The sequence below is a fragment of the Cryptomeria japonica genome, chromosome 10, assembly GCF_030272615.1.
Source record: "Cryptomeria japonica chromosome 10, Sugi_1.0, whole genome shotgun sequence".
NCBI lineage: Eukaryota > Viridiplantae > Streptophyta > Pinopsida > Cupressales > Cupressaceae > Cryptomeria > Cryptomeria japonica.
In genome coordinates, this window is record NC_081414.1 from 779,245,330 (window position 1) to 779,389,508 (window position 144,179).

At 35.5% G+C, this 144,179-nt stretch overlaps 1 protein-coding gene across 1 annotated transcript; it reads right to left on the bottom strand.

The window, feature by feature from the left end:
- Positions 1-93,938: 93,938 nt before the first annotated feature.
- Positions 93,939-95,776, bottom strand: LOC131034930 (G-type lectin S-receptor-like serine/threonine-protein kinase At2g19130). The gene is made up of 2 exons (XM_059212813.1): positions 94,049-95,776; positions 93,939-93,971 (listed from the first exon to the last, which is right to left on the bottom strand). Exons 1-2 carry the CDS (start codon positions 95,774-95,776, stop codon positions 93,939-93,941), a joined length of 1,761 nt encoding a protein of 586 aa, XP_059068796.1.
- Positions 95,777-144,179: the final 48,403 nt, after the last annotated feature.

Genomic DNA, 144,179 nt, shown 5'->3' on the forward strand with positions numbered 1-144,179 from the left:
TAGAGCACACTACTCAACACAAAGGAGTCTCACTGACTATGGTTACTTTGAATAACAAAACATAAAAATGAACTCATTTAATGTATCTGCTATGCCTGATTGAGTTCTAGTTCAAGCTCTGATGTTTCGATTATGAAAAAACCCTAAACCCTTACCGAAACAACCTCTTACATAAATGTCCTCATATACATGATCTTCACATTTACTCATAACATCAATATTCCTATCATTACAATCATTTACCATCATATTCATCCTATCATAAAATGATCTAATCAACTGACCTATATACCCTTACAATCCTTCATGACTCATGTCGTCTTACATAGATAATTACAAAATGAATATATATTTTGGCTCATTACGTATATACATACATATCAAAATGAATTGTTGATTGGCAGTTCTTCCAATGATATTGGCCTCCTATATCGGTACCCTATTTGCAAGTCATGTCAGCCTTCAATGCCGGTACCCATAGAATCCTTCCTACCAGGAAGATACCTATCGGTGCCAGTGTCTGCTGGTGAATAACCAAACTAAAGAATGAAGATGGAACATGTTTCCATCAATGGCAACATATGAAACCAATCAAATGAGTGTCAATTTCTAACAATCTCCCCCTTTGGCATTGATGGCAACACTCATGTGATAAATGATAATGGTTTCTATATGTCGGTTTCACCTTGAGGCTACTCCCCCTGAGTTGAATATCCATCTGTGATCATGATCTGCACAAATACTTCATATCCCCTTATGTCAAGGATATATTTTTCACCTATACCTCCCCCTTTTACATCAATTCAAAAAAAAAAACTGAAAACCAGGACAAAGAATGAAATTCTATACAAAGAATGTGTCCCAAAACACCTCACCAGAGTTGAATATACTTGAAAATTTCTATATAGGCTTTCTCCAAAAGCTCTAGATAAGTGTCCCGACTAGATTTGAATGTGTTGGATATGAATACAAGTCCATTAAGCATGTGAGCATTGTTGGCCATTTGGAGGAATTGATTATGTGTTGCATTGATGTTTTGTCATTGATGTCAACACTAGCTATTTTGGATTCTTTACCGACACCCTTCTAGTCTTGATAGGATGTGTGGTTTCTAGTTGCTTTGGATCTGGCATGATCTAGTATACTTCAGTATGATTTGGTTAAGGAATTGGCTTATTCATGCTACTCATGTTCATATTCAGTTAGCTAGTTTTGATCTGGTAATTGGATGCTATCATGTTTGCTTGGAAGCTTGGTTTGTGCTTTCGGTCAGGGTTTCACTGGTAGAGGTTTATTGAAGATCTTTAATGATATGCATAAGTGGTGTTGGTGTAACTTCTAGTATGGATTCGAGAAGCTGATGGTGATCATGTTTGAGACTTGGCAGATTGGGATCATTGCTTTAGCGTGTGGACCTATATTGGTTCTTGGTTGATCTAGGTTATGGACCAGCTTAATGTTGTTGGAATACAATAAATCCAAGAACACTGAGAGGGGGGGGGGTGTGAATGAGTGTTCTATCAGTAATACAAGATTTTTATTTTTTATAACATATACATATAAATCGGTAAATGAATAAAACATATAACATGAAGTAAATAAACCAGCCACATGAATGAACACTATAACACACACTGAATTTATACATGGAAAACCTCAAAGAGGAAAAACCACGGTGGGATTTGTGACCCATAATATCAATTCACTAGCCATATGAAAGATATTACATAGCATGGGGACCTACACATGTAGAAAGGCACACTACTCAACACAAAATAATCTCACTGACTACAAGCTTCTACTGAGATAAAACAATAATGGTGAACTCACAAAATGCATCTACAATGCAAAAAAGAGTTCCAGTTATAGTTCTGTTATGTACCAGTTCATAAACCTTGAACCCTTCTACCAGTATCTCCTTTCCTCCAAGAATGCTTTACAAACCATCCACTGATCATGATATTACTTTCCCATACAAATAACCTACATACATATCCTTCGCATCACTTTTATCTTCTACCTTATCATGTTTCAAAATGACCTAATAGACTGACTTATATACCCTTTATAAACAATATGCCTTATGTCGGCTTACAATATAAAAGATATTCAATGTTGGCCCTATACAATAATTACAAAATGATTTTACAAATAAAACCTTTCGGATCCTAGACTGATGTTGGCTTTACTGAAGTGTTGGATGTTGGTGTTGGTGATGACCCTGATTACTCCAATGTCGGTATCTTCCGGTGTATGCCTCCAAATGATGGTATTTGCTGGTATATGCCTTTTCGAGAATCTTGTTTCCATCAATGACAAAATATAAATCCAATGAGTGTCAATTGCCAATAATCTCCCCTTTGGCATTCATGGCAACACAAATGTGAAAAATGGATCCCCTGCCAGGTCAACTAAAACATGCTCCCCCTGAGCTGATTGACTTTGTCTGCAATATACTCTCTATCTGATCTCCTCCCCCTAGGATTATATACATATATATATATTTTTCACATAATATACACTCCCCCTTTGGCATCAATGCCAAAGATAGGTGAAAGAATTGAAAGAATTATTACAAATTACTTTACTGAGGCTTGAGCAATTTCAACATTTCTGGGTAAGATTTCTCTAGCAAATCTATATAGGTATCCGAGCTGGTTTTGAATGTTTCAGATATGGATACAAGTCCACTCTGTAAATGTACAAGTGTTTCTTTTTCAGTGACTTCTGCCGGTGTGGGATTTGCAAGCAATCCATACATTCCCTCTTATGTACACCAAGTGAATCCAATCTTGGACTCACCAAACCTCTAAGACTTCTTGCTCTCCAAATAATCTTGTCTCTTTCCTTTGCAAAAGAAAAAATTTGGTTCTCCAAAGTCAAAATTTGTCCATCAATAGATGTTGTAAGTGAAGTTAGTCCATCAAAAGAATTAGCAATATTAGCAATCTGTTCATGTAACTCCTTTATCCTCTTATGTACATTTGTTGTAAGAATTTCTATATTACAACAGACCTTGTAGATGTTAGTATAATGTTTCAAAGAATTTTCAATAAGTATAAGTTTCTCTTCAACCTTCCTCTTCTCTATCTCAATAATCTAGTCAAAAGCTACTTTCTTGGCTAGAGTAAATCTTTCAAGTGATTTCCTACTAGAAATATTCTGTAATGGTTGAAAGTTTTAAGAGATGTGCTCTATCAATGTCTTAAGCTTGCCGGAAGGGCTTGCTTCATTTTCAATCATACAATCAGGAATCAATCTATGCAAAATTGTTATTGACTGGTCTATTATTCCTTTGTCTACAGATCCTTCCTACATTAGCTTTTGAGTAACCATCATCATTAGCTCTGTGGGACTCATCTTTGTGATTGATTTCATCTCAACTTGAGAAGTGTCAATTGCCAAAAGTTTTGCAGGGGAATCAACTATCGGTATGGTATTGGGTGTCTTATTAGTCTTATTTTCCTTATCCTCTCTTGGTGTATCCCTTTTCTCATCCTCTTTTGCACTGGTGGCTTCGCCACTTGGTGTAGTATTTATTACTGTCGGTGGAGTATTATCCACAATATTATCAGTATACTGTTCATTACCTATATTACCTTTCTCAGACTATACAAATGTTGTCTCTGCTGGTTTAGTCTGCACACTCTCATCAATTTTAGGATTATCTACCCATTCATTCAAAATTTTATCTGAACTTCCCAAAATTCATTTCCCTTTAGATCTGTCCAGAATGGTGGGAGTTGTTTCCTTAGCAAATTGTTCTTGAGAATTAAGGAAATCAAGATTCTTTTGGAAGAATTTAGCCCAACCATCTCTAGTCTCATTTATTATTTCATTGACTCTACCCATCATTAAGCTTATTTGTTGGGGTTTGCTGCTAAAGATTGTTCTATTTGCAACTTCTATACATATTTTCATTTCCTCATTATTTAGAGAACCACACATGCTCAAAAGTTCAACTTTTTTAATCTCTATGTCCCTCCTAATTGCATCTAATCTCCTTGCATCTAACTTATTATACAATGATAAAGGAATTTCTTTCAAAATCTTTACCAAAGCCTTCTTATATATGTCTAAATGTAGCAAAATTGCTTCTTCCATTTTATTTTGCTCATTATCATCTAAATCTTCATAGAAATTTCACACATTCTTCAATATTCCATATTTAGTTACCTCATCTATCAATTATACACAAGTCATTGGGGGGATGATGGTAACATTACCAGATTCAATTGCTTCATCTATCAGACTCTTTTCCTTCTTGTTGGGGGTTGTAGGAGCGGATGGAGTAGGCTACCTCTTCTAAGTAGGTTTCCTTGCTGGAGGTGTGGATTTTGTTGTTACCTTTCTTACTAGCTTCCTCCTTGTTTCCACCTTCTCTTCTACCAGAGGCTTGTCAGGTTTCTTCCTATGTACCCTTCTGAATGCAAGAGGTTGATTATCCTCTGGATCAGAATTATAAGTGATAGAAGAAATGAAAGTATTAGGCCTCTTTACCTCAAGAGCACTAGCCGTTGCTGGTTGATCTACCAGTTTAGATCAAAAACCTAGTTCTGTATCTATCTTGTGAATTACATTTTTAACAAATGTAGATATTTTGTCTATTTCATTTTCCCTCCTTTTCTTGTTGAAACCAATTTTAACCTCAAGATCCTTCTCCTCTGCAGTGCCAAAGTGTTTAGCCTTATCATCCAAAGGAGCATCAATCAACATTTTAGCATATAGTTCCAAGATGATGACATCAACTTCATACCCCAATGCAGTGGCCCATATTTTTCTAGGTTCCACTGCTTCCATCATTATCTCATCTATTTTTACCATGAAGCAGATCTTAGTGGAGTATTTCTCCATAATATGTTTAAAGATTCTCTCCCTAAATCTCAAGTTCTCTTGAAAATTTTTAAACTAGCCCCAAAGCTTCTCATCCCTGTTATTTCCAAGACTAGTGATTGCATATTTGATCTGCATACCTACCAGTATGTCATAAGCCCAACATTTCTTTCCCCAACATGGTAGCTCATTCATGAAATACAACATCAAGTAGACAATAAGATTTCCAAATTGGAATATTCATTTCTTAACACCTTTGATCTTTCCAAGATTTAACATTAATTCACTTCTTAACCATTCATGCAAGTCATACTTTCCATTATTCTTTATCATTTGGTATGCGGCATGGATACAGGAACTAGCAATAGAGTTTAATTGACTTGATTGAGTTACCTTGTAGCTGATGATCATGCTGGCAGATTTCACATCTGTATCTTTGATGGTGCTAATCCTCATTGATCTTCCATCATGGGTTGCACTGGTGAGCTTCTCAACCATAGTGTTGGATATCTTATTTTCTCTTCCCTGTCCAACTTTGGGTAAGTTGGTGACCACTTGAACTGCTTCTTTGGTGATCATGTGAGGCCAGTCCAGCTAGATGAATTCATTATGGACCCTGCTCAGAACACATCTAATTACTTCCTCCTTGAATTCTGTATGTACAAGATTCTCATTAACCCTAGGTCTTCAATGATTTGATATTCTGGCTTGATTGTTTCAGAGCTACCTAGTATCACAAATTGATACATTCCCTTGATTTCCTCAGTGCCTAAATCTTCCAAGGTGCATTGAATATAGGCCCTAACATCTTCCACATAAACTACACCATTAGGAACCCTTGAAAATGCACAAGTAGAGTCTTCCTTCATTACAATTTGGGGAACTTCCTTGAAAATAGGTTTAAGCCTATCCTTAACCTCAATAATAGTGGGATTCACAATGAAAGTAGGAGCAGATGATGATTTCGATGCCATTTCAAATAAATATCTAGATAACAGTCATCGGTTGAAAGATCTTGATTACTTCTCAGATAACTGTTGGAAATCCTTTGGAATGCCTTTGCTCACTCTTGATAACCTATGATTAGCCTTTGCTTCACTCTGGTTTTCTCAAGTGTTGGGTGAGTGAAAATGAGTCCATTTTCCCTTTTTATCAATGAGTAAACCCTAATTCATCACTGTTATAAATGCTTAGCAGTGCGCCCTACCGGATGTCGGTTTCACATTTTTATGCGGGATAAACCTCCATCAATGATCAATATCACTCTCTAGATCTCTTTCCAGATCTCTTCCATAGAATATGCAAGATTTACAATGAATTTTCCCACCCCTAAGGTGTATGCCTCAGTTACCAGTTGAATTTTCTACCGGTGTAGGAATGCTTTGTTCTACCTATGGAGTTAATGGTGCAATTACTAGTGTAGTTGCATCTCCACTTGGTTATTCAGACTTTCTAACCCATATCTTGGTGTGATCTTGTTGTATTTCATCTACCTTCTTCTTTTCTTTCTCATTTGCTTTATCATTGCTAATCGGTTTAGTCTTGCTTTTGCAGTACTTAGCAATATGACCTATTTTGTTGAATTCATAACATGTAACATTATTCTTTTGAATTGCTTTGAAATATCCGATGTCATTCATGACCTACATTGATTATCCAAATGTACAAACTTTCCACATGCATGACATTTAATATTCATTCTACAATCTTCTGACGTATGACCATATTTCTTGCAATTTGTGCATTGACCGAGAACTGAATTGTAGTTTTGATTTTCTTTATTTCTACATTGTCTAGCCATATGCCCAAATTTATTACAAACAAAGAATCTACCATTGAATTTGTAAGCATTAGATTGCCTTACCAGTTTCCTCTGGTCTAATGAGGTTTGTATACCGGTTGTCTGATCTTCATTAGTAGTACTGGAGCTTTCACCTTGTACAAATTTAAGTCCTTTAGAATCTTCACTCTGCCTTTGTCTTTTCAATAAATCATCCAACTGTGTAGCACTAATCCTGAATTTTTCTTTATACTCACTTGCAATAGTCAGATCATCTCTCAGAGTCATTATTTGTCTCTCTAGCTCTTGTTCATTATTCTGGGATTGTACCAAATCAGTTCTCAACAAATTATTTTCATGAGCCAATCTACCACATTCTTCAAATTTGTTCTTCAGAGATATAGCATGATTTTCTTCCTTCTTCTTTATCTCATCAATATCTTTTGACATCCTCATAGTCAAGTCTTGCATTTCATTTTTCATGAGCATGTTTGCTTGACTCAGTTTCTGACATAGTTCCTTAAGTGCATTTTTCTCTTCATCATCCTGGTTTTGCAAAATTTCCTTCCTCCTAGCTTGAGCTTATGATAACCTTTCTTGCAGAACAAGAATTAATTCATTAGCATAATTCAATTCATCTTGCAGCTTTAAGTTCTTCAACCTTTCAGTATCATAATCCTCAAGTGCCATCTCAAGTTGCTTCTCCATAGCCATGTTCAATGATTTTGGTTTCAGGATCTTTCTCAAGATGTTAAACTTCCTCTAAGGTACCAGGCTCTGATACCAATTGTTGGAATACAATGAATCCAAGAACACTAAGAGGGGGGGGGTGAATTAGTGTTCTTCCGGTAATAAAAGATTTTAACTTTTTATAACATACACATATAAACTGGTAAATGAAGAAACATATAACATGAAGTAAATAAACCAGCCACATGAATGAACACCATTACACATTGAATTTATACAGGGAAAACCTCAAAGAGGAAAAACCATAGTGAGATTTGGGACCCACGATATCAATTCACTGGCTATATGAAAGATATTACATAGCATGGGAGCCTGCACATGCAGGAAGGCACACTGCTCAACACAAAAGAGTCTCACTAACTACAAGCTTCTGCTGAGATAAAACAATAATGGTAAACTCACAAAATGCATCTGCAATGCTAAAAAGAGTTCCAGTTATAGTTTTGTTTTGTATCGGTTCATAAACCCTTATCCCTTCTACTAGTATCTCCTCTCCTCAGAGAATTCTTTACAAACCATCTACTAATCATGATATTGTTAGGTCCTAGAGACAACTGAGAGGTGGGGGGGGGGTTTGAATCAATTGTCCAATAAATTCAACCAAAATTAACTTAACCGAAACTTAATGCTTAATGCCGGTAAACCAAATTTTATGTTAGTAGATAGTTTTATTAGTTAATTGCAATACCGGTAAAGATTAATGCATGAAAAAGAAAGACAATAACATCCACAACACATAACACAAATATTTGTACGTGGAAACCCTGTAAGGGGTAAAACCATGGTGAGAAGCTTTACCCACAATCAAATGACCCTACTGCAAATAGTATGTGTGTACAATATGGAGTCTGCACATGCGAAAAGGCTAGCTGCCTAGAGTGCACTTCTCAATCACAAAATGGGAGTCACACTAACTACAATTGGATGGTTAAACCCAATGATAATGTACTGCATAAAATAACATCTTCATATGTTGGATTCAGTATCGATTTAGCTCTGATTGCCTTCACAAAAACCTTCCTTCAATCTTCAAATGATGTTTGTGTGTATAGCTCTGATTATTTTCGCATATACCTTATTACAATCCCTTTTCTTTTTCACATATTAATCTCATAAATGAGATCTTACATTTATACCATAACCTAAGACCAATTGAATAGGTCGGCTCACTAAGAATATTACAATAAAATCAATTAGAAATAAATCATTATGCGATGCATCATGTCGGCTCAATGCATTTACAATAATAATAAATCATCTCCATAAAGTGTCGTGCTGGTCTGGAATAGATATGCTTGCCAGTGCATAACCTGGACCTATTTACTGGTAACAACAAATATACAAACCCGAATAGACCAATAACCAAATCGCCAAAACCAAGTGATCGAATAATGTCTTTGACATAACCAAGTAGTCTCCAAGTCATTCCAAGTGCCAATGAACAATATAACCTATTGGTGAACCAAATACTGGTGACTGTGCATAAGTCACTGACTTATCAGTGAACATAACCAAAGATCTCCAAGTGTTGATAAGGTTGACAAGTGTTTACAAGTGTTGACATCAATGACAAAACCATATCAACATATCCAAAATACCAACAATCTCCCCCTTTGGCATTGATGGCAACACAAGATGGAAAAACCATCAAATTGTCAAAATAGAAATGCCAAAATCTAAAAACCAACAATCTCCCAAAGAGATCATTTACCAGAAATCAAAATCAAAATAGAGATACAGAGAGTAATCAATCTCCCCTCCAAGGGATAATGTGTTTTTCCATATCAATCTCTCCCCCTTTGACATCAAATGCCGAAGCAATACAAAAACCAGATTCAAATACAAAATACCAACTTTGTCATGCCCAAAATTTAGGGCAAAAACGGAACAAATTTTTTTTTAAAACATACTAAATTAATTTACAAGTTCACTCTCGCGACAAGCGTTAATGAAATTTCCATTATTAAATTCGAGCTAATTCTGAAGCGAACTAAGCATCGATAAATTTTAATTTTAATTGCGGAAAACCTACTGGTTTAATTCTATCTCCAAGAGTTACCTAGTCTTTAGGTTTATTAAATTAATCAAGCTAAAGGATATAGGAGAGAAAAATTAATTTATTCTCCAATATGACTATACAGTCTAATCAACCATTTATAAATTTCTCTCTATTAATTATTCCAAATTATAACTAGACTTATATAAATATATATATATATATATATATATATATATATATATATATTTGCATATACATATATATATATATTTATAATTAAATACTTATCCAAAATTATGATCAAAATTCATATATATACATATTTATATTTTACATAAATGTTAAATATTTTAATTCTAAATTCAAAAGCCATTTTAACTTCCTAAATACTATTCCCTATTTTTTTTTCAACCCTAATTAGGGTTCTATTTACTCACATATATAATATCTAATCTAATTAACTTATTATTTTTAAATCCAATCTGCCCTAGCCCCACCCGGGCTAGGGTTTACCCCATATTTTAACAGTCCAAATTCTTGCAGGGCCGAAGACCCCAAAGGCGGCCATGAATTTCTTTATTGCAGGTTATGGAGGAAGGGAGGCGGGCTTGGCCGCGCGCCACTGTGTGAGCTCACAGTGGGCGCCGCGGCACCACTGTGTGCCCACACAGTGGGCACCGCTAGTGGCTCCCCACTGTGTGGCCACACAGTGGGAGCCGAAAGCGGCTCCACTATGTGTGCACACAGTGGGAGCCGAAAGCGGCTCCACTATGTGTGCACACAGTGGGCGCCTCGCGGCCCTCCACTGTGCGTACACACAGTGGAGTCCGCGAGGACCCAATTACATTTTTTTTAAAATTTATTTTTTTAAAAAAATACATAATATATAAAAATATATATATATATATATAAATTTATATATATATATATATATATTTATATTTAAATAAATTTATATCCACAGTTACAAATGGTGAGAATATTTCAATATGAATTATATATTTTTTTTTTTAAAAAAGAGGTTTACATGCAATTTTTTTTTTTTTAAACTATTATAATAAAGGGAAAAAACATTAAGTTTAATCATATATATATATATCTATATCTATATCTATATCTATATCTATCTATATATATATATATATATATATATATATATATATATATATATATATATATATATTTAAATACATCTATAAAATAGCTTTTTTTAAATCAATGCTAACTGAAATACAATTTAAAATACTTTTAAAAAGATACAATATACTTTTCTAGAATAAAAGGAATTTTTCATTGATTTTTCTCCTCTAATCAAATATTTACATAAAACTACTTTTTTCATTTAAAATACTTAAAATGTTTCAACATCAATAAACTTCTATTTGCCACAAGTGAAATATAGATAAAATCTAAAAGAAAATAATTCTCTTTCTTTTTTTTTTTATAATTCAAAGAAGCTTTTGCATGCAACACAAATTAACTTTTCTTTTTCTAAAAATCAAAAGTAGAAATAACAAGCTTTTCTTTTTTTTTATTACATCTCTAAGATATTCTACCAAATTTTCAGGATGTTTCTCTGAATAGTCACAACAATAAAACTTCAAGTCTACTTTCACAAATTACAACTTGCTTCTCTTTTCTATGAATGAGGCATATTTCTATAACAATTTTAAACAAACATCTGCAACTGAATTTAAGAATCTTCAATAATAATCTTCAGTGTTTTTTTCATGGTTCCTATTCTCTTTCCTCTGAATTTCCTACATAATAGAAAACACAAATATGACCACGGAGTGCTCACCTCCCAGCCTAGGCTAACTGGTAGCCACCCTCGAGCTCGGAGAACCAATTCCTAGACGGGTAACAAACAGGCAAACACATAGAAAGCAATGCATACAGATCCTTTTCAGACACATTCCCAACTTGGCTTTCACAGCACCACACTTTGGTGATGAACATTTTCAAAGGGTGGTAGTGGACCAATACCCTGAGGAGAACTGCAAGAATGAAATAAACAAGAAGCCACCTCATGGCACAATAAAAATATCAAGAATTCTCAACCCCTTATTCCTTATGCCCCCCAAAGGCATTCTAGCCTTATATCCCTCCTTATGACCCCCATTGCACAAACAGGCCATGCAGCAAGGGTCACACATAGATCCCTTGTGATCGCTCTCAAAAGAGAGTCTCTCACTCGAGGGCTGTCACTTCTACCACCCTCAAGATCCTCTTCTCTCCCAAGAGTAAGAGATCTTGAGAAAACTCCCAAAACACAACATATCATAAAGTAAAAATACCAAGAGATTTTCAAACATAAACTTTCAAGAATACAGATTTCTTACACCAACAAACTTCCAGACATAAACAAGAAGAAGACATTAAAAGTAAAAATTGAAACCAACCTTAATCTGCCCAAAGGTTATTATGGTATTTGATGAAGAACTGCCCAATCCACAAATCTTTTTCCTTCTACCCTTATTCAATTTCTCTATTCCATAACATTATTCTCTTTCCAAATTTTCTTCTGTCTCCAAAAATGGAGAGTGGGTGATTACCCTGCTATTCCCAAAAATCTTCCTTAAGAAGCTCACTCTCTGAGTTCTCACAGGATTCTAAAAAAAAAACAAAAAAAAGAAAGAAAGCAAAAATGCAAAAAGACTCCCCTTCCAAAAGGAAAAATCTTGATTTGATTTAACTTCAATTTTCAATTTTCGCTCAACTCAAAAAAGCCAATTTTTAAAGCGTTAAAAAGATCATTATAAAGTAGAAACTTGCCTAAAATTACCCCTAACCCCTAGGTATACCTTATGGGCTTTAGGAAACCCTATTAAACTACCCCTAGGTGTTCATTTAACCCATTTTAAACCCCTCTGAAGTTTATTTTCGGGTCAAACATAAGTTGACCACTCCAAATATTATATTCCAAAAGTATTTATGACAACACATTAATTTATTTAAGAAAACTAAAATTAAACACTTTCCCACCAAGAGACAAAATAAAACATTTAAATTAAATACACACGTGTCAAGTGACACAAATAAAACACTTTTACAAAAATAAAACATGAAATTGTCTCTTGAGGTTTTTACACATTAAAATTTAATTAACACTTAACACTCATGCAACATATACTGTTACGAATAAAATACAACACAAACGGGGTGTTGTCTCTCCAAATAGACAAACCCTGGCTTTACGAACATAAATAGGTCTAGGTTTGATTCTCTGTAATTTTCCATGGTCACATGGTAAATTTCCTGCGCATCTCAATTTACACATTAGTACTTCCAAATATCCATATATAATATAATTCAATAATATAACAATACACATCATTACTTGCATACAATTTTCATCTACACAGATTGAATACATCTTTTATCAAGAAAATTCACATAAGCAATTTCATCCCAATTCACATAAACTAAACATACATCATAGTTCTATATTCAGAGTAAAGTCCTGCAAATTCAATAATGACATCTATCATTGCAATTTCATTCTATCTAATAATCATGTAGTGTTCAATCTCATAAAGCATGTAAGTAAATCATCAAATCATAGCAATGTTATCCAAATCCTGAAATCATATAAGTTCTAAGTCTCAAAATGCATCAAAATAAAGTATCCATAATAGTCTAAAATATAAAATCCACTGAATGTCAGACTGAGTTGAGGTGAGGCCTCACAAACTTATTACAACATACCAACTACTCCCCTTGAGAAGTAGCTCTCCTCATCAAAGCCGGAATAAAATATTTCTCTGTTAATTCTATCGGTTGATGACAAACATCAATTGTCTAAGTTTCTACCAGTGGGGGTAGGACTCCAATCTACTCTCTGAGATATTCAAAAGTCTTCTTAGGCAAAGGCTTTGTAAAATTATCTGCAATCTTCTCTTTACTATTCATATTAACCAATTTCACTTCTTTTGCTTCAACATTCTCTTTTAGAAAATTGAATTTGATAGAAACATGTTTAGTCATAGAGTTAAATATCGGGTTCTTTGATATATCAATTGCTGCCATATTATCACAGTAAATAGTTATAGGTTCCTTGCATTTTACCTTTATGTCCTTCAACATTTGTTTGATCCATAATACTTGTGTACAATTAGTTGCTGCTGCAACATATTCTGATTCTATTGTTGATAGTGATGTATAGCTTTGTTTCTTGCTCAACCATGAAACTAGTCTGCTACCATGAAAAAATATTCTGCCAGTTGTTCTTTTTCTATCATCTACATCTCCTACCCAGTTAGCATCTGTGTATGCACATAAATCAAAATTGTCATCTCTAGGATACCATAAACCAAGATTTGTAGTGCCTTGTAGGTACTGGAAAATGCTTTTCACTACCGATTCATGATTTTCTATAGGATTACTCTGAAATATTGAAATAATACATACTGCATTCATAATATTAGGTCTTGTTTGTGTCAAATATAGTAAACCTCCTATCATAGACTTGTATCTAGTTAGATTAACAGGTGTTGGTTCATCCTTCAAAGATAATTTATCAGTTGTAGTCATAGGTGTGCTTACTAGTCAGTTTAGAGTTTTGCATGCCAAATTTCTTTAGTAATTCATTCAAGTACTTAGATTGACATAGGAATATACCTTTATCAGTTTGTGAAATCTTCAATCCTAAAAATAATTTTATCTCCCAAATCATAGACATTTCAAATTCTTGTTGCATTTTGTTAGAAATGTCCTTACACAATCCATCTCCTCCTCCAAAGATTATATCATCAACAAAAACTTCAATAACCCAGATGTCATCATTAGTCACTTTGTAGTATAGATTGTTGTCAACATTACCTTTAGTGTATCCAAGCTTCAAAAGATATTTGTCCAATCTAGCATACCAAGCTCTAGGAGCTTGTTTTAGTCCATATAAAGCTTTCCTTAACTTGAAAAACCATGTCTTTGTTATCTGTCAAAGAAAATACATCAGGTTGTTCAATATAAACTTCTTCTTCAAGATCTCCATTCAGAAAAACACGTTTAACATCCATTTGATATACTTTATAGTTATTGTGTGCTGCAAAAGCCAATAAAAGTCTAACTGCCTCAATTCTAGCTACTGGTGCAAAGTTTTCATTGTAATCAATTCCTTCTTTATGTGAATATCCATTACACACTAATCTTGCTTTGTTTTTTATTACCTTGCCATCTTCATTAAGTTTATTTTTGAAAACCCATTTAGTTCCAATTACATTTTTGTCTTTAGGCCGGGGAACTAATGACCAAGTGTTATTCCTTTCAATTTGTTCCAATTCATCTTCCATAGCTTTAATCCAATATTTATCTTCACATGCCTCATTAATTGATGTAGGTTCAATTTGAGAAATAAGACATACCTCTTCATTTGCCAATCTCCCTCTAGTCATAACTTCTTGAAATTTGTTTCCAATTACCTGACTTTCAGAGTGATTTAATCTTACATACTGAGGTGTTTTTACTTGTTGTTGTTCTTCAATAACTGTTGAACCCTTAGATGATGCCAGTGTAACTCGATCAACATTCTGTACTAGTGTACTCATAGTAGGTTCATTTGTGATTATCTCTATTGCCGGTTCAAAGTCCATGTACCTTGAATTTCCTCTAAACTATTCATCAATCTTCACATTTGCACTCTCAACAATTTTCTGCAATCTCTTGTTAAAACATCTATATGCCTTTCTCTTAGATGAATAACCAAAAAATATTCCATCATCACTTCTAGGATTAAATTGTCCAATATACTCATCTCTTCTAATTTAACATTTACTTCCAAATATTCTAAAATATTTAAGAGTAGGAGTATTACCAAACCATAGTTCATGAGGGGTCTTACTGGTTTCACCTTTGATGTGAACTTTGTTGAATGTATAAACTGATGCATTCATCGATTCTCTCCAGTATATATGAGGTAGATTTTCTTCTGATATCATACTTCTGGTTGCATCCAAGATAGTTATGTTTTTCCTTTCAACAAATCCATTCTGTTGTGGTGTCCGGGGTGTTGATAACTATCTTCTGATTCCATTTACTTCATAGAATGTATTAAATTCTTTAGATGTGAATTCACCTCCTTGATTTGATCTCAAACATTTGATTTTCTTGCTGGGTTCATTTTCTACCATTACTTTGATTAGTTTGAATTTCCCTAATGCTTCAGATTTCTCCCTGAGAAAAGTAACCCAACACATTCTAGAATAGTCATCAATGATTACCATAAAATACCTATCTCCTTGTATACTTCTAGTTCTTGCTAGACCACATAAATTAGTATGAATTAAATCAAGAACATTGTTAGATTTCTCTGGAATACTTTTGAATGTTTCTCTAACTTGCTTTCCAAATTGACATTCCTTACATACTGAATTGTGAGGTTTAACAATCTTAGGTAAATCTCTTATTGCCTTGTACTTATTTTCACAATGCAATCAAAATTTACATGACAAAGTCTCTTATGCCATAACCAACTTTCATCAATATGTGCAATCAAACATGCTTTCTCATTGTTGTTCAAATGAAAGATATTACCTCTAGTCTGATTATCGGTTGCAATTTCCAAACTAGTTCTATTTAAGATTTTCCATTTACCATTCTTGAATTGTAACTGAAATCCTTTCTCAACTAATTGACCAACACTCAAAAGATTATGCTTCAAACCTTCAACATAGTAAACATTATCAGTATTATTCTTACCATCAAAAGATATAGTTTCTTTACCTTTGATCATACAAGATTTATCATCTCCAAATCTCACTAGACCTCCATTGTATTCCTGAAAGGTTAAGAATTTACTCTTATCACCAGTCATGTGATGTGAACATCCTGAATCAATAATCCATTCATCCTTATCTTCAACTTTAGCTGCCAGGGCCTGCTCTATCGGTTAAATAGTAGGTGTTGATTGATCCTCTGTTATAGCAACAAAAGCCCATCCATTGTCTATCGAATCCTCATTAGAATCATCAATGACTCATTCATCAGCATAATAACAAGATTTTTCTCTATTCTTTTTGAATTTGTATCTCTGATAATTAGGGTTAGGCTTATATGTTCTTTTAGCTTATTCTCTTAATCTTGGATGTCTATCAAGACATCTAGAAGCCATATGACCAATCTTATTACAATTAAAACATTTAAATGGTGCTTTACCTTCATACTTACTTCCAACTGGACCTTTAGGCATTTTCCTTGCAAATAGTGCTTCAAGCTCTTCCAGTTCTTCATTCTCCTTCCTGATATCTTCAAGTTATTTGGCATAGAAGGCTTTCCAATTAGATTTCTCAGATGATGATGATGATGCTGCAGATGATGATTATGCTTTGAAAGCTAGATCTTTCTTAATAGTGGCAATAGGACCAAATTCCTCAAGTTCAAAAGCTGAAAGTTTTCCAACCAAGGTGTCTTTAGATACTGATCCATTAGGCATTCTTCTTAATTCATTTATAGCAGTAACATTCATTTTATATGCCAGTGTAAATGCTCTTAAAACATTAGAAACAATCTCATCTTCACTTAATGTTCCTCCACAAAATTGTATACCCAAAACAATTTCATTTACTATTTCCATAAAAGTAGAAATTCTTTCATCTTCCATTTTTAGATTTTCATACCTGACCCAGAAGCATTCAAGTTTTGCAATTTTGACTGTGGAATCTCCTTCATTCAATGTTTCTAGTTTGTCCCAAATAGATTTAGTAGTAGATCTATCTGACAATCCCATGACTTGCTGATCTGATAATGTGCTCAAAAGTGCTTCTCTTGCTTTGCAATCATTTTCCTCATCTTTAGCCCAGTTAGGTGGATTAGGTTGACCTTGAGTAAGAGCAGTATAACCATTATTTGTAAAATCCCATATGTCCTTTCCAATGCAATTCAAATGTGTCTCCATCCTGATCTTCCATATGCCATTGTTAGTTCCATCAAGTTTCGGACTGTCCTTGTTGAAATAGTTAGAAGACATTGGAACTCCTCAAGCTGTTAAACTTCTGCAAAAAGAGGACTAAGCTCTGATACCAATTGTTAAGTCCCAGAGACAACTGAGAGGGGGGGTGAATCAATTGTCCAATAAATTCACCCAAAATTAACTTAACCAAAACTTAATGCGTAATGTTGGTAAACCAAACTTTATGTTGGTCGATAATTTTATCAGTTAATTGCAGTACCGATAAAGATTAATGCATGAAACAAAAAGATAATAACATCCATAACACATAACACAAATATTTGTACATGGAAACCCTGTAAGGAGAAAAACAATGGTGGGAAGCCTTACCCACAATCAAATGATACTACTACAGATGGTATGTGTGTACAATATGGTGTCTGCACATGCAGAAAGGCCAACTACCTAGAGCTCACTGCCCAATCACAAAATGGGAGTCACACTAACTGCAATTGGATGGTTAAATCCAATGATAATCTACTACATAAAATAGCATCTTCATATGTTGGATTCAGTACCGGTTTAGCTCTTATTGCCTTCACAAAAACCTTCCTTCAATATTCAAATGATGTATGCATGTATGGCTCTGATTAATTATGCATATACCTTATTATAATCCTTTTTCTTTTTCGCATATCAATCTCATAAATGAGATCTTACATTTATACCATAACCTAAGACCAATTGAATAGGTCGGCTCACTAAGAATATTACAATAAAATCAATTAGAAATAAATCATTATGCAATGCATCATGTTGGCTCAATGCATTTACAATAATAATAAATCATCTCCATAACATGTTGTGCTGGTCTAGAATAGATATGCTTGCCGGTGCATAACTTGGACCAATTTGTCAGTAACAACAAATATGCAAACTCGAATAGACCAATAACCAAATTGCTAAAACCAAGTGATTGAATAATGTCTTCGACATAACCAAGTAGTCTCCAAGTTATTTCAAGTGTTGGTGAACAATATAACCTGCCAGTGAACATAACCAAAGATCTCCAAGTGCTGATAAGGTTGACAAGTGTTGACAAGTGTTGACATAAATGACAAAACCATATCAACATATCCAAAATACCAATAGATATTACTTTCCCATACAAATGACCTACATACATATCGTTCACATCACTTTTTTCTTCTAACTTATCATGTTTCAAAATGACCTAATAGACTGACTTATATACCCTTTACAAACATTATGCCTTATGTAGGCTTACAATACAAAAGATATTCAATGTCAGCCCTATACAATAATTACAAAAGGATTTTACAAATAAAACCTTTCAGATCCCAGACTGATGTCAGCTTCACTAAAGTGTTGGATGCCGATGTTGGTGCCGATGATGACCTTGATTACTCCAATGTCGATATCTACTGATGTATACCTCCAAATGCTGATATCTATCAGTAAATGCCTTCTAGATAATCTTGTTGCCATAAATGACAACATATGAATCCAATGAGTGTTAATTGTTAAGAAATGTAACATGTGGATTGGACCTCTTGATGTGTTTTTGGGATGTCTTATGGGTTGGATATTATTTCTTTAGCCTAATGCTGACATGTTTTGTAATTATGCAATTGGTTTATTGTCTGGTGGCTAACCTATTTTTTTATGGTCAAGGGTTTGTATATATATGATATAAGATCTCATTGTAGATCATATCAGGATATAGGAAAGGGATATGTATATGTAATGTGTAAATAATTTAATATCATTTAGGAAGAAGATTTGGGTGATCATTGGAGATCAAGTTGGGTTTATGTAAGAGGATTTAGTCCTCCAGTATTGAGCTTAACCAAAACTATTCTCAGAAACAGGAGATTCTATCTTTGCAATTCATTCATTCTTCTGAATTGTAGTATGGATTTGTATGTAATCAGTGAGACTCCTTTTGTGATGAGCAGTGCGCTCTAGGCTATTGGCCTTCTTGCAAGTGCAAGCCCCTCAATTGTAATTCACATACTTACTGCAGAAGTATTATCTGACTGTGGGTAGGCTTTCCACCATGGTTTTTCCCTTTACTGGGTTTTCCACATATAAATCTTGGTGTCATGTCGATGGTATTTATTCTTTGATTATTGTTTATGCTTAATTGGTTTATTTGTGATTCTGGTATTTGGTTTAAGCATTTTGGTATTAATGTTTTGGGTTCCGGTATTAAAGTTTTAAATGATTAAGGTTCTAGTAATCTATGATAACTGATTCACCCCCCCTCTCAGTTGTCTTCTGATTATTTGAACTATCTAACAATTGGTATTAGAGCTTTGGTCCTCTCTACAGTAAGCTTAACCGCTTGATGAAGATCCTATGGCATCTAATAGTTCAAGTTCATTTAGGTCATCTGGAGCTACCTTTCAAAGAGATATTCCTCGACTTGATGGAACAAATTATACAATATGGAAGATTCATATGGCAACGTATCTGAGATGTCTTGGCAAGGAGATTTGGGATATCACATAGAATGGTGTTACACCTCATAATCCAACATCTGGTAATCCTCCTCCAAAAAACTTGGATAACGAGCTTGAAAATGATTGTAGAGAAAGAGAAGCTCTCTTGTGTGCACTTTCTGATCAGCAAATAATGGGATTAACTGACAAATCATATGAAAAGGCTATATGGGATAAGTTGGAGACTCTTAATGAAGGTGATCATACTAAAAATTGCTAAACTTGATGGTTACCGAGTGAGATATGAAAACATGAGGATGTAAGAAGATGAAAGGATTACTTCATTCATGGAAAGGGTAAATGAGATTGTTATGGGAATTCAATGTTGTGGTAGAACTTTGAGTGAAGATGAAATTGTTTCTAAAGTTCTGAGAGCCCTACCACTAGCTTACAAGATGAAGGCCACTGCAATTAATGAATTGAGAATAATGGCTAATACTTTTGTCAACAGAGATACCTTGGTTGGAAATTATCTACTTTTGAGCTTGAAGAATTTGTACCTTCTGGAGCTATGAAGTTTGAACCTACTTTTCATGCATCTTCATCATCAACCAGTAAGAAAGATTGAAAAGCTTTATATAAAAAGGATTTGGATGATATGAAGAGAGAAGATTACGAGTTTGAGCAACTTGAGGCTCTATTTGCTAGAAGAGTACCTAAAGGACCGATAGGAAGTAAGTATGAAGGAAAAGAACCTTTTAAATGTTTTGCATGTAATAAGATTGATTATTTTGCATCTAGATGTCCTGAAGGGAATTCAAGACTTGAAGAGAGAGTTAGAAGATCTATTAAGCCTAACCTTGGATATCAGAACAAGTACAAGTACAGGAAAAACAAAGACAAATCATGCTACATAGCGGATGAGGAAGGTGTGACTAACTTTGATGATGAACCACCAAAAGACTCTACTAGTGGTTCTGACAATGGAAAGGAATGGGTCTTCTTGGCTATCAAGGAAGATGTTCCTACACTGGAAGAGAAGGAACTTGCTGCTAAAATTCAAGACAAGGATGAATGGGTAATTGATAGTGGATGTTCACATCATATGACTGGAGATAAAAGGAAGTTTCTACCTTTTCAAGAATTTGATGGCGGTCTGGCTAGATTTGGAGATGACAAAGCATGTATGATAAAAGAGAAAGGAACTATATCATTGGATGGTAAGAACAATACTGATAATGTTTATTTTGTTGAAGGTTTGAAGAATAATATTTTGAGTGTAGGACAATTGGTGGACAAGGGATTTCAATTACAATTCAAGGATGGAAAATGCAAAATCATTAATAGATCTGGTTTGGAGATTGCAACCGGTACACATACAAAAGGTATTATATTTCATTTGAATTTTGGTGAGAAGACATCTTTGATTGCACAAATTGATGAGAGTTGGCTATGGCATAAAAGGCTATGTCATGTGAATTTTGATTGCATTGTAAAGACTAGTTCAATTAAGGCAGAAAGAGATATACCTAATATTGTGAAGCCCTATAATCTGGTATGTAAAGAATGTCAAATGGGTAAACAGGTCAGGACCTCTTTTAGGAGTATACAAGATAAATCTAATGATGTTCTTGATCGTATTCATATTGATTTGTGTGGCCCTGTTAGAGTTAAATGTTTTCAAGGTGATATATATTTCATGCTAATCATTGATGATTATTCTAGAATGATGTGGGTTACTTTTCTAAGGGAGAAATTTGAGGCTTTTGAAAAGTTTAAAATATTTAAGGATAAAGTGGAAATTAAGACATGATTGAAGATTAAAGGTTTGAGGTCAGCTCATGGTGGAGAATTCAAATCCGGTGAGTTTAATAAGTTTTGTGAGAAGCATGGTATTAGAAGACAATTTTTTGCTCCCCTGACACCTCAGCATAATGGAGTTGTGGGAAGGAAGAACATAACTATCTTGGATGCTGCTAGAACAATGATGATGGAAGCTAGTCTACCTCATATCTACTGGAGAGAAGAAATGAGCACAATGGTTTATACATTCAATAGAGTACATATAAAAGGAGAAACCGGTAAGAGACCTTATAAATTATGGTTTGGCAATACACCTATAGTTAAGTATTTTATAATCTTTGGTAGTAAATGTTATATCAGGAGATATAGTATCATTAGAAAATTTGATTCTAGATATGATAAGGAATATTTCTTTGTTATTCTAATGAAAGAAAAGCATATACATGTTATAACAAGAGATTGCAAAGAATTGTGGAGAGTGCTAATGTCAAGGTGGATGAGCTTAATAGAGGTCAAATCAGAGTTTATGAGAAAGAAGTGGCAGGGGAAATGATTATATATGAACTGGTAGCACCTTTATTAGAATAGAGTGTTGAACCAGTTACTCTAGTAGTATTGGAAAATTCAATAGTAACCGAAGAATCGGGAAGCAGAACAGAGAGTCAGAAGACTCCTAGGTATGTGAGATTGAATCATTCAGAAGATCAGATCATTAGGGATAAGAACAATGGAGTGATGACAAGAAGAAGACTGACAACTAATGAGGTATGTTTAATTTCTCAAGTTGAACCGGTATCAATAATTGAAGCATGTAAAGATGAATGTTGGTTGAAAGATATGGAAGAAGAATTAGATCAAATTGAGAAGAATAACACATGGACTTTAGTTCCCTAGCCTAAAAATAAGAATGTTATTGGAACTAAATGGGTTTTTAGGAATAAATTGAATGAGGATGGACAATTTGTAAGGAATAAGGCTAGATTGGTTTGTAAAGGATATTCTCAAAAGGAAGGAATTGATTATGGTGAAACTTTTGCACCTATAGCTAGGATTAAAGTTATAAGATTATTTCTTGCCTATGCTGCCCATAAAAACTACTATGTTTATTAGATGGATGTCAAGTGTGCATTTTTGAATGGGGATCTTGATGAGGAAGTTTATATTGAGCAACCTGATGGTTTTTCAATTTCAGATGAAAAAAACATGGTTTGCAGGTTAAGGAAAGCTTTATATGGATTGAAATAAGAACCTAGATCTCGGTATGCAAGGTTGGATAAATATCTTTTGAAGCTTGGTTTTACTAAGGGTAATGCTACCAATAATTTATATTATAAGATCACTGATGATGATATACTGATTATTGAAGTATTTGTTGATGACATCATTTTTGGAGGTGAAGATAAGTTGTGCATAGAATTTTCTTAAAATATGGAGAAGGAATTTGAAATGTCTATGATTGGGGAAATGAAATTTTTCTTAGGTTTGCAGATTACTTAGACTGACAAAGGTATTTTCATCTGTCAAACTAAGTATGCTAGGGAATTGCTGAAGAAATTTGGTATGAGAGATTTTAAACTAGTAAGTACTCCTATGGTTACAAGTGAGAAATTGACAAGGAAAGATGTTTCTGCATCGATAAATCCTACAAGATACAAATCTATGATTGGAGGTCTACTTTATTTGACTTGGACTAGGCCTAACATAATGAATGTTGTTTGTATTGCATCTAGATATCAGAGTGATCCTAGAGAAAATAATGAGTGTGGTGAAAAGGATTTTTAGATACTTGCAAGGTACATCAGAATATGGTTTCTGATACCCTAAGGATGATGACTTTACTTTATGTGCATATACAGATGCTGATTGGGCTGGAGATGTTGATGACTAGAAAAGTACTTCTAGTGGAGCTTTCTTTTTGGAAAGAAGTTGGTTTCATGGATCAGCATGAAGCAATCATGTACCTCTTTATCTAATGTTGAAGCATAGTATATTGTTTCTGCTACTAATTCTACACATGTTCTATGCATGAAGAAATGTTGAAGGATATCAAAGTGCATTGCACTAGACTGATTGTTATTCACTATGATAACTCTGCTGCTATTGACATATCAAAGAATCTGGCATTTCACTCTAAGACAAAGAAAATATCTATCAAGTTTAACTCTGGGAAGGAGAAAGTGGAAGAAAATGAAGTCAGATTGGTTTATGTGAACACTAAAGCGAAGATTGTAAATATTTTCACTAAACCTTGCGTAAAGAATCATTTGAGTACCTGATAGATAGGTTAGGGGTTTCTACCCCTCCGACAGAGAACTGATTGATTTTATTTGGCATCAGCGCGGTATACATTATCCGAGATATCATTCATTCTGGTATTGTTGTGGGGATGATATTGCTTGTTGGTATTTTGGTATGGTTTCATCATTGATGTCAACACCTATCAACACTTATCAACTCTAGCACTTTGGAGGATTGGAAAACATTCACTGGCAACCAAGTGACTTTATGCACACTCACTAGTATCTGGTACACAGGTAGGATATATTGTTCACCAACACTTGGAATGACATGGAAAACATCTGGTTATATTGAAGACATCGTTTGGACACTTTGTCTTGGAGATTTGTTCAATAGCATATTCATATTTGCATATTTGTTGTTACCGACAAATAGGTCAAGGTTATGCACCAGCAGGATTATTAGCGCGACACGCTTTGGAGATGATTTTGTCATTATTGTAAATGCATTAAGCCAACATGTTGAATCGGATATTGCATCAGTTATTGATTTATTTGTAATTGTTTTATTGTAATATTTTTTAGAGCCGACCTACTAAAATTGGTCTTAGGTTATGGTATATATGTAAGATCTTATTTATAAGATCGATATGCGATTGCGATAAGGATTTGTAAGAAGGTATATGCGAGATTAAGCAAAGATATACACATAGACATCATTTGAAGGTTTAGCAAGGCTTTTGTAAAGACAATCAGAACTACACCACTACTGAATACAGCATATGAAGATGCTATTTTTAGTAGTACATTCCTTGGATTTAACCATCCAATTGTAGTCAGTGTGACTCCTATTTATGTTTGAGCAGTGAGCTCTAGGTGCTTGGCCTTTTTACATGTGCAGACCCCATTTGTATACACATACTATCTGCAGTAGTATCATCTGATTGTGGGTAAGGTTTCCCACCGTGGTTTTTCCCCTTACAAGGTTTCCACGTACAAATATTGGTGTTATGTATTGTGGATGTTATTGTCTTTTTATTTCATGCATTAATATTTACCGGTACTGCAATTAGCTGATAAAATGTCTATCGGCATAAAGTTTGGTTTAGCGGTATTAAGAATTAAGGTTGGTTAAGTTGTTTTGGTTTGAATTTATTTGATAACTGATTCACCCCCACCCCCTCTCAATTGTCTCTGGGACCTAACAATTGGTATCAGAGCTTAATCCTCTTTTTGCAGAAGTTTAACAGCTTGAGGACATCTGGGAAGTTACAAAGAATGGCTATACTGCTCCTACTCAAGGTCAGCCTAATCCTCCTAACTTGGCTAAAGATGAAGAAAATGATTGCAAAGAAAGAGAAGCACTTTTGAGTGCATTATCAGATCAGCAAATCAAGGGATTATCAGATAGCTCTACTGCTAAAGCTATTTGGGATCATTTGGAAACATTGAATGAAGGAGATTCCACAATCAAAATTGCAAAACTTGAAAGCTTCTGGGTCAGGTATGAAAATCTAAAAATGGAAGAAGATGAAAGGATTTCTGCTTTTATGGAAAGAGTAAATGAAATTGTCTTGGGTATTAAATGTTGTGGAGGAACCTTAAGTGAAGATGAAATTGTTTCAAAAATTTTAAGAGGATTGCCACTGGCATATAAAATGAAAGTTACTACTATAAATGAGTTAAGAACAATGCCCAATACATCAGTAACTAGGGATACATTGATTGGAAAACTTTCAGCTTTTGAAATTGAAGAATTTGGTCTTGTTGCTACTATAAAGACAGATTTATCTTTTAAGGCATCAACATCATCTGCACCATCTTTTAACAAATATGATTGGAAAGCCTTTTATGCAAGAGAACTTGAGGAGAATAGGAGAGGAAATGAAGAACTTGGAGAACTTGAAGCACTATTTGCAAGGAAAATGCCTAAAGGGCCAGTTGGAAGTAAGTATGAAGGTAAAGCACCCTTTCAATGTTTTAACTATAATAAGATTGGTCATATGGCTTCAAGATGCCCTGATAGACATGGTAGAATAAGAGAAGAAGCTAGAAGAACATACAAGCCTAACCCTGAATATCAGAGATACAGATTTAAGAAGAATAAAGATAAATCTTGTTATCTTGTTGATGAAGGAGTCACTGATGATTCTGATGAAGATCCGACAGACAATGGATGGGTTTTTGTTCCTATAACAGAAGATCAACTGAGACCTATTGTTCAACCGATAGAGCAGACCCTGGCAGCTAAAGTTGAAGTTAAGGATGAATGGATCATTGATTCAGGATGTTCACATCATATGACTAGTGATAAAGGTAAATTCTTGAACTTTCAGGAATATAATGGAGGTCTAGTAAGATTTGGAGATGATAAATCTTGTTTGTTCAAAAGAAAAGGTACTATATCTCTTGATGGTAAGCATAATACTAACAATGTTTACTATGTAGAAGGTTTAAAGCACAATCTTTTGAGTGTTGGCAATTGGTTGAAAAAGGATTTCAGTTACAATTCAAGAATGAAAAATACAAAATTATGAACAGAACTGGCTTGGAAATTGCAACTAGTAATCAAACTAGAGGAAATATCTTTCATCTAAATAACAGTGAAAAGACATGCTTGATTGCACATATTGATGAAAGTTGGCTATGGCATAAGAGACTCTGTCATGTAAATTTTGATTGCATGGTAAAAATCAGTACTACTAAAGCAGTTAGAGATTTACCTAAGATTGTTAAGCCTCACAATTCGGTATGTAAGGAATGTCAATTTGGAAAACAAGTTAGAGCATCTATTAAAAGTATTCCATAAAAATCCAATAATTCTCTTAACTTAATTTATACTAATTTATGTGGTCTAGCTAGAACCAAAAGCTTACAAGGTGATAGATATTTTATGCTAATTATTGATGACTATTCTAGAATGTGTTGGGTTACTTTTCTTAGAGAAAAATTAGAAGCACTTGGGAAGTTCAAACTATTCAAAGCAATGGTAGAAAATGAAACCAGCAAGAAAATCAAATGTTTGAGATCAGATCAAGGAGGTGAATTCACATCTAAGGAATTTAATACATTCTGTGAAGTGAATGGAATCAGAAGACATTTATCAGCACCCTAGACACCATAGCAGAATGGAGTTGTAGAAAGTAAAAACAGAACTATCTTTGATGTAGCTAGAAGTATGTTATCTGAAGCAAATCTACCACATGTATATTGGAGAGAGATAGTAAGCACAATGGTCTATACATTCAACAAAGTTCACATCAAAGGTGAAACCAGTAAGACCCCTCATGAACTATGGTTTGGTATTACCCCCACTCTTAAATATTTTAGAATATTTGGAAGTAAATTCTATATTAGAAGAGATGAGTATATTGGAAAATTTGATCCTAGAAGTGATGGAGGAATATTTCTTGGTTATTCATCTAAGAGAAAGGCATATAGATGTTTTAACAAAAGATTGCAGAAATTTGTTGAAAGTACAAATGTGAAAATTGATGAACAGTTTAGAGAAACTTCAAGGTATATAGACTCTGAACTGGCAACAAAGATACTCACAAATGAATCTACATTAAATCCACCAGTACAAAATGAAGATCCAGTTACATCGAAATCATTTGAGAATTCCACTGTAACTGAGTAAGTGCAGCAAATGAAGACACCTCGGTATGTAAGATTGAACCACTCTGAAAATCAGATAATTGGGAACAAGTATCAAGGAGTTAGGACAAGAGGAAGACTGGAAAATGAAGAGGTGTGTCTTCTTTCTCAAATTGAACCATCATCAATTAATGAGGCATGTGAGGATAAACACTAGATTAAAGCTATGGAAGAAGAACTAGAACAAATTGAGAAGAACAACACATGGACATTAGTTCCCTGACCTAAAGACAAAAATGTGATTGGAACAAAATGGGTATTCAAAAACAAACTTAATGAAGATGGTAAGGTAATCAGAAATAAAGAAAGACTAGTGTGAGAGGGATATTCTCTGAAAGAGTGAATTAATTATAATGAAACCTTTGCACCGGTAGCTAGAATTAAGGCAGTCAGATTATTCTTGGCTTTTGCAGCACACAAGAACTACAAAGTACATCAAATGGATATTAAATGTGTATTTTTGAATGGAGATCTTGAAGAAGAATTTTACATTGAGAAACCTTATGGATTTTCTTTAACAAATAATAAAGATATGGTTTGCAGGTTAAGGAAAGCTTTGTATGGGTTGAAGCAAGCTCCAAGAGCTTTGTATGCTATATTGGATAAATATCTTTTGAAAATTGGTTTTTCTAAAGGTAATGCTGACAACAACTTATACTATAAAGTAACTAATGATGACATCTTGGTTATAGAAGTTTTTGTTGATGATATAATCTTTGGAGGAGAAGATGGATTATGTAAAGACTTTTCTATTGAAATGCAGCATGAATTTGAAATGTCTATGATTAGAGAGATAAAATTCATTTTAGGATTGCAGATTTCATAGACTGATAAAGGTATATTCTTGAGTCAATCTAAGTACTTAAAAGAGTTACTAAAGAAATTTGGGATGGAAAACTCTAAACAGGTAAGCACACCTATGACTACAAATGACAAATTATCACTAAGGGATGAATCTACACCTGTTAATCTCATTAGATACAAATCTATGATAGGAGGCCTACTATATTTGACACAAACAAGACCTGATATAATGAATGCAATATGTATTGTTTCAAGATTTCAGAGTAATCCTAGAGAAAATCATGAATCAGTAGTAAAAAGGATTTTCCGGTACTTACAAGGCACTAAAAATCTTGGTTAATGGTATCCTAGAGATGAAAACTTTGAATTATGTGCCTACACAGATGCAAATTGGGCAGGAGATGTGGATGACAGAAAAAGCACCACTGGTGGAGCATTTTTTCTTGAAAGCAGATTAATTTCTTGGTTGAGTAAGAAACAAAGTTGTACATCATTATCAATAGCAAAATCAGAATATGTTGTACCAACAACTAACTGTACATAGGTATTATGGCTTAAGCAAATTGTTGAAGGACACAAAGGTAAAATGCAAGGAACCTATAACTATCTATTGTGACAACACTACAAAAATTGATATATCTAAGAATCCGGTACTACATTCTAAAACTAAACATGTCTCTATCAAATTGAATTTTTTGAAAGAGAATGTTGAAGCAAAAGAAGTAAAACTAGTTTATGTGAATACTAAAGAGCAGATTGCAGATATTTTCAATAAGCCTTTGCCTAAGGAGACTTTTGAATATCTCAGAGACCAGTTTGGGGTCATAACCCCACCGGTAGAGACTTATACAGTTGATGTTTGTCATCAACCGGTAAAACTAACCGAGAAATATTTTACTCTGACTTTGAAGTGGAGAGCTACTTCTCAGGGGGAGTAGTTGGCATACTAAATTGGTTGGTATTTTGTATTTCAACCTAGCTTTTGTATTGGCTTTGGCATTTGCTATCAAAGTGGGAGAGATTGATATGGAAAAACAAAAGGAAAACACATGTTACTCCCAGGGGGAGAGATTGTTACTTTGGGAGAGATTGATTACTCTCTGTATTTGAATTTTGATTTCTGGTTATGATCTCTTTTGGGATATTAATGGTTTATTGGTTTTTGGCATTTCTATTTTGGCACTTTGATGGTTTTTCCATCTTGTGTTGCCATCAATGCCAAAGGGGGAGATTATTGGTATTTTGGTATGGTTTTTTCATTTATGTCAACACCTATCAACACTTATCAACTCTAGCACTTTGGAGGATTGGCAAATGTTCATCGGCAAGCAAGTGACTTTATGCACAGTTACCGTTATTTGGTACACAGACAGGATATATTGTTCACCAAAACTTGGAATGACATGGAAAACATTTGGTTATATCGAAGACATCGTTTGGACACTTTGTCTTGGAGATTTGTTCATTGGCATATTCATATTTGCATATTTGTTGTTATCGACAAATAGTTCCAGGTTATGCACTGATAGGATTATCAACATGACACGCTTTGGAGATGATTTTATCGTTATTGTAAATGCATTAAGCTGACATATTGAATTGGATATTGCATTGGTTATTGATTTACTTGTAATTGTTTTATTGTAATATCTTTTAGAGTTGACCTACTAAAATTGGTCTTAGGTTATGGTCTATAAGTAAGATCTTATTTATAAGATCGATATGCAATTGGGATAAGGATTTGTAAGAAGGTATATGCGAGATTAAGTAGAGCTATACACGCAAACATCATTTGAAGGTGAAGCAAGGTTTTTGTAAAGACAATCAGAACTACACCAGTACTAAATCCAACATATGAAGATGTTATTTTTAGCAGTACATTCTTATTGGATTTAACCATCCAATTGTATTTAGTGTGACTCCTATTTGTGTTTGAGTAGTGAGCTCTAGGTTCTTGGCCTTTCTGCATGTGCAGACCCCATTTGTATACACATACTATCTAGAGTAGTATCATCTGATTGTGGGAAAGGTTTCCCACCGTGGTTTTTCCTATTATAGGGTTTCCACGTACAAATATTGGTGTTATGTATTGTGGATGTTATTGTCTTTCTGTTTCATTCATTAATCTTTACCAGTACTACAATTAACTGATAAATTGTCAACCGACATAAAGTTTGGTTTAGCGGTATTAAGCATTAAGGTTGGTTAAGTTGTTTTGGTTTGAATTTATTTGACAACTGATTCACCCCCCCCCACCTCTCAGTTGTCTCCGAGACCTAACATTGCTCAGGGGGAGTATTTAGCCTTGTGTTTCAGTGGTTTATGTTTTTGTTTAGATAATTTTGTTAGATTTCTGGCATTGATGTTAAAGGGGATAGATATTGATGTGAAAAAATAAGGAGTTGTATACATTAGGGGGAGAGATATTGTTAGACAGTTCAAAAAACTAAAAGACTGTTGGTATTATGGATGTGTTGCACTAGTTTTGTCATTGATGTCAACACTTGTCAACACTTGAGAACACTTGTCAACACTTGGAGATCTTTGTTTATGTTAAGAGGCATGTTTAGTGACTTATGCATAGTCACTAATATCTGGTTCACCGACAAGTTATATTGTTCACCGGCATTGAGGATGATCTGTTATCATCTAGAGATTACTTGGTTATGTCGAAGACATTGCTTGGACACTTGATTTTGGTGATTTGATTATTGGTACAATTGAGTTTGTATATTTGTTGTTACCGACAAATAGTTCTAGATTATGGATCGACAAGCATGATCTATTCCAGATCAGCATGGCATGTTATGAAGATAATTTGTTATTATTGTAAATACATTGAGCCGACATCATGCATCGCATATTTATTCATTTGTAATTGATTTAGTTATAACATTCTTTGTAAGCTAGCCTACACATTTGGTCTTAAGTTCTAGTATATATGTAAGATCTCATTTGTGACATTATGTAGAGGAGTTTGAAAAGTATTGTAATAAGGTATATGTGAATATAAGCAGAGCTATACATGCAGACATCATTTGAAGATTCAAGGAAGGTTTTTGGAGAAGGCAAATCAAAGCTTAACCGGTACTGAATCTAACATATGAAGATGCTATTTTGAGTAGTACATTATCATTGGATTTAACCATCTAATTGTAGTCAGTGTGACTCCCATTTTGTGATTAAGTGGTGAGCTCTAGGTAGTTGGCCTTTCTGCATGTGCAGACCCCATTTGTACACACATACTATCTATAATAGTATCATCTGATTGTGGGTAAGGTTTCCCACCATGGGTTTTCCCCTTATAGTGTTTCCACGTACAAATAACTGTGTTATGTGTTGTGTATGTTATTTGTCTTTCTATTTCATGCATTAAACTTTACCGGTACTATTATTAACTACTAAACTGTCTATCGACATTAAAGTTTGGTTTACTGGTATTATGCACTAAGTTTGGATAACTTTGTTTTGGGTTTGAAATTAATAGACAACTGATTCACCCTCCCCTCTTAGTTGCCTCCAAGACCTAATAATTGGTATCAGATCTAAGTCATCTTTTTGTAGAAGTTTAACAACTTGAGGAGATTCTATGGCAGCTAATTATTTCAGGAAGGATAGTCTGAAGCTTGATGGAACCATGGTATATGGAAGATCAGAATGGAGACACATCTGAATTGCATTGGAAAGGACATATGGGATGATACGAAGAATGCCTATGTTGCTCCTACTCAAGGTCAACCTAATCCACCAACCTTGGCTAAAGATGAAGAAAATGATTGCAAAGCAAGAGAAGCACTTTTGGGTGCATTATCAGATCAACAAATCATGGGAATATCACCGATCTACTACTAAAGTGATTTGCGATAAATTGGAGACATTGATTGAAGGTGATGCCACTATCAAAATTGCAAAACTAGAATTCTTTCGGGTCAGGTATGAAAATCTGAAAATGGAGGAATATGAAAGGATTTCTGCTTTTATGGAAAGAGTTAATGAAATTTTTTTGGGTATAAAATGTTGTGGAGGATCCTTAAGTGAATATGAAATTGTTTCTAAAGTTTCAAGAGCATTTCCACCGGCATATAAAATGAAAGTAATTTCTATTAATGAATTGAGAACAATGCCTAATGCATCAATATCTAGAGATACTTTGGTTGGAAAACTTTCAGCTTTCGAACTTGAGGAATTTGGTCCTATTGCTACAATTAAGACAGATTTGGCTTTCAAACCTTCATCATTTGCATCATCATCATCATTAGAGAAATCTAATTGGAAAGCACTCTATGCTAGAGAACTTGAAGAAATAAGAAGAGAGAATGAAGAACTTGAAGAGCTTGAAGCACTATTTGCAAGGAAAATGCGTAAAGGTCCAGTTGGAAGTAAGTATGAAGGTAAAGCACCATTTAAATGTTTTAACTGCAATAAAATTGGTCATATGACATCTAGGTGTCCTAATAGACATGCAAGATTAAAAGAAGAAGCTAAAAGAACATTTTAGCCTAACCTTGAATATTAGAGATACAGATTTTAAAAGAATAGAGACAAATCATGTTACGATGTTGATGAAGGATTTATTGATGATTCTAATGAGGAACTGATGGACAATGGATGGGGTTTTGTTGCAATAATAGAAGATCAACCAACACCTCCTGTTCAACCGGTAGAGTAGGCCCTGATAGCTAGAATTGAAGAAAAGGATGAATAGATCTTTGATTCCAGATGTTCACATCATATGACTGGTGATAAGAGTAAATTCTTAACCTTTTAGGAATACAATGGAGGTCTAGTAAGATTTGGAGATGACAAAGCTTGTTTGATTAGAGGGAAAGGGATAATATCTTTTGATGGTAAGCACAATACTGATAATGTTTATTATGTTGAAGGTTTAAAGAATAATATTTTGAGTGTTGGTCAATTAGTTGAAAAGGGATTTCAGTTACAATTCAAGAATGGTGAATGGAAAATCATGAATAGAACTGGTTTGGAAATTGCAACCAGTAATCAGACTAGAGGTAATATCTTTCATTTGAATAACAATGAGAAGACATGCTTGATTGCACATATTGATGAAAGTTAGTTATGTCATAAGAGACTTAGTCATGTAAATTTTGATTGCACTATGAAAATGAGTACAACTAAAGCATTAAGGGATTTACCTAAGATTGTTAAACCTCACAATCCGGTATGTAAGGAATGTCAATTTGGAAAGCAAGTTAGATAAACTTTTAAGAGTATTCCAGAGAAATCTAATAATTTTATTGACCTAATTCATACTGATTTATGTGGTCCAACAAGAACTAGAAGTTTACAAGCAGATAGATATTTTATGCTAATCATTGATGATTATTCTAGAATGTGTTGGGTTACTTTTCTTAGGGATAAATCATAAGCTTTTGGGAAATTTAAACTATTCAAGGTGATGGTAGAGAATGGAAATAATAATAAAATCAAATGTTTGAGATTAGATCAAGGAGGTGAATTCACATCTAAGGAGTTTAATACATTCTATAAAGTGAATGGAATCAGAAGACAATTATCAGCACCTCAGACACCCCACCAAAATGGAGTTGTGGAAAGGAAGAATAAAACCATTTTGGATGCAGCTAGAAGCATCATATCAGAAGAAAACCTACCTCATTAGTATTGGGGAGAAGAAATCAATACAACTATTTACACATTCAGCAGAGTTCATGTCAAAGGTGAAACCGGTAAGACCCCTCATGAACTATGGTTTGGTAATACTCCTACTCTTAAATTTTTCAGAATATTTGGAAGCAAATGTTATATTAGGAGAGATGATTATATTGGTAATTTGATCCTAGAAGTGATGAAGGAATATTTCTTGGTTACTTATCTAAGAGAAAGGCATATAGATGTTTTAATAAGAGATTGCAGAAAATCATTGAAAGTGCAAATGTGAAGATTGATGAACAATTTAGAAGGTCTATAGACTCTAAACTGACAGTTGAGATAATCACAAATGAAACTACAATGAGTACACCGGTACATAATTTTAATCCAGTCACATTGGCATCATCTGAGAATTGCATAGTGACTGAAGAACAACAGCAAGTGAATACACCCAAGTATGTAAGATTAAATCACTCTGAAAGTCAGATAATTGGGAATAAGTATCAAGGTATTATGACTAGAGGAAGACTGGAAAATGAAGAGGTATGTCTAATTTCTCAAATTGAACCAACAACTATAAATGAGGCATGTGAAGATAAACATTGGATTAATGCTATGGAAGATGAATTGGGACAAATTGAAAAAAATAACACATGGACATTGGTTCCCCGGCCTAAAAACAAAAATGTACTTGGAACTAAATGGGTATTCAGAAGTAAACTTAATGAAGATGGTAAAGTAATCAGAAACAAAGCAAGATTAGTGTGTAAGGGATATTCACATAAATAAGGAATTGATTAGAATGAAACCTTTGCACCGGTAGCTAGAATTGAGGTAGTTAGACTATTCTTAGCTTTTGCAGCACATAAGAACTATAAAGTATATCAAATGGATGTTAAATGTGCATTTTTGAATGGTTATCTTGAAGAGGAGGTTTACATTGAACAACCTGATGGATTTTCTATGACAGATGACAAAGATATGGTTTGCAGGTTAAGAAAATATTTATATGGATTGAAGCAAGCTCCTAAGCTTGGTATGATAGATTGGATAAATATCTTTTGATTCTTGGTAACACTAAAGGTAATGCTGACAACAACTTATATTACAAAGTGACTATTGATGACATCTTGGTTATTGAATTTTTGTTGATGATATTATTTTTGGAGGAGAAGATGGATTGTGTAAAGACTTTTCTAATAAGATGTAGGAAGAATTTGAAATGTCTATGATTGGAGAGATAAAATTCTTTTTAGGATTGCAGATTTCACAGACTGATAAAGGTATATTCGTAAATTAATCAAAGTACTTGAAGGAATTACTTAAGAAATTTGGCATGGAAAACTCTAAACCAGTAATTACACCTATGTCTACAATTGATAAACTATCTTTGAAGGATGAATCAACACTTGTTAATCCAACAAGATACAAATCTATGATAGGAGGTTTACTGTATTTGACACAAACAAGACCTAATATTATGAATGCAGTATGTATTGTTTCAAGATTTCAGAGTGATCCTAAGGAAAATCGTGAATCAACAGTGAAAAGTATTTTCCAGTACCTACGAGGTACAACAATTCTTGGTTTATGGTATCCTAAAGATGAAAATTTTGATTTATGTGCATAGACAGATGCAAATTGGGTAGGAGATGTAGATAATAGAAAAAGCACCACCGACGGAGCATTTTTTCTTGGTAGCAGACTAATTTCATGGTTGAGCAAGAAACAGAGTTGTACATCTTTATGAACACTAGAATAAGAATATGTTGCAGCAGCAACTAATTGTACACAGGTATTATGGATTAAGAAAATGGTGAAGGACATAAAGGTAAAATGCAAGGAACCTATAATCATTTACTGTGATAATATGGCAGCAATTGATATATCTAAGAATCTGGTATTTCACTCTAAAACTAAACATGTTTCAATCAAATTCAATTTTCTGAAAGAGAATGTTGAAGAAAAAGAAGTGAAATTGGTTTATGTGAATACTAAAGAGCAGATTGCAAATATCTTTACTAAGCCTTTGCCTAAGGAAAATTTTGAATATCTAAGAGAGCAGCTTGGAGTTATACCCTCACTGGTGGAAACTTAGACAGTTGGAACATGGCATCCTACCGACAAAATTAATAGAGAAATCTTTTTTCCAGCTTTGAGGAGGAGAGGTACTTGTCAGGGGGAGTAGATTGAATAAATATGGTTATGGCAATCGGTATTTGTAATATGTTCTATGAACTGATTGTATTTGGTTTTGTATTGCTTTTGCATTTGATGTCAAAGGGGGAGAGATATCTATGCAAAAACACATTATCTTTTGGGGAGAGATTGTTACTCTCTATATCTATATTTTGAATTCTGGTTAATGATCTCTTTGGGAGATTGTTGGTTTTTGGTTTTTGGCATTTCTGCTTTGGCACTTAGATGGTTTTTCCATCTTGTGTTGCCATCAATGCCAAAGGGGGAGATTATTGGTATTATGGATGTGTTGCATTGGTTTTGTCATTGATGTCAACACTTTTCAATACTTGAGAACACTTGTCAACACTTGGAGATCTTTGTTTATGTTCACCGGCATGTTTAGTGACTTAGGCATAGTCACCGGTATCTGGTTCACTGGCAGGTTATATTGTTCACCAGCATTAAGGATGATCTATTATCATCTAGAGATTACTTGGTTATGTCAAATATATTGTTTGGACACTTGGTTTTGGTGATTTGATTACTGGTACAATTGAGTTTGGATATTTGTTGTTACCAGAAAACAGGTATAGATTATGGACCGGCAAGCATTATCTATTCCAGATCAACATGACACATTATGAAGATATTTTGTTATTATTGTAAATGCATTGAGACAACATCATGCATCACATATTGATTCATTTGTAATTGATTTAATTGTAATATTCTTTGTAAGCCGACCTACACATTTGGTCTTAAGTTTTGGTATATATGTAAGATCTCATTTGTGAGATTATGTAAAGGAGTGTGAAAAGGATATTAATAAGGTATTCTTTTTATTTTGGCTATGTTGCACTAGTTTTGTTATTGATGTCAACACTTGTCAACACCTATCAGCACTTGGAGATCTTTGGTTATGTTCACCAGCATGTTCAGTGACTTATGCACAGTCACCAGTATCTGGTTCACTGAAAGTTTATATTGTTCACCAACAACTAGAATGACTTAGAGATTACTTGGTTATATCGAAGACATTGTTTGGACACGTTGTTTTTGTGATTTGGTCATTAGTCTAATCGTGTTTGCATATTTGTTGTTACCGGCAAATAGGTCTAGGTTATGGACCAGCAAGCATTATCTATTCCAGATTAGTACGACACATTATGAAGATGATTGGTTATTATTGTAAATGCATTGAGACGACATCATGCATCACATATTTATTCATTTGTAATTGATTTAATTGTAATATTCTTTGTAAGTCGACCTACACATTTAGTCTTAGGTTTTTGGTATATATGTAAGATCTCATTTGTGAGATTATGTAGAAGAGTGTGAAAAGGATTGTAATAAGGTATATGCGAATATAAGAAGAGCTATACATGCAGACATCATTTGAAGATTCAAGGAAGGTATGAAGAAGACAATTTGAGCTTAACTGGTACTGAATCTAGCATATGAAGATGTTATTTTGAGCAATACATTTTCATTGGATTTAACTATCCAATTGTAGTCAGTGTAACTCTCTTTTTGTGATTGAGCATTGAGCTCTAGGTAGTTAGCTTTTCTGCATGTGCAGACCCCATATTGTACACACATACTATCTGCTATAGTATCATCTAATTGTGGGTAAGGTTTCCAACCATGGTTTTTCCGCTTACAGGGTTTCCATGTACAAATATATGTGTTATGTGTTGTGGATGTTATTTGTCTCTCTGTTTCATGCATTAAACTTTACCAGTATTATAATTAACTGTTAAACTATCAACCGGCATTAAAGTTTGGTTTACCAGTATTATGCACTAAGTTTGGTTAAAGTATATTTGGGTTGAAATTAATAGACAACTGATTCAACCCCGCCTCTCAGTTCCCTCTGGGACCTAACAATTGGTATCAGAGCTTAGTCCTCTTTTTGCAAAAGTTTAACAACTTGAGGAGATCCTATGTCTACTAACTATTTCAGGAAGGACAATCTAAAGCCTGATGGAACTAACTATGGCATATGCAAGATCAAGATGGAGACACATCTGAATTGCATTGGAAAGGACATATGGGATGTTACAAAGAATGACTATGTTGGTCCTACTCAAGGTCAACCTAATCCACCAACCTTGGCTAAAGATGAAGAAAATGATTGCAAAGCAAGAGAAGCACTTTTGAGCGCATTGTCAGATCAGCAAATCATGGGATTATCAGACAAATCTACTGCTAAAGCTATTTGGGACAAATTGGAGACATTGAATGAAGGTGATACCACTGTTTAAAATTACAAAACTAGAATGCTTCGGGTCAGGTATCAAAATCTCAAAATGGAAGAAGATGAAAGGATTTATGCTTTTATGGAAAGAGTTAATAAAATTGTTTTGGGTATACAATGTTGTGGAGGATCCTTAAGTGAAGATGGAATTGTTTCTAAAGTTTTAAGAGCTTTTCCACTGGCATACAAAATGAAAGTAGCTGCTATTAATGAATTAAGAACAATGCCTAATACATCAGTATCTAGAGATACTTTGGTTGGAAAACTTTCATCTTTTGAACTTGAGGAATTTGGTCGTATTGCTACAATTAAGATAGATTTAGCTTTCAAAGCTTCATCATCTGCAACATCATCATCATCATTTGAAAAATACGATTGCAAAGCACTCTATGCTAGAGAACTTGAAGAAATCAGAAGAGAGAATGAAGAATTGGAAGAACTTGAAGCACTATTTGCAAAGAAAATGCCTAAAGGTCTAGTTGGAAGTAAGTATGAAGGTAAAGCACCATTTAAATGTTTTAACTACAATAAAATTGGTCATATGGCATCTAGGTGTCCTGATAGACATGCAAGATTGAAAGAAGAAGCTAAAAGAACATATAAGCCTATTCCCGAATATCAAAGGTACAAATTTAAGAAAAATAAAGACAAATCATGTTATTATGCTAATGAAAGAGTTACTGATGATTATGATGAGGAACCGATAGACAATGGATGGGCTTTTGTTTCTATAACAAAAGATTAACCGACATCTATTGTTCAACCGGTAGAGCAGGCCCTAGCAGCTATAATTGAAGAAAAGGATGAATGGATCATTGATTCCGGAAGTTCACATCATATGACTAGTGATAAGAGTAAATTCTTAACCTTTCAAGAGTACAATGGAGGTCTAGTAAGATTTGGAGATGACAAAGCTTGTTTGATCAGAGGAAAAGGCACTATATCTGTTGATGGTAAGCACAATACTAATAATGTTTACTATGTTGAAGGTTTGAAGCATAATCTTTTAAGTGTTGGTCAATTAGTTGAAAATAGATTTCAGTTATAATTCAAGAATGGTAAACCCAAGATCATGAATAGAACTGGTTTGGAAATTGCAATTGGTAAGCAGACTAGAGGTAATATCTTTCATTTGAATAAAAATGAGAAAGCATGTTTGATTGTACATATTGATGAAAGTTTGTTATGGCATAAGAGACTAAGTCATGTAAATTTTGATTGCATTGTGAAAATTAGTACAACTAAAGTAGTAAGGGATTTACCTAAGATTGTTAAACCTCACAATCCGGTATCTAATGAATGTCAATTTGGAAAGCAAGTTAGAGAAAATTTTAAGAGTATTCCAGAGAAATCAAATAATGTTCTTGACTTAATTCATATTGATTTATGTTGTTCAGGAAGAACTAGAAGTTTACAAGGAGATAGATATTTTATGCTAATCATTGATGATTATTCTAGAATGTGTTGGGTTACGTTTCTCAGGGAGAAATCAGAATCTTTTGGGAAATTCAAACTATTCAAGGTAATGGTATAGAATGAAACCGGTAAGAAAATCAAATGTTTGAGATCAGATCAAGGAGGTGAATTCACATATAAGGAATTTAATACATTCTGTTAAGTGAATGGAATTAGGAGATAATTATTAGCACCTTTGAAACCCCAACAGAATGGAGTTGTGGAAAGGAAGAACATAACTATCTTGGATGCAGCTAGAAGCATGATATCTGAAGCAAACCTACCTCATGTATATTGGACAGAAGTAGTAAATATAGCTATATACACATTCAACATAGTTCACATCAAAGGTGAAACCAGTAAGACCCCTCATGAACTATGGTTTGGTAATACCCCTACTCTTAAATATTTCAGAATAGTTGGAAGTAAATATTACATTAGGAGAGATGAGTAAATTTTCAAATTTGATCCTAGAAGTGATGAAGAAATATTTCTTGGTTATTCATCTAAGTGCAAGGCATATAGATGTTTTAGCAAGAGATTGCAGAAAATTGTTGAAAGTGCAAATGTGAAGATTGATGAGCACTTTAGAGGTAATTCAAGGTCAATGGACTCTGAACCGGCAGTTGAGATAATTACAAATGAACCTACTATAAGTACACCAGTAAAGAATGTTGATCTAGTCACATTGGCATCATCTAAGAATTCCACAGTGACTAAAGAACAACAACAAGTGAAAACACCCTGCTATGTAAGATTGAATCACTCTGAAAGTCAGATAATTGGGAACAAGTATCAAGGAGTTATGACTAGAGGAAGACTAGAAAATGAAGAGGTGTGTTTAATTTATCAAATTGAACCTACATCTATTAATGAGGCATGTGAAGATAAACATTGGATTAAAGCTATGGAAGATGAATTGCAACAAATTGAAAAGAATAACACATGGACATTGGTTCCCTAGCCTAAAAAGAAAAATGTAATTGGAACTAAATGGGTATTCAGAAATAAATTCAATGAAGATGGTAAGGTAATCAGAAACAAAACAAGATTAGTGTGTAAGGTATATTCACAGAAATAAGGAATTGATTACAATGAAACCTTTGCACCGGTAGCTAGAATTGTGGCAGTTAGACTATTCTTAGCTTTTGCAGCCCACAAGAACTATAAAGTATATCAAATGGATGTTAAATGTACATTTCTAAATGGTGATCTTGTAGAGGAAGTTTACATTGAACAACCTGATGGATTTTCTTTGACAAATGACAAAGATATGGTTTGCAAGTTAAGGAAAGCTTTATATGGATTGAAGTAATCTCCTAGAGCTTGGTATGATAGATTGGACAAATATTTTTTGAAGCTTGGTTACACTAAAGGTAATACTGACAAAAAATTATACTACAAAGTGACTAATGATGACATCTTGGTTATTGTTCATGCTATTATTTTAGGAGGAGAAGATGGATTGTGTAAAGACTTTTCTAATAAGATGTAGGAAGAATTTGAATGTCTATGATTGGAGAGATAAAATTCTTTTTAGGATTGCAAATTTCACAGACTGATAGAGGTATATTCATAAATCAATCAAAGTACTTGAAGGAATTACTTAAGAAATTTTGCATGGAAAACTCTAAACCGGTAAGTACACCTATGAGTACAACTGATAAACTATCATTGAAGGATGAATCAACACCTGTTAATCTGACAAGATACAAGTCTATGATAGGAGGTTACTGTATTTGACACAAACAAGACCTGATATTATGAATACAATATGTATTGTTTCAAGATTTCAGAGTAATCCTAAGGAAAATCATGAATCAGTAGTGAAAAGGATTTTTCGGTACCTACAAGGCACAACAAATCTTATTTTATAGTATCCTTGAGATGAAATATTTTATTTATGTGCATACACAGATGCAAATTGGGCAGGAGATGTAGATGACAGAAAAAGCATCACCGGCGGAGCATTTTTTCTTGGTAGCAGACTAATTTCTTGGTTGAGCAAGAAACAAAGTTGTATATCTTTATCAACAACAAAATCAGAATATGTTGCAGCAACAACCAATTGTACACAGTTATTATGGATCAAGAAAATGTTGAAGGACATAAAGGTAAAATGCAAGGAACCTATAATAATTTACTGTGATAATATGGCAGCAATGGATATATCTATGAATCCGGTATTTCACTCTAAAACTAAACATGTTTCTATGAAATTCAATTTTCTGAAAGAGAATGTTGAAGCAAAAGAAGTGAAACTAGTTTATGTGAATACTCAAGAGCAGATTGTAGATATTTTTACTAAGTCTTTGCCAAAGGAAACTTTTGAATATCTCAGAGATCAGCTTGGACTTATACGCTCACCCGTAGAAACTTAGACAGTTGGAGCATGGCATTAGATCGATAGAATTAACAGAGAAATATTTTTTCCGGCCTTGATGAGGAGAACTACTTCTTAGGGGGAGTAGTTGGATAAATTGGTATTTTGTAACAAGTTCTATGAATTGTTTGTATCTGGTTTTTGTATTGCTTTAGCATTTGATGTCAAAGGGGGCAAGATATCTATGGAAAAACACATTATCTTTTGGGGAGAGTTTATTCATTGGGGGAGAGATTGTTACTCTCTGTATCTATATTTTGATTTCTGGTTAATGATCTCTTTCGGAGATTGTTGGTTTCTGGTTTCTGGCATTTTTGCTTTGGCACTTAGATGGTTTTTCCATCTTGTGTTGCCATCAATGCCAAAGGGGGATATTGTTGGTATTTTGGATGTGTTGCACTAGTTTTGTCATTGATGTCAACACTTTTCAACACCTATTAGCACTTGGAGATCTTTGGTTATGTTCACTAGCATGTTCAGTGACTTATGCATAGTCACTGGTATCTTGTTCACAGACGGGTTATATTGTTCCTTAGCACTTGGAATGACTTGAAGATTACTTGGTTATATTGAAGACATTGTTTGGACACTTTTTTTGGGTGATTTGGTCATCGTTCTAATCAGGTTTACATATTTGTTGTTACTGGCAAATAGGTCTAGGTTATGGACCGACAGGCGTTATCTATTCCAGATCAGCATGACACATTATAAAGATGATTGGTTATTATTGTAAATGGATTAAGCCGACATCATGCATCACATATTGAGTCATTTGTAACTCATTTAATTTTAATATTCTTTGTAAGCCGACCTACACATTTGGTCTTAGTGTTTTGGTATATATGTAGGATCTCATTTTTGAGATTATGTAGAAGAGTGCAAAAAGGATTGTAATAAGGTATATGCGAATATAAGAAGAGCTATACATGTAGACATCATTTGAAGATTCAAGGAAGGTATGAAGAAGACAATCCGAGCTTAATCGGTACTGAATCCAGCATATGAAGATGCTATTTTGAGCAGTACATTATCATTGGATTTAACCATCCAATTGTAGTCAGTGTGACTCTCTTTTTGTGATTGAGCAGTGAGCTCGAGGTAGTTGGCCTTTCTGCATGTGCAAACCCCATATTATATAAATATACTATCTGCAGTAGTATCATTTGATTGTGGGTAAGGTTTCCCACCATGGTTTTTCCCCTTATAGGGTTTCCATGTACAAATATATGTGTTATGTGTTGTGGATGTTATTTGTCTTTTTGTTTCATGCATTAAACTTTATTGATATTATAATTAACTGTTAAACTATCAACCAACATTAAAGTTGGTTTACCGGTATTATGCACTAAGTTTGGTTAAAGTATATTTGGGTTGAAATTAATAGACAACTGATTCACTCCCCCTCTCAGTTGCCTCCGGGACCTAATAGGTATATGTGAATATAAGCAGAGCTATACATGCAGACATCATTTGAAGATTCAAGGAAGGTTTTTGCACAAGGAAAATCAAAGCTTAACCGATACTGAATCCAACATATGAAGATGCTATTTTGAGGAGTACATTATCATTGGATTTAACCATCCAATTGTAATCAGTGTGACTCCCATTTTGTGATTGAGCAGTGAGCTCTAGGCATTTGGCCTTTCGGCACGTGCAAACCCCATTTGTACACACATACTATCTGCAGTAGTATCATCTGATTGTGGGTAAGGTTTCCTACCATGGTTTTTTGCCTTACAGAGTTTCCACGTACAAATAACTATGCTATGTGTTGTGTATGTTATTTTTCTTTCTGGTTCATGCATTAAACTTTACCGGTACTGTTATTAACTGCTTAACTGTCTACCGACATTAAAGTTTGGTTTATCGGTATTATGCAATAAGTTTGGATAAGTTTATTTTGGGTTTGAAATTAATAGACAATTGATTCACACCCCCTCTCAGTTGCCTCCGGGACCTAACAAAGACAACTGAGTGGGGGCAGTGAATCAGTTGTCACGAATTACAAGAACCATTATCAATTCAAACTTTAATACCAGAACCCAAAACATTAATACCAGAATAGAAGATAAACAAATTAAGCATAAACAATAATCACAAAATAAAATCCATCTATACAATACTAGGATTTGTATGTGGAAAACCTAATAAAGGGAAAAACCATGGTGGGAAGCCTACCCACAATCAGATAATACTTATGCAGTAAGTATGTGAATTACAATGAAGGGGCTTGCACTTGTAGGAAGGCCAACAACATAGAGCACATTGATTATCACAAAAGGAGTCTCACTGACTACATATAAATCTAGACTACAATCCAGAGAAGTGTTGAATTGCAAAAGATAGCATCTCCTATGCCTGAGTATAGTTTCGGTTAAGCTCAATATTAGAGGATTAAATCCTCTTACATAAAACCAATTTGATCTCCAATGATCAACCAACTCTTCTTCCTGAATGAGATTACATTATTTGCACATTACATTCCTTGACCATGACCTCTTACATATAACCATGACGATCTACAATGAGATCTTACATCTATTTATACAAAACCCTAGACCATAAACAATCAAGTCGGCCACCAGAGAATAAACCAATTACATATTTACAAACCATGTCTTCCTTAAAACAAACAAATAATATCAACACACTAGACATCCCAGAAATATATCCATAGGTCCTATCCACATGTTACATTAACGTTGATCCATAACCTAGATCAACGGGGACCAAGTATATGTCCATACACTACAGTAATGATCTCCAACTGCCAAGTCCTAAAAATTATCACCAATAGAATCCTAAAACTCCATCAGAAGTTGCACCAACACCACTTATGCAATTTAGCAAAGGTCTCTATCAGGATCTCTGCTAGTGAAACTCTCGTTGGAACTAGAAATCAATCTTCTAAGCAAGCAAGATAGCATCTGATCTCTAGACCAAAATCAATTGACCAAATATGAGTATAAGTATCATAATCAAGTTGATTTCATCATCAGACTATACTGGAGCCTACCGAATCATTTCAGATCCAAGTTAACCAGAGACCACTTAACCTACCTTGACTAGAAGGGTGCCGATAAAGTATCCAAATAGCTAGTGTTGGCATCAATGACATAACATCAATGCAACACATAATCAATTCCACCAAATGGCCAACAATATCCCCCTTTGGCATTGATGGCAACACTAGATGTGAAAAACATCTAAGTACCAAGAAATGCCAAACAAGTCTCCCCCAATGGAAGACAACCAATAATCTCCCACAAATAGCTCTAAATATCAATATCTCTGCCCTTGTAAATAATATCTCTGTAACGCTCTAAATATCACTCCCCATTTGGCATCAATGCCAGAAATCTGATAGAAATATCAGAGCAAAACATAAGCCTCTGAATCACAAAGCCGACTACTCCCCTTGAGTAGTAGCATCCCACCATCTCTAATAATGCATGCTAGACTGTTGCCAAACCGCATCAATCAAGTCTCGACCGAAGGGGAAAAAATTCTCAATCTCTCTCTGAGGTACTCAAATGATTCCTTGGATAAACGTTTAGTGAAAATATCTGCAATCTACTCTTTAGTGTTCAAATAAGCTAGTCTAACTTCATTTGCTTCCACCTTCTCCTTCAAAAAGTTATACTTGATAGATATGTGCTTTGTTTTAGAATAAAATACCAGATTCTTTGATATATCAATAGTATCAGAGTTATCATAGTGATTAACTACCTGGTGCATCACAATCCACCTTTATATCCTTCAACATTTTCTTCATCCATAAAACTTGTGTACATTAGGTAGCAGCAGCAACATACTCAGCTTCAACAGTAGATAAAGAAGTACATGACTATTTCTCACTGATCTATAAAACCAACGTCTTTCCAAGAAAGAAAGCTCCACCGGAAGTACTTTTTCGGTCATCAACATCTCCAGCCCATTCAGCATTTGTATATGCACATAAAGTAAAGTTATCATCCTTAGGATAACGCAAGCCATATTTTGATGTACCTTGCAAGTATCTAAAAATCTTTTTCACCACCATCTCATGATTTTCTCTAGGCTCAGTCTGAAATCTTGAAACAATACAAACAAAATTCATAATGTTAGGCCTAGTCTAAGTCAAATAAAGAAGACCTCCAATCATATATTTGTATCTTGTTGGATTTACTGGTGCACAAACATCTTTTCTTGTCAATTTCTCACTTGTAACCATAGGAATACTTACCAGTTTAGAGTCTCCCATACCAAATTTCTTCAAAATTCCTTAGCATAATTATTTTGATAGATAAAAATACCTTTTTCAGTCCGAGTAATCTACAAACCTAAGAAAAATTTCATCTCACCAATCATAGACATCTCAAATTCTTTCTCCATATTCTTAGAAAATTCTATGCATAACTTATCTTCACCTCCAAATATATTGTCATCAACAAATACTTCAACAATCAGTATATCATCATCAATGATTTTATAATATAAATTACTATCAGCACTACCTTTAGTAAAACCAAGCTTCAAAAGATATTTATCCAACCTTGCATACCAAGTTGTAGGTGCTTGTTTCAATCCATATAAAGCTTTCTTTAACTTGCAAACCATATTTGTATCATCTGATAGTGAGAAACTATCAGGTTGCTCAATTTAAACTTCCTCATGAAGATCCCCATTCAAAAATACACATTTAACATCCATCTGACAAACCTTGTAGTTTTTATAAGCAGCATAGTCAAGAAATAATCTTACAACTTCAATCCTAGCTACAGGTGCAAAATTCTCTCCATAATCAATTCCTTCTTTCAGAGAATGTCCTTTACAAACCAATGTAGCCTTATTCCTTATAACTTGACCATCCTCATTCAATTTATTACTAAAAACCCATTTAGTTCCTATAACATTTTTTATTTTTAGGCCGAGGAACCAATGTCCATGTGTTATTTTTATCAATCTGATCTAATTCTTCTTCCATATCTTTCAACCAATATTCATATTTACATGCCTCAATTACTGATACCAGTTCAACTTGAGAAATTTAACATACCTCATTAGTTGTCAGGCTTTGTCTTTTCATCACTCCATTGGTCTTATCCCCAATGATCTGATCTTCTAAATGATTCAATCTCACATACCTAAGAGTTTTCTGACTTTCTGTTCCACTTCCCAATTCTTCAGTTACTATTGAATTCTTTGATGTTGCTGGAGTAACTGGTTCAACTCTCTGATCTGGTAAAGGTGCTACCAGTTCAGATATAATCATTTCCATTGTTGGTTCTTTCTCATAAACTCTTATTTGACTTCTATTCAGCTCATCTACTTTGACATTAGCACTCTCCATAATTCTCTGTAATCTCTTGTTATAACATCTATATGCTTTTCTTTCATTAGAATAACCAAGAAATATGCCTTCATCACATCTAGGATCAAATTTCCCAATAATATCATCTCTCCTGATATAACATTTACTACCAAAATTTTTGAAATATTTAATAGTAGGTGTATTGCCAAACCATAATTCATAAGGTGTCTTATCGGTTTCTCCTTTGATATGTACTCTGTTGAATGTGTAAACTGTTGTTCTCAAGGCTTCTCCCCAATAGATATGTGGTAGACTAGATTCCATCATCATTGTTCTAGAAACATCCAAGATAGTTCCAGTTCTTCCTTTCCACAACTCTATTCTGCTAAGGTGTCCGGGGAGCAGAAAATTGTCTCCTTATACCATGCTTGTCACAAAAGTTATTAAACTCACTAGATGTGAATCCACCACCATGATCTAATCTCAAACATTTAATCTTCAATCATGTCTCGATTTCCACTTTAGCCTTAAATATTTTAAACTCTTCAAATGCTTCAGATTTTTCTTTGAGAAAAGTAACCCACATCATTCTAGAATAATCATCAATGATTAGCATAAAATATCTATCACCTTGAAAACTTTTAACTCTAACACGGCCACACAAATCAGTATGAATAAGATCAAGAACATCATTTGAATTATCTTGTAGACTCCTAAAAGAGGTTCTAACCTATTTACCCATTTGACATTCTTTACACACCAGACTATAGGGCTTCATAATCTTAGGTATATCTGTAACTACCTTAGTTGAACTGATCTTTGCAATGCAATCAAAATTCACATGACACAACCTTTTATGCCATATCCAACTCTCATCAATCTGTGTAATCAAACATGTCTTCTCACTGGAGTTTAAGTGAAATATATTACCTTTTGTTTGTGTACCGGTTACAATCTCCAAGCCAGATCTGTTAATGGTTTTGCATTTTCCATCATTGAAATGTAATTGAAATCCCTTGTCTACCAATTGTCCTGCACTCAAAAGATTATGCCTCAAACCTTCAACATAATAAAAATTTTCAGAATTGTTCTTACCATCCAATGATATAGTTCCTTTTCCTTTGATCATACATGCCTTGTCATCTCCAAGGGTATGTGCAGGATCATGGTGTGCCAAAACAGGCCCTTAAGTGGCAATGGAATTTCAAAAAATTAGAGTTATGCAACTTGACATGAAAAATTGAATAAGTTATGAAAATTATTTTTAAAATATGTAAGAAGAGAATCTATAGAAAATTGAATTTAGTTTCTAAGCTACTAGTTGTTTTTTGAAAAAAAAAAATCCTATTTGATGAAAATTTTAAATTTCAATGTAGTGGTATTAAAATTTCAAGAAAAAGATAAGAAATAGGTGTATGTTTGACCACCCTAATCACAATCAAATCGTAATATTTTTTTATAAGATTTATAATATAAGTATAAGACTCATGTCTGGATGTGACACATATTTTTTTATAACTTTTTATAAAGTAAATAATTATTTATGATTTTTTTACTACAGCTTTTCATAAATTCAGAAACTCCTACATCTGAACACCTTAACTTGGTCAAAACCTTATGAAATTAATTTTAATTTTTTTTCCCTATAGTAGACAAAGGATAGGATGTGACGCATGTTTCAGATTCAAAAAATGTTATGTGGTTTGAAAGTTATGAGTATTTTTCAATCAGTCTATCAATAAGGACTTTTGTCAGAATTCAATTAGAAAATAAATAATAATTATTTATTAAAGTCAAAATAAGACAAGCCTTATATTGTTGGAAAACTGAGAACATCCTTAAAAAACCCTTTTCATTTTAACAATTTTGGCTATAAAAAAAGTCGTCAGCCACCAGTGTAAAGTCTGGAAAATCAAGGAATACTGAAAAACACGTTTTTTTAGTTAACTTTCTAGGCTTCTCACTTCCAAGCCAAATCCCAAAGCAAACCTGAACCAAAAGATGGAGGGAAAATTTTATGTTTTAAAATTGGATATCCATTTTTGAAAATATATATATATATATATATATATATATATATTAGTAAATTGGGCATAACTTTTAAGTTTTATATCGAAATTTTGATTTTTTATAGGTGTTGGAAAGGTAATTAAGAGGTCTATGATATGGAATAGGTAGAGTTTCAATTTTTATTTTTATTTTTAAATAATTATAATTAATTTAAATTCATCCTTCATTTTTAAAACATAAAAAACTCATGACTTTTTCATATGATTTCCCTATTGCATGCATTTTTGTAACAATCATCTCAAAATAAACTAAATATGTAATTAATTAATAATAGAAAATTTATGAATTTTATTGAGTCTGATAAATTTTGATAAACCATGTTATCTATGTTTGTTCCTTTCTCCACCTGTCTCTCCTAAACTTATCAGTCCACCTATTTGTTTCTTCTTCCCTCTCTTTTGTCCATATTTATACATCTCTATCTAGACCTATATCTCTAACTATGAATGAATACCTCATTCAATCTCTTAAGCTCTACAAGGTTCTTATATTTCTACCTCTTCATAATTTCCTCCTCTATGTCACTCTCTTGTCCCTAGGATCTAGACTAGTCTCTCTGCAGTCTCATCTCTAGCAACAAAATTCAGAGGGGACAAGGAGAGGCGTAGGGAAGTATCAAAAAAAGGAGAGGGGGTGAGAGGTGAGAAGGAGAGATTAATTGGGGGGAAGAGAGTGTGAGAGAGAGAGCTATAGGTAATTAGGTGGAAGGCAAAGAGAGAGAGGGAGGGGGTGATTGGGGCAAAGAGAGAATGAGAGGGAGAGTTTGAGATTATTAGGGGCTAGGAGGACAGGGGGAGAGGGGAAAGTATCAAAAAAGAGAGAAGAGAGATAGGGAAAAAGGTGAAGAGAGATATAGAGTAATTAGGGGGTGGGGAGAGGGGGAGAGGAAAGTATCTATAAACCCATAGGAGGAGAGAGATGATCGAAATTGAGGGAAATAAATAATGTGAGAGAGAATTGGGTGTAATTATCGGATAAGAAGAGAGGGAGAAGAGTAAATATCAACAAAAGGAGAGAGGAAGAGATGTCGAGAGAGGTGAAGAGAGTGATAGAGAGAGGATAATTAGTGGGAGTAGAGGGGAAGAGGGAAGTATTAACAAAGAGATGGACTAGAAAGAGGGTAATCAGGGGGCTCTCTCCCCATCTCTCCCCCCTCTTCCTTTGTTGATACTCCCTCCCTCTCTCTCCCCCCTCCCCTTCCACTAATTAATTTCTCTCTAAACCTTTCTCTTTGAACCTCTCTCCTTATCTCTCCCTCTCTCCCTTTGTTGATAATTTCTCATCCCCCCTCTCCTCCCAACACCTAATTACCCCCAACTCTCTCTAATTCTCTCTTCCCTAAATGTCATCTCTCTATCATACTTATCCTTACCTCTAACTTTACCATATGACCCCTTAGGTATTGTTAGGGGTCATATTATATCCTAATGAGTCATATAGTGTCCTATGAACTCTTAAGACACCATATGATGTTGTTAGGGGTCATATGGTGTGCTAGGGGTTCATATTGTGTCTTAAAGGGTCATATGGTGTGCTAAGGGTTCATATTATGTCTTAAAGGGTCATATGGTGTCTTATGACCTCTTATAACACCATATGACTCCTTAAAACACTATATCATGTTGTTATGGGTTGTATGGTGTCCTAAGGGGTCATATGGTATCCTATGACCGCTTAGGACACCATAAGGTGTTGTTAGGGTTTGTATGGTGTGCTAAGGGGTCATAAGATATCATATGACCACCATGGACGCCACATGACCCCTAAGGTATCGTTAGGGGTCATATTGTGTTCTAAGGGGTCATGTATGGTGTCATATGACCCCTTAGGACACCATATGGTATCATCATGGATTATATAGTGTCATAAGGGGTCATATGGTGTCCTATGATCCCTTAGGACACCATGCAACCCCTTCATATAACATCATATAACCCCTTCCCACACCATATGACCCCTTAGGTATCGTTAGGGGCCATATTGTGTCCTAAGGGGTCATATGGTGGCTCGTGACACCATGTAACCCCTTAGGACACCATATCATGTCGTTATGGGTCTTCTTGTGTTCTAAGGGGTCATACAGTGTTATATGACCCCTTAGGATACCATATGACCCCTTAGGACACAATATGGTGTCTTAAGGGGTTGTATGGTGTCCTAAGGGGTCATATGGTGTCTTATGACCCCTTAGGTGTCATCAGGGGTCGTATTGTGTTCTAATGGGTCATATGGTGTCCTATGACCCCTTAGGACACCATATGACCCCTTGGGACACTATATGGTGCTATGGGTCGTATGTTATCCTAAGTGGTCATATGGTGTCTTATGACCCCTTAGGACACCATTTGGTGTTTTTATGCGTCGTATGGTGTCCTAAGGGGTCACATGGTGTTCTATGACACCTTAGAATACCATATAACTCTTAGGACACCCTATGGTGTCATTAGAGGTTGTATGTTGTGCTAAGGAGTCATACGGTGTCCTATGACCCCTTAGGTGTCGTTGTGGTTTATTTTATGTCCTAAGGGGTCATATTGTGTCCTATGGAGGTATATGGTGTCCTATGACCCCTTAGGACACTATATGATGTCGTAAGGGGTCATATTACGTCCTAAGGGATCATATTGTGTCTTATGACCCCTTAGGACACCACATGGTGTCGTTATGGGTCATGTGGTGTTCTAAGGGGTCATATGGTGTTCTATGACCCCTTAAGATACCATATTATGTTTTTATGTGTCATATGGTCTCCTAAGGGGTCATATGGTGTTCTATAACCCCTTAGGACACCATATGACCTCTTAGGATACCATATGGTGTCATTATGCATCGTATGGTGTCCTAAAGGGTCATATGGTGTCTCATGAACCTTTAAGACACCATATGACACCTTAGGACACCATATGATGTTGTTATAAGTCTTATGGTGTTCTAAGGGGTCATATGGTTGTCTACGAGCCTTTAGGACACCATATGATGTTGTTAGGGGTCATATGGTGTGTTAAGGGGTCATATGGTATCCTATGACCCCTTAGGTATTGTTAGGGGTCATATTGTGTTCGAACGGGTCATATGGTGTCCTATGACCCCTTAAGACATCATATAGTGTTGTTGGGGGTTGTGTGGTGTCCTAAGGGGTCATATTGTGTCCTAAGGGGTCACAAGACATCGTATGACCCCTTAGACATCATATGATCCATTAGGTTTTGTTAGGGCTCATACTATGTCCTAAGAGGTCATATGGTGTCCCATGATCCTTTAGGACACCATATGACCCCTTAGGACATCATATGGTATCATTATGGTCTTATGGTGTCCTAAGGGGTCATATGGTGTTCTATAACCCCTTAGGACACCATATGACCCCTTAGGACATTATATGACCCCTTAGGATACCATACGACCACTTGGGACATTATATGGTGTTGCAAGGAGTCGTATGGTGTCCTAAGGGGTCATATGGTGTGCTATGAACCCTTAGGACAGTATATGACCTATTAGGTGTCATCAGGGGTCTTATTGTGTCCTAATGGGTCATATGGTGTCATATGACCCCTTAGGATACCATTTGGTGTTGTTATGTGTCGTATGGTGTCCTATGACCCCTTAGGTGTCATTAGGGTTTATTTTATGTCCCAAGGGGTTGTATTGTGTCCTATGGGTTCATATGGTGTCTTATGACCCCTAAGGACACTATAAGATGTCGTTAGGGGTCATATTATGTCCTAAGGGGTCATATTGTGTCTTATGACCCCTTAGGACACCACATGGTGTCATTGTGGGTCATATGGTGTTCTATGACCCCTTAGGACACTGTTTTTATGTTGTTATGGGTCGCATGGTCTCTAAAGGGGTCATATGGTATCCTATGACCCTTTAGGACACCATATGGTTTCATTATGCATTGCATGGTGTCCTGAGGGGTCATATGGTGTTCTATTACCCCTTAGGACACCATATGGTGTCATTAAGGGTCGTATGGTGTGCTAAGGGGTCATATGGTGTTCTATTACCCCTTAGGACACCATATGCTGTCATTAAGGGTCGTATGGTGTGCTAAGGGGTCATATGGTGTCCTATGACCCTTTAGAACACCATATGACCCCTTATGGGTCATATGGTGTTCTATGACCCCTTAGGACACAATATGACCCGTTAGGTGTTTTTAGGGGTCATATTGTGTCCTAACGGTTCATATAGTGTCCTACGACCCCTTAGGACAACATATGGTGGTTTTTGCGATTGTATGGTGTGCTAAGGGGTCATAATGTGTCCTAAAGATTCCTAAGACATCATATAACCTCTCAGAACACCATATGACCCCTTAGATATTGTTAGGGGTCATATTGTGTCCTAAGGGGTCATATGGTGTGTCATGACACCATATGACCCCTTAGGACACCATATCGTGTCGTTATGGGTCTTCTTATGTTATAAGGGGTCATATGGTTTTATATGACCGCTTAGGATACCATATGACCCCTTAGTGCACCATATGGTGTCGTAAAGGGTCGTATGGTGTTCTAAGGGGCCATGTGGTCTTTTGTGGGTTCATATGGTTTTGTATGACCCCTTAGGACACTATATGACATTGTTAGGGGTCATATTATGTCCTAAAGGGTCATATTGTGTCTTATGACCCCTTAGGACACCACATGGTGTCATTATTGGTTGTATGGTATTCTAAGGGGTCATATGGTGTTCTATGACCCTCTAGGATACCATATTATGTTGTTATGGATTGTATGGTCTCCTAAGGGGTCATATGGTGTCCTATGACCCCTTAGGACACCATATGGTGTCATTATATGTTGTATGGTGTCCTAAGGGGTAATATTGTGTCCTAAGGGGTCATAGGACACCATATAGACCGTTAGGACATCATATAACCCTTTAGGATACCATATGACCCCTTAGCACACCATATGATCCCTTAGGACACCATATGGTGTCGTTAGGAGTCGTATGGTGTGATAAGGGGTCATATGGTATCCTAAAGGGTTATATGATGTCCTAACAAGTTATATGGTGTCCTATGACCCCTCAGGACACAATATGACCCCTTAGCATACCATACAATGTCCTTAGGGGTCATATGGTGTCCTATGACTCCTTAGGTGTTGTTAGGGGTCATATTGTATCCTAATGGGTTTTATGGTGTCCTACGACCCCTTAGGACACCATATGGTGGCATTAGGGGTTGTATGGTGTGCTAAGGGGTAATATTATGTTCTAAAGGTTCCTAGGACATCATAAAACCTTTTAGGATACCATATGACCCCTTAGGTATTGTTAGGGGTCATATTGTGTCCTAAGGAGTCATATGGTGTCTCATGACACCATATGACCCCTTAGGACACCATATCATGTCGTTATGGGTCTTTGTGTGTTCTAAGGGGTCATATGGTGTTATATGACCCCTTAGGATACCATATGACCCCTTAGGAAACTATATGGTGTCGTAAAGGGTGGTATGGTATCATAAGGGGTCGTATGGTGTCCTAAGGGGTCATATGGTGTCTTATGACCCCTTAGGACACTATATGACATTGTTAGGGGTCATATTATGTCCTAAGGGGTAATATTGTGTCTTATGACCCCTTATGGTGTGGTTATGGGTTGTATGGTGTTCTAAGGGGTCATATGGTGTTCTATTATCCTCTAAGACACCATATTATGTTGTTATGGGTTGCATGGTCCTCTTAGGGGTCATAAGGTGTCCCGTGACCCCTTCGGACACCATATAGTGTCATTATGTGTCGTATTGTGTCCTAAGGGGTCATATGGTGTTCTATGACCCCTTAGGACACCATATGGTGTCATTAGGGGTCATATGGTGTGCTAAGGGGTCAAATGGTGTCCTATGACCCCTTAGAACACCATATGACCCCTTAGGTATTGTTAGGTGTCATTTTGTATTGTTAGGGGTTATATGGTGTCCTATAACCCCCTAGGACATAATATGACCCCTTAAAACACCATATAGTGTCGTTAGGGGTCATATGGTGTCTTATGACCCCTTAGGACACAATATGACCCCTTAGGTGTTGTTAGAGGTCATATTGTGTCTTGACAAGTCATATGGTGTCCTATGACCCCTTAGGCTACCATATGGTGTCGGTAGGAGTTGTATGGTGTGCTACGGAGTCATATTGTATCCTAAAGGTTCCTAAGACATTATATAACCCCTTAGGACACCATATGACCCCTTAGGTATCGTTAGGGGTCATATTGTGTCCTAAAGGGGTCATATTGTGTCGTTATGGGTCTTCTTACATTATAAAGGGTCATATAATAAGGGTCATATTAAGTTATATGACCCCTTAAGATACCATATGACCCCTTAGGACACCATATGGTTTCGTAAGGGGTCATATGGTGTCCTATGACCCCTTAGGTGTCGTCATGGGTTGTATTGTGTCCTTATGGGTCATATGACATTTTATGATGCCTTAGGACACCATATGACCCCTTGGGATACTATTTGGTGTTATGGGTCATATGGTGTTCTATGATCCCTTAAGACACCATATGACCCTTTAGGATGCCACATTGTGTCATTAGAGGTTGTATGGTGTCATAAGGTGTCACTTGGTGTCTTAAGACCCATTAGGACACCATATGGTGTCATTAGGGGTCTTATTGTGTCTTAAGGGCCCATACGGTGTTTTATGACCCCTTAGGACACCATATGGTGTTGTTAGGGGTCATATTATGTCCTAAGGGGTCATATGATGTTGTATGACCCCTTAGGACATGATATAACCCATTAGGAAACCATATATACTATGTTTGAAATAAGGAGAGATATAAGGGTGAAGAGAGATGAAGAACTAAAGAGAGGGAAAAGAAATAAAGGACAAGGACATAAATAGAGATATAGATATTAAGGAGTATGAAGTGAGAGGGAGAAAAACTAAAGGACAAAGATGGATAGAAAGAGGTAGACATATCTAGATATTAAAAAGGAGAGAGGATGATAGAGATAAAAAATGAAGATAAAGGGAGAGGGAGATGAATAGATATAGAGAAAGAGAGAGGTAAAGACAAAGATAAATATATGAAGAGATGGAGAAAAAAGGATAGAGAGGGGTAAAGAGAGAGATAAGAAAAGGAAGAGATAGAGAGATATAGATAGTGCAAGAGAGTGAGAAAGAGAGATAGAGATTATAGGTAGGGATAGATAGAAAGGGAGAGAGAGAAAGAGAAAGATATAGAGATATATAAAGGCACTATAGAGAAGGATGTGGGGAGAGAGCCAAAGATATATAAAGATGGAGCAAATAAATAGGTAAAGGTAGATAAAGGGAAAGAGACTTCAAGAGGGTGATAGAGGAAGAGACAAAGAAGTAGATTAATCACGTATAAAGGAAGATATATAAATATAGAGGAATATATAAAAGGAGAGATTGATAGGGAAAGAGATGGAGGTGTGAAGATGGAGATAGAGATAGAGATAGATATAGATAGAAAGTGGTAGAGAGAGTAAGACAAATGGAGGGAGAGATGGAGTGAATAAGTGAGATTTAGAGATAATGAGATATAAATATACATGAAGACAAATCTATAGGGATATAGAGATAGAGGGGACAAGATAGGGAGAGAAAGGAGGTGATGGAGACAAGTAATATATAAGTATAGGTAGGATAAGGTAGATGAGGGATCTAACTAGAGAGAAGAGATATTATTAGAGACAAATATAGAAATAAGGAGTGACAATGATGGAGTAGGAGAGGGAGAGATAGGAATAGAAAGATGGAGATATATGCAAAGATGCATGTAACTTGGTAATTTATTTATCTAGATGGGATGAGAAAATAAGTGACATAAGTAGAGAGAAAAGAGATAGATAAAATATATTATATAAGTATAGATAGACAAGTGATAGATAAAGGAGGTGATAGGAAAAAAATGAGACTTTGTATGCAAAATTTGTGAGTATTTACAGTTTTAAAATTGAAGAACTAAATTTAAATGATTATAATTAATTGTTTTTCTATAATACCATGAAATTACCTCATCCATTTTACAGGTCTCTGAATTACCTTTCCAACACCTATAAAAAATCAAAATTTTGATAAGAAACGCAAATGTTATGTTCATTTTACTAAACTATATTTTTTAAGTTGAGAAAAATGGATATCCGATTTGAAAAAAGTATGACATCACAATAGTGACATCACAAATCAGATATCCAATATTAATGGATATCCGATTTGGTTTGGTATTGCCAAACCAAATTCAAATTTTAGCTGACCCAAACAAAAAGTCAAAGCGGATTTTGGCATGTTTCGAAAGGTTTAAAACATTTTTTTTTCCATTGCCACCTTTTGGCCCCCCATGATCTTGCACATAGCCCCAAATCTAACTAGACCACCATCAAATTCTTTCAAAGATAGAAACTTCCCTTTATCTCCAGTCATATGATGTGAACAACCACTGTCAATTACCCATTCATCCTTGTCTGCAATTTTAGCAGCAAGTGCCTTCTCTTCAGGTAGATTCTCTTCCAATCCCAGATCATCTTCCTTGATAGCCAAGAATGCTCATTGCTTCTCATTGCCAGATCCACTAGTAGAGTCTTCTATTGGTTCATCATCTGAATCAGTAATGCCTTGCTCATCCACTATGTAGCACGATTTATCTCTATTTTTCTTGTATTTATACTTGTTCTGATATCTAGGGTTAGGCTTAAATGATCTTCTAGCTCTTTCTTCAAATCTTGAATTCCTTTCAGGACATCTAGATGAAAAATGACCAATCTTATTACATGCAAAACATTTAAAAGGTGCTTTTCCTTCATACTTACTTCTTATCAATCCTTTAGGTACTCTTCTAGAAAATAGTGCTTTAGGTTGCTCAAAATCATCATCTTCTCTCTTCATATCTTCCAATCCCTTTGCATATAAATCTTTCCAATCTTGCTTATCAGTTGTAGATGTAGATGCATGAAAACCAGGTTCAATCTTCATAGCTCTTGAAGGTCGAAATCACTTAAGCTCAAAAGCACATAGTTTTCCAACCAAAGTATCTCAGTTGATAGATGTAATAGCCATTATTCTCAACTCATTAATAGCAGTAGCCTTCATTTTGTAAGCTGGTGGTATGACTCTCAAGACTTTAGAAAAAAATTCATCTTCGCCTAGTGTTCTACCACAACATTGAATTCCCATAACAATCTCATTTACCCTTTCTATGAATGAAGTATTCCTTTCATCTTCTTCCATCTTTAGGTTTTCATATCTCACCTAGTAACCATCAAGTTTATCAATCTTCATTGTGGGGTCCTTCATTAAGAGTCTCCAACTTATCCCATATAGCCTTTCCAGATGATTTGTCGGTTAATCCCATTATTTACTAATCAGAAAGTGCACACAAGAGGGATTCTCTTCCTCTACAATTATTCTCAAGCTCCTTGTCTAGGTTTTCTGGAGGATTACCATATCCTGGATTATAGGGTGTGACACCATTTTGTGTGATCTCCCAAATCTCCTTGCCAAGACATCTCAGATGAGTCTCCATCCGAATCTTCCATATTGTGTAATTTGTTCCATCAAGCCTGAGAATATCCCCTTGAAAGATAGATCCAAAAGAACTGGATGAACTTTAAATGTTAATCTCCATAGGATCTTCCTCAAGTGGTTAAGCTTTCTGCAGAGAGGACCAAAGCTTTAATACCAAATGTTATACGGTTCAAATAACCAGAAGACAACTGAGAGGGGGGAGGCGTAAATCAGTTGTCATAGATTACAGGAACCATTATCAATTTAAACTTTAATACTGGAACCCAGAATATTAATACCAGAATAGAAGATAAACTGATTAAGCATAAACAATAATCACAGAATAAAAGCCATCCATACAATGGCAAGATTTGTATGTGAAAAACCTAGTAAAGGGAAAAACCACCGTGGGAAGCCTACCCATAGTGAGATAATACTTATGCAGTAAGTATGTGAATTACAATGAAGGGGCTTGCACTTATAGGAAGGCCAAAAGCTTAGAGTGCATTGCTCATCACAAAAGGAGTCTCACTGACTACATATAAATCCAGACTACAATCCGGAGAAGTGTTGAACTGCAAAAAGATAGCATCTCCTATGCCTAAGTACAGTTCCGATTAAGCTCAATTCCAGAGGACTAAATCCTCTTACATAAACCTATTTCGATCTCCAATTATTGACCAACTCCTCTACTTGAATGATATTACATTATTCACATATTACATTCCTTGACCATGACCTCTTACATATAACCATGATGATCTACAATGAGATCTTACATCTATTTATACAAAACCCTAGACCATAAACAACCAGGTCAGCCACCAGATAATAAAATGATTACATAATTACAAACCATGTCAGCCTTAGACCAAACAAGTAATATCAACACATAAGACATCCTGGAAATATATCCATAGGTCCTATGCACACATTACATTAAAGTCAGTCCATAACCTAGATCAACCGGGACCAAGTATAGGTCCATATGCTACAACAATGATCTCCAATCACCAAGTCTCTAACATCATCACCAACAACATCCTAAAAATCTATCAGAAGTTGCACCAACACCACTTATTCAATTCATAAAAGTTAGAGTCTATCAGAAGCTCTACCGATGAAACCCTCATCGGAACCAGAAATCAATCTTCTAAGCAAGAAGGATAGCATCCGATCTCCAAACCAAAACCAACTGACCAAATATGAGTATAAGTATCATGAACAAGCTGATTCCATCATCAAACTATATTGGAGTCTACCAGATCATGCCAGATCCAAGTTAACCATAAACCACTTAACCTACCGAGACCAAAAGGGTGCCGATAAAGTATCCAAATAGCTAGTGTTGGCATCAATGACAAAACATCAATGCAAGACATAATCAATTCCACCAAATAGACAACAAGATATATGTGTAAAACAAAGATTTACAGAGATATCATTCATAGGGGGAGTTTGGTTTTTGTTTCATAACTTCATTGCTATATCTTTGAGTGGGAGATTGTTGGCGGTCTTCCACTGGGGGAGACTTGTTTGGCATTTCTTGGTACTTGGATGTTTTTCACATCTAGTGTTACCATCAATGCCAAAGGGAGAGATTGTTGGGCATTTGGAGGAATTGTTAATGTGTTGCATTGATGTTTTTTCATTGATGTCAACACTAGTTGTTTTGGATGCTTTATTGACATACTTCTGGTCTTGATATGATGTGTGGTTTCTGGTTGGTTTGGATCTGGCATCATCTAGTATGCTCTAGTATGATTTGGTTATGGAATTGTCTTACTCATGCTACTCATGTTCATATTAAGTCAGTTGGTTTTGGTCTGGTGATCAGATGCTATCCTATTTGCTTGGAAGCTTGGTTTGTGGTTCCGATGAGGGTTTCACTGGTAGAGCTTTATTCAAGATCTTTGATGATATACATAAGTGGTGTTTGTGCAACTTCTGGTATGTATTCAGGATGTAGATGATGATCATGTTCAAGATTTGGTAGATTTGGATCATTACTTTAGCGCGTGGACCTATATTGGGTTCCGGTTGATCTAGGTTATGGGCTGGCTTAATCTAACATGTTCATTGGACCTCTCAATGTGTTTCTAGGTTGTCTTATTGGTTGGATATTATCAGAATTCATTAGAAGAATTCAATTCATCTTGCAGCTTTAAGTTCTTCAACCTTTCGACATCATAATCCTCAAGTACCATCTCAAGTTGCTTCTCCATAGCCATGTTCAATGATTCTAGTTTCAGGATCTTCCTCAAGCTGTTAAACTTCCTCTGAGGTACCAAGCTTTGATACCAATTGCTGGAATACAATGAATCCAAGAACGCTGAGAGGAAGGGGGTGAATCAATGTTCTGCTGGCAATACAAGATTTTAACTTTTTATAACATACACATATAAACCGGTAAATGAAGAAACGTATAACATGAAGTAAATAAACTAGCCATATGAATGAACACCACAACACACTAAATTTATACATGGAAAATCTCAAAGAGGAAAAACCACAGTGAGATTTGTGACCCACAATATCAATTCACTGGCTATATGAAAGAGATTACATAGCATGGGGGCCTGCACATGCAGGAAGGCACACTGCCTAGAGCATACTGCTAAACACAAAAAATTCTCATTGACTACAAGCTTCTGCTAAGATAAAACAGTAATGGTGAACTCACAAAATGCATCTGCAATGCTAAAAAGAGTTCTAATTATAGTTTTGTTTTGTATCGGTTCATAAACCCTGATCCCTTCTACCGATATCTCCTTTCCTCCAAGAATGCTTTACAAACCATCTACTGATCATGATATTACTTTCCCATACAATTGAGCTACATACATATCCTTCGCATCACTTTTTTCTTCTAACTTATCATGTTTCAAGATGACCTAATAGACTGACTTATATACCCTTTACAAACAATATGCCTTATGTAGGCTTACAATACAAAAGATATCCAATGTCGACACTATAGAATAATTACAATATGATTTTACAAATAAAACCTTTTGGATCCCAGACTGATGTCGTCTTTACTAAAGTGTTGGATGTTGGTGTTGGTGTCGGTGATGACCTTGATTACTCCAATGTCGGTATGTATTGGTGTATACCTCCAAATGCTGGTATCTGTCGGTATATGCCTTCTAGCGAATATTGTTGCTATCAATGACAACATATGAATCCAATGAGTGTCAATTGTCAACAAATGTAATGTGTGGATTGAACCTCTCGATGTGTTTCCGAGATGTCCTATGGGTTGGATATTATTTCTTTAGCCTAAGGTCGACATCTTTTGTAATTATGTAATTGGTTTATTGTCTGGTGGCCGACCTAATTGTTTATGGTCAAGGGTTTGTATATATATGATGTAAGATCTCATTGTAGATCATATCAGGATATAAGAAAGGGATATGGATATGTAATATGTGAATAAATTAGTATCATTTAGGTAAAGGATTTGGTCAATCATTGGAGATCGAGTTGGGTTTATGTAAGAGGATTTAGTCCTCCAGTATTGAGCATAACCGGAACTGTACTCGGGCATAGGAGATTTTACCTTTGCAGTTCATTCATTCTTCTGGATTATAGTATGGATTTATATGTAGTCAGTGAGACTCCTTTTGTGATGAGCAGTGCACTCTAGGTTGTTGGCCTTCCTACAAGTGTAGGCCCCTTAATTGTTATTAACATGCTTATTGCAAAAGTATTATATGACCATGGGTAGGCTTCCCATCTTGGTTTTTCCCTTTACCGGGTTTTCCACGTATAAATCTTGGTGTCATGTGGTATATATTTTCTGATTATGTTTATGCTTAATTGGTTTATTTGTTATTCCGGTATTTTGTTTAAGAATTCTAGTATTAATGTTTTGGGTTCCGGTATTAAAGTTTTAGTTGCTTAAGGTTCCAGTAATATATGACAACCAATTCACCACTTCCCCCTCTCAGTTGTCTTTTGGTTATTTGAATTGTCTAACAAGCATAGGACTCTTTCTCCTTAAGCTCTGTCAGTATGGGCTTACCAACCATATCAATGCATTCCTTCTTATGTACAATCAAGGAGTCTGACTGGGGACTCACCAATCCTCTGAGCCCTTTAGCTCTCCTAATAATTTTGTCTTTTTCCCTTTCAAGAGCTCAAATTTGAGCTTCTAATACCAAAATATTTCCATCAATAGATGTAGTCAAAGAATTGACTATACCTACAATTTTATCCTGAGAATCCTTAATCCCTTTATCTATATCTGCAGTAAGTAATCCAGTGATACAGAATACTTGGTATATATCAGTACATTTCCTTAAAGCATTATCAATTAACTTTAGTTTGTCATTAATTTCTTTCTTCGCGGATTCAATCATCTGATCAAAAGTGGCTCTCTTATCTTGTGTGAATCTCTCTAATGCATGTAGATTAGATATCTACTGCAGTGATTGAAAATCCTTAGAAATGTGCTCAGTAATTATTTTGAGCTTGCCAGATGGGCTTTCTACTTTGTCAAAATGGCACTCTAGGACAAGTCTATATAAAATTGGGATTGACTGATCAATTATTTCTTTGTCCACTGATCCTTCCTTCATCATCTTTTGAGAAGTCATCATCATGAGCTCAAGAAAACTCATCTTAGTTATTCTCTTCTGCTTTACTAGGGAGGTGTCAACTGACAGCAATGATGTGCTCACTACCGGTTCCCTGACAGATTCATCTCCCTTCTCCTCTGATGGTTGATTAACTTTAATAAATTCGTCTTTTGCACCAGTGGCTTCACCAGTTGGTTTAGTATCAGTTACTGTCGGTATATCTACTTTTGTCGATATCTCCTATGTGTCCAATACATTAGATTCTACCAGGGGCTCTATATCCAATGCCTTAGTATCTTTCAAAATTATGGATGAGGCACCCACTATACCTTTTCCTTTCCCTTCAATCGGGATGTCTGCAGTGTTAGTCTTAGCTTTCGCTGAAGTGTAGAAACCAAGGTTGTCATTAAAGAATTGAACCCATGCCTTGTGGGTTTCACTGATTATTTCATTAACCCTTCCTTCCATAAGGCTAATTATCCTATTCTTGCTGCAAAAAATTGTTCAGTCTGCAACTTCAAGTGTCATATACAACTCATTTGGAATAATTGATTCACAAGTAGTTCTCCATAGCGAATAATCTCCTAGAATCTAGATTGACATACAATTGTGTCGGTATTTGCTTCTCAATTTCTATCAAAGATTTCATAAATATATCTAGGTATAACAAAACTACTTCCTCAATTTCTTTCTGGTCATCATCATCTAAGTACTCATAATAGAATTGTACATTTTTCAAAATTCCATCCTTAGTTATTTCATCTATCAATTGTGCACAAGTGTTGGGAGGGATTATAGTTACATTACCAAATATAATAGCTAGGTTTATGTCATCCATCTTCTTTCTTCTACCAGTATCAGATGGTGCAGAAGGTGTATGAGATGTTTCCTTTGGAGCTCTTTTCTTTTCAGGTTTTCTCACTGGTGAGTTTGTTAACTTGATCATTTGAAATCTTTTTCTCTAGACGGTGACCAATATGTGGTAAACCAGTGATCTAATTGCCTCCTTCGTGACCTTATAAGTTCTGTCCAGCCAAATAAACTCTCCATGAACTCTTCTCAATACATATCAGATGATCTCATCTTCAAATTTGGGGATATCAAGAATACCAATAAACCCTAGATCCTCAAAGTTCTTATACTCAGTCTTGATGTTTCCAAAGTCACCCATCAAATCACTCATATACATTCTCTTGATGTCACTGGTACCTAGATCCTCAATGTGGCAGTGAATGTATGCTCTGATGTCTTCCACATAAAAAAATCCTTCCAGAACATGGTAAAATGCACCAACTGAATCATCCAATGTGGCAATATGTGGGCATTGCTTGAAAATTGGCCTGGGATGATCCTTAACCTCAACAACAGTTGGATTTGCAATGAAAGTAGGTGCAGAGGATGATCCTGCTTCCATCATGAAAGATGATTTTGATAAGTACCTAAGAAATGGTTGCCGGTGAAACCATAGAGAACTCTTCTGATCGCTGGTGGAATCACTGAAGAAGATATCTAATCACACTGAATCACCTTAGACTTGCTCTGTATCACTCTTAATCTCTCTAAATGCAAAGTGATAAAAAATAAAGTGGATTCAACCTTTTAACCTTCAAGAAATCCTAATCTGTCATTGATATGAATGACTTCTGGTGGAACATACCGGATCTCAGTCGAACATCTCCATGCTAGATAAACCTTTTCCAATGTCTGGAACATCTTCTAGACCTCCTTCCTGGGGCTTATGCAATATTTTCATGAATGTTACCTACCCCTAAGGCATCTGCCTTAGTTATCGGATCACCTTCCTGCTGGTGCAGGAGCAATCTCCTCTATCAGTTGAGTAACCGGAGCATTCCCATCTATTGATTGATCATCTGACTTCCTGATCCATTTCTTGGTATAATCTTGCCATATTTCATTCAATTTTTCTTTCCCTTTATCATTTGATCCATCATTGCTAACAAGTGTATTTTTGCTTCTACAGAACTTAGCTATGTGTACAAAATTGTTGCATGCATAACATGCAACATTTCTCATTTGAATTGCTTTTCTATAACTGGTATAATTTCTTGACCTACACTAATTAGCCATATGTCCAAATTTTCCACATGCATGACATTTTACATTCATTTTGCAATATTTTGTCTTATGACCATACTTATTGCATTTAAAACATTGACCAAGAGTAGAATTATAGTTTTGATTTGCTCTATTTCTACATTGCCTAGCCATGTGACCAAATTTATTACAAACAAAACATCTACCATTAAATTTGTAAGCATTAAGTTTCCTTACCGATATCTTCTGGTTCTGATCTTCATTTGCAGTACTGGAGATTTCACCTTGTTCAAATCCAAGTCCACTGGAATATCCATTCTGTCTTTGGATTTTCAATAATTCATCAAGTTGTGATGAACTAACCTTGAATTTGTCCTTTTCCTCACTTGCAATAGCCAGATCATCTCTTAGTATTATCATTTGTCTTTCAAGTTCTTGTTCATTGCTTTGGGATTGCACTAATTCTATTCTCAACATATCATTTTCATGAGCCAACTGGATGCATTCTTCAGATCTATCTTTCAGAGATCTCCCAAGTTTTTCTTTATTTATCTTTTGGTCTTCAATCTCTTTTGACATCCTCATAGTTAGGGCTTGTATTTCATTCCTCATGACAACATTCTCTTGACTCAACTTTTGACATCTTTCATTAAGGGCATCTTTCTCTTCATTATCTTGATTTTGCATAAGTTCCTTCCTCCTAGCTTGAACATATTGCATCCTCTCTTGTAGGATAAGAATGAATTCCTTGGCAGAATTCAATTCATCTTGTAACTTCAAGTTCTTCATCCTTTTAACATCATAATCTTTGAGTGCTACCTCTAATTGCTTCTCCATACTCATATCCATGGATTCCATATTTAGGATCTCCCTCAAGCTATTAGACTTCCTCTTAGACACAAGCCTCTAATACCAATTGTTGGAATCCAAGAAAACTGAGAAGGGGGGTGAATCAGTGTTCTACTAGAATGTTCAATTTTAACCTTATTATAACATGCATTCACCAAATGATAAACCGGTACATATATAATTGAAAAAAGTAAAGTAATTAATAAACCAATGACACAAATGAATACCACAACATAGAGAATTTATATGTGGAAAATCTCAAAGAGGAAAAACCACGGTGGTATTTGTGACCCACAATATCAATCCACTAGCCATATGAAAAGATATTACATAATATGGGGGCCTGCACATGCAGGAAGGCTTATAGCCTAGAGGACACTTCTCAACTCATTTAATGCATTTTCTATGCTTGATTGAGTTCAGGTTCAAGCTCTAATTGTTCCAGTTCTGAAAAACCTTAAACCCTTATCAAGATAACCTCTTACATAAATGTTCTCATATACATAATCTTCGCATTTACTCACAACATCAATATTCCTATCATTACAATAATTACCATCATATTCATCCTATCACAAAATGATCTAATCAACTGACCTATATACCAGTTACAATCCTTCATGGCTCATGTTGGCTTACATAGATAATTACAAAATGAATATACATGTCGGCTCATTATGTATATACATAAATATCAAAATGAATTGCCGATTGGCAGTTCTCCCAATAATGTCGGCCTCCTATACCAGTACCCTATTTGTAAGTCATGTCGGCCTTCAATGCTGGTACCCACAGAATCCTTCCTACCAGGAAGATACCTATCGGTGTCGGTGAAGTGTCTATGGCTGAAGAACCAAACCAAAGAATGAAGCCGAAACTTGTTTCCATCAATGAAAATATATGAAACCAATCAAATAAGTGTCAATTGCCAACATAGTCAAGGTTAGAGGATCTAGAATGGATTATCCAACCTTGTACCCAAAACATAGACAAAAACATATCAAGAATTGAATGTGGATGATAATAGGTACTATTATTGATGTGAACATTATGATTAGATGGCCATACACCCTTACATATTTTTTAAATTTGCCCCATTGACCCAACATGTAGATATACAAGTAGCCATGGGCTTGTGACAGTGGATAACAAAACAATAATCTTTTGGATCAATTTCTCTCTATCTACTTATTTCTAATTGCTTCTAGTGATCTCCTATGCACCCTTGATGTGCTTAAATATATGATCCCATCATTGGGAGTGATCCATGTTAGCCTCACCAATCCTAAAATTGGTGCAACATGTGCACAAGTTTGTATGCTTGAAGAGGGCCTTAATCTTGATTCAAATAGGTACAAAAAAATATGAGTATTTCTCGGCCCCAAATCCACATATTGACAAGTTTCATAAACTCTATAAGGCTCAAAAAGGGTCCACGTGCCTCTAGAATTGGTTCTAGTTTGAGTTCTTATGGGACAATTCTACGTCACCTTTAGACCATCTTTCCTTATGGATATATGGTACCTATGGTTATTCATCCATGTAAGTTAAATTTAGTACGTCTTATGTTTTGAATAATGTTTGGCTATTTTGATGTTTATTCTAAATTACAAGTAATTTTGATATAGATTTGTTGTGTACTATGAGGTAAAGATGGTAACAAGTTGATAGTTTTAAATTTTCTTTAAATATAATCTAATATGAGAAATATAAATGCTTCCTAAGGACACTAGCATCTTGAGTGATTCTTATTGTGCAATAATATGGTGACGTCTAAACAAATGTGTTAAGATGTTTTAATATCAAATTGACAAACTTAAATTATTTCTTTGTTAATTGAATATGTATGTTGATCATCCTAACATTATGTGTGTTATGAATGTAAGGGATACATAATCTAAGGTACAAGTTCTATTATAGACTTTGAATGATTAAATTATGAAAAGAATGTGTCTGACATATGTGTCCATGGTTTCAGTTCCTCAAAAAACATGCATAGTGAATGAAAAGTTCATAGGATTTACATGTGGTCTTAAAATGAGAAGTAGGATTATGTACATTGGTTACTTCCAAGAGGAAGTCAAAGATAAGTGGAAGGGAATGTAAGACCCTACTTTTTATGTGACATATATAACCATAATTTTATATTCACTCACAAACTTATGCTAGATAGCATAAATATTTTATGTAATGAAGATGTATGCACTTGTAAATTGATGGATAAGATTTAAAATTTAAAAGATGACTTGTTGTTCCATATTAGAATTTGGTTTGTAACTAGCTAGGCAATTAGTCCATAATTAAATTTATGGGAATTAGATTAACAACTAATGTGATTTACTAATATGGACTAATTTAAATTTATGGTTGTCTTGAAAATGAAAGTAAGTGGGGTAATAGGGGAAAGAGGAATATCTATGCCAAATAAAATACCTCTTAAAAAGTGACAAGTTTAACCATTTTTTGCCTTGATGGAAATGATTGTTATTAATTGTGTTTTAATATTACAGGTAAAGTTTAAATGTTATTGAGACAATATTCAGTTGAAACATGTGATGTAAGTAGGAATTAGGGTTGGAAAACATTAGGTTTGAAACTCAAATGGACCATTAAATGGGGTTTTAAAGGGTAGGTTTTAGTCAGTTTTCTTATTTTAAATAAATAAATAGACCCTTAGGGTCTATACTCTTGAGGTGGGGGCCAAATTTAAAATACAATAAAAGCCCCAAGACTTGATTTACCACACCAAAAGTCTTATTAATATAAGTGATGAGTTTGGAGGTTGATAGGGATATAAGGGTTGAAACAAAATGAACCCCATCTACATACCTCATTTAAGAGTGATCAGATAGGGGAAAGGGTGTCTTGATGGTTTTTCCATCTTTATTGAGGAGAATACCCTTATGAAGAAGTGGATGGGAAGGTGAGAAGTGTCACCTCTCCATACAAGGATTTCAATTTGGAGCTCCTTAATATCATGGTTGTGTGTGAATGATGAGTTATTTTTTTATTAGTGTAAAATAGGTTTTATAGGGACTCAAAACCCATACAAAAAGAAATAGTCTTTAAAGACAAATCAGAAGCTCACTAAATAGTCTTTTAAGGATGGGTTGTTACCAACTTCTCCTTTTGGAGAAGTTTTTAGTTAAGTTTTGAAAGAACTTAGTGAATTTGAAGAATTATGGAATTATTGCTTATGGAGATCGATATTCAACTGTAGAGTTTGTAGAAAGATAATTTACTCTTCTCTTTAATATGATTACTTTTGGTAAATTTTCTTTTCTCTATGTGCTTGTGTTGAAATAAAAATGATTTACTAAGACCGCTAGATTGTTGTTTTGTGTAATGGGTGAATGAGCTTGGTAGTGAGTTATTACCATTGATATCAATGGATACATAGTGGTTTCTTCTTGACCAAGGGTTTTGCTAAAGACCATGAAGCTTCATGATGATAATATGTTATGGTGGAGAGAAAGTCATTTTTTTGTGATTTCTTCATTGACATCCCTCATTCAGGTTCATATGACTAATTCAAATAAAGAAACTCAAGAGTGTCCTTGATTGATAGGAGAGAAAGTTTTGTATGGATACGTATTTTGTGTTAAAAGAAAGATATATAATATTTTAGTTTTTATGTTAATAGAATGCTATGCAAGTTTCTACATTTTGAATTAAGAGCAAGTCCTATTGTTGTTCCTTTCTATTTAGCATATCTCCAATAAGAATTATATTTTTTTTTGAGATGGTAGTTTAAAAGTTATTTCATAATGTGTTGACTAAGGGTTTAATGATGTATTAAAAGAGAATGTTTATCTTCTATTGGCATCAACTTGTATGGAATTTGAAAATGATATGGTAGTTTTCACTCATTTCTGTTGTATGTATTTGGGTTGGTGCTTTTGTATAAATAAAGAGGGTGTGGATGTAAAGGATGACAGATCTGATACTAAATGTTTAGTACAGATGCCAAGCTGACAAGATAAGAGGGGGGGGTGAATCATACAAACTTAAACTTCCATAAAAACAATAGATTCAACCTCGGTAACCTTATTAGAAAAACAGTAAAGCATACAAACTCATAAACAGATAATATCACAAAACATATAACGCCAGATTTAATGTGGAAACCCAAATAGGGAAAAACCACTTTGGGATTTCGGACCCACTAAGAAATATACTCTTCTAGAGTATGCTCGATTAAAAGAAAATCCTATTAAAGATTACAAACACATTGCTAGATGTGACCCGGTTAAGGGATTTCCCTCAGATCTGTTAGGATCTTCACCTTGTTACAAATGACCTTGTTAAAGGATTTCAATCACTCACTTAGAATGTCACCTTGCTAGAGGGTTTTACAAATAAGACTGTTAAGTCCACTCAATTAAGAGATTTTCTGTTACTTCACAAAATAACAGTAGTAAAAATATATCTGCAACTTCACATCTAAAAATGTTAAAGCAGATTCTTATTTGTTCAATACAATCTAGTCATAGGACTTATATTGTCCCTCTGCTGGGCTCTATACTCTGTTAATCAAACAGGTCTTCAAGCTTCTGTGCTCGGTAATCACTATGTAGCATCCTTGTGCTTACATTTGCCCACATGCATTGTTTATCAATAGTTCCTTATTTATAAACAATTTGGTAATCACTTAATCTTGTTGATCACATTTCCCATGATAAATCATAGCCATCAGATCTTCAAACTTGACCAAGTTCAATGTATCCTTCGATCTGAAAACAGTTTACCTCACCTTGGAACTTGCATATATTTCTTGGAACTTGTGCTAAGGTATTGCAGTTCAATCTGAGCTGTAGATCTTCCTGCCGATCTTTCATTGCCATAGATTCTTAACAAACTTCATACACGTTGTATTAATCATTTAATCATAACCAGCTTATCAGCTTCCTTCATTAAATAACGCATGTATTCATCCAATGCATTCTATTATTACTCGGTTGCAACTTGGTGAATACTAAACTTTACTTGGTAGACATTCCACCTTCATTAACCGATAGCGATAACCTTAGGGTTTACCGACTAGGTTCCTTAGGGTTTACCGACTAGGTTCTTTACTCAGTAACATAGTATAGTATTAACCTTACAATCAACAACATAAGTAGGATATCAAAACAATCTAAACATCATGATCTCATCATTGTCTAACTCGGTAATAGTTGCCCATTGAATAACTTATTCCTCCCCTTATTTATCACATTCTTTTTGTATCTTTTACTGACATCTTAATTCTCTTCAAAACATACTTCTTAAGATATGGCAACATCATACTGAATCAGAAAATCAATTTCTTGACATCAATCACAAAATAATAATATTAAGACAGTAAAACATCCTTAATTAGTTATATCCATAATCATCAACAACCTTCTCAATATCCTTATTGAAATGCGAACAATCTCCCTTTGTCTGTTATAATGCCAACAATCTCCCCCTTTGGCATTGATGGAAAAACCAATTGATTTGACCTATTTGGTTTGGATTCAGATTGTTGTGAAATGCTGAGATGCTCTCCCCTGTCATCAGATTTCTCCCCCATACATTAGTCTTCTCCCCCTTTGACAAAAATGCCAAAAAAAAGTAAAGAACTAAAACATGATTTCTTTCGCTGAAAAGTGAATTCCTTGCTATTGTGTATCTACTTAGTCTCGGTTAGAGCATTTTGTCTTCAATTCCTGTTCCCTGTATTATTTCCTGCACACCTTTAGAAAAACCTCCTAAAGTGTGTAAATCAGCATCAACTCCTAAAAGATATTCTGTAGAGTCATCAAATTGATGCTTTCACCGAACTCGGTCAACGAGTGGAAGATAGGGTAGGATCCCTAACTGACTTCTGAGATACTCAAAAGTGTCCCTTGGAAATGGCTTGGTGAAGATATCTGCTATTTGTTCCTTTGTGCTAACATACTCCAACACCACTTTCTTGTCTTGAACTTCTTCTCTAAGATAATGATATTTGATAGAGATGTGCTTTGTCTTAGAGTGCATAACAGGATTCTTTGAAATGTTAATGGCACTAGTGTTGTCATAGAATATAGTTACTGGCTCGGTAACTTTCTCATTTATACCTTCCAATAGTTGTTTGATCCATGCTATATTAGTACAATTCAATTCTACAGCAACATATTCAGCTTCTGTTGTTGACTATGAAACACATCCTTGTTTCTTGCTAAGCCAACTTATTAGTCTTTCTCCTAAAAAGAAAGCTCCTCCACTTGTGCTTTTCCTGTCATCAATGTTGTCTACCCAATCAGCATCAGTATAAACTTTTAAATCAAAATAATTTCTCTTGTGATATACTAAGCCATAATCTTTAGTGCCTCTCAAGTATCTGAAAATTCTTTTGATTGCTATCATATGTGTTTCTTTGGGATCTATAGAAAATCTTGCAACTATGCCTACTGCATGTGCTATATCCGGTTTGTTGTGAACAACATATTGTAACTTTCCAATCATAGACTGGTAAAGTGTCTCATCAACAGATGCAGATTCATCATTCTTTGATAATTTATAGTTGGTAGTCATAGGAGTGCTTACTGGTTTTGAATCCTCCATTCCAAATTTCTTCAAGATTTCCTTTATGTAATTGGATTGGGTAATGAAGATCTCATCTTTCATTTGCAGTATCTATAAACCTATAAAATACTTTATCTCACCGATTAGTGACATCTCAAATTCTTTGCTCATTTCATTTCCAAAGTTCTTGCATAAAGAGTCATTTCCACAAAAGATAATATCATCAACAAAAATGGCTGAGATCAGTATTCCATTTTCATCATTCTTCATGTACATATTATTGTTTTCACTTGTTCTTATAAAACCAATCTTGATTAAATAAGAATGCAGTCTCTCATACCATGCTCTAGGTGCTTGTTTCAAACCATATAATGCTTTGTTCAATTTACATACCTGATTTTTATTCTTGTCTTCAAAAAATCCTTCAGGTTGTTCAATAAAAATTTCTTCTTCTAATATACCATTCGAAAATGCAGATTTGACATCCATTTGATATACCTTGAAATTTTTGTAAGCAGCATATGCCAACAATGTTCTTACTCCTTCAATTCTTGCCATAGGTGCAAAAGTCTCACCATAATCAATTCCTTCTTCTTGAGCATAACCTTTGCAAACTAGTCTTGCTTTATTTCGAATGACCTCGCCTTTTTCATTTAACTTGTTTCTGAAAATCCACTTTGTACTGATTACATTTTTGTCCTTCAGTCTTGGGACCAGTGTCCATGTGTCATTCTTCTTGATTTGATCATTTTCTTCTATCATAGCATTTATCCAATCTTCACTATTGAATGCTTCTTTCACTATCCTCGGTTCAAATTCAGATATCAGACATGTGTTATATCTCAGTTTGTTCCTTGTCATCACTAGATCATCCTTATCTCCTATAATCTGACTTGATGCATGATTCCTTCTGACATACCTGGCTAATATAGGCTTGGTAGGCTCTGTATGATCTTCATCACTCGGTAACTGGATATTCTCTTCATTTCCTTCAGCAGTCTTCTTGGTAGAATTTCTCGGTTGAACATATACAAATCCTTCATAATCTTCTAGTTCCTTGGAATTTCCTTCATCATTTCTTTTTGCAAATTCATCAATTTTCACATTTGCACTTTCTACTATTTTGTTAGATAATTTGTTCAGACATTTAAATGCTTTGCTTCTAGAAGAATAACCTAGAAATGTTCCTTCTTCACTTTTCTAATCAAACTTACCATTTTTGTCATCTTTGTGAACATAGCATCTACTTCCAAAGATTTTAAAATAACTTACATTAGGTTTCTTATCATACCAGATTTCATAAGGTGTCTTCAAAGTTCCTTTCTTCAGTTGTACTCAGTTCAGGGTGTAAACTGTTGTGCTTATTGCTTCTTTCCAAAATGTTTGTAGCACTTTCTTTTCAATCATTAGGGTTCTAGCACAATCCACAATAGATCTGTTTCTTCTCTTAGCTATCCCATTTTGTTGTGGAGTTCTTAGTGTAGAGACTTGTCTTTTAATACCATGATCATTGCAGTATAAGTTAAACTCATCAGATGTGAACTCTCCTCTATCTGATCTAAGACATTTCAGTTGTCTTCTTGTTTCATTTTCAACTCTTGCCTTGTGCTATTTAAACATTTGAAAAGCTTCTAATTTTTCTTTGAAAAACATAACTGACATCATTCTTGAATAATCATCCACAAATAATATGAAATATTTGTCACCATAATAACTTTGAACTTTCGTAGGACCACAAAGATCAGTATGCACAATATCTAAAATTCCCTTAGAAGTGTAGGACTTACTTGTAAAGCTTGATCTTGTCATTTTTCCCATCTGGCATCCTTGGCATATAGCATTCTCAGGTTTCTCAAGACTTGGTAGACCTCTTACTCAGTGCTTCTTACTTATTTTGATCAGACTATCAAAATTTACATGACAAAACCTTTTATGCCATAACCAGGCATCATCTATCTTTGCATAGAGACAATTATTCTGAGTTGAGTCAAGGTGAAATGTGTTACCTTTTGTTTGAGTCCTGGTAGCAGCTAACTTTCCATGCTTGTCATGAACTTTGACAATTCCTTTCTGAAATTCTATTCAGCAACCTGTGTTGTTTAGCTATGCTACACTCAACAAATTGTATTTCAAACCTTCAACCCAATAAACATCATCACATTTAGCATTGTCAAGAAGTGTTATGGATCCTTTACCTTTTACCAGACATGGTGCATCATTACCAAATCTTACATAACCTCCATCATAATATTCTAATATAACAAACTTGTGTTTATCACCTGTCATGTGATGTGAGCATCCACTATCTATGATCCAAGAGTCATTAGTATTTATATGAGATATTAAAGCTTTTTCTTCATAGCTTTCTTCATATGATCCATCTTTGATAGCCACATAAACAACTTCCTCTATATCATTTTCATCTGATTTATCATCATTAGATTCCTCATCAGCTATTAGGCATGTCTTTTTATCTCTTCTCCTGAAGTCTCGGTGTCCTCTGTAATGATTATCTTTCTGTTTGTCATCTCGGTAATCTCTCTTTTCACTAGATTCTTTGTCAGGACAATTAGAAGCTATATGTCTAATTCTATCACAGTTAAAACATTTCAAAGGTAGCTTTCCTTTGTACTTACCTTTTCCTCTCGGTAGCCTTCTGGCTAATAGTGCTTCAAACTCTTCTTGCTTTCTGATTTATTCATACAGTTTGTGTACTTTTTCCATGTTCTTGTGAAATCTTTCACTTGCTCCACTATGATCCCCTTCAAAGTATTTACTCATAATTCTACCATTGTAATCATCAGATTCATCAATATGGAAAGAATTGAAAGCAGATTCAACTTTATTTACCAAAGACCCACTATTATAAAAATTACCTAACTCAAATGCATGTAGCTTACCGATAGTAGCATCTAAAGAAACTGGCATATTGGGTACAGACCTCAATTCATTGATTTGATTGATAATCTCCTTTAGTCTTGTACTGTACTGCGTTATGTTCTCACCTTCATTCATCCTCGTAGTTTCAAGTTGTCCTCTTAGACTATCCACTTTTGCTCTTTGAACATGTTCATCACTACCATACACAGATATGAGCTTGTCCCACATTGCCTTGGCATCATTGCAGCCTTCTAGATCATTAAACTCCAAGTCGGTCAATGCAGATGTTATTTAAATCATTGCTTGAATATGTTCTTGCTTTGCCTTTATCTCTTCCATTGTCAATGGATAGGTGCTTGGTGTAATGAAATCATTCTCTAGATAATATACAGCATATTCTCCAACTCCTCATAAGTGCAGCTTCATCCTTTTCTGCCATGTAGAGAAACTTGACTTGTTCAGCTTAGGTGCATCCCTCTTATATATCTTTGGATCTTTGCCTCAAGTGCCTTTAAACCTTTTCTTCCGGAGTCCAAAGCTCTGATACCAATTGATAGATCCGATACTAAATGTTTAGTATAGATGCCAAGCTAACAAGATGAGAGGGGGGGGGGGGTGAATCATACAAACTTAAACTTCCATAAAAACAACAGATTCAACCTCGGTAACCTTATCAAAAAAATAGTAAAGCATACAGACTCATAAACAGATAAGATCACAAAACATATAACACCAGATTTAACATGGAAACCCAAATAGGGAGAAACCACTCTGGGATTTCGGACCCACTAAGAAATATACTCTTCTAGAGTATGCTCGATTAAAAGATTTGTTAAAGATGACAAACACATTGCTAGATGTGACCCGGTTAAGGGATTTCCCTCAAATCTGTTAGGATCTTCACCTTGTTAGAAATGACCTTGTTAAAGGATTTCAAACACTCACTTAGAATGTCACCTTGCTAGAGGGTTTTACAAATAAGACTGTTAAGTCCACTCGATTAAGAGATTTTCTGTTACTTCACAAAATAACAGTAGTAAAAATATATCTGCAACTTCACATCTAAAAATGCTAAAGCAGATTTTTATTTGTTCAATACAATCTAGTCATAGGACTTATCTTGTCCCTCTGCTGGGCTCTATACTCTGTTAATCAAGTAGGTCTTCAAGCTTCTGTGCTCGGTAATCACTATGTAGCATCCTTGTGCTTACATTTGCCCACATGCATTGTTTATCAATAGTTCCTTATTTATAAACAATTTGCTGACCACTTAATCTCCTTGATCACATTTCCCATGATCAATCATAGCCATCAGATCTTCAAACTTGACCAAGTTCAATGTATCCTTCGATCTGAAAATGTTTTACCTCACCTTGGAACTTGCATACATTTCTTGGAATTTGTGCTAAGGTATTGCGGTTCAATCTAAGTTGTAGATCTTCCTGTCGATCTTTCATTGCCATAGATTCTTAACAAACTTCATACACGTTGTATCAATCATTTAATCATAACCAGCTCATCAGCTTCCTTCATTAAATAACGCATGTATTCATCCAATGCATTCTGTTATTACTTGGTTGCAACTCGGTGAATACTAAACTTTACTCGGTAAACATTCTACCTTCATTAACCGATAGCGATAACCTTAGGGTTTACCAACTAGGTTCTTTGCTCGATAACATAGTATAGTATTAACCTTACAATCAACAACAAAAGTAAGATATCAAAACAATCTAAACATCACGATCTCATCATTTTCTAACTCCGTAATAGTTGCCCATTGAATAACTTATTCCTCCCCTTATTTATCACATTCTTTCTGTGTCTTTTACCGACATCTTAATTCTCTTCAAAACATACCTTTTAAGATATGGCAACATCATACTGAATCAGAAAATCAATTTCTTGACATCAATGACAAAATAATAATATTAAGACAGTAAAACATCCTTAATCAGTTATATCCATAATCATCAACAACCTTCTCAATATCCTTATTGAAATGCCAACAATAAGATTACATACCCTATTCTTTTCAATAATGAAGTAGGAATGAATGTAACAATTGCTATATTTGAATTAAAGTTAAGGAAGATTTCTTTGTAAGTTGATAGGAACTTGTGGTAGAAGATCTTATTGCAATGTTTAATTTCAAGAAATATAAATAAATTTAATTAATGAAAGGAGATGGGAATATTACGAGTTATAATCTACTAGAATAGATAATAAAATAAAAGTATCTTTCTCATCTTTGATACACTATCTTAATGGTTTATAGATTTCATTTGAAATAATTCACTTTGTTATTTTCCACATTTAAAGGAGAGAGAAAAGTAAGACATTAATAATAAAATCGAAGAGAAAATCAAAACCATATATTTTCTTAAAACATTTACTTTTATTTTGTAAACCGTATTATGCTCGGCATGAGATTTTATCCCAGCAGCACCACTGTGGCGGAGCCGAACCTTGCATGATTGGAATGGTCCTTTTGACCTACATCTTGTCAAAATAATAATATATATATTGAATAGTTAAGTAGATTCGAATGCCAAAAGGATAAGGAAGTGGGAACTATTTAGAGAGAGTAGCTATATTGCAGGTAAATAACAGAGAGATGGTAAAAAAAGAAATAGATCTTTTGCTCAGAACCTTATGATGGCGCCTGCACAAGAAGGAACCCACTAGTAGATGAATGAAAAATAGTCTATACAGGTAAAATTAGTCTAAGCAAAATGAGAGGAAATAGAAGGAAGAAGAAATTGATGACATTCTCGCACTTGCAGAATAGAACGTGCATACATATAGTTTATACAGTTTATGTAGTTAAAAGGAAATCCTATACGACCCACTCTGCAAAATATCTATTTTTAAGGTATATTTCCGATATGAATGCAAGTTGAATTTATCTATTATTTTTATCGCTCAAATATTTATCTAAGATTTCCATCTTGATATGCGTGCAAAACTATAAACAGAAAAAGATATTCTACTGGTTGCATTTAGCAATAGAAAATCTATTCTTCTAATCTCTACTTTCTACATAAAAACATTACTAAAATATGTATAATTCGCACATACAGTATCTAATTAATCGGCGAACAATTTTAGCTTACTTGACTTGGTGCTTGTAGGTAGAAGTGATGTTACAGGTGTTTACAATTAGATAAGATTAAATATCATACTGTAGTAAACAAATCTAAAACGATATATTCTCAAGTTGATAATGATTTGAATTATGGATTCGGATGACAACACCTGAGTGAGAATCTACGGCATTGTAAATTCTGTTTAAAAGAACTAGAAATCATAGAATTGAAGCAAGCCAAAAAGTAATCTATTTCATTCAAAAATCCAACATATAGAAGTTTATGAGATTCCAAGGGTCACAGAGACCTCTTGAGAATCGAAGCCCAATAGACACATTTTTTTATTACATAATAAAATCTAAAAACTACAAAATTTTCAAAAAACTATATGAAAATTTATCCTAGCTTCAACTAGTCATAACTTTCTGCTCGGGACTCGAAACAAGAAGCCGTTGATCTCGTTGAAAGGTCTCCAAGAGATGTAGACCCAAAATTGAAGGAGGATAGCTTTTAGCTATGCCGCTTTCAAGGGCTAAAAATGCCCTTAAGACCTTCAAAATTGCAAAATACTAACATATAGATAAACTAAACTAAAAAAAAATATAATTCAAAAATTCTTCTCATCGTTACTTCCCCCTTGGAAAGCAATGGGCTCCATTGCATCAGCACTTGGAATGAGATGAGGAAAACGTTCTTGAAGCTGCTCTCTGGTAAACCACTTTCCTTGTTGAGCAATCTGTCCTGCTCGAATCACTTTGTACAAATAAATCTGTTGTTGTTTGAGTGTTTTCACCATGGTGTCCACAATCTAATCGCATTGGAATGGGGTAGCTGCATTTGGTTTCAATTCTATAGTGGAGATTGGTTTTACCACATCTGCAACATCTAATAATGGAGGAAAATATGGCTTCAATAGTTCCACATTGAAGACTAGATGAAGACCTAGAAATGGAGGTAAATTAAGCTCAAAAGCATTATCACCAACTTGCTTGATGATGGTGTATGGCCCATAACGCAGAGGATGAAGCTTCCTATTGGCACCCTATAATTGTTCCTTCTGGATATGCAACCACACCTTGTCCCCGACTTGAAAATTATGAGGAGTACGATGCTCATCATGTCTCGCCTTATACTTCTTATTGGTGTGTTCCAAAATTTCATGAACTTGTTGTTGTAAATGATGAATTCTATCGATGAACTGGGTTGCCTTATCTTCCTCCTTACCAGCAGGTGGAACCAGATCAAGTTGAATAAGTGGTATGGTAACGTCCATGGGTGCAAGTGGCTAATAACCAAGACAAACCTCAAATGGGTTGTGGCCAGTTGAACTGTGAATTGCCCTGTTGTAGCTATGTTGAACATATGGAAGAGTTTCATCCCATGTGCGGGGATGTTTTGAGTGATACATTCGTAGGATGTGTATGATCATTTGGTTCACTACCTTTGTTTAGCCATCTATTTGAGGGTGGAAAGCAGTAGACTTTATCAATTTTGTGTCCATCTTTTCCCATAGTGTAGACCAGAACTTACTAAGAAACCTGTTGTCTCTATCTGAGATAATGGTATTCGGTAGACCAAAATGAACCCAAATGTATTCAAAGAATAGCTTTGCAGTGTCCTCTGCAGAAATTTTTTTTTTACATGCCACTATTACTGCCATTTTCGAGAACCTATCTACCACAACATACACACAATCATGGCCTCTTTTGGTGGTAGGGAGACCAGACATAAAGTCCATAGAAACTGAGTGCCAAGGTTTTTCAGGAATAGGAAGTGGTAAGTACAGCCCAAGTTTACGATTGGCAAGCTTAGCAATAGCACATGCAGTACAGGCTTAAATATATGAAATAACATCATTCCGTAATTTTGGCCAATAGAAATACTTTTGAAGTATATCAGTAGTCTTACCTATACCAAAGTGACCAACAACCTTACTATAGTGAGCTTCCCATATCAACTTTTTGCAATCTGCATTGGGCACATAGATTTGGCCAAGGTGACAAAGCACTCCATCCCGCAAATAGAAATCATTCACTTGCTGTCCCTTCACTAATTGATTATAAACATCTACAAATTCAACATCATTCTCATACAAACAAGCCCAGGCTTCAGTTTGATGACCACATGAGTTCAAAACCATACTTTATGGCTACAATTGGATGCCTGCTCAAACAGTCTGCTACTTTATTGGTGCTTCCCTTCTTGTGGCGAATATTGAGGTGAAATTGTTGAAGATATGCTGACCATCGTTGATGTTGATCATTCTACAACTTCTCTTGTGTTTGCAAAAATTGAAGGGGTTTGTGATCTATGTGGATGACAGTCTCCTTACCCAGAATGTAATGTTTCCACTACTTACAAGCTTGAACAATAGCATACAGTTCCTTGTCGTAAGTAGCATATCGACACACTGTATCAAAAAAGGTCTGACTATGATATGCAACTGGATGACCATGTTGCATGAGGACTGCCCCTAAAGCATATTCTGATGCATCTGTTTGTATTTCAAATGGCTATTGGAGGTCGAGAAGAGATGAAACTGGTGCAGAACATAACCTTCCTTTTAGCCCCTCGAATGCTTCTTGTTGAGCACTTGTCCATTTAAACTTTTCTTGTGTCCCCCCCCTCAATGACTGATTTAGAGGCCAAGACACATGGGAAAATCCCAACACAAATTTGCGATAAAAGTTTGCTAACCTGAGGAAACTTCGTAACTCTGTGAGATTTCTAGGAGACGGCCAATCCTTAATCACCTGTATCTTCTCTAGTTCAACATGGACACCCTCACTGCTAATAACATATCCTAAGTATCTGATACTCTGCATACCAAAGGAGCACTTTTCTTTGTTTGCATAAAGCCCATGTTCTTGTAAGGTTGAGAGAATTTTTTCCACATGTTGCAAATGTTCCTCCCAAGTTCTGCTGAAGATGAGTATGTCATCCAGATATACCACCACGAAGGAATCAGTGAATGGTCTAAGTATATCATTCATCATTCTCATGAATGTCACTGGAGCATTTGTTAGATCGAAAGGCATCACTAGCCATTCAAACAATCCCTCTTTAGATTTGAATGTTGTCTTCCACACATCTACTGGTTCAATTGGTACTTGATGGTACCCTGATTTCAAATCAATTTTGGTAAAGAATCGGGCCCCTCTAAGCTAGTCCAAGAGGTCATCTATCCAAGGAAGTGGATACCTATTTTTGACTGAAATTTTATTCAAGGCCCTATAGTCAATACAAAGTCTCCAAGTTCCATCCTTTTTCTTTGCTAGAACAATGGGGCTGCCACAAGGTGATGCACTTGATCAAATATGTCCCTTCTCAATCAATTCTTGTATTTGCCTCTTAATCTCATTATTATTTAATACTGACCTAAGGTAGACTGGTTCATTAGGTAATGGAGTTCCTGGTATCAAATCAATAGTATGTCTCACTTGGCAGTGTGTAGGTACCCCAGTTGGTAACTTAAACATATTGTCATATTTCATCAAAATTTGATCCATTGATTTTTTTTGCAGTGTTGTGGTGTTTGTGATGGTGTGGGAATTATAAACAGATTTCCTTTCTTCTTCAGAACAAATCATCAATAAAATGAATGTTCCCATTTTGGCAACTAACCTCTCACATTGCTTGGCACTAATCAAAGAGGTAGTGTATGCAGGGCTTACCTCTAGTATTCGGTATTTCTGCTCACTTAATCTAATGGTCATGCTGTGAGGCCTGGACTCATAAACACCATGTCGATGGTACATATATGGTTGTCCCAAAAAAAATCACAAACATCTAAGGGAGCCACATCACAAATTACCTCATCTTTAAAAGGCTGTATGGAGTATGAAAGGCGACATTGCTACTGCACCTAGATATCTCTTCCTTGACTAACCCATCCCATTGAATAGGGTTGCGGGTGGGTTGTTGTTTTCAGATTCAGTCTCTTCACAGTCTCTACTGATATTAGATTCTTTTGACTTTCGCTATCAACAATAAAGTGCAGAGCTTTTCCTCTGACCCACATTTGTGAATGGAACAATCTCTCCTCATCCTCTCGGGGCAATATCCTTGTAGTAGCTACCGTGGCATATGGATCAGCCTCAATGACTTGTTCATGATTTCCTTCTGTGCATGTTTCTGCCACCTTAGATTCTGCCTTATTTTCATGCATCTCCATCATTAAGCTTTTGATGGTTCTGCAATCTTTTCTATTATGCGAGGGTCTCTTATGGAATTCACACCACATATCGTTTTCTTATGTCTTCTTCATACTCCATGTTTTTTTTGTGGGTGAATTGGGAGAGGGTTCCTTAGAGGTTTGTTTCCATGTAGTTTTGCCACCTTCACTCTTCCATCTATTGTTTGTGAAATTATCTCTCCTTCCTTTCTGTTTGAATTTCTCCTCAATTTTGGTAGCAAATTTATATGCACTAGGTAAAGTCTCTATGTTCAGGAATTCCATTTCGGTTTGGATGTACCTGTGGAGTCCACTTTGATATTTTAAAACTCGGTGCTTCTGAAAATCTCTGATGCCAAGCTTTTCTGCTAAGGCATGAAACATATTAGTATATTCCTGAATAGTTTGGTCCTTCTTCTATCGAAGCAATTGCCTCTGCATATATTTCTGTTCATTTGTGTCAATAGGAAAATATTCTTCCTTTATGTGCTCCATGAATTCTCCCCATGTGGGTTTTTGATCAAAAATAAAAGTGCTGCCATTTTCTGTTGTCTTGGATGCTAACTTTGCTTCCCACGAATCTTTCAAATGGTTTTCAGCTTTCAAGAGGGTGAAAGTTATCTTCTCTTCATCTAAAAATTGATTGATAGAGAAATATCTTTCCAGTTTTGAAACCCAATCATCAACAGCATCTGCATCGATCTTTCCTTGGAATGTGGGTATATCGAAATTCACTTGCACCTTGAATGGTGTATGCCCTATGAATGGTGGGTTTGCTTGTGACCCATGGCTTTCCAGCATTTGCTTGAATTGCTCCATCATTTCTTCACGTTGTTTTGCTAGTGCATCTTCAACTAATGTTTTAATGTCATCGTCTGTCTGCAACTTAGCCATCTGCGATCATGTGCATCTCAAAGGAAGGTAGTCTGAAGGATTCCTTGTTTCCAAGCCCAATATTTGATATGTTGATCATGTGTGATATGACATACAGGAATGAACTTTCTCTAATACCACTGATCTGAATTATGGATTCAGATGACAACACCTGAGTGAGAACCTGTGGTATTGTAAATTCTGTTTACAAGAACCAGAAATCACAGAATTGAAGCAAGCCAAAAAGTAATCTATTTCATTCGAAAATCCAACATATAGAAGTTTATGGGATTCCAAGGATCACAGAGACCTCTTGAGAATCGAAGCTCAATAGTCACATTTTTTTATTACATAATAAAATCTAAAAACTATGAAATTTTCAAAAAACTATATGAAAATTTATCCTAACTTCAACTAGTCATAACTTTCTGCTCGAGACTCAAAACTACGAGTTGTTGATCTCATTGGAAAGGTCTCCAAGAGATGTAGACTCAAATTTGAAAGAGGATAGCTTTTAGCTATGTCACTTTCAAGGGCTAAAAATGCCCTTAAGACCTTCAAAATTGCAAAATACTAACATATAGATAAACTAAACTAAAAAAAATATATAATTAAAAAATTCTTCTAATCAGATAAGTACTATCTTTTTGGTTGTAATCTCCTTATTTATGGGTGATGGTTATGCCTATGTATCTTGTATTCTCATAGGGTAAATGCGATATTATATCTTTAACATCAATCCTGATATTGTCAACACCAGTACTGAAAGAACTAAAATAAAGAGAAAACAGTTAATGCATATCTTTTGTTGGAAATGTGAAGTGTAACAGTAATCATTCAGATTTTTTCAATTCTTGGTTTCATAGTTGAATATGATTTTATAAATGATTGTGTGCGGTCCATGTATGATGTACTATTGAACAACGATTTATGAAGAGTTTTTCCCGTTTGAGAGTGGACATAGACTTTATGGTGAGCCACTATAAATTTGTGTCTCCTGTCTTTGTTGTGTTATTTTTCTTTCCACTATTTTGTGTTGATTATATGTTTTCTCTCTTGTTTAAATTAGCAATTGGTATTAGAGTCGTGGTTGGTTTGAATGAAGATGGAAGAAAAAGAAGAAGGTGAAATTTGAGAGTTCGATAACAATTTTATGTTCCATGTTTCTAAGTACTTCAAGTATTTTTTAATGAGGTATAACTAATTTTGTAGTTTTGGATGATGAAGCTGATTCATGCATCAGAAAATTTCTTGGCAATTTAAATTTGACAAAAAGTGATGTCGTGCAAGTGAAGGCTAAAACGAAATGTCATGTACTTTGGTGGGATTGCTGGAAAAATGAGAAGGATTTGATTGAAGAAGAGGGCGCTGAAGTGAGTGAAGATGAGCTTGTGAAAAATGTGAATGAGGTATATGATGCTGAGAACAACCAAATCGCGAGTTTGAAGGAGGAGAATCTATGGCTCACAGAGAAACTATTTTCTATGGAACAATAAATGAAGGATTTGCGTTATTGTATGATGAATTTGGAAAGTGATAGATGAGATGTCGAACTAGTGGAATGTGATGCAATTACGTCTGAAGAATATATGTATGGGGAAAACAATAACTTTAAAGGTTATGAGAGCCCTATTCCCATGAATAATGAAGATGCCCTATTGAAGAAGCAAATTCTTATTTGGGAGAGGCACATCGAAAAGGAAGAGGTATAACCATAGGAGAGTGTTTTTGTTAGTGAAGACAAGGAAGAAGAGTCATCTAATTTTGACAGCCAGGACATGGTTATGGTGTTCAATGAAGTCACCACCAAGTCCATTGTAGATTGGGAGAAGAAGAAGCTGTCTGAGAGCTTATGTCTATGTCAAACGCCGTACTAGAGAAGGAATGGTAGGAGCAGGAGCATGTCAGTGCACTAGACCTCATGAGTAGAGTTGCGGTGGAGTTTGAGGTCGTACAATTCAAGCTACGAATGGATTCTTGCCATACCAGACTATATCTATTTCACCTTGACTTGCCTATGAATGGAAAGGTTGATAGGAAATCCTGCAATGATTTTGATGTTTTGGTGTATCCCACGGTGGAGACAATATTTGAGGTGAACCTCAATTTCTTGGGAAAGTTGTATTGTTTTGAACTAGACAAGGATCCTATTCCATGATAACCTGTTGGTAGTAAAGTTGGTGATCATGTTGCATCATTTGAGTCATGGGGTCCTTGCACCCATAAACACATTATCAATGAAGGTGGAAGTACTAGTGGGGCAGGCGGAGGAAGTGCGGGAAAGGAAAGTTGGGTTGGAACAACATTTGGCAAGATTGTGCCTACTGCTAGAGAGATTTGTGAGGTTCTTGACAAGTTTATTATTGGCCAAGAGCATGTGGAAAAGGTGCTAATAGTTGTAGTACATAATCAATACAAATAGATATATTATGAGTTAATAAAGATAGAGAGTTTTGTGGAACCATATTATCTAGGAATGTTTTTGGGTGGGGCATATCTAGAGGCCTTGGGTGGTCTACACAATCTGTTTAATACTTTGAATGTGGTTTACATGGTTCAGAATAGTGAACCCCATTGCTTCACCATTACTAGATCTCTGCTAGATCAGACTATGGCTAGCATTCTGGCTTTGATGATGAACAAGCCTATTTTGTATGCAAAATATGGAAGTGAAAAATATAGGTTGGGCTATTATGTTATGCACATCAAATTTCCCAACTTCGAGTACACTATAGAGAGATGTGTAAATTTTTCTTCACATCTACTTGACGAGTTGGAGATCCCTATAGAGAATTTATTAAACGATTCAATTCTAGATGAAGGGTTCATTTAGACAAAAAGATTGGTGTTTCTAATTATTGAATAATGGGTAAGTTTATTTCTATATTAGGAGAAGTTGTCTTTGATTCCAATTTGATTGGAGAAGGCTTATCCAAAGTGTATGTGAATAGAAATTCAGGAAGTTAAAATCTTGTAGGCTGGTTGCAACATGAGATTTGAAGTGGAAGCATGGATCTCAAAGTGCATGGTTGTGTTGATAGGCCTTCAAGGGGAGATTTTTTTGAATGTGAAGCCCAATTGTCACATGACAATTCACCTTCTCCCAACTCTTAGTTTCATAGTAGAAAATAATTGTAAATCTGATTGTGTGTAGTCCATGTATGATGTAGTGTTGGGCAATAATTTACGAAGATTTTTCATTGCCTAAGAGTGGACGTAGCCTTTATGGTGAACCACTATAAATTTGTGTCGCATGTCTTTGTTGTGTTATTTTTATTTCTAATATTTTATGTTGATTATATGATTTTCTCTTCTCATTTAAATTAACATCTTTGATATCTCAAGCCATCATCCTATCTAATTGGGGGCTGGGGAATCACACCACTACATCAACTTTCTTTGCTCAATAGCAAAAATTTATGAGGGCATGGAAAGTGAGAGTTTTAAGACATTCGTAAGTGAGCACTATGGTAGAGCACCTATGGATGGGACCCCTATAACTGCCAAGCAATCTTCTCACATAGAAACCAAGGTAAAGATAAACAATATTAATAATACATTCTTTCTTATATGCTTTCAAGAAGTAAGCTTTTAAATTTAAATATAAAGTAATATGGTAATGGCAACCAGGGATTCGCTCAGGATGCTCAGCATGCAAACTTCAAAGCGAGTATGCATAACTAGCACCACACTCCAAATAGTCATAGTGGTTTAGGTATGTATGTATGTATGTATGTATATGTATGCATATATACATACATACATATATGTACATACATGTATATAAATACACATGCACATACACACACACATACATACATAGATAATACATACATGTATGTATGTGTGTGTGTGTATGTATGTATATATGTATGTATGTATGTATGTATGTGTGTGTGTGTGTGTATGTATGCATATATGTATATATGTATATGTATATGTATATACATATGCATATATATATACATATGTATATATATTTAGATATATATATATATGTATATATGTATACATATATACATATTTATATATATATATATATATGTATACATATATATATACATATATATTTATATGTACACATATATATGCATGTGTATATATACATATATACACATATTTGTATATATATATATATATATATATATGTTTTAATATATATAGAGATGTATATATACATATATATAAGTATATATATGTTTTTATACATCTCTATATATATTAAAACACACACACACACACACACACACACACACATGTGTGTGTGTGTGTGTGTGTGTGTGTGTGTGTGTGTGTGTGAACCCACAATAGTGGGTTACACTTTTTGCCAACTTTGACACTGCAATATTCATTTTCAAAAAAAACTTTAGATTCAGACACCTATTACTTCTAAATCAGAAGGAATTTGTAGATTATGTAAACTATTGATTTGTGTAATTTTGTATGTAGATTATAAAAATATATTTTTGATAATTTTTAGAATAAATTTACTTCCATTTTTCTATCTTCCTCAAAAACTAGTTGTTTTTCAAAAAAAAAAACTTTTTAAAAGAGTGATACTCACTTTTTATAGCATAACTTCTTTTCTATAATAGATATGAATGTGATTCTATCTAATTTGGTTTTTTAACATCCATATCTAGTGTTTTAAATTGGTTTTGTAACATTATCTTCAATATTTCATACTTTATTAAGATTTGAAGTTGAGTTAACTATAATTTTTTTTTAAGTCCATTTGATATTACATAACTTGTTGTATATGTAATGAAAATCAATTTATTTTTTTTTGTTGGAAAGAGGACTTCAATACTTAGTGTGTAAATATTTTTCAAAATTTTTTGGGTGACATTTAATATTTTTCCATAAGCATTGAACAAAGAAGTTCATGTTTGGTGAAAACCCTACATTCTTAAGAAATAAAATAGAAATATATTAATGAAATAAAATATATTAAAAATTATACTATTTGGAAATATTATAATATGGGATAAATACTTTAAAAAAACAAAAATTCTAAATGAATTAATTTGACCCCCTAAAGCTAATGTAAAACTGGTTTTTTATCAGCATTTGATAGATGTAAAGGAGATTCCATTGCAATTATAATTTAGAAGTAGAGAGGTTCTATCCAAGAAATTTTGATCTAAGAGCCTTTGATCTAACTCTCTTCAATTAATAACTTCAAATAAGACCTCTTAGAGCTTAAATCATTATATTTTCTAAAAAGTGTATAATTGTAGCAAAAATTAGGATGTACGAAAAAGTGGGAACCAACATTGTGAGTTCATATAAATATGTGTGTGTGTGTGTGTGTGTGTGTGTGTGTGTGTGTGTACACACACGTGTGCGCGCACGCATTAGAAATACCAACATTAATAAGTGTATTATCTCATTTGGTGAAAATACTCTCATTTGTAGCATGTGGGTTTGTACAATAGTATTAGTACTTACCAATTAGTTCAACAATTTAATCATACTCCTGTCATAAATAAAAATGTTCTGATATTATTACCATTCAGTTTAATTGATATGTATTAAGTAACACAAAATTTTGTAATTACAATAAAGGTAATATTAAGAATAGCAAAATTATCCTTAGATGTAAAATTGAAATATATTGACCTTAGTTTTTAAAAATATTATTATTTTTAATAGTTATCATAAATTAGTAGGTCAAAAATATATTCTTATGACTGTCACTTTTATTAGGGATAATTTTCTTAGATTAAAAAATAATAATGGAAAAAAATGAGAAATTATAGTACAATGAATATATGATTTGAGCATATCAAGATTAAAAAATATTTTAGAGGAACCCCTTTAACTTTAGGCTTATTTGTATTATTTCGAGGGGGTAAGTAATTTAATGAGTTCATAATAATCATATGTATAAAATAGGTTGTTAACACATTTCTCATAAATTAGAAGAAATATTAATCTAGGAAATGCATATTTTGAATATACATGTTAAAAGTAATCAAATTACGATGCATAAATATTATAAAAAGCTTAAAGCTTGATAATTTCATATACCTACATAGCCCCTATTAATGAGTAAGTAAGGCGATTGTTTAGTTTGATAACATTCACTAGGGTAATGAAGTATATAAGTTATTTTTCCACCTTCCCAATTGGACAGTAGATATAAACAACTCAATTAAATTGTTGAGTGTAGAGTAGTAATTTTTCCCATCTTTGGCTATTGATCTTACCTTGTCGATATTGACATTGATACATTTGTGGATATCTAAATAGACCACAAACAAAAAGTTGGCTTTTATTAATTAGTGGATTAAGTAATTGATATTATGAAGTGCGTGTGAATTAAATAGGCTGAATGATAAACAATTGATAACTTTCAAGAAAAATAATGAAATATAGAATATAGAACCAACACAGTAGCTCAAATCCAAAAAGAGGACATAGAAAGGAATTTGCAGCTATAAACTAAGCCTAAAATTATCAAAATAATTGAAGGGTTCCCTACTCTTAGGGTGTCATTGTTAATAGAAAGTTCTCATTTCATGATCAGAGGGTTTTGTAGGTATGTCTCCTTGCGATTGAACCAAAAAGTGTTAGATATGGTTGGAGGGTGCCCTAGTAAAAATTATTTTACCTATTTTAAAATCTACGATCATTTGTCACTATCTTCTCTACACACTTGCACCACTCTCTACAATTAAATCTAAACTTGCACACACAAAATGAGAAAAAATGGTTGCATTGTAGAGGTGCTTACCTAATTAAAACCTCATGTTGATGTTTCCACCTTCAAAATAGCTATGATTAATAAGGACAAAGAATTAATAATAATTTAAATTTTGAATTGAAATGATTATACCTTAGAATTTGAAATGGTTGTGAGAAATCTCTTTAGATAATTCCTTCAAGTATTGATGCAATATCATGATGAAAAAATATAATCAAGATGCAATCATACTTGAATGTAGGTTGCTGTAGCTTGATACTCAATATGTTGAGTAGCCTAATCCAATTTTGTTTCTTAATAATGCTTGATCAATTTTATTTGTAAGTTATATCTTTTGAATGATAAAAGATTGCTTTAAATAGGGTTTATATGATATATTTAGGCTGACAACCAATGGTCAAATGAAAATATTAGGATTGAATCACAAATGATGGAGGTCAACAATCACACACATTTGAATTTAGATCCCTCTTAGAAGCACTATGGCACTAGGAGATGAAGTATTGAGATCTAGAGCATAGGTCCTAGTCTCAAAATTAGCATATGATGACAATTGAGTTGTGGGTGAAATAATTAAATTATGGAGTAGTATAAGACACAAATAGGCTTAAAACGATCTAGGAGAAAGTACACTATGTTACATATTTATTGATAAATTTTAGGATGTAATATTGTAAGAGTGTTTTTTCACAGTTACTCCATGATTGAAGTTGACTAAGGATATATATGTAAAGTGGGGACGTTGATCCTACCTTATACACATAGCTTGTTTATGGCCTTTTGTACTTGAATCACACTTTAGTATATATTTCTTTTGGAGTAGGTGGTGGTTACAATATTTTTGATTTCTCATAAGGTTCCACATTATATGGTAGAAAAAATAATACTAAGATACATACAAGGTACTTTGACTTTGGGTGTTATAATTTTGGGGACCTAATATTTGTAGGACATTCTAATTTAGATTGGGTCGGTTATGCAGATGACTAAAATTCTACCATAACTTATGTTATCTCTCTTGGGTCGATCCCCCTTTCATGGTGTAACAAGAAGTAATATACTATTACTTTATCAACTACAAAGGCTAAAAATATCGTAATGAATGAGATAGCTAAATAAATAACCTAGCTACGAGTCATTATTCAATGTTAAAAAATATCAAGCAAAGCCTTCTTTATTTCACCATTACATCTAGGTGCCAATTTTTTATCCAAAGATATAATTTTCATATTATATAACAAAGCATCTAGAGGTATATTAGGCATTTCAACCAAAAATAGGTTATTTGTATTCAATATTATAGGACATAGGACAAGTTAGTTAATCTTTTCACCAAGGCTATATGTGAGACTAAGTTTGTATATCACAAAAGTCTTTTAAGACTAGGAGAAGTCAAATGAATATTTAATGGTAGTCATTTAGGCAAGATTATTGTGAATGTCTACCATTACACTGTTAAATAAATGATTGGAAAAAATGGATATCTAAGAAGAAATTGTGCTAGGACCCATCTTTTTTAGATCGTTGGGGGATATTTAAAAGTAATTAATATAATGAATCTATGGGGAGATATTAGAATAAATTAATTATTGAATTATTGTTAGAGTCCATCACCAACACAACACACATAGTTTCATATTGCCTATCATTTCATACTATTTATCACATCACCATCTATAATAAAAATATGAAATAATTGTTATGAACATGGATTATAAACTCATTATGTATTTTTCTATAAAATGAATGTAATGAACAATTAATACGTGTCCTCTAGTTACTAGCCATGAGATGTATTTGTTTCTCTAAATGTTATTTTTATTCTTAATATGTTGGGTAACTATTGTTAAGTTCTTAAGGGAAAGGTGATTGTATAATTTAGAAGGTGAAGACCTATTGTAAATGCTAATGAATTATGTATTCAATTAAATTTTCGCATAATATATTAAAATGAAAATATTTTTCTTATTATTTTTTATGTCTTTGATTTTACAATTAAAATATCTCTTGACTACATTTACATGTAACGTAAGGGTAAATAAGAAAAAAATAATATATTTTTTAAGTGCGCAATTAAACAAGCTCTCTCTTATGTTCAAATAGTTTGATGCTTACAGTAAAGATTGTTAAAATTTTATAATTCTCTAAATAATATTTTAGCTATGAAAATTTTATTATCTTATAAAAATCAACTATTAGTCTTGAATTCCTAATTTTAATAAAAAAATGTTAAGATATATATATAACAACTAATATTGTTTAAATATATTAAAAAAATCAAAAGCACCTTAACTATGAGCATTATATATTTAAAAAATGATAATACACTAATTTTTTTTCTCAATTTATTTTTAGATTTTCTTATCAATATAAAAATAATCATTACTAACTAAAAATTTAAAAGAAAGAAACTCATAAAAACTGCTAAAAAAATTTAAATTAACAGTAAAAAATTTTTTTTATAATATTTATATTTATGTATTTATTCTTACAATAGACTAAATGTTATCTGAAACATTAAAAAGAAATATACACAATTTAAACAAAAACTTAGACAGTTTTTTTCTTACATTCATTTATACCATACTACGGTTCCTCTTAATTAGTAAACATGACAAGAAGTTACTCCTATAGGTATCATCTACTATTTTGCGGCAAAGCAACCACTTAATATGCTATGATGTTGGCCGCAGCTAGCGTTGTCGTTGTCGTCAACCTGACCCAATAGGACCTGTAGAGACCTCGGAATTTGTGGCACATGAGTCTCCATTGTGCCTTCCAATATCTTCACCACTTCACTCATGTTCGGCCTCTCATTCTCATCGTCTTGAATGCACAACACAGCAACCACAGCGGCTCTTCTGACCTCTCTGATATCCGCTTCACTTGCTATCTTTGAGTCCACAAGGTCTATTATGTTTCCACTCTGAATTTGAGATGAAGCCCAGGTAGGAAAGTACAACCTGCTCTCCTCAACTTTCAAATCCAGATTTCTACGACCTGATATAATCTCCAGCAACATCATACCGAAACTGCATACGTCCACCTTGGGAGTGATTGGAAGCCCGGAGATCCACTCAGGGGCCAAGTATCCACGAGTTCCTCTTGTGGTCGTCAGTACGCGGCTGAAATCTCTACCGACCAGCTTCGCAAGCCCAAAATCTGCCACTTTTGGACTGATGTCGCCGTCCAGGAGAATGTTTTCAGGCTTGATATCGCAGTGAATGATGCCATCCCTGCATTCCTCATGCAGATAAACTAATCCTCGTGTAGTGCCCAGTGCGATCTCGAATCGGGTCTTCCAATCCAAAACCTTCTCTACGTCTTCCGACTCAGAGAAGAGGAAGGAGTTTAGAGAGCCATTAGGCATGTAGGCATACACTAGAAGCCTTCGAGAGCCTTCTACGCAGAAACCCCACAGCCTGATCAAATTCACGTGCTGTAATCTGCCAGTGGTGATTATTTCCGCACGGAATTGTTTTTCTGCATGCGAGGAACCCTCTAATCTTTTAACTGCAACAGGCGTTTTGTCTGGCAAAGTTCCTTTGAACACAGAGCCGAAAGCTCCGCTACCCAGCTTATGCTTGAAATTCTCCGTTGCAATTCGCAGCTCTTTGTAACTGAACCTTTTGAGCGAAATTGCCACCTCCTCTTCCACTTCTTTCTTCCACACTCTTCGACGTTTCCACACTATTAGTACGGCCGACAGGAGAGCCGAAACGGCAAGAAGGGATGCGGCGGCAGGAAGTAAAATGGTAAGTTTAGGAGCTTTGTTGCTTTTCTCTGATTTCAACTGCGGCAACTCAGAAGCAGACAGCCTGATGAAGACGGATTGGCCCTCAGACGAAACGCGCATTCCGAATAAATCTCCAAACCACAATCTACAGACGGCTGGATCAGAAATAGAGAAAGCAAAGGCTGTGCAGGAGCAATTGTTGAGACAGGCAATCCGGCAGCCTTGCTGAGTTTGCTTCTTGTATAAAACAGCTTCTTTTCCGGACAAGTATTGGTCCTTGGCTTCCGAGAAGCCGTCGGATGTACCCTCTGTGACAGAGCAATGCAGGGGTCTTCGGCGAGCACACCCACTTGACCACCAACTTTTTGAGCCGTTCTTGGGCGTGAAGCCCTGGACACAACTGCACACATCATTCGCATTGCAAAGTCCATACGCCCCGCAGATTTCATAGTCACTGCATTGACCTTGGTATGTCGACCACCTCATACTCCATCTACCATCATCCATCAAGTAGTCAAGTTGAAATCTGCCATTGTCACTTACCAGGATCCGCCCCATGAGGATATGATCTATCTGGTTTATAACATAATTAATGTATATTCTTGAAGGAGAAAGCCTTACACATGACGCTTGAAGTTTCTTGGAACCTTCCAATTGGGGTTCCTTAGCAAAATAACCCCTAGTCCATTCTCCACTGGACAGGTATGGAATCGTGTTGTTATAGAACAACATCATCTGTGTCTTTCCTGGAGACATGTCCATTCCGTAAGAGAAGAGCCCAGTTGCAGGATCTGAAGAACTCTTCCAGGAAGTAAGCTTCATGCCTTTCCACATCTTCATGCCAGGCAACCATGTATCTGTCGGATGCGCGAAACTCTCCCAAACAACCGCCGAGTCATTGTGGGTTTCCAGCATAATGAAATTGCCAGAGTCCATTATCACAGCTCGTGATCCTTTCTGGTCAGTATCAATCGACCAAACGAGCCGTCCTTTCTTATCAAACAATCTGAGATGACCATCTCTAGAAAATTTTAGAATGTAGGGCTTGTTTCTGACAGGATTTTCTCTATTAGCCACCCAAACAATGGCCTTCTGAGAGATTGGTACATACCAGATGCCAATATACCAGTTTTCCGTTCCTCTCGGACTGAAAAATCCCAATGCAAACGTGCCATTTTTCGAAATTAGGGTCTGATTTCCACTGAGGGAAGCCCCTAAGAGAAGCGTATCTCCACCATCCACTGCAAGTGAACTGCAGTAATGTGCTGCAATAAGCACAGTAATTGCTAGGAACAAATACTTCATGGCCGATTCAATAAACATAGCTTTTCTATTTTTCTTAACAATTTGCTTCTAAGTAGTGTGTGGATGGTCCATAAAGAGTTTGTGGTATATTTTCGAATTTCAATAGAAAGTAAACTGGGTAGGCCGTAAATGAATGTAGAAATCCGACTTCTTTCACCACTGACGCGTTCTTTCTTACTAATCATGACTAGTGGATGTAAATCAAGTCTTTTGCAAACGCGTGTATTGGGTAGGTTGAAGTCTTTTTTGCCGGACGATCAACAAATGCTTATTAAAAACTTACTAATTGCAAATCAATGTTTGTAAGAAACCTGACGATGTCGTATGTTGCAGAAGTATCTGCCATCAATGTTTTTTTATTATTCAATAAATGCGAAGAATGCAGACCACAACCGAGCAATATGAATAGGTGACATTTATTTGGGATTGGTGTATTTTTAATGTATCGGATATCTTGGACCCATCCCTTAGATTAATAAATTTTAATGTGAATAACATTCACTATAGCTGGCTGCATCGTTTGAATCCATATAATCCATTCTTAGGGGATTAGTTTTCTCCTTTCTTATCTCAAAATTTGGCAAAAAGTTAAGTCAAGGTAAGGTGGATTGGGTCATAGGGATACCTCAACATAAAAAAATATTCATTATAGGAATTAAACTGACAGTTTTGTCTAATATGTAATTCATTGCCAACAAGTTGAAATGCCCTCACAAGATCACATTTTGCCTCGTAATTATTTGACTGTCTTTTCTATTTGCATAATTTAAATATTAAAAAAAAATTGTCTTGTTCTAGGCAAATTTTTTGGAATACCTAATTGTTTTAGATTTATTTTAATTGACATATAGAGAAATAAATTTAATACAAATATATTAGAACTTGGAGCTATTTAATTTCTTTTAATGTTTCGAATATATTAAACCGGAAGAGACCCAAACCTTACATAATTGCAACAAAAAGTGTTAAAACCGAGGGCTCACAAGGGGTAAGGACCCAATAACAAAAGCCTACTACCAAAAAAGGGATCTCAATAGGCTTCCATCACCACTTACAAACCTAGAAACAAGAACAATAAGACACCAAGATAAAACATCCAAAAACAAACAAAACACTCTCCCACTTAAAGCACAAACCAATGAATTTCCTGGTAGGAGAGAAATCTAACTTTCTCTCCACACAAATATCTTTAACTTTCTCCAAAAAGAAAGCTTTTTACATGAACCTTTCCTAGAGGAAATGGTTGGGGAGTCCGGTGTGGTTTCCACTTTCAACATAGATGCTTCAAGCTACATCATAGCAGAAGACTCCAAATGTCTTCTTTTCTTGGCCTGCCTCCTTGCAATTTCTTCTTGAATATCATGAAGAGCAAGAGATTTATTCTCCATTATCTCGTTGTTTTGATCAAACATGCTCTCCATTTTCCTCTTCATCATGTCGTGATTTTCCTATATTGCCTCTACCATCTCTACCAAGTCCTTTGTGTTCTTGCTTTGGCTAATTTTCTCACTAAGCTCCTTCATACAGTTGTCCAACACTTTTCATTTATCAAACATAGAAACAAATTTTCCCACCACCATCCAAAACTCCTGTTCCTTCTCATCCTTAGCCCAACTAGAGGCTCTAGGGTTTGCATCAATAATAGCTTCAAGCCTATTAATTTTTTTTGCCACCTCAAATTGTCCTATAAGCCAATGGATGGTAGGTTCATGCTCATTATACCCATCACAAGGATCATTCACTTTGGCCATAAATAGGGGAAATTCCTCTTTGATCAGAGCACTCTAAAGAGAGGAGTTAGGGGAATGATTGGAGGAAAGGATGGAGGGGGTGGGTTGCGGTAGGGGTAGCTACTTTACAAATTGTATTATCTAGGGTCTAATTTGACTTGGTAGACCATGAAGAAGTCATCTCATTTGTTTCCTCTTCGACGATAACTATCTTCTAAACAAAGCTTTCTCCAACAAGAGGAATCGAAGGAATTTTAGGTTTAGCAAACCAAGAGGGGTTAACCACAGTGGGTACCTTAAAGGTTTTTGAGGAGGCATTATCCATAGCTGAATTAATGGGTAACTCAACATAGAGACCCAGGCCAAATCCAAGGGTAGAAGGGTTAATGGTAGGACCACTAGAAGGGGTTAAAATCAAGTGCAAATTATAAAGTAACAAAATGAGACCTTGATGCAAGGGGAGGGAACCCATAGACTTAGCCACTACCACACACTAGGATATGGAGGACAAAATCTAGAAGGGAAAATTCATCTTAATTCCATACAGTAGTTGATTGAGCATCGAGAATAGTTGGGAGTGAAACTGCTTAAAGCACCTCTCCAAGGTGATGAACTTCATCAATTGTAGCACTATGTCCATCCAAACACCAAGCAAGTGATCCTTTAGAAACCACTTTAGCAGTGGGCCACGTTCTCCCCTGGACCTAAAAATCTTTTAATGTAGATGCATGAAAGATTGTTGATATGAAAATGAGGAATGCGAGCTCTCTTTATAGGGAAAATAGGGCAATGGATGGTTAAGATTGAATAATCTTAACAAGGGATAGGATTGAAAGTTAAACAATTCATGTTTACAATTCTCACCAATGAAATGGTGTCAATTGTCGACAAGAGGTTGCTTGAGAGGAGATGCAAGAAGCATTAAATGCCTAAGAAGACATGAAGGTTACCCTAGGAGGTAAGGGTTAAGGTTAGATTAGGGTTATCCAATGGATAAAGATTTTACCCAAGGGGTAAACTCTTGTGCAAGGGTTATAGGATAACCAAGGTTAAAGCCATGAATGCTTTATGAGACCCTTGGGTCAAAAGGATAGTTAAGTTAGAAGAAAGTCTCTAACTAGAGGTCAAAGATGAGTTAACCATTAATGGTTAGGAAGACTTTGAGGGTTAGCTTGTTGAAGACATAAAGCCTTTAATGCATTTCAATGACTTTGGAGGTTTTGAGAAGTGACTTCCCTTTGCTTAGGAATGTGACAATAATTAGGATATGAATCAGGCTAAATTGGAAATGATTAGAATACTTTAGAAGGGGTTTAGGAGGCAAGTGGGAGATGTAGGAAAATGCAAGTGGAGGGAAAAGGATTTTTATTTAAAATGAAATTGCTTTATTTCAACTAAAGTAGGTGCAACTTGCATAAATACTAGTGGGGGGATTAGATTTATTTATTTGCAAGGATCAATTTAATTAAATGTAAATTTAATTAAAAAAGGAGAAAGCGAAATTAATTAAATAAAGTTATTTATTTAATGAAAAGCTTAGAAAAGGTTAAGGTGAATTTAATTAAATAAACTGAGTAATTCATTTAATCAAATAGATGAAAATGAAGAAATTAATTAAATAAATTTTAATTAATAAGAGGAATGGGGTTAAAATAAATATTAAATATTTATTTAAGAAAGTGGTCAGATTTATACATCTACATTTTGCCCCTCTTTGAAGTGACATGTGTGCACATGTTGATTCAAAGAAAATTTGCCGAATATGCTGCCAAAGTTTGATCGATATGATGTTGTGTGTCGAAATGTCGATATGATGCCCCATATGTAGATTTGATGAACAATATTGATGATGCCCCCTCGGGAGATGAATCAAGGATCTAGTGAAAAGTTGTCAAGTTGATGAGTGTTTTTGAATTAATTATAATATGAGAATATTGTTTGCGTTGAATGCACATTATTGATTCATCTCCCGAAATTGATATTGATGAGGTTAAAAATGAAAAAGTAGGAGTAAAATACATGCCCCACTTTTGATTTTACCCTATTAAAAGGTAAAAAATGACTTTGAAAAATCATTTGCACACTTGTCTCTTAATGATTGTGACATTTGGAGCTCTGACGATGATGTCGATTCCATACTCTCACCAATTTGAGCGCATCAGGTGACACTAGAGACCCGCGGCCTATGGCCCACTAGTAAGTGGCCAAAACCATCTTTGTTTTTTATTAATTTTATTTATTTTTATCACATTTTTCAATTTTGGGTCAGATTTTACCGATTTAGTGCATAGGGTAGGTTGTCTAGCGCATATGATAAGAGTGTTAGCACGTATAAAACAAGTTAGGTAGGTTTAGCATCTAAGGGCCACATTGTAGCGCTGTCAGGGGGTAGGTTAGCGCATAGGATGATTTAGCGCATAGGGTATGCAGAAAAGCACAATGGGTAGGCCAGGTAGCGCGTAGGATAACTAAGCGCAATTGGTAAATAAGGTAGCACAAATGGTGTGTTAGTTAACGCGTAGGATATCTTAGCACATAGGGTGTGTTTTACAGCGCATTGATTGAAAAGGTTAGCACATAGGTGGCAGCTTAGCTCTTCGAGGCCCTGATTTAGCAAGTAGGGTCCAAAGTTGGAAAAAAAGTGTTGTGAAAAATGCGTCGTGAGTCAAATAGATTAGATAGATTGTGTAGATGTTGATATGGGTCTGTCGATTGGTCTTATATGGTTCATGATCCAATGTGAGTCTTGTTTGGTGATGATGTATGATTCTGATATGCTATTGTATTACGATCTGAGTCTGGGTTTGATATGGATCTTATTTCGATATGAATTTCTTTTCAATATGGATTTGTTGAGCTGATTTTGATATGGATCTTAATTTTTGATATGGGTCCTTAATTTTTGATATGGGTCTTTGATTTTGATATAGTTCTGGTTTCAATATGAGTCTTTGATTTTTGATATGGGTCCTTGATTTTCGATATGGGTCCTTGGTTTTCGATATGGGTCCTTTAGTCTAATTTCAGTATGGGTCCTGATTCTGATTTTGATATAGGTCCTTGAGTCTGATTTCGATATGGGTCTTTGATTTCTGATATGGGTCCTTGATTTCCGATATGGGTCTTGATTCTGATTTCAATATGGATTTTTGATTTTCGATCTGGGTCCTTGATTTCGGTATGGGTCCTTGATTTTGATATGGGTCCTGATTAGATGCAATGATTGATTCAGAGATTGATGTGAATATGTTTCTGATGTGCTCTTGAGATGCTTCACTTTTTCAAGTTGACTTGCTTTGATTGTTGATAGAGTGGATGGAATTGAGAACTGATGATGGATACTTTGTTGATTTGCAAGAAGAGCTTAGCATGCTCTAGTCTTGAGAGCGATTTTTGAGGCCATGGACATTGATCCCACATTTGTCACAAGCTGATAGAGATGTGATTGAGAGATGTGGATTGTCCTTTTTGTTAGACATGCCTTGGTATATCATTAACCAGGGTTTATTGACAACTTTGGTCAGAGGTGACATAGTGATACAAACACTTTTCACTTGGTGACTGGCGAGATGATAGTCACACCAGAGGACTGCTATCGAATTCTATAGATTCCCATGGTTGGGGCTTTGTTACCTTATGAACAGACCGAGGAGGGTGGCACAAAGGCTCTCTATCGCATCTTTCAGGATGATGACATTAGTGGCTACGAGATCCCTATTAGACAATTCAAATAATTGAAAGACAACTAAGAGGGGGGATGAATCCATTGTTATAGATTACAGAAACTATCAGCAATTAAAACTTTAATACTGGAACCTAAAACATTAATACCAGAATAGTAGTTAAACCAATTAAGCATAAATAATAATCACTGAATAAATACCATCCACATGACACCAAGATTTATACGTGGAAACCCAGTAAAGGGAAAAACCATGGTGGGAAGCCTACCCACAGTCAAATAATACTTCTGCAGTAAGTATGTGAATTATAATTGAGGGGCCTACACTTGTAGGAAGTCCAACAACCTAGAGCGCACTGCTCATCAAAAAAGGAGTCTCACTGACTACATACAAATCCAGACTACAATCTGGAGAGTGTTCAACTGCAAATGATAGCATCTCCTATGCCTGAGTATAGTTCAATACCAGAGGACTAAATCCTCTTACATAAACCCAATTCGATCTCTAATGACTGACCAAATCCTCTGCCTGAATGATATTACATTATTCGCACATTACATATCCATATCCCTTGATCTCTACCATATATTATGATCTACAATGAGATCTTACATCTATTTATACAAACCCTCGATGATAAACAATCAGGCCGGCCACCAGACAATAAACCAATTACATAATTACAACACATGTTAGCCTTAGACCAAACAAATAATATCCAACACATAGGACATCAAGAGGTCCAATCCACACATTACATTAAAGCCGGTCCATAACCTAGATCAACCGGGACCCAGTATAGGTCCACACGCTACAACAATGATCTCCATTTGCTAGGTCTCAAACATGATCACCAACAAAATCCTCAAACTCCACCAGAAGCTGTACCAACACCACTTATGCAATTCATCAAAGATCTTCATCAAAAGCTCTACCGGTGAAACCCTCGCCAGAACTAGAAGGCAAGCTTCTAAGAAAATAGGATAGCATGCAATCACCAGACCAAAACCAACTTACTGAATATGAACATGAGTATCATGAATAATCCAATTCCATAACTAAACTATACTAGAGCCTACCGGATTATGTCAGATCCAAACCAAGCCAAAAAACACTCAACCTATCGAGACCAGAAGGGTGTCGGTAAAGAATCCAAACAACTAGTGTTAGCATCAATGACAAAACATCAATGCAACACATAATCAATTCCTCCAAATGGCCAACAATCTCCCCCTTTGGCATTCATGGCAACACTAGATCTGAAAAACATCTAAGTACCAAGAAATTCCAAACAAGTCTCCCCCAATGGAAGACAACCAACAATCTCCCACATACAGCTCGGAAATAAAGACCAAACTCCCCTTGTCAATAATATCTATGTAAAGCTCTAAATTATACATATATCTCTCCCCCTATCAATATCTATCCCCATTTACTTTTTCTTTTTCACATCAATATTTCTCCCCCTTTGACATCAATGCCAAAAATTTGATAAAAATATCAATGCAAAAACGTAAACCACTGAATGACAAGGTTGAATACTTCCCCTAAGAAGTAGCATCCCCACATCAGTGCCGAAATGAATAATATCTCTGATAATGCATACCAGACTAATGCCATACCACACCAATCAAGTCTCTATTAGAGGGGTAGAAAATCCCAACCTATCCATCAAGTACTCAAACGATTTCTTAGCCAAAGGTTTAGCAAAAATATCTGCAATCTGCTCTTTAGTGTTAACATAAACTAGTCTAACTTCATTTGCTTCCATCTTTTATTTCAAAAAGTTATACTTGATAGATATGTCCTTTGTCTTGGAATGAAATACCAAAATCTTTGATATATCAATAGTAGAAGAGTTATCACACTGAATAACTACCGGTGCATCACAATCCACCTTTATATCCTTCAACATCTACTTCATCCATAAAACTTGTGTATAGTTAGTAGCAGCAGCAAAATACTCAACTTCAGTAGCAAATAAAAAAGTACATGACTGTTTCTTTCTGATATATGAAACCAACTTCTTTCCAAGAAAGAAAGCTCCACCAGAAGTACTTTTCCGATCATCAATATCTCCAGCCAATCAACATCTATATATGCACATAAAGTAAAGTTATCATCCTTAGGGTATCACAAACTATATTCTGATGTAACTTGCAAGTATCTAAAAATCCTTTTCACCACACGCTCATGATTTTCTCTAGGATCACTCTGAAATCTTGAAACAATACAAGCATCATTCATTATGTCAAGCCTAGTCTGAGTCAAATAAAGAAGACCTCCAATCATAGATTTGTATCTTATAGGATTTATCGGTGCAAAAACATCTTTTCTTGTAAATTTCTTACTTGTAACCATAGGAGTACTTAGCGATTTAGAATCTCCGATACCAAATTTCTTCAACAATTAATTAGCATACTTAGTTTGACAGATGAACATACCTTTGTCAGTCTGAGTAATATACAAACCTAAGAAAAATCTCATCTCTCCAATCATAGACATCTCAAACTCTTTCTCCATATTCTTAAAAAATTCTATACATAACTTATCTTCACCTCCAAAAATAATGTCATCAACAAATACATCAATAATCAGTATATCATCATCAATGATTTTATAATATAAATTACTTTCAGCACTACGCTTAGTAAAACCAAGCTTCGAACGATATTTATCCAACATTGCATACCAAGCTCTAGGTGCTTGTTTCAATCCATATAAAACTTTCCTTAACCTGCAAACCATGTTTGTATCATTTGATAGTGAAAAACTATCCTGGGTTGCTCAATACAAACTTCCTCATTCAGATCTGCATTCAAAAATGCACATTTAACATCCATTTGATAAACCTTATAGTTTTAATAAGCAACATAGGCAAGAAATAATCTTACAACTTCAATACTAGCTACAGGTGCAAAAGTCTCTCTATAATCAATTCCTTCCTTCTGAGAATATCCTTTACAAATCAATCTAGCCTTATTTCTTATAACTTGACCATCCTCATTTAATATATTCCTAAAAACCCATTTAGTTCCAATAACATTCTTATTTTTAGGACGAAGAACCAAAGTCCATGTGTTATTTTTCTCAATCTGATCTAATTCTTCTTCCATAGCTTTCAACCAATATTAATCTTTACATGCCTCAATTATTGATACCGGTTCAACTTGTGAAATCAAACATATCTCATTAGTTTCCATTCTTCTTCTTATAATTGCTCCATTATTCTTATCCCCAATGATTTGATCTTCTAAATGATTCAATCGCACATACCTAGGAGTCCACTAACTCTCTGTTCCTCTTCTCGGTTCTTCAGTTACTGTAGAATTCTCTGATACTGTCAGAGTAATTTGTTCAACACTTTGTTCCAGTAAAGGTGCTATTAGTTCAAATATAATCATTTCCACTATCAGTTCCTTCTCATAAACTTTGATTTGAGTTCTATTCAGCTCATCTACTTTGACATTATTACTCTCCACAATTCTCTGCAATCTTTTGTTATAACATCTATATGTGTTGCTTTCATTAGAATAACCAAGAAATATGCCTTCATCACATCTAGGATCAAATTTTCCAATGATATCATCTCTTCTGATATAACTTTTACTACCAAAAATTATGAAATACTTAACTATAGGTGTATTGCCAAACCATAATTCATAAGGTGTCTTACCGGTTTATCCTGTGATATGTACTCTATTGAATGTATAAACCATTGTGCTCACTGCTTCTCTCCAATACATATGAGGTAGACTAGATTTCATGATCATTGTTCTAACAACATCCAAGATAGTTATGTTCTTGCTTTCCACAACTCCATTCCGTTGAGGTGTCTCGGGAGCTGAAAAATGTCTTCTTATACCATGCTTCTCACAAAAGTTATTAAACTCATCAGATGTGAATTCTCCACCATAATCTGACCTCAAACATTTAATCTTCAATCATGTCTCAGTTTCCACTATAGCCTTAAATATTTTAAAATTTTCAAATGCTTCATATTTTTCCTTTAGAAAAGTAACCCACATCATTCTAGAATAATCATCAATGATTAGCATAAAATATCTATCACCTTGAAAACTTTTAACTCTATCAAGGCCACACAAATCAGTATGAATAAGATCAAGAACATCATTAGATTTATCTTGTATACTCCTAAAAGAGGTTTTGACCTGTTTACCCATTTGACATTCCTTATATATCAGATTATAGGGCTTCATAATCTTAGGTATATCTCTAACTGCCTTAGTTGAACTGATCTTTACAATGCAATCAGAATTCACATGACACAACCTTTTATGCCATAGCCAACTCTCATCAATTTGTGTAATAAAACATGTCTTCTCACCAGAGTAAAAATGAAATATATTACCTTTTGTTTGTGTACCGGTTGCAATATCCAAACTAGATCTGTTAATGATTTTGCATTTTCCATCCTTGAACTGTAACTGAAATCTCTTATCCACTAATTGTCCTACACTCAAAAGAATATGCCTTAAAAATTCAGCATAATAAACATTGTTGGTATTGTTCTTACCATCCAATGATATAGTTCATTTTCCTTTGATCATACATGCTTTGTCATCTCCAAATCTAACCAGACAGCCATCAAATTCTTGCAAAGATAGAAACTTCCCTTTATCTCCAGTCATATGATGTGAACAACTACTGTCAATTACCCCTTGTCTTCAATTTTAGTAGCAAGTTCCTTCTCTTTAGGTACATTCTCTTCCAATGCCGAATCATCTTCCTTGATAGCCAGGAACACCCATTCCTTCCCATTGTCGAAACCACTAGCAGAGTCTTCTACCAGTTCATCATCAACATCAGTAATGCCTTCCTCATCCACTATGTAGCATGATTTATCTATGTTTTTCTTGTACTTATACTTTTTGTACTTATACTTGTTCTGATATCCAAGGTTAGGCTTAAATGATTTTCTAAGTCTTTCTTTAAAGCTTAAATTTATTTCAGGACATCTAGATGCAAAATGACCAATCTTATTACATGCAAAACATTTAAAAGGTGTTTTTCCTTCATACTTACTTCCTACCAGTCCTTTAGGTACTCTTCTAGCAAATAGTGCTTAAAGTTGCTTAAACTCATCATCTTCTCTCTTCATATCTTCCACTTCCTTTGCATACAAAGCTTTCCAATATTGCTTACCAGTTGCAGATGTAGATGCACGAAAAGCAGATTTAGTCTTCCTAGCTCCAAAAGGTCTAAATTCTTCAAGCTCAAAAGCAGATAGTTTCGCAACCAAGGTATCTCTGTTGACAGATGTATTAGCCATTGTTATCAACTCATTAATAGCAACAGCCTTTATATTGTATGTCAGTGGTAGGGCTCTCATAACTTTAGAAACAATTTCATCTTCGATCAGAGTTCCACCACAACATTGAATTCCCATAACAATATCATTTACCCTTTCCATGAATGAAGTAATCCTTTCATCTTCTTCCATCTTCATATTTTCATATCTCACCCGATAACCATCAAGTTTATAAATCTTTACTATAGGGTCACCTTCATTAAGAGTCTCCAACTTATCCCATATAGGCTTTCCAGATTATTTGTCAGTTAATACCATTATTTGCTAATCAGAAAGTGCACACAAGAGGGCTTCTCTTTCTCTACAATCATTCTCAAGCTCCTTATCCAGGTTTACTAGAGGAGGATTGGCAGATGCTAGATTATAAGGTGTGACACCATTCTTTGTGATCTCCCAAATCTCCTTGCCAAGACATCTCAGATGAGTCTCCATCTGAATCTTCCATACTATGTAATTTGTTCCATCAAGACTAGGAATATCTCTCCAAAAGATTGCTCCAGATGAATTGGATGAACTTGAATTGTTAGTCGCCATAGGATCTTCCTCAAGTGGTTAAGATTTCTGTAGAGAGGACCAAATCTCGGATACCAATTGTTAGACAGTTCAAATAACCGGAAGACAGTTGAGACTGAGGGGGGGGGGGGGTGAATCAATTGTCACAGATTACCGTAATTATTAGAAATTAAAACTTTAATACTACAACCCAAAACATTAATACCAGAATAACATTTAAACCAATTAAGCATAAACAATAATCACAGAATAAATACCATGCACATGACACCAAGATTTATACGTGGAAACCCGATACAGGGAAAAACCACGATGGGAAGCCTACCCACAATCAGATAATACTTCTTCAATAAGTATGTGAATTACAATTGAGGGGCCTGCACTTGTAGGAAGGCCAATAGCCTAGAGCGCACTTCTCATCACAAAAGAAGTCTCACTGACTACATAGAATCTAGACTACAATCTGGAGTAGTGTTGAATTGCAAAAGATAGCATCTTCTATGCCTGAGTACAATTCTGGTTAAGCTCAATACCAGAGGACTAAATCCTCTTACATAAACCCAATTTGATCTCCAATGATCAACCAAATCCTTTTCCTGAATGATATTACATTCTTCACACATTACATATCCATTTCCCTTGATCTCTACCATATATTATGATCTACAATGAGATCTTACATCTATATATACAAACCCTCGACCATAAACAATCAGGTAGGCCACCAGACAATAAACCAATTACATAATTCCAATACATGTCAGCCTTAGACCAAACAAATAATAGCCAAGACATAAGACATCCTGGAAACACATCGCGAGGTCCAATCCATATGTTACATTAAAGCAGGTTCATAACCTAGATCAATCGGGACTCAGTATAGGTCCACATGCTACAACAATGATCTCCATTTGCCAAGTCTCGAACATGATCATGAACAACATCCTGAAACTCCACCAAATGCTGCACCAACACCACTTATGCAATTCATCAAAGATCTTCATCAAAAGATCTGTCGGTGAAACCCTCGTCGGAACCAGAAGCTAAGCTTCTAAGAAAACAAGATAGTATCCGATCACCAGACAAAAAACAACTTACTGAATATGAACATGAGTATCATGAATAAGCCAATTCCATAACCAAACTATACTAGAGCCTACCGGATTATGCCGGATCCAAACCAAGCCAAAAACCACTCAACCTATTTGGACCAGAAGGGTGTTGGTAAAACATCCAAATAACTAGTGTTGGCATTAATGACAAAACATCAATGCAACACATAATCAATTGCTCCAAATGGCCAATAATCCCATGGCAGGAGTTTTTGGATTTAGGCTATGCTCTGTTACCATCAGTATTAGCAAGTTTTATTGGTGGGTTCCTGTGTCCTGACCGTAGGTCAAAGGGATTAGACATTGGATGGGGATTGGTGCTAGAAGACATGGTGACACAGGGACGCAGGTTTGCATGGGGGTCCTATATGTTGGCCCATCTATACAAAGAACTTCACCAGGTAGTATATCTGGGATATACTAGTTTATCAGCTAGGGTGACATTGTTACAGGTGTGGGCTTGGGAGCATATACTCGTATCCAGACCGCTTGTAGATAGGGATAGGCCACTTGGTTGAGCTTATGTTTTTGGGTACACAAGTGTAGTTATCCAGCGTAAGTTGGAAAAACTAGAGCATTAGTGGAGGGCACTAGTTGATATTGATACAGTCATCTAGAGACTGTATATGGATTTTGAGGTGTGGGCAAAGGATGAGCTAGAGATGTCCTATGTATATATGTTGAGGTACTTGATTGGGTGGATGCTATTTATTATTGAGTGATTATTGCACAACTACGTTCATTAGTAGTATGGTAGAAAATAGGGGATGCCATAGGGAGCCTATTTGTATGCTCATCAGAGACAAGATGTGTTAGAGTGGGGACCTACCCTAGATAGCAGAGCTTCTATAGATGAGTACATGTCGCTAGCATGATAGATCTAGGATTATGGGGTTGGGGTTATGGATGTTGGGATGACAGAGGAGTTCTCCACCTTCTTCATGGCACATGCAATGGCACATATATCTGATCTGATAGAGTTGTTGCCTACCTTTGATGGTGATGAGGAGGATCAGCCACAAAGGTGAGGGGGAGAGAGACAGAGAGAGGAGGATGAGGGAGAGGAGGTAGGAGAGGGAGGTGGAGGCTGTGGTGGAGGAGGAGGTAGAGGAGATGGAGGAGGGAGAGGAGGAGATAGAGGGGGGGAGGTGGAGATAGAGGGAGAGGGGGTGGAGATAGATGTGGAGATGGAGGTAGAGGGGGTGGAGATAGAGGAGGAGATCTCATTCTTGGTGTTGGCAGGGTTGGTAGGGTAGGTGTGGTGCTAGCTGCGATGGGCGAGATAGAGGATGATAGGCGACCTGCCTAGAGGAGGAGATCTGATGTTCTACCTCTACTAGCACCTTGGACAGGGACATGTGTGGGCGGCACATGACACAAGTACCCATTCAGATTAGGGTACCCACCCATTGATAGGATTCTTAGATCAGAGTGCTACAAGTCTCGATGCAACAGCTGCAGGCACAGGTCTTAGTGCAGCAGCGACATATTACGCAGGTTATTGCTGAGAAGGATATAGAGATCAAGTGTTGGGGCCGTGCAGAGGCCCTTGATGATAGGCTAGAGAGAGCCACGGTTGGTGCCCCTATTTAGGACACACTGAGAGAGATATAGTACTTGGCCAAGGAGTTTGAGTATTATAGGTGCTTATACGATGAGGTGGTCCCTCGAGATCACATAGCTCCTAGCTATGCTACAGTGGCATCCAGTCGATATGGTTGTAGTCATACGAGGATAGAGAGCAGAGGTGTTATGGGGCCTATCTGACATGATGCACCTAGTGGATATCCAAGAGTTGGAACATCTACTGTCAAACCGTTTGCCTGAGGAGATATTCATACCTTAGAGACTTATCTCTGTTGTTATTTATTGTTCTTGTTTTATTTTGACGGGCATGATATCCCTTGTACATTTTGACTATTTTAAGATATATATATATATACATATATATATATATATGTGTGTGTGTGTATATATATATGTATATATATATATATGTGTGTGTATATATATGTATATATATATACATATATATAGCACTGATTTCTCCAATCCACATGTGATGTCCTTATTGATGATGATTTATTTATGATGTGCATTATGTTTTGAGATGATGATACTATGATGGTGATTAGATGCTTAAATAATAATGATGCTCTTGATCTTTTAATTTTGATTATTATGTGAATGTATGACTCATGATGAGATAAGTAATAATGTGATGATGTATTGTTGTGATTACCTTGATATGAGATGTAATGTTATCTGAATGTTATGATTTGTGAGATGTATCTTGAAAATGAGATGTATGATAATGATAATGATGTGAGATGTATCTTGAAAATAAGATGTATGATAATGATAATGATGTGAGATGTTTCTTGAAAATAAGATGTATGATAATGATAATGATGTGAGACTAATACAAGATTAAAATGATATGCAACCTAATGCAAGATTAAAATGATATGCAACCTAATTAAAGTTTAAGATGATATGCAAATAAATGCAAGTTTAAGATGAGATGTAACTAAATGCAAGTTTAAGATGATATGCAACTAAATGCAATTGTTAAGAATGATATACAACTAAATGATCATTGTAATCTTGTTGTTGTCATTCCCATTTAGTCACTTGTTTGTGCTATTTTTGTCATCATTAAGCTTTTGATATGTTGAAAATTTAATACAAACATCATGTTATAATTGAACCATAATTACTTGAGTAAAACTTACATATTTTTTTATATTGCAAGATGGCACAAGCTTCGAGATATAATTGAACCAAGATGACCTGAGTGTTGCTTGCATAAAACAAACGAGAGTTAACCATTTTTATGTGCAAAGTGGAAAATGTCTTCAATGATATGTTTCCAATCATGTCTTGAGACAAATTTGCACCATACAAATGATCACCTCAAAGACAAAAAACCAAAGAAAATATTAGATTCCTTCATTGCTTCTCTAGCTCATTGCATCCTCAAGTAGCTCAGGAGATCTAATGATTCAGAAATCAAGATACAAATAAGAAAAACATCATGCTAAATGTAAAAAAATCATAATTTAGAAAAATAATCCATCGTGTGTGTTGAAGTTGCAGTCAGATAATAATCCTGTTTTCTAGCTCGATGAGCAGTTTTGGCAATGGTTCTCTAGTACGTTGTGATCCTTGTTTGTTGTCTGAATACTAAAGTGAGATGCATGTTTCCCCTAGTTATGGATATTCGTTGATGTGGAAATATACATTTATCACCAATCCATTGTGGGATATGATACAAATAATTGTTTTAGATGATCAAGTACAGTGACTATGCTAAGTATGTTTGGGATAATGCTGCGTGTATAAGTGTTCAGCAATGGCTATCAGCTGAGACTAGATGGATCAAAGATATGAGTACTAATAGATAGAGGAGTTGTTCTCTTATAAATAGAGCCTATATCTAGGTTTTCACTACTTGTTTTTATTATACTTTTTGATTTGTTTTTGATTTTTTTTTGTATTTTTTTATTTTTTTAATATTTTTCTAATTTTTTGATTTTTTTTTGCTTTTTGCTTGATCCATGCATTGGACGACTCATGTGTAGAACTTATTCAGATGGATCCTATTGGTTGGTTCATCGAGCACGCCCCCCTCTGAAGTTGACAACTTATTTGCTCCCGAACCATAGGTCGATATGATGACAAAGGGTCCCAACCAGTTAGGTTCAAACTTCCCCTTCTTTTCTTGATCTTGCTGATTTCTAGAATTTTCCTTTAGGATGAGATCATTGACTTTGAAGGCCCTTGGGATGAATTTTTTATTATAGCTTCTGCACATTCATTGTTGATATGCCTTGAGATGGTCATAGGCATGTTGTCATTTTCATCAAGAAGCTCTAGTTCATGCAACCTGTTTACTCGATATTCCTCATCTGGTATGAGGCTCTTCAAAGATACTCGAAGAGATGGGATTTTGACCTTAAGAGGTAGAATTGCTTCTGAACTATACACCAATGAATATGGCATAGCCCCCGTAGGTGTCCGAATACTCGTCCTGTAGGACCAAAGTGCCAGATTGAGTTGTACATGCCAATCCTTACTAGCATCATTTACTGTTTTCTTGAGGATTTTCAGGATTGTTTTGTTTGATGCTTCCACTTGGCCATTTCCCTATGGGTAATATGGTGTGGAGAAGCGATGTTTGATTTTGAATCATTTGCATAGGTCTTACACATCTTAATTCTTGAAAGGATGTCTGTTATTTGTGATGATGGAACTGGGAATACCATATATGCAAATGAGATAATTGAGGATGAATGATTAGATCTGTTTTCCAGTAAGAGTGGTCATCGGGACTACTTCAATCCACTTGGTAAAATACTTCATGGTGGTGATAATGAACTTATGCCCATTTGAAGAGGAAGGATGAATTTTCTCTACTAGATTAAGTCCCCGTTGACAAAAAGACCAAGATGTGGTGAATGGTTGTAGCTCCTATGGTGGTGCATGGATAAGGTTGCCATGAATTTGATATTTAGGATATTTCTTAGCAAATTGATAGGCCTCTCTTTCCATTTTCGACCAGTAATATCCCATTCTCATAAGTTTCTTGGCGAGAGTAGGACCACTTGAATGTGTACCACATATACCTTTGTGAAGCTCATGTAAGGCAGAGTCAGATTTGTTATGATTGAGGCATCGAAGAAGAGTACCATCTAGACCTTGGCGGTAAAGTGTGTCAGTGGTTAAGGTATAATGGATGGCTTGTCGGATGAAGCTATGTTTTTTGTTGCAAGATAGGTCAGGAGGGAGAGTATTGTTTTTGAGATAATCATAGATCTTCTCGTATAGAGGTGAATCCAAACCGATTAGGGCATTGATAACTTGGGATGCAGAATTGTCATAGGTTGGGGAAAACAGTTTCTCTACCAGGAACTCGTAATGACTTTGTTTATCTGGAATTTGCAATAGTGAAGGGATAGTGTCCATTGCATCAACAACTCTATTGTCTAATCTTGGGATTTACTCAAAGGTGATGTGCATAAAGTATTGTTTGAAATCATCTACTATTCTCTTGTAAGGCATTATCTTATCATCCTTTGTCTGATAGTCATCCTTGATCTGGTTGATAACTAATTCAGAATCCCCATAGACTCTCAATTTTGTGGTTCTCCATTCCATAGCCATTTTGATTCCTATTACCAGGGCTTCATATTTAGCAATGTTGTTGGTGCATGGAAACATTAGTCTATAAGGTCTTGGAAATGTGTGCCCTCTGGAGTGATGAACGGTATGCCGACACCCGATCCATGTTGTGTATAGGATCCATCAAAGTAGAGGGTCCATTGCTTAGGTGTGACAGTGAGTACATCCATGTCTAGAAATTCCACCTGCAATGGTTGTTGGTCTGGTAATGATGCTTCTACTAGTTGATCTACAATTACCTGTCCTTTGATAGCCCAACGTTCTATGTACTGGATATCAAACTCACTCAGAATCATGACCCATTTGGCTAGTCATCCTGTGAGAGCTGCCTTGTTGAGTAGATACTTGAGAGGATCAATTTTTTCTACCAGCTTGATTGTGTGGGATAATATATAGTGGCAGAACTTTTAAGAAGAAAACACCACTGCCAAGCAAGCCTTCTTAATGAATGTATAATTGAGTTCATATCCGTTCAAAGTTCTGTTGATATAATAGATAGCCCTTTCTTTGACTATTGGATCTTCTTGTGCTAGCAGTGCCCCCAATGATACTTCTGGTGTTGATACATAGAGAATGAGTGGCTTACCTACTATCGGAGGTACCAAAACTGGTAGATTCATTAGATATTGTTTGAGCTGGTGAAATGATTCCACACACTTGTCTTCCCATCTAAAAGGTATATTCTTATGAAGTAGATGATTGAATGGGAGACATTTATCTGCCAGCTGACCGATGAATCGTCTGATGGATTGCAATCATCCCTACAAAGATCTGAGTTGGCTAATGTTTTTGGGAGGTGGCATTTCCATGATAGCTTGTACCTTTTCTAGATTTACTTTGATGCCCTTTTTTGATACAATGTAGCCTAACAGTTTGTTGGATGTAACCTGAAGACACACTTCTTAGAGTTTAGTCTGACCTTGAATTGCTCCAATCATTGAAAGATTTTATCTAATATGCCCAGGTGTTCTGCTCGGGTGAATACTTTAGCCAACAAATCATCCACATAGTCCTCCATGAAGATATACATCATATCGTGGAACATTGTTGTCATGGCTCTTTGATAAGTTGCACCAACATTTTTCAAGCCGAAAGGCATGACGTTCCAACAATACGTTCCCATGGATAGATGAACGTCAGTTTTATCTTGATCCTTTGGGGCTATCCTGATTTGATTATAGCCAGAGAAGTCATCCATTAATGATATCATTATGTGGCCCATTGTTAGATCCATAATAATGTCAACTCTTGGAAAAGGAAATTCATCCTTTGAACATGCTTTGTTGACATCTCTAAAATTTGTGCATATTCTAATGCTTTTGTCAGGTTTTGAAACTGATACAATGTTTGAGATCCATTCAGCATAGTCTATAGGTCGGATGAATCCGACATCTAATAACTTCTTTAGTTCGGCTTTGACCAATAACACCACTTGTGGATTCATCTTTCTTAATTTTTGCCTGACTAGCTTAACTCCAGGAGCAATGGATAAGTGATGCATGATTAGATTCAAATCTATTCCTAGTATGTTAGCATAATATCAAGCAAAATTGATTTTCTTTTCCTTGAAGAATTTGATAAAATCTAGTTGTTCTTCTTCTGTGAGTGATTCTTCTAGATGTATGGTTTTGACTGTTGCTTTAGTGTCGATGTTTATTGATTGAGTTGGCTCAATCAATATTGGTGACCTCTCCTAGTAATGTTCAGGAAGAGTGTCAAGTCTCCCATTTGTAGGTGCCTCAAAAAGGTTTTCACCATCAGATGCATCCTTTATTTTTACTTTTTTGTGATCTAATACTTCCATTGACTGGTTTTCATTATTAGATCTGTTGTTTATTTCATTTTTGTGATTGAGAGACTTGGCACTCCCCTGATTACAAATATCGTTATTTTGTTCACTGGTAGAGCATATTTCTAGGTTGACTGAGCACAAGTACTAGACAATTAATTCATCATTTAGGAATATTAGTATATCATGATGTTCGGGTTCTTCCTAGTCTATGAGATTAGGATATATGAGCGGCAAGGAGTCATTTGGTGGGTTAAAATCAAGTGTTGTAAGTGTCATGATAGAGTCATTGTTATTGTTGTTTGGGATATTGGTGAGGTCTATGATATTTTTGAGGTCTTCGATGGTATTTTCTTTGATATTGCCTTGTAAATATTATCGCTTCTCGTTCTCACTAGCTTCGTAGATATGGTGTGGTCTGAATTCAAATGGTCAAGATTTTGAGCTTCGTCCCTCTTGAGAAAGGGGTGTGTATGCGTGTATGGTATCCACCTCAATATCTTCAGTAACATCAGAACAACTACCTCACTCATATTCATTGGAATCCATTTCAAAATCATTGTCCCAAGTTATCTTGTTGTATCTGACAGGTATGCTGTATGGTGAGAAAAGATCATTGATGATTCATACCAGTTTTGTAGCTATTTTTGATTCGGGATCGGTGCTAGTTTGTACTCTTTTCATTTGTTCGTACATTGTTTCCCTTCTGTGAGTAGCAATTTCTTTAGGTTGCAGATCAACCTTGGTTTGATCAGGTTCTTGTACATGATGTACTTTTTTATAAGCTTCCTCCTTTTGAATGGCGAGTTCTTCTTGGCATTTTTCATTTTCTTGATTCTTTTTCTCTTTCCTTGTCATTTTTGTTGCTTGGTGTAGTGCTTCTTGCCACGAGTCTTCATTATATTTTTTCTTTTCTCTCCACTGAGGGTTTTGCTAGTGATTTTGTTTTTGCCTAGGTGGAACATGCTGTTCATATCCAAGTCATGTTTTGCCTCTTGCAAATTGTGAAGGAAGTTGTTGAGGTTCTATGATGCCTTATTGGCACTTGCCAATATGTCCTTTGCCTTTGTATCCCATTCATTGCATGATCTGGGACCCATTTCCATACTGTTGTGTTGGTACGACCACTTCTATGGTAGAAGCTCTTCTTTCTTCTTCATCCTTGTATAGCCAACTAAGGATGTCTTTCTCTTCTGATTCATTAGCCAGTGTACCCAGTTAGATAAATTTACCATCAAACTTGGTGATGGGTTGTGTTGCCTAATGCCTTGATGTGGAAGGTTGTCCACAAGATTTTGGTGACATTGGCAATTTAGATAGACATAAGGGTTAAAAAGAGTACTCCCCCATGTCTTGGTCTTTGATTTTCATTTTTTGCTTGAAGTATATGGATAGAGATTTGAGTTCTTCTTGATGATTGGATGCTGAGGAAGCTTGGGCCTCCCTGTTGTGTGGAACCAGCCTATCTTGAGCTGCCCCCATAGTATTGCAATATTGAAAAGGGTTATTGTATGCATATATATTGAAATTTCCTATCCGTTGTAGGCAAACTTGATACATTGATGGTATGTGGAAGGCACCGCTTGCATTTCATAGATCCATGGATGATCCAACCGTATATTGTATGTCAAGTCTATGTCCAAGACTTGGCACATGGTGTCTCTTGTACAAGACCTACCTAAATGGGTAATATTATAGTTCCTTCAGATGATCTCTCTTCATCATCATAGGCTTTGATGGTTATTTTCTTTTTTGGATCAATAGACTGCTCAGAAAATCCCAATGCACATATAAGCTTTAGAGTACAGATATTGAGACCAGCTCCTCAATCTATTAACACTCTTTTTACTCAATGTTTATAGACTAAGACTTTGATATGGAGTAGGGTGTTATGTAGATGATTCAAGGAGACATCATCGTGTTTAGAAAAAGATATGTTATGCGGCACCGTCATATGGGCCACCATGGCTTGGAACTGATCAATATCCAGATTATTTGGAACAATTATTTCGATAGGTGCTTGTTCGAAGATATCCTTGTGTTTTGGGAAAATTTTGAGTAACTCAAGTATAGATATTTGAGCGAGAGTTCTCTGTAGTTGATCAACCAAGTTATGTTGAGTCTTGGGGAGAGTTGTCAATGTTAATGTGTTCCCTTTTAAGACATATTTGTGCACTCTAGTTGTCACATTTATCAACGCATGTTCTTGTTTGTTTTTTATTGTTATGACATTTACTTGATTGTCATATGTCGATATGTGATTTATGGTGTTCTCATATATGTGATTAATATGACATCCCTTGGCATTGTTCGATGTTAATGATCTCCCTTGTCATAATTTGGAAGAGGAGTTTTGAAGGCTTCATGGTCACCATTTGTTTTGTGACCATCAACTGTTAAATCACCCTTGTCTATCATGTCTTGAACTATGTTCTTCAACCTCATGCAATAATTTGTGTTATTCCCTTTGTTTTGATGAAAATTACAATAATGTGTCATTCCACCAGGGTGGTTTGACTTGGGGTTCAAAGTTCCTTGTGGCTAGCAACATGATGATTTTATTTGCCGAGTGTTCTCGAAACGTTGATTCTAAGGTTTGTCCTTATGGTGTGTATATGCATTGATATGGGAAAGTATTAGTGTTGCCTCTCTGGTTTGTGTTGTTTCCTTGGTTAGTGTTGTTGTTGCCTTGATGATTTTTGTTAATGTTTGATGTCGAAGCTCCTTGGTTGGTATTTTGCTCATAAGTATTAGTACCTTAATTAGCACTCTTTTGATCATTATTGGATGGTGGGTTGCTTGATAAATTCAACAATGGTTGTTTAGACTTAACATTATTAGTATCAATTACCCCATCATTAACAATGTTTTTGTTCCTTGTCCAAAATTTGGATTTGTCTAGAGTTTTATTATTGTTTTGATTGTTGAAGGTGTTAGTGTTTGACGAAATAACACCTTCCTTATATAACTTCAATGTTCCTTTCTTGATGCAAGCTTCCTCTACTTGAATACCATTTTCTATCAATTTTCCAAAAGATGGTATGCATTGGAGTTTGAGTTGATAACTCATCTCACTACTTAGATTGTCAATGAATATTTCCATCGTTTCCTTTTCAGGCACATCTCGAGGATATCTTGAAACTATTGGCCTCCACCATTGTAGAAACACCACGAATGTTTCATTGCTCTTTTGTTTTGTGTTACACACATCCAACATGGTGATTGCATGTTGAATGTTATAGGAGTATTGTGTTATGATATTGTTTACCAACTCATCAAATGATCTGATGGGAGGTGTAAGTTTAGACAACCACTCCATTGTTTTCCCTCCCAAAATTAATGGGAATAATCTGATTAAGTATGTGTCGTCGTGAGAAAACTCTAAGCTCATGGTACAAAATTACCGAACATGATCACGGGGATGACTTTTACCATCGTATATTGTCATACTTTGGTATATTTGAATTTGGGGGAAAAGGTACCATGTTCAAATCTCCTATCAAAAGGATAAGGACATATTTCATCCAAAGAGTATCATACCATGGCTCCTTATTGCATGTCATGCATTTCTCTTTGAAGTGTGTGGAGTTGTTGTGTAAGAGAAGCCATGGGTTCATTTGTCCTTCAATGGGGAGCTTCCCCTCATTCATTAAGATTATCCCAATTGCATACATGGTCTTGTTCGTGGGTGTTGTCTTGTTCATGGGTGTGATCTTGGTTGCATATGTTTTCTTGATTATGTGCCTCTTCTTCTCTTCTTTGTTCTTGATAGGCATGGTTTCTTGCTCTAGTTTTTAGCATTCTTTCATATGTATTCCTTAAGTTTTCTATGTCGAAATCCTCAAGAATGTTGACTCCTTTGCTAGTTAGCATGAGTAGATATTTTTCCTTATCTGTTTGTATAAGTCTATCTACAAGTTTTTGGAAAGATACATTTCCTTAACATTCTGGGAGAAGTTCTTTGGTGATCTTTGTTTCTCCGATATTTGCATACTCATCAAAAGGATTGGACAGTCTTCGAGTCATACTTGATTGTGGTTGTGATTCCTTCTTCTTTTTTGCAAGATTGAATGATAGCAGGCATTAATATATCTCTATTGTGGTAAATTATTCTTCTTCTATTGGGGTTCTTGGTGGAGTTGTTGGCTCAAGCCGAGCTTCATTATAAGTGATAAGGAACTTTGGAAATAAAGTGGGGTTAATCCTTCCTCCACTGTCAAGGCATTGGTTGAATGCCACTTTCTAAATGTAAGCCCTACTTCTTAAAGGCTCGTTGTCAAATTCGTTTGTTTTTCCTTGGATATACAACCGCATATGACGCAAGAATGCACGATGTGATGCAAAGAGTTGACGGTTGATATAGAGAAATTTATTCCTTTTGATAAGTTCCTTAGAACTAGGCTATCTCTTCTTCAACTTAGTTTTTTGATGAAGACTTCTTCTCAAAATATGGGGAGTGGTCATAAAGAAATGATCAAATGTTGATGTTGATGTTGGCTATGGATACTTCATTTTGAAAACTCAAGTTTACTTTATCAAGCAGAGGTTTAGTTCAATTTGCCTCCATGACAAAGTGTGTCCAATGATATGATTCAAGTTCCCTGATGTAGAAACTTAATTTAACAACTTGAGGACCTAACTAGGTATTATTTTGATAGGATTTTTTGGATGGTGGAACTTTGATCACTTGTTTTGATACTTCTTAATTTTGTTGGATGAAGTCTGATCTCAAGCTAGTTGATGATTTGAAATCTCTTTCTAAGAGTGCTTTTTTGGATTCAAAATTTTCTCACTTATGATCTATTTTCAAAGTTTTGCTTTTGGATTTGTCAGAGGACCCAAAAGGGTATCTAAAACTGTTGATAAGCTTTTCCCAAAGCAACTGGTTTGCTTTTAGTTTTTAACTAATATTGACCATGTGCTAAGACAGAGACCTGATGTGCTAAAGGATGTTTTCAAAGTGCTACAGAATGTTCACTATGCACTATGCTAGCTCTCCAACATGTTATTGTAGAGTGTTGGATAATAAAATTGTGGGATAGGTTATGCGCTTATATGTCCCTTTTATGTGTTGATGTTTGGTATGAAAGCGCTATAATATACTTTGAACACGCTAGGATGATGCTTGTATGCGCTATAGTGATGCTGACAAGCACTATCTGGATTATTACTAGTATGATACTGATCATGCACTAATTTGAGTGATGAAAGTACTAAGTGTTGATTTGAATGCGCTACTGAATGTTTGAGATGTCCTAGGATGTTGCTCCTATGCACTAGTTGTCCTGATTTCTCTGTTTGATGCTTTTGTTGTGATGTTTACAAAATAACACTTGTGATTTGATGGATGATTTTTTGAAAATGACTTGAAAACGTGACATATAGAAGAGATAACATATTTGTCTATGCTAAACAAGTAGTGTATGTTCTTTTGAGGATGTTTTCAAATCCCTGATGTTTTCACTAGTTTGGATTACAAAGAAGATATATCAAGAAGACTCTTTATTCAAAGGTCATCAACAATATCATAGCCCACTAGTCTCGATACTCTGCTAGCCCAAACAACCTTGTCACCCCCTAGGGGGCGCTCTTTTTTTGGCTTTTGCCAGAAATTAACCCAAATTGAATTGCTTCACAATTAGAGCAGTTATCTTGGGAGATATATGGTGAGTGATCTTGGGGGTAGATTCTTCCCCACCCTTGGACTATGATATTGTCAATGTTTGTTAACTGACTCGGTTCAAAGTTTCTAATGCTAAGGTTCTTAATCATTCTTTCATTCGGTCTTTAGTGATAAACTCCCTCAGGAGGCTTCCCAACCTTTAGAAAAAATGATTTACATATCTTAAAGATAATGGGGGAAGACTAATCACTAAGAAAAATAGTTGAAGGGGACTTTCATCAGCCTCCACATTTGATTATATTGGTTGGAACACTTGGCAATAAATTTGTTTCCCACTTAGGTCGTTCCCCTCTCACCGGCCATTAATGGCACCCTAAGGGACACTCGAGAGGGTAGGCCTTCTAAAGGATTTAAGTGCTTGAAGTAAAAGAAAGCATAGAAGAGTGGTTTGGTTTATTGGTCACCCAATTAAGGGGAGAGCATATACCTTCCACTTTCAAGACAAGAAAAACAATATTCTTTTTAACTTTCAAGGCATTGATTAGCTAGGATCTATTTGGAGATGTTGCTCCAACAATCATGGTGTTCTTTTTACCCCACAAAGCAATTTGTTGTCTAACTATGAAGTTGAAATCCTGGTCAACAAAAAGTAAAACACGTTTACTTGAAATGGAAATCGCTTTGAAAAATAAAATAAAAGATTGATTGCTTTTTACCTTTGTAATAAAAAGAAAATTTGTTGTTCATTTTATAGCCCAAATGAAGTGTTTTCCCTAATCTTGCAAGAAAGTAAATGTGTTGGATTTGTTGTTCTTTTTTTACCTTGCAATGAGATTCTTTTGAAGTCCAAAAGAAAATTTGATTTGTTTTAAGCCCAAGATAAAATGAGGTTCTTTTTAACCAAAGGGAAATGAGTTCTTTTTAATCCCACTTAAAAAGCTAGAAAGAAATCAAATTCCTAAATCTAACTCCTCCAACCTACAATAAATAATTAGTAACCTGTAATAAAAAGAAATTAGTGACAAATTAAAACTTTAGGCGGGCTTACACAAGCCTAATTTTCTAAGTTTGTTACAAACTGTCCTTTTTCTCTATTAGAGTTATGTGCTAAAATTTTGCGCAGATGCACTACATAATGGTATAAAAATGCTAAAGGATGACTCCTACATGCTACTCTAATTCTCAAATGCGCTACGTTGATAATTCTATGGGTAAGACAGAAACAAAGAAGGTTATGTGCTAAAAAGAAGTTCCAAAGCACTAGAATATGTGTCCTATGTGCTAAACAGTGCAATGAATGCACTATTGTTTGCCACAGATGCGCTAAAGTATAGTATAGATGTGGTAAAAGGGTATTGCAGCGTTCTTGTAATCCTTAGCCTGCACAAAAAATGATTTTATTTATGGGGACGTACCCCACTGTGGGTGCCATAAATGTATGTGGGAAAATACATTGACGAAAACAAATAAATCGAATCCAAAAGACCCACACACCAATGAGACTCTTGGTGCAAGTATATGAACTAATTCAATTAGTTCAACCTCCCAAGGGGTGTCCTATTGTTCTCTATCTCAAAGGATCCCTAAAGCCAATGTTTTTCTCTCAGATCATTGAGCAAGTGACTTAGGAATGACAACTACAAGAATGAGGGATGTTTGATTTATATGCATGAATGCATTCTAAGATATATATGATATTAAAAATATGATGATTAAGCTAGTATGAACATATTGATATGATAAAAGATTAGAAAATTATCCTAGCATGAATATTCTATGATATGAAAAGTACTCCTAAATGGTATGATGATATTGTAACAAAGAGAGGTTAAAATGTTTAGTAAATTAGACTATAATGTAGATGCATGAAAGATTGTTGATATGAAAATGAGGAATGAGAGCTCTATTTATAGGGAAAATAGGGCAATGGATGGTTAATATTGAATAATCTTAACAAGGGCTAGGATTGAAAGTTAATCAATCCATGTTTACAATTCTCACCAATGAAATGGTGACAATTGTCAACAAGAGGTTGCTTGAGAGGAGATGCAAGAAGCATTAAATGCTTGAGAAGATATGAAGGTTACCCTAGGAGGTAAGGGTTAAGGTTAGATTAGTGTTATCCAATGGATAAAGCTTTTACCCAAGGGGTAAACTCTTGTGCAAGGGTTAATAGGATAACCAAGGTTAAAGCCGTGAATACTTGATGAGACTCTTGGGTCAAAAGGATAGTTAAGTTAGAAGAAAGTCTCTAACTAGAGGTCAAAGATGAGTTAACTATTAATGGTTATGAAGACTTGGAGGGTTAGCTTGTTGAAGACATAAAGCCTTTAATGCATTTCAAAGACTTTGGAGGTTTTGAGAAGTGACTTCCCTTTGCTTAGGAATGTGACAATAATTGGGATATGAATTTGATGAATACTAAGAGGGGGGGGGGGTGAATTAGTATGCCAAAAAATACTGTAAGAAAACTATTAAACAATTTACCAGATAACCGATGTAGCATATTCACTAATAAACCGGTTAAGATAAATGCAAACCAAATAGAGAACAAAACATTCACCCACAAGAGCACAGTCACCATAACACAAGATATTTGACATGGAAACCCAAATGGGAAAAAGCATGGTGACCAGAAACTCACAAGTAACTATCTACAGAATAGTAACCAGACTGGTTAAGGTCATACAATGTTCTTCACCAGAACAAATCCTATTAGAAATCTAGATCTCTCTTAGGAGATAAGTCCTGTTAAAGACTACCCATTAGAGGATTTAAGATCCACAGTTGTGAACCACCTTGTTAGAGGATTTAAAAAGGCTTTGTTGAACCTACCCGGTTAAGGGCTTGAGACTTGTCAAAGATGTGAGTAATCAACAAGTGAATGATCTAGATAATAGCACAATATTCTTAATTAGATCCTTGAAAGCTCCTTGTTAATGCATTTCAGCATTACTTCAGTATTCTATATCTGCACACTCTATCTCTTGACACAGACCTAACCTTCTCTTCAATGATCGCACATAATAACCTTCCCTTTTCTGTGTCACCTACAAAACCTAGACATGATGTCCTTATAAAGGAATCTAGTTTCATCTCGGTCCAATAAGATTAGACTACAAGTTCCTAGGTACAGTGCATCTAGACACATTTGGTAACATGACACATAAACACCACCAAAGTGTCGGTGGATGATTACTGGTTGTCAAAAATGAAGACTAGAAGATCATAGTGTTCTGATAAAAAATTGACTACCGCTCGGGTCCTTCATTCCACTTGAGATCCTTGTACCACTTGGGGTCTTCATACCACTTGGGGTCTTCAGTCAATCTATGACCAGTAAACCATCTTTTGCAAAACACTGATAGTCTAAAGACTACACATTCAATGACATACAATACCAGTTGGAACAACTACCGGTTGAGAATAACTCATACATCAAGTAAGTGTGTGTCCATCAATGACAATCAAAAAATCATCAAAATACCAACAATCTCCCACTTTGGCATTGATGGCAATAGTTAGGAAAATTTTGACATCTAGGTGCTTTAGAAAAAAAATGATGCCATAATCAAAATTACTCCCGCTAAGCATATATACTCCTCCCTTTGCAAAAATTACAAGTAAGTGCATAAAATGGTAACATTCACCAAAATTTTAATGTGCACTACTCCCCCTTTGCCAACAATGAAAAAGTAATGCAAAGTATCCCTTTTATAAAATAAAACAGAGTAGATGTTCATGACAATAAGGAATGAAATTTCTCAAAAACAGATTTAAAGTTCTGCACAAAAGTCTTCATGTCCGATGTCCATGACTCAAGTAGTGAGGTAGCAATCTCACTTTCAATCTTCATCTGGAATGCTGGTTCTTCCATTGCATTGATGGTACTCATCTCTTGAGTTACCATGATAGCTTCCAAGCTGAGAAAACATCAAGCTGAAGAACCTACAGTTTTGGCAATAGGAGCAGTTGAAGATCCTGTAGATCTTGAGTTCGATTGCTGATTTCTAAGTCCATCTTGGTAGTCTTATGCTGAAAATGATGAACAATTTGTCCATAGATAGTGAATAAATCATAGGGCATCTTGAAGTTGCAGATGTATTCCTCTAACTCCGATTGGACTTGAGTTTTCTGTTTGAGCACATCTTCACAAAACAAATGGGGTTACCAGATTTTCCTCAAAAGTAATTTACCCTCACCCATAGAAACACTGATGTCATCCTTTTGCTTTAGTAGTTGTGTCCTAAGTTCATTCATTTGGTTGACTAAGGCAATATTGAGTGCCTTTTCATGGTTCTTTCTTTTAGTTGCTTGAGCAACATCCTCCAAGCATTGTACTTGATCCTCCACTACGGTACAAAGAATTTTGAGCTTGGATAGAGAGGAGTTGGTACTGGGGAGGTTAGTACCAGGAATTAGACTGATAAGGGTGTCAACAAAAAATTTTATGGCATCTTTTTCTTTCTTCTTCCGCAATTCTTCCAATCTCTCTTGTGCAAGTTTAATGCTTCATAGTAGCTCAGACTCATCTGCTGATTGAGTCAGACATGCAAGAGTTAGATCAATAGGATTGGTCGAATCAACCTTCTTGGTTTGATCATTGGTTGCCTTAGGATTATGCCCTCCTTTTTTGGCCTTGATCTCCGCTTGTTTTCTCTTCTCTTCTTTTTTCTCCTCTTCCACTCTTTTCTTTTCTTCTTCTTTCTTCTTCTCTGACTCTTTCTTTTTCTCCTCTTCTTGTTTCTTCTCCACTTCTTTCTTCTTCTTATCCTCTTCCTATTTTTTCTTCTCTTCCTCCTTCCTTTCTTCTTCCTTCCTCTTTTCTCCTTCTTTTCTCTTATCTTCTTCTTTCCTCTTCTCTTCATGTTTCTTCTTTTCTTCTTCTTGTCTTTCTTTTTCTTCTTGTTCTTTCTCCACTTTCTCTTTTTCCTGTTTCTCTTTCTCAGCTTTTTCTTTGTCTGGAATGACATCCTCATTATCTAATGCATCAACATCAATAGGGTCATTTTTTTCTATCACCCTTTTACCTTGACTGTCAAATACCTCATCCGGTTTGACTGAGGATAGGTTAGGTTCTTGATCAGCTTGCCTAGTGGCTTCAAATACTTGGTGCATTTTGACAGCAACTTTAACCTGTATATGTGTATCTTTTTCTACTTCAGAGGTTTTACCTTCCAATAATTTGAGTCGCCTTCTTCTCATAAATAAAATGCCTTTGTACTTATCAATAATTTCAAATAACTTAGAATTTGAAGCATCAGGAAAGTATTGTGCAAAAATTTTCTCTCTGATCTCTTGTTCCCTTTCAATGGCAATGCGCCATTTATTATCCAAAGAATCATAAAAAGAATTTGGAGTAACAAATTTAATCTCATAAGGTGACCGATCATTAATACATAAATATTTCATGACCTCCTGTTCTACATCCTCTTTCTCATTATCCTTAAAGTCATCAAAATATTCCTTTAAGTCATCAAGCACTTTCCTCCTAATATTCTTTATTATCCTCTGACAATGTGTCATTGGTTTATAAGAAGTAATATCTATATTTACCAGTGTAGAAGTTGCTAGTACATTACTGGTAGACTTCAAATTTTTGCTTGATTGGCTTGACTTTTTTATTCCAATCTCTGGTTTAGTGTCTTCTGACTCTGATGAGTGAGTCCTGGATTTTCACTTCCTCTCAAATACTTTTGCCAGAATAATCTCAGGTTTCTTTTTGGCTGGTGACCACTTCGTCACTTTTGGACTAGCAGGTGTAACCGGTGTTGATACCGATGGCACTGCTTTGCTCTTTTTCTGCTTCGGTTCCTCAATCAGTGTGACCCTCTCCAAGTAGGTATTGGTTATTTTCTTCTTTGCATCCAGTGGTAAGGGAAGTAGGGTAGAGGCATACCCGATCAATATGTCATTCACCATTTCATACCCCATAGGCTCAACTACTTCCTTTCTAGGTTCCATTGCTTCCATTATGCAGTGATCTATCCTTTTTGTGAAGTGGATGTCATCTTCATACTTCTTCACTAAATCACTAGATATCCTCATTCTCTGGTTCATCTTTAATTTGAATTCGTTAAAATACTTATTTAGAACCTCAAGATATGTAGTTCCCACTACTCATAGACTCTCCTTAATCTATCTAGAAATTGGTAGGTTAGTAGACAATTGAACATCATTGACTCCAGGGAAATAACCTTGAAAATAGAAGAATAGACTGACCAGAAGTTGGCCAAACTTGAACCTCAGTGATTTGTCCAGTTTGATGGACTTTGAATTATCCAACAATTGCTTCTATAAATAGGTACATAGGTCATATTCAGTATCTTCCTTAATCATCCTAAAAGAAGCATTTACCGCACTTGTAGGGACATAATTCATTTTGCTGGCATAAAATATCCTGTAACCAATCACCATGCAAGCATATTTCACCAGATCATCATTAATGGTATTGACGGTCATTTCCCTTTGGTCACTCACAAAATCGGTGAGCTCTATCATTTTAGTTTTGGTAACCTTCCATAGAACTGGTACTTCTCCAACATTGCAGAATCTGGTGATGACATGAATCGCTTCTGTTGTGATGCCATGGGTCCGCTTGAGGTACATCTTGTCACCATGCACTGTGCTGAGGATAATGCAAATATGTTCTTCTGAGAATTCTTCAAAAAAGTATACCACATTATGCAGTTTCATCTTCTCAAGGATGCTATACTCTGGTTTAATCTTCTTGTCATCTCCACAGAACAAACTTAGCTGGAAGTGAATTACTAGGGATCCTAGGTCTTCCAACTTATAGTCTATATACCCTAAAATATCTCCCTCGACAATAACTCCGGCGGGAATTTGAGATAGGGCATTGTATCTCATTTTCTTCAGAAGAAACTTAGGTGTACCTACGGGTGCAGTAGAACTAGAGTGTGATGCAGAAGCCATAACCAAATGATAAGAATGAATTTCAAAAAATACCTTCATAGTCTAAAATTTACGTTTTGTCAATATCATGCACAATACACCACTTTGGTCGCTAGTTCACTGCTTAGTGTTCTTCACTGATTGCTTGAAAATGATTGCAAGATTTTGCACAAGATTTCTTCAAATGCTAAACAAATCTCTTTGGTTGCTCTGCTCTTGAAAACTATTCTTCTAAAAATAGATAAGTAAAAATGATGATGAAAATCCCTTTTAAACAAACTCTCACCTACCATAATAAATGCATCACCGCTAGGGTACAAACCCTAATTTTTCCTTTTACCGCTTCAGATATTCTGACAATTGATAGGTAACATATACCGATAAAGGTCTTTACCAATATAAACTAGGGGTTCAAAATATTTCACCGATATGTTCCCCCTAAGCTTTTCTGAAGCTCATTTTGCCAGTTCAGAGACTTCCACACTAGGTGTAGAAATAGGTTCATCCTGTGACTCTTGTTCTGATTTCTTTTTCCAAGTTTTATTCATTTCTGCTTGAACGGTTTCAACATCAATCTTCCCTTCTAGAGTGATCGATATATCACTCGATAGGTTCTTTCTTAGTCTACAAGTTCTGTTAGTGTGTCCCAGTTTGTTGCAATGATAGCATACCATTCAAGGTGTTCTCCATGGTCCATCATTCATACTTCCATTCTTCCTTCTACATGTTGCAATAGTGTGACTGCTACCATGACAGATCAAACAAGTTGCTCTCACACTAGTTGTCGCTTGATAACTGACCGACCGATGGTCATAGGTATTGTACCTGTTGGGATTCTGGTTCACAGAAAGTTCTGGGATAACTCCTTGAGTCCTTGGAGGATATCTCCCAATGTTATGCAAAACCGACCTGCATTCAAATGCTCTATGCCCAAACTTGTTGCATGCATTACAGTTTCCATTGAATCTATTGGATATAGGCACATTGTTTTGAAAATAAGGAAAATTGTTGTAGGCCTTACTTCTACACACATTGGCAGTATGTCCCTCTTTGAAACAATTAAAGCAAATAGGTTTAAATTTTTGTTTACCTTTACCCTTGGATGTCAGTTGCTTCTTTGATGCTTCAGCTTTTTTTCCAGAGGTCTCACCTTCCTCATACTCAGAGAAACCAAGTCTAGTGGTATCCTTTGCTGGCTTTGCCGATTCTAGCTTTTGTTCTAGCTTACTAGTACTCTGATTGAATTTGGCAAGTATCTCCTTTGACTCAATAAGTTCCTTGGAAATAGCAGCATTAGATTCTATCAAGGTTGCATTCTTAGAAATAGCCATGTTTAGTTCACCTTGCATTTCTTCTTTTTCCACTTTACTCTCCTAGAGATGAGCGGTAAGGGTACTGATTTCTTGCTTCAACTTGGAGATATCATGATCTTTGTCTTTTATGAGATCTTTAGCTTTCCTTTTGTTCTCAAGCTCCTGACTCATTCTAATAGTCAGTCCTTCCAACTCCCTTCATAGGTAGGCTTTAGATTCATTCAGTTTTTCAACTTCTTCAACTAGGGCATCCATGTCTGCTTCATCAGAAAAGCTATTTTCAGTAAGTTCCATCAGTTTCTTAGCATGCTCTCTTCTCTTGGCCAAAGAGGCTTTATACTTGAATTTTGAGTTCATCATAGGCTCTCTTAGTCGGAGTGAGATGATGAGTAAGTTCCCTCACACTGTATTCCCCCATATCTCCTTCCAAGTGGTTAGACTTATAGAAAGGTTGGCTCTGATACCAATTGATGAATACTAAGAGGGGGAGGTGAATTAGTTTGCCAAAAAATACTATAAGAAAACTCTTTAATAGTTTAGCAGATAACCAGTGCAACAGATTCACTAATAAACTAGTTTAGATAAATGTAAACCAAATAGCAAACAAATCTTTCACCCGCAAGAGCACAGTCACCATAATACAAGATATTTGACGTGGAAACCCAAATGGGAAAATCCATGATGAGCAGAAACTCACAAGTAACTATTTGCAGAATAGTAACCAGACCGATTAAGGTCAGACCGGTTAAGGTTAGGCTGGTTAAGGTCATACAATGTTCTTCACCAGAACAGATCCTATTAGGAATCTAGATCTTTGTTAGGAGATAAGTCCTGTTAAAGACTACTTGTTAGAGGATTTAAGATCCATAGTTGTGAGCCACCTTGTTAGAGGATTTACAAAGGCTTTGCTAAGCCTACCTGGTTAAGGGCTTTAGACTTGTCGAAGATGTATGTAATCAACAAGTGAATGATCTAGATAATAGCACAATATGCTTAATTAGATCCTTCACAACTCCTTGTTAATTCATTTCAGCATTACTTCAATCTTCTATATCTGCACACTCTATCTCTTCACACAAACCTAACCTTCTCTTCAATGATCGCACATAATAACCTTCCCTTTTCTATGTCACCTACAAATCCTAGACATTATGTCCTTATAAAGGAATCCGATTTCATGTCGATCCAATAAGATTAGACTACAAGTTACTAGGTACAGTGCATCTAGACACATTTGGTAACACGACACAAAAACACCGCCAAAGTGTCGGTGGATGATAACTCATCACACATTACAATAATATTGGTTGGTAACTCATCACAGGGTAAGTTAACAATAAATGTTCCCACTTTCACCCACGAAGGAAAAATGAGACAAAAGGAAAAAAAAATTAGAGGGGGTTTGAGCAAAGTGGGGGTGTTCGAATGAACTACCCTTTGGGGTTTGAGCGATCCTCCCACTTCGCTCGAACCCCCTTTTTTGAGCGAACTACCTTTAATGCTTGTTTATGTCATTTTTTAATTATATTGGGGGGGTTTGCTCGAACCCCCCTAAAAAGGTGGGTTTGTTCAAACCCACCTTCATTCGAACCCCCATTTTTACACTTCTCTGAAGCTTTCAACATTTTTTTGCAGACATTTGGCCTTCAAACCTCTGGTTGAAGGCTCAAATGGAATTATCTTGACAACCCAAATTGTAGTATGGTAGTCTGTGAAGCAAGATTTCTAATGACTGTAATTTTATTACATCTTGAGTTTATTATGAACTTGTTTGTTTAATTTTACCAAACATAGGTTTTTCACCGAACATGAACTTCTCTGTTCAATGCATTGGGAAAAAAAGGAAACTAATTCAAAAAAATTCTGAAAAATATCTATGCCCCACGTATTGATGTCTTCTTTCTAATAGAAAAAAAATAAATTAATATTGATATATATAACAAGTTGTGTTCAAACTCAAACCTATATCTGAATTATGACTAGGTGGACTTCAAAACTTAGTAAAATGAAAAATATTCAACATATCACTATCAAACCAACTGTAAGCCCTGGATATTGATGTTACAAACCCAAATTCAAAAGAATTAAGTTTTTATAATTTATAGAAAAAAAGATATGCATTTCGGGAGGAACATCACTCTTAAAAAATGTAGTTTGCTGTAAAAAACTACTTTTCGAGGGAGATGGAAAAATTAAAAAAAATTCTTTCAAAAAATTTTGAAAAAATTATATATAGAATCTATAGACAAAATGCTACAAATCACTAATTTACATCATTTTCAAATTCTTAATAGTTTAAAATTTATAGTTCTCAGAAGTTGAAGATTATTTTAAAAATGTTCAACTCAGTGTCAAAAGTGGCAAAAAAGTGGGAACCATTATTGTGAGTTCACCCCATAGATATGTATCGGTTAATAGAATATACCGATTACTGGTTGTCAAAAATGAAGACTGGAAGATCGTAGTATTCTGATCAAAAATTGACTACCGCTCGGGTCCTTCATTCCGCTTGAGATCCTCGTACCGCTTGGGGTCTTCATACCGCTTGGGGTCTTCAGTCAATCTGTGACCGGTAAACCACTTCTGCAAAATACCGATAGTCTCAAGACTACACATTCAATGACATACAATATCAGTTGGAACAACTACCGGTTGAGCATAACTCATACATCAAGTGTGTGTCCATCAATGACAATCAAAACATCATCAAAATACGAATAGAATTAGGCTAAATTGGAAGTGATTAGAAGAATTTAGAAGGGGTTTACGAGGCAAGTGGGAGATGTATGAAAATGCAAAAGGAGGGAAAAGGATTTTTATTTAAAATAATTTTTTTTTATTTCAACTAAAATAGGTGCAACTTGCATAAATACAAGTGGGGGGAATATATTTATTTATTTGCAAGGATCAATTTAATTAAATGTAAATTTGATTAAAAAAGGAGTAAGGGGAATTAATTAAATAAAGTGATTTATTTAATTAAAAGCTTAAAAAAGGTTAAGGTGAATTTAATTAAATAAATTGAGTAATTAATTTAATCAAATAGATGAAAATGAAAAAATTAATTAAATAGAATTTAATTAATAAGAGGAATGGGGTTAAAATAAATATTAAATATTTATTTAAGAAAGTGGTCAGATTTATATGTCTACAAGTTCCATTGTTGACCATAGAAATTTTCTTTGAATTTGATTCAACTTAATTGCCCAAGCAACCAAGATATGAAACAAATATAGGAGGTGTAGTCACACAAATCTGTCCGGCTTAATTAAATAAATATTCTCTATTTATTTGATTAAAAATCCACTAGCCATCAGTTTATTAAATTAATATTTAATTAATTTATTCCCAAAACATTCTTCTATTAATTAAATAAATTATTCAATTTATTTTAATTAATTCATTAAATCAAATTCAAATCAATTAAATAAATAAAATCTATTTATTTAATTAAATCCCCCTATTCCTCTTTTAAATAAATTAAATAAAAACATTTATTTAAATCATTATCCCCCCCACTTGCATTTTCCTACAAATGCAACTTGCACACATTTATTGAAATAAATGAATTTTTATTTTAAATAAAATCCTATTTTCCCTCTCCCACCAAATCCAATTGCATTCCTAAATCCCCTTCTAGATTCTTCTAACCCCTTCCTAATTAGCCTAATCCATCCCCTAATTATTGTCACATTCCTAAGCAAAATGAAGTCACTTCTCAAAGACTTCAAAAGTCTTTGAAAAACATTTAATGCTTTGTGTGTTCAACAAATTAACCCCCAAAGTCTTCCAAGACCACTAATGGCTCTTACATGACCATTTATGGCTCTTACATAACCATTTATGGTTATTTCAAACTTGTCTCCCCAAACATTTATTGTTTTGACCATATTTATCTTTTTTACATTTGCACAAGAGTTTATCCATTGGATAAAAGCTTTATTCTTTGAATAAAGAGTTTATTCATTCAACTAACCTTGACTTTAACTCCCAAGGTCATATCAAGCATTTAATGCTTATTCCCTCTCCTCTAAACCTATCTCACATTGACACTTGTCATCTTGGGATTGGGTTGAAAGCCCTCACATGGATTTGAAATCATTCAATCTTAACCCTTGTTGAGATTGCTCAATCTCAACCATCCATTGCTCCATTTTCCCTATAAATAGAGCCCATTTCTTCATAATCCAGATCCTAAAAACTTCTATGCATTTAACCTATAGGCATTTTAGAGAGCATTTAGCATAGCAAACTAAAATCTTGTTATTTTGGGTTAAAATCAATCATTTCAATATCATCTAGTATTTTAGCTTTTCATTTTATATTTAGAGCAAAATACTCAAATCTCAATCCTCCATAAGCATCCATAGTGCAAAAAGCTGCTAAGAGCTACACTATTTTGGAACTTGGAGAGGAGAGGAGAGGAACAAGGGAGAAGGAGCTAAGAGCATGCTAAGAGGAATTTGGAGATGCCTTATTATCTTTGTTTCATTTGTTAGATATATTAGTATGATTTTAGTATCTCTTTTGATATGCATGTTTAGATTAGTTTTTGATTGACTGACACTAACAATTTTCTTATGTCTTGTGTTGTTTGTCATTTGCTAACCTTGTCCATTTAGCAGAGCATCATTTGGTGAACCCAACGTGAATCCAAACACCAAAAAGATCATTTTTTTTTCAACCAATAACATGTTTGAATGTTGAAAATGTCACACAGGTTGTGCTTTGGCGCTATTGAACTCGTTCTAGCACTATCGATACTCATGGTTTTAGCACTATTGTTCTTACAATAGCGCTATTGTATCAAGTTCAGTGCTTTTGACACTGTTTTGGCGCATTTGACATTGTTTTGGCGCTATTCACCCTGTTTCAACGCTTTTGCCTTCTCTATTTTTCTTTTCTTTTAGCGCGTTTGTGTTAAATAGCGCCTTTGTTCAAACACAGACTAGCGCTATTGTAACAGAACATTGTACAAAGGACCTTGTAACTGAAAAAGTGAAATTTTTTAGGCTTGTGGAAGTGCCCCCCAAACATGGATTTTACTAACCAATTGTTGTTTGTGCAGGTTTAAAACTCACCATTAAAAATCACAAACTCTCTTTTTTGTGCTTTAAAACTTGAACAAACAAAATTTCCTTGCTTTCTAGTTAGGGCCACTTGTTCTTTGGTGCATTAAAATTGAACAAAACAAAAATTAGTTTTCTTGCAAGTTAGGGAACGCATTTCATTTGGGGCTTAAAATCAACACTTCTATTTTTTTTGGCATCAAAAGAATTTACAATCCACACTTCTATTTTTGGTGCACATAAAATACACAATCAACTTGTTTAAAAACTTTTTTTTGGCAAAGCGATCTTTCTTTATACGTGCTTCAAATTCAGTTGACCAGGATTTCCAATTTCTAGATTACAACACATTTTTCCATTGAAGTTAAAAAGAACACCATGACTGTTGGAGCAATATCTCCAAATAGTTAGATCACATTGCAATGGCAGATTAAAAAGAACAACTGTTTTTCATGCTTGGCACACTTGTGCAAAAATTTGGTCAAGTGGTCCTACTTCTAACACACTATCCTCTCCCTTGGCTTTTGTGGTCCTAGGTGCAAGAGAAAAGTGTTAGTAACACTCAAAATTTTATCTTTTTAAGAGAGGCCTGCCATGAGACACATCACTCTTGGGAACGACCTCGCGTAGTAATCTTTCGAGCCGCTATAGAAATCAGGTGAAAGCGAAAGTTGTAGACTTGGGTATAGCTGTTCCTATAGTGTAACTGGCCGAAAGGACAAATGGGCCCCACCACTAGTTACAAGGCTCTTAAGTGAGTCACTGCAGAATGAACTTATGTCTAAAAACATCGAACATGACTAAACACCTTTAAGTAGTAGCCCACCTGTTCTATTGATTGAGGATATTTGCGATATAATTTAGTGCAAGAGCATAGATGGTTTTGCTCCCAAGATACTCACCATACATATTTCCTTGAGTAGAAACATAGCTTTTTGAAAAGTTACTTGTGACTTGATAAAAGTGGTGACTCTCCCATCATAGGGATCATCTATTTGTTATGCTCGTGCAAGACTTAGTATATCACATCCTTACCTGCCAAGATGGGATTCATAAGGTATGTAGTACCAAAGTCGAAGAAATATCAAGATGTGGGCTAAATTTATCACAACTGGCCATTTGACTGTAGGGATAAAAAGTGTTTGAAATGTCTTTGTGTTAGTCAAGACCAAGTACAAATTGAGCCGACTTCAGGGTTTGGAAATACACCTTAAAATACATTTAAAGGAAGGGTCATATACAAGTCCAAGGATTGGATTGATCTAGACCCATACTCATTTGTGCCTTTGGGGGCAACATTCTTGTGTTTGTGTGCTTGCTTTGTTTTCTTGTCAAAGAAAAATCAGAAAATCACTTCTAAAAACAAAGTATTCATCCAATCAAACACATCAAAAACAAAGTGCAAACAACAAAAGTATCAAAACTTTATGACCATTCTTCACATCTTGCGAAAGAAGAAGAGTCATGAAAATATCAACTTGAAAAGAAGACCATTAAGCTCAAAGGCTTTGATCAAAAGGAGGAAATTCTTCTATATAAATAGACAAATCTTTGTCTCACATAGAGTCTTTCTGCGTCACATGCATCTCTACCTTCAAGGCAAAACAAACAAATTTGATTCAGAATCATTGAACAATAGAGCTTTTATGCAATATAGAGCTTTGAGTTATCACAAAAACCAAGGAGGTAGGATTAATCACAGCTTTTCCCAAACGTCTGTATCACATACAACACAGCTCAAGAAGCACCACCAACACCCAAAAGGGAAGAGGTAGAGTTTGTCCCATTTGTAACACAAATTTTTTATTGAAGTTGAAAACATTTTTCATCCATCATCTTACTCATACATCATCACTTCATCATCAATCCGTCCCAACTCTCAAAACATTAAGAGGTTCTTGTCCCAAGTTCTCTTTTAGATATTGCTTGAAACAAACACATCACATCACTTTTTAGATTGTTTCTACATCTAGGATAAGCTCATCCTAAGAGACACATCTACACAGGTTAAAACTAGTTCATGAGTGAATCCTCTCATTACTAGGTAGTTCAATCTGTAACACATCTCAGATTTCTCTACACCTTATCACATCAAATCTTATCAAAACAAACAAGCAATTTAAAAAAGAATTTTTGGTTACATCTACCTTAAAGTGCTAGAGATCTACATGCAACACAAATCACCATCCATCAATCTTTCATTTCATCAACAACTCATCATCATCTTCACTCAACTTCAACAAAAGCTTGTAAACAAAATGGCCCAAACCCGATCACAGTCAAGGCAACGAGAAATAGAAATGGAAGAGGAAGAAGAGGAAAATCTCAATGAATTTCAAGAAGCACTTGGAGGAAATGCGAATGACAAAAACCCAAGTACTCCTACCCCTGCAACAATAGAAAGGGCTCAGCATAACCCTCTCTTTAACAGACTATTTGACGAAATACTCAAGAGCAATGCGGATGCTCACTTCTTAAAACTCGCTCAAGAAGGAGCAAAACTCCCCTCTGACTTTGATCTTGCCCAATTAAGACAAGCATCAGAAAGACAAAGTCACCATGAAGAGGAAAGAGGTAGAGATCCCATCAGATATAACATTCCTCGAGGTAACCCACCACCTCCTCCTCCAAATGAAATGGAGATGTTGCGGCAACAAGTTGAGAATCTCACCCTACAACTTCATAGTGGTGTCAAGACTAACCAATTCTCACTCAATGACATATGTCCCTATCCTTTTGATAGGAATCTTTATATGCCACCCTTTCCATGAGGATTCAAAACACCCAAATTTGAAAAATATAGAGGAAAGGGAGATCCCCGTGATCATGTCAGAGAATTTCATTCCGCTTGTCTTGAAGTGGCATATGAAGACACCTACCTAATGCGCCTTTTTCCCCAAAGCTTGGGAGGAACAACCACATCATGGTTTTCCCGACTATCAGGTGACATTAGAACATTTGAAGAACTCATCCATAAGTTCCTAGCTCATTACTCTCATAACATTGAACGCGACATCACCATGGCCGATCTGTGCAACACCAAACAAAAACCAAGTGAACTATTCTTAGTATTCCTGCAATGATGGCATCAAATGTCTAGAAGACATTCTCTTTAGTTACTTGAATGAGAACTAGTGGAAATATTCATTTCCAACTTAAACGAAGAGATGGAATTTCACCTGGATGTCAAAGACACAGACTCTTTTAATGATATAATCACCAAGGGTTTGAAATGTGAAAGGACACTTATCAAGAAAGGACTCATCAAAATCTATAATGAACCAAAGGATGGTCCTCACCCACGCTTCAATAGTGATAAACCAAGCTTCTGGAATAAAAACAAGAATGTCGTCAGTGATGGGGTTGTGGATGGCAGGACTATACAAAGTGCACAACCTGTGGTTCGGTTTGTAGGACAAAATCCTCCACCTCAGAACAACACAAATGTTCCTTCCAATCAAGGTCGCATCACATCTCATGATGAACCAAGACCTCGTCAGCAAAAATAAAAATGAACATACACTCCCTTAGGGGAACCCATTGAAATAGTATTGCGACAACTCATTTCTCAAAATTTGGTCACTCTACCAAAAACATCAAACTATGAACCTTAGGTCAAACCTACATGGTGGAGAGATACTGAACACTGTGATTTCCACCAAGGAAGAGGACACAAGACAAGTAATTATCACTAATTAAAAGATCTTATTTAGGATCTTATTGACCAAGGAGAAATTGAAATTGAAGGACATGACCCAAAAACAACAAATAATGATCATTTGATGTTCAAAAATCCACTTCCATCACAAGATCAAAGGGGTCCTTCCACTTCCAGGCGAAGCACTGATACCACTGATTATACATAGGCTGCGTATAATTACACTGTAAATCATTTGTATGATGCTAGTGAACAAGTTGCAACTATAACCTTCAAAAATCCCAACTCAAATTGTAATGTTGTTACACGTCGTGGCAAAGTTACCATAAAGACAGCTCCATAAGGCACCACCTCCATCCCAAAGCAATACAATCTTGTGGAACAATTAGACAAAATGCCTGCGCTTATATCCATTTTAGAGCTATTGCACCTATTGCCATCTCATAAAACTATCTTGGATCAAGCACTCCAAGAGATGTCAGTCCCTACAAATCTGAATACACACCAATTTCAAGCCATGGTTGGAAGTCTAAAGTCATTGCCTTGTCTCACTTTTTCTGAAAGTGACAACTCTTCCTTCCAGCAACCTCATAACGCCTCGCTCCACATTGAAGGATTTATTAATCAACATAGGATCAAGCGAGTCTTGATAGATAATGGAGCAGGCTTGAACATTTGTACACTACAGTTGGTCACAGCATTGGGATATGCAGTAGAATCAGTGGATCCTCGTAAGAAGATCACAATCAAAGCCTATGACGATGCGGAGCATTCATCCAAAGGAGCTGTGGTACTACCGATCCGAGTGGGCCCCATGGTAAAGCACATCATCTGTCAGGTTCTGGACCTTCCTCTGCCATACAATCTATTGTTAGGGAGACCTTGGATACATGCCATGCAAGCCATTCTATCTACCTACCATCAATGTATCAAATTCCCACATAACGGTGTAGAGATCACAATCCTGGGCGATGCAAATCCCTTTGCATATTGCCATAATATCAGCCATCAACTAGTGATTACCATTCTTAATAATAGAGAAGCCATTTCTTCCACATCATATATAAGTCCCACCTCTCTTACTAGTTCGAACACCACTATACCAAAGCAAGAAAAGCTTAAAATGAAAATAGCAGAGGAAGGTCCTAGCGAATACAACTTGAGTCAACTCTTTTGTGTGGGACAAATGCCCACTTTTCCTAGAACACATGGTAAACCACAATAGATACTCCAACAACCACTAATCATGCTAGCATGTGCTTTGATGCCTTTCATCCTTAGAAAGAGTCAAGAAGAAGAAACCCAAGATGAGGACTTAGCGGACTGGATCTATAAAGATCCCATCACCACTGATATACCGAAAGTTAAACTTCCTACGGCTCAGTATGGCAAAGGTCTCCTCATTATGCAACGAATGGGGTATGATGGTCAGAGTGCTTTGGGATATTACAAACAAGGATGACATGAACCTCTGCTGTCGGAATTAAAGCCCAAAGGTAATACAGGCCTAGGCTTTGAAAAAGAGATCTTTCCTAAACTCAAATTCAAAGGAAAACCCAACAAAACATTATGTCAACCTATTGCAAAGAGGACACCTTTCATTATCAAAGCAACATCGAGCACCATCACAACTACCCCACCGAGGCTCAAAATCCCCACACAACCATCACCAATGCCACTCATCTCACCGATGAAACGAGTAATCCCATCAACAACACCATTAGTAGTAGCAACTATATCAGAACCCGCAGCAACATCTATGGCACCAGCAGTTCCAGCAGAAGCCACTGAGTCAACACTGCCAATACTCCCAATACCATATTCTTTTATCCCCATCAACCTTCCTGCGGCACCGATCACTACAAAGGTATCTCAACCAATCACACCTACAGTATTTAACTCAAAGGACATCCCAGTATGGTATAGTAATCGGATGCTGGAAAGTGATTCAGAGACCGACTCACATGAGTGGGAGTTTGATTCTGTATAGCTTAACATTTCAGATGAGGAAGATGCATCACTACCTCCGCCACGCAAAGACATCCCTATTTATGGAGAAGCACAGATAAAGACACTTGGGTTCCTGAACTAGAAACATCTTCCATAGACCCTACATCTCATTCTACACCTGATTTTGATAGGGAGAGTACCATTAACGACCTTCACCATAACGTCTTAACCCTCACTGATACATCTAATGCACTTAACCTAATCGATGAAGTAATGTCCATTATCCACCCTGAACTCATTGAATGGAACCAACCAAATCCCCCATGTCTTGACTTCTTCCAAAATGATGAGGCCATCATTGACTTTTTGGAATTAAGGGATAACCTACCAAGAGGGGATCACAAAGTTGGATTCACCATTGAACTTAATAGCGCAGCATACTTTAGGGTGGATGCCAAACATTTTATCTGCAAAAATATAACAATAAAACATGGATCTTCCAGTGAAAACCACATTGTGGCACTATTTGATCCGACAAAAGTAAAAAGAAAGAGCGTATCCAATGGTGAAAACCTCTCTGAGGCACCTAAGGATGAAGGGTTTGACATTCTCCCTGCTAGTACACAATAGGAATGATCAACGATTCTCATCGAGGAAACCAAAGAATACAATGTGGGGACTCCTAAGAATCCTCATCTCATACATCTAGCATCTCTTCTCACTCCAGAGGAACAACCTAAATTTATAGAGTTCTTCTAGAAGCATCAGATCAACTTTGCATGGTCATATGTAGACATGCCTAGGCTTGATCCTGATTTAGTCATGCATCACCTCACCATAGCAGAAGGAGCCAAACCTGTCAAGCAGAAGCTTCGCAAGATGCATCCTCAGATTGCAGTACTAGTCAAAATAGAACTCAAGAAACTCCTAGATGTTGGTTTCATTAGACCAATTGATTATGCAGAATGGATCTCAAATATTGTGCCTGTCGGTAAACCAAAAGGGGGCATTCGCATTTGTACTGACTTCAGAGATCTAAATAAAGCCTGTCCTAAGGATGACTTCCCCCTTCCAAATATCAACATCATAGTGGATCTGACAGCAGGACAGGCCATGCTTTCACTCATGGATGGCTTTTCAGGATACAATCAGATAAAGATCGCACTGGAAGATCAACATAAGACAACCTTCACTTGTCCATGGGGCACATATTGCTGGAATGTAATGCCTTTTGGTCTAAAGAATGCAGGAGCAACCTATCAAAGAGAAATGACCACCATCTTCCATGACATGATGCATACTATGATGGAAGATTATGTTGATGACTTACTAGCAAAATCACTCACCAGAGAAGGGCATCTCCACATCTTAGATAAAATCTTTGATAGACTAGAACAATACCATGTTCAACTTAACACAAAGAAATGTGTCTTTGGAGTAACCTCCAGGAAGCTTCTAGGATACATTTTCTCAAGCAAAGGTATTGAGGTTGACCCTGCAAAGGTACAAGCAATCATGGACATGCCACCAGCAAAGAATATCAGTCAGCTAAGGACATTACAAGGGTGACTTCAATCCATCTGAAGATTCATTGCACAATTGGCTGATAAGTGTCACCCATTCACACACTTGCTACACAAGAACATCCGCTTTCAGTGGGATGCCCGATGCCAACAAACATTTCAGATGCTTAAAGACTATCTCATGAATCCACCATTGCTGATGCCACCAGATCCAAGTAGACCATTGTTACTCTATATCTTAGCAACAAGTACAACATTGGGTGTACTACTAGCACAACATAATACAGAAGGAAAAAAGTGTGCTATTTACTACACCTCTTGCACACTGGTGGGCTATGAACTCAGTTACACACCTATTGAGCGAGCTTGCCTAGCTGTAATCTTAGCAGCTACTAAACTGAGGCACTATCTGTTAACACATAAGGTACAACTCATTGCAAAGATTGATCCACTCAAGTATTTACTCAGCAAAGCAGCATTGACAGGTCGGTTGGCCAAATGGGTGATGATTCTAAGTGAATTTGACATCGAGTACGTAGATCGTAAAGCTATCAAAGGTCAAGTTATTGCAGATTAGTTGGTCGATGCACCTCTGATAGGCGATCATCCTCTCATTTCCAATTTTCCAGATGAAGAGATATTCATGATTACAACAACACAACCATGGAAACTATACTTTGATGGTTCATACACTAGGCATGGCTTGGGGGCAGGCATTCTATTTATCACACCTCAAGGTGATAGCATCCCGAAGTCTTACAAGCTCACATTTCCATGCACCAACAACATAGCAGAGTATGAGGCCTTGATCACAGGACTCAGGCTAGCCATACAATGGAAATTACAAGAACTACAAGTATATGGTGACTCCCAATTGGTCATTCGACAAGCAACAGATGAATATTAGACCAAGGATGATAAACTCATGCCATATAAGAAAATGGTGGACAATCTAAAGACATCATTTACTACTATCACTTTTGAGCAGATACCAAGAGATCAAAATCGAGCTGCTGACGCTATGGCTACCATCGCATCTCTCCTAGATCTTCCACAGAATTCAACACGCTACGAGTTCCTAGTAGAACAACTTTGGATTCCCGCTTATGATATCCCCAAATCTGAAATGATATGTCACCTTGTCAATTCAGAATCCCCATGGTATGGTGAGTTCTACACCTATCTCTGCGATCACACCCTTCCTCCCAACCAATCGAATAACCAATGTAAAACCTTCATTTGCCAAACTGCTCGATATACCATTATTGCTGAAACCTTATACCGACACAGTCTTGATGGTACTCTCCTTCGATGTCTGGAACAAGGTGAGATAACAAAGGCTTTGGAAGAAGTCCATGAAGGAACTTGCAGGACTCACTCAAGTGGTCCATCACTAGCCAAGAAACTCGTGCGCAATGGATACTATTGGCCATCTATGGAAAAATATTCCTACTACTTTGTCAGAAAATGCAAGAAATGTCAAGTTCATGGTGACCTGATACATGCACTAGCCCAGGAACTACAACCAATCATGACACCATGGCCTTTTTGTCAATGGGGCCTTGACCTTGTGGGTAAAATCCATCCATCTTCATCCAATGGCCATAAATTCATTATTACTGCCACCGAATATTTCACAAAGTGGATCGAAGTTGTTCCACTTACCCAAGTCACTGGCAAGCAGATCGCCTCATTTATCCTCAACTACATCATTTGCCGGTATGGTGTACCCATGTCCATCATCATAGATAACGGTCTTCCTTTCAAAAATCAGGATGTCCGTGAACTTTGTGAGAAATTTCATATCCAACACTGCTTTTCCACCCCCTATTACCCACAAGGCAATGGTCATGTCGAAGCATCAAATAAGAACATATTAAGAATCCTCAAGAAGACAATCTATAATGCTGACCGTGATTGGCATGTTCAACTAAATCCAGCACTATGGGCATATCAAACTAGCATTCGAACCCCTACAGGTGCAACTCCTTATTCATTGGTCTATGGTGCAGAATCTATCTTTCCTATTGAGGTTTAGATACCATCATTACGGGTTTCCTTGCACAATCTCATCGATGATGAAGCCTACAGAGTATCCCGTCTTCAGGACTTAGAGTTACTTGATGAGAAACGACAAGCTGCATACAATCACCTCAAAGCCTATCAGCAGTGCATGAGTAGAAGCTACAATCACCTAGTTAGATCTCGTACATTTGAGGTAGGTGATCTTGTTCTATGAAAGAATCCTCACAACCAACCAAACAAAGAACATCAGGGCAAGTTTGAATCAAACTAGTTGGGCCCATATGTTGTCACTACTGTATTCAGGTTCGGGGCATATTAGTTGGCTACATCAGAAGGAGAACCACTCGTAGATCCAACCAATAGCATGCACCTTAAATGGTTTTATACCTAAGCTATACAGAGCATCAGGCTCCCCTGCATACCAGAAAATACCAAAAACATTCAGAAAAATGTCCTAAAGAAATACCAAAAACATTCAAAAAGTAAAGAAAAATCATGCATCCAAACGGTGAACAACCACTCCGGTGGCACCTTAGGTAAGTGCGATGGTGAAAACCTGGCAAACAAGCGCCACTCATAAAGACAATGGCTCTAGTATCTTTCAAGCTCGTTGTGATCACATTCATACACACACACATCCATCCATCTAACCATGGCTTGTTATTTGATCTGTAATCAAAGAAAGTACTTCATGCATCTGGCATCTTGCTTTTTCATAAATCATGTCCAACTTGGGGGCAATGCCCTTACAATCTAGTTGATGGAAGTGGATTCTACATTACTGGTGATTCATTGGCAAAAACATTCAAAAATGTCTCACAAAATCCAAAAACATTCAAAACTGTTCCACAAAATCCAAAAAACAACGAAAAAACCATCGAAAATCACACAAAAACATGGCAACACCTTGTACATACTCATCCACATAGATACAAAACAAACATTGACATAATACTCACATGATGACCATTTACCAATCAAACC

Coding starts and splice junctions, on each gene's coding strand:
- LOC131034930 (XM_059212813.1), bottom strand. CDS start 95,776: ATGAAGTATTTGTTCCTAGCAATTACTGTGCTTATTGCAGCACATTAC. Junction 93,972..94,048: donor AGTCGGAAGACGTAGAGAAG/GTTTTGGATTGG, acceptor TGAGGAATGCAG/GGATGGCATCATTCACTGCG.